This window comes from Atractosteus spatula, chromosome 8 (genome assembly GCF_055471065.1).
Source record: "Atractosteus spatula isolate fAtrSpa1 chromosome 8, fAtrSpa1.hap1, whole genome shotgun sequence".
Classification (NCBI taxonomy): domain Eukaryota; kingdom Metazoa; phylum Chordata; class Actinopteri; order Semionotiformes; family Lepisosteidae; genus Atractosteus; species Atractosteus spatula.
The window spans coordinates 57,181,177-57,284,920 of record NC_142713.1 but is presented as its reverse complement, the minus strand read 5'-3'; the positions used below and the strand labels follow the sequence as shown (position 1 = coordinate 57,284,920).

Sequence of the window (103,744 nt, the reverse complement as noted above, 5' to 3'; positions counted from 1 at the left end):
CACAATAATTCAGGCTTGCCCAGAAGCTCGCACATTCCTTGTGTGCAGACTGAGCTCACAGTCTGCTTGCACTGCCAAGTGTCACTTATATGTTCATTTGTCTTCTGTTATATACAGGATGTGTTCATGTATAAAAGTCCGAGAAGAGTCTGAGCTGCAAGTGTACATGATTAAAGACCGAAAAAGAAAAAGACAAGGCCAAAACAACTGAATAATCAGATTGTTCATTGATTTAGTCATTGAAAATGCGTGAATAACAAACAACATTTTCTTTTGCAGTTCTTTATGTGGAAACATATGCATGTGGCTGATACAGTATATACTGTATATACACTTGTATATACGCTGTATATAGGCTTAGATGTATTTAGTGTATACTAGGAACAGTGTGTTGGGTCTCTGCAGTCCACAAGAACAGATTCTACAAAGTTCTGAACTGTCTGAAGCCACGTTTCTACTTATCCTTCTTGCAACATTGCCTACAGGTGATGGGGTGCTGGTATCTGGAATTGAACTGCATGCTTCACCAGCTTTCTATAGGACCAAGCTCTGGGGATTGTTGTGGCCAGAGACCATGACGAAATCTGTCTCGTGCTCCTCACATTCACCACCTATTACCTGCAACTGAGACTCTCACTCGCTGTACAAACTGAACTTGCCATTACTGCCGTAGACATTGCAATTCATGATACTAGCAATTTGCTCTGCACTGTGTGTGTGTGTTTGTGTCTGTGTATGTCCTGGGATGCACATAGATGCCATCCAGGGCGTATCCTTCCTTACACCTAATGTTTCCCGGGATAAGTTTTGGGCCTAAGCGGATAGAATGTGATGTGATATACTGTATATATATGCTCTGCAAGCAGAGATGTATACATACACAGGGTTATCCAAATGTAATGTGACACCAAAGTCAAAAGCTTTCATTTTATTGTATGCAAACAAAGCAATTTGTATTTGTGATGATAGGATTAGTATGAGTGATAAGTGTTTCATTTTGGGGTAATCTGATACATTTAATCACATTAAATGTCATGTCACGATCGTAAACCCTTCCTCTTAAGGACGCTCCAGCCCTTCCTTGTTTACCTGATCTCCTGCACCTGCCTCCTGTTCCGGTCTCCCCTTTAAAAGCCAGGCGCTCCCATTATTCCAGGCTCAGCCCGACTACCAGCGAGTCCAGGAGGGGCTCGACGGCATAGGCTTCGCAACGGCATCCTGACCGTCTGGGTCCGGGGCTGGGAGCGCCAGGCCCCGTTACCCCTTTTATTCCCCCGACCCTACGCCGGATCCCGCTCCGGCTTTTAACTCTGTCTAGTCTTTGTCAAGGATGGACCACCTAGATGGACTGTCTAGTCTTTGTCAAGGATGGACCACCCGGCTCAGGACATTTGCCTCCTTACAAACAAATAAGTCCGAAGGCAGTTTCTTTATAAACACCCTTCGGACTTATTTGCCTTGGACCACGCTCCCCCCCCCGAGCACCATTGCACCTTGGACATGCCCCCCAGTTCTTCCAGCCCCGGTCCTAATCCTTTATTCCCTGTGCTTGTCTCACTTCCCTCCGGATTTTGCCATAAAAAGTTAACTTTAGTTCAAGAGTTACTTTTTGGTTGCGGATCCTTTTAAGGTAATAGCTGCTTGAAGTCTAAAACCCACTGAGCCAATTCCCTGTTTTGGGGTTGTTCTGAATTCTGTTGTTTCTTCAGCATGTAAAATTGCTGTTCTTAGAAGTTGCACTTACAAATCATGTTTTATATTCAGGAGAAATGAGTACTCGTAGAGTTTATAGTGAAAATCTACATAGTGATGTTTAGACTTCATTGCTTCAACTGCCCCAACACTTTTGGAAACCAGCTCAGATTGGCTGGAATACTGTTGTTAATTTGATGTACAGAACAACATCATTCATCATAGTTTTTACACAGAACCAGAGGTCTCAGCAAATGTTCAACTAAAAATACATGTGAAAAGGTTTATTGTAAGATGCTGCATTTTAAATTCTGGGGAAAAATGCTGGAAATACAGTAATGGTGTGAATGAAACATTTGCAATATTTATTATACAGGCCGAATGGCCTCTTGTTTGCAAATTTTCTTATGCATATATGTTGTGATTTAAGGAGGTATCTTAGCATGAAACAGTACGACTGTGAGGCATGCAGTCTGTTACACTTCCAGCAGTAGGCTGGTAAAAGCTCGTTAGAACCGTGTTGTCTGCCAGGACGATACTGATGAAGAATACAATTCCTCTTTGCTCTTACAGCCGTCTCTAGGTGGAGTAATGTATGTGGGTCAGCCCAGCCCCTTTGCGTCAGCCCTGCAAAGGTATTACGCCAACGCAGCGTACAAGATCTCGCCACCCAGAGCAGTGCACAGCAGCCACAACAAAATCAGAGGACAGTGATGAGAGGCTGGACTACAAGATCCATCCAGAGAAGGAGAGAGAGGAGCTGCTTCAACTGCATAGCTTAGTGTTTACAAGAGAACGTCTTGTTGAGGGTTGTTTTTAAGGAACTGGCATGTGTACTGATTTTGAGCACATGGTCTTGAATAGGCGGACGTATGTTAGCATTCTTGCATGCTTATATTAAACACTGCGATTGGAGTAATCACCCATGGAGGTAAGTCAGCTTTTACCATTGCTCCTTCCAGACCCAGATTAAGTGCCTCAACTCTGGAAGGCTGAAAAATAAGTCTACTTATACTGAGATCACCACTGTCACCTTCCAGGTAAAATGCACTCAACGGACTGTTCTCATTAATCGCTTAAAGAACAGAAAATCTGTAAATGGTTGCCAATTTTAGGAAATGGTTTTTGATCCCACGTGTTTAACATGGCAGAGGAAAATGGATGAAGTGCAAATTCACTGTAATGCCTCCGAGATATATCTGCTCTCTTTAAGAATGTAATATTTCGCCTTCTGCAACAGATAACAGCTTGGCAACACTATGCTGGTTCAGAAGTGTCATTGCTCCCACTTTGTAAGTTTTCAGCAATATCCATGCAGTGTAGTGAAAACCGTTTATCATCAATATTCAGCACTGTATAAGCCAGTTTAATTGTTGGGTCTGTATTTTACTGTTTTCTCTAATAGCCTTAATATGTTTGTCACTGGCAGAATGTGTAAACAAAATTAACTGCATTGACTTCCTCGGTAATACACTTGAGCACATGTGCTTTCGGCTGTGTATACTTTTAGGAGCAGAGCTGTTGATGAGGCCAGTTTGTTTTTTTTATATTTCTGTAATAGAAGTTCTTACCACAGTGCGTCAGTTTCTTTGGACCATTGTTATTCAATAAAATATGTCTGGCTAACCCCAAATGTAGAAGAACCTATCCATCCATTCATCCACTCATCCATTCATCCATTATCAGAAAGCTGCCTATTCCTAGTAAGGGTTGGAGCAGCTTCTCTAGTCTATTCAACCTGCACATCCTAGAAACAGAGCGCAGGGCAGGACTGCACCCTGGACAGGACCTGCCAGTCTGTCAAGGGCATGGGCATGGGCACAGGGAGATAGTCTTGAGAGTCCCAATGCAATTACCTATGAGTTGTATACTAGTAAGGGTTAGAAACACCTGCAAGTAATTGAGAAATCAGACAATTAATCTTTTCAACAGAGAGAACTCTGGGACTCTTCAGGAGCACATAGATTATAGTTCTCAATGACCTCTAATGAAATCTAAAAAAATTACTTATTACTTGTTTGATCACAAATGAATTTTTCCATAACTTACAAATTAGTGACTTAATGGTAACATACAGCAGAGGTTCTCAATGGTCCTTCTGGTTTTGATCCCATTCTGAGCTTAATTACCTAATTGAAGCCTAAATTGAACTTACATTGCTAGACTGTAATAGCTTTTTCTCCTCAGATGTTTGGGATTTTACATTACTTTCGAAATGCATGTTTAAGTGCTGAAAGCTGTCAAACGGCTCAGATTAATCATATTGTGTTCTATGGTGTAAATGAGACCTTAGGTGGAACAAACACCAGCAGCTGTGTGGTCCACCAGGAGCTTCTTTCCTACAACACCTGCTGGATCGGGGATCTCAAGGAGCAGGGTTGGGGATCCACGATGTAGGGTCACCACTCCACAGACAGCATGACTTTGGAAAGTGGGAGGAGACTTGAGAACCCAGAGAAAGTCCATATTAAGACACAGAGAACATGCAAACTTCACATAGTGGACACCCCAGCCATGGCTCAAGAGCTGTGAGGCAGCAGGTTAAGCACACTGCCATCCTGGTAGAAGCAAATCTTAGAAATTCAATTTGGTCCAAGTCAAATTGTGCACACAGGGGGACAATACACCATCTTGGTCAAATAAATGTTTGCAGCAGACCCCACACCTCAGAATGCACGATTGCAGACAGACATAAAACATGGTACAGGAGACACCTTTGCAGACTTTCAGGTCTTGAATTCAAAAGAAAAAACATACAGAACCCATATTTCTTCATTTGTAACTGACTAAAACATTTTGTGACACTACACTGATGTGGTTTAGCAATTACTTTGAAAAATGGTGAATACCCATGACATTAAACTGTTCATATTAGTTAAACCATGGAAACTCTGTCCAGTTGTACTACAACTGAAACTACAATTCATCTTCATTGTAACCTACAGGGGAATTTGCAAGAACAGGTTTACAGGTGCAGACTAATCTGTCCTTTCTGAAGCTGCATTATGGCTTTCTCTTCTCAAATGAGTTTTTTCCCAATCATTATTTTTCTGCTACCAAATTTAAATTGCTAGCACCTGTTGGTGTTGTGAAGGGGTCATACTGTGGATTTGTAGTCAGTTCAGACTCCAACAGTGAAAGAAGCTCCGCATTAATGCAGAATCAGACAGCAGGGTGGTGCAGGGGTGAGTGTTGCTGCCTAGCAGCTCTGGGATCCCGGGATTAATTCCTGGGGTGCTGTCTGTGTGGAGCTTGTATGTTCGCCCTGTGTTCACGTGGGTTTCCTTCCACAGTCTCAAAACATAGTGGCAGGTTAATTGGTTTCTGGGAAAATCGGCCCTGGGGAGAGACTGTGTGTGCGAGTGTGAGTGTCTGTGAGTGTGAGCGAGTGTGTGCGAGTGTCTGTGAGTGTGAGCGAGTGTGAGCGAGAGTGAGTGTGAGTGAGTGTGAGTGTGAGTGTGAGCGAGTGTGAGTGTGAGTGTGTGTGAGCGAGTGTGAGTGTGAGTGTGTGTGAGCGAGTGTGTGTGTGTGTGAGTGTGAGCGAGTGTGTGTGTGTGTGTGAGTGTGAGTGTGAGTGTGAGTGTGAGTGAGTGTGAGTGTGAGTGTGAGTGTCTGTGAGTGTGAGTGAGTGTCTGTCAGTGTGGGTGAGTGTCCGTGAGTGTGAGTGTGAGTGAGTGTCTCTGAGTGTGAGTGAGTGTGTGTGAGTGTGAGTGAGTATCCGTGAGTATCCGTGAGTGTGAGTGAGTGTGAGTGTGTGAGAGTGAGTATGAGTGTCTGTGAGTGTGATTGAGTGTGAGTGTCTGTGAGTGTGAATGTGTGTGTAGATGGTGTCTGCCCTGTGATGGAATGGCGTCCCGCCCAAGGCGTACCCTGATTTGTACCTGTAAATGTGCTGGGTTAGGCTTCAGCTTCCCTGCGACCCTGTACTGGAAAAAGCAGTTAGAAAATAGATAGATGTACTGGTATTTGGCTGTAGTGTAATTGTGTAAAGTGCCTTATTTGCCTAGGAAAATAATAATGGTCAAAGTGGCACTTTTTCTTATACTATCTGTCAGATTTAAAAACAAAATAGTTTAAAATTTTGTCATATAGAAATTTGAACCCTTAAACCCTTTTGCAATACTTATTTTTAAGTACGTTTATGATTTTTGTGGTTTTAATCGCTTTAATCACTTGAAAGTTTGTTAAATGACTAGTGATAATCCACAAATACTAAAAAGGAAAAGGAAAATGCTTTTAACAAGTAAAAATATCATAATATATTGGTACCTGTAAATCAGGCCACAGCCTTAGTAACTGAATTAGCCTGGTCTTTGGGTGAAAAAAGAAGATTTGCTTCCCTCAAGTGGTGATATGAAGCATAACAATCAATGGTTATTTAAAAAGTTAAAAGAATAATTTAAACATCTTCTAAAATGCATTTAATTAACATACTGCATAACAAATTAAGGTTGGTCATCCAAAACAAAGTTATGATCAGGCAAAAGTAGAGTACATTAATGAAACCTGATATATTTAGCAGGTAAACATTAAACAAATTAGGTTGTTTGCATGCTGTTCTAGAAGAGTATTTGTCATTTGATGAAATGTCATGCCAAATGTTGAAAACACAAGACTTTCTCTTAGCTACATGTAACACAACTCTTAAACATGTTGCTTTGCAATAAAACACAATAAAACAAATAATTTGTTTTCTATTTCCTTACAGTTTTTAAACAATGCCCTTTGAAAGTATTGACACAGTGCAGACAAAACTGTGATTCTAATAATATTCACTTCTCATAAAAACACTTGATAAGTATTGATCCAAAGTATTTTGTTTATTAGAAAAATATATAATCTATTATCAAAGTCAATTAAGGCAGGGTGAGCATCCCCTACTGCCCCCACTAACATCTCTTCCAGCAGCAACCTCAGCTTTCCCAGGAGGTCTCCCCTCCAGGTACTGGCCAGGCTTACTTCTGCTGAGCTTCAGTGGGCTGCCAGTGGTGAGTTGCAGGCTGACATAGCTGTTAATTAGGACCTTGTTGAACCCCTTTAATTTGAAGGAGAAAAAAGTATTGGAACAACTGGCTGGCAGGTGTCTCTTGTTGGTCAGCTGTAAGCTGTTGGGCAATTAGGCTCATAACAGAACTGTGAACATCCCATTATACTACTGTATTTTGCTTTGCTGTCAATGTTTGGAATCAGCATTTTAAAGTTGATATTTGAAACAATAATTGGGCACACCAAAATTCACAATGTACTGTAGAATCTACTGAAGAAACAGACCATGGGTTTAATTACCAATTAGCAAAGATGAAGTCGGCCAAGAAAAATATGTGTAATTTGTTAAAGGAAAAATCATCAGAGCTCTCAAGAAAAACCCTTTTACAACCTTTAGTGAAATTGCTGGCAGTCTGCAGAGTCCAGGGGTGAAGGTATCACAGTTTGTAGGAAAGCAGAATTACAAAGTCTAAACCACATGTAAATCACTCATCAGTATCAAGACTAAAAAAAGCCAGATTATATTTTACTCTGAAATAAAAAGATGAGGCAGGAGTCTTGCAACAAAGTTGTGTGAACAGTTGAAAACAAGATGAACTTTTTAACATAATGATAGAAAGGCATAAAAAGTGGAAAAAAGTAACTGCAGATTCTCTGAAGATTATGGTCTCATCTGTGAAGCATGGTGGTGGTAGTGGCGATACCACCTGTGGAACTGGCTCACTCATTTTTATTGATTATGTAGCTAATGACAGCAACAGAGCGAATTTTACAGAAACATTTTGTCTGCTTAGGTAGAAGAAAATGATTCCATACATATTGTGCAGCACTTCACGATGCAGAAAGACATCGAACCAGAACATAAGGCCAATACAACCTAAAAGGTTAGACCAATTATTGCCTCAAAGGAGCATTTTAATATCTCAGTACTAACTGTATGGTCACTTGAAATCACTGGGTTGAGCACAAAGTATGTTTCTGTTTTATTACGATCAAACACATTTATATTGTACTTATCATTCATATTAATCTCATTATCTCATACAAAAAATGCTTAAAATCATTTCTGGCATTGCTATTCCAGTACGCTTGTAAGTACAATAAATGCTGTTTTCAATGTTCAAGCGGTATTCATTTATTTTAATGAACTGGACTTCTCCTCTCATGCACCTAATTTCACTTTAAAGTGAAATGACTTAATATCACTTTAAATCCTTGATAATAAGCAAAGGGAGTCAAGAATTCAAAACACCTCATAAAACATCTAGGTTTTTAAAGTTGCACAATGTTATATTGATATTGTACACAAGGTTTAAATTAATAAAAAGGCATTTGGTTCTGTAATATCTTGTAGACAAATATAGACAAGCAATAGAAACAGAATATTAGGATATGCCATGAAAAACCTAGAAATGAAATCTGGGGATGTTACTGTATGTGACGTTTGTCCACTAGTAAATATTCTTAAAAATGTTGTCATAGAATTCTTAAACATTGTACAAAAAGATTTTGCTGCTCTGAAATTAGTCCATAACCCTTCCCAGGCAAAAATGAATGCCTTGCACTGATGGGCTGATGGGCTGAAGGAAAAACATGATCTGCATGGCTTCCAGTCATTTCCAACTTTTCTGATGTTCTTACACCTTCTGGTATTTAAAATGTATTTATTATTATTTAAGTGTATTGTTATTATTGAAACTTTGTGAACCACAACAACAGCAGCGGAAAGGTGTTTACAAAGGAATCCTAATGGCATTATTTGACCTCAACAATGAAGCAAGGGCACAAATTGAAATTTGTAGGAAGAAGTGCATTTAGAGTTGAACATTTTCTCTTTATTGAATACTTTTTGAGGAACTTAGAATCAGACAAAATAACCTGAACAAACTACACAGTCACATTATTGAAAGTGACACCCTTTCACCCTGACACCTTGCAAGAATGGGTGAGTGTGGCTTATGTGTTTGAAGACGAGTGTAGATATTGCACGCTCTGTACAATCCACACGTGGATTCTGTGCTGTCAATCAAAGTTTATTTATCAAATGCTCAACAATACAGCGTGCAGCAGTAGTTGCTGGCAATGAAATGTCTTTTCTGCGAGCTCACTGGAGGGGAGGGGGGTAAAAATCAAAAAAATTAAAGTTACAAAATAAGGCTACATAATAATACATAATAGTGCAATAGAAATGGAATAAAATAATCTCAGACAGAGCTCAATATAAATAGAGCTGTGATGTGTCCAGGCTGTATGCAATACATTATGTCCAATTAGTGCAGTATGTCGAATGCAGGCTGACTTATGTATAGGAACCACGCCATATGCTTCCCAGCAGAATAAAGACACTGCAGAACAGCATTTTGATTCCAATATGAAGTGATGTGTTTTCTCTTAAACGTATAGCACGGCTATGATGGCATTTTGTCCCTTTGCGTGTTTGTGCAATCCTTGAGGAAAAGCATGGGCAAGGGTGAATGTCATCCACTGGAAAGCAGCAAAAAAGTCAAACAATTTTGCCACAAGGGGGAATAATTAGACAGTGCAGCTTAGCACATAACTGCATTCCAATGAAGAATAGAGATGAAAAGACAGAAAGCAGACCATATCAGAAAGAGTGCCTGTGAGCTCAGTAGACTTATCTCTTGCAGAAGAAGGAACTGAATAGCACCCTGCAAGTTGCAAAGTGACTCCACAATCACCAATCCGTGATGTTGAGAGCCCAGATAGCAAATGTAAAAGAAAAGGCAAGGTTTTGATTCAGTTTTCTCTAAATTCACTTCCAACCAGATATTTCACAGGTTCAGCAACATGATTATTTTGGAAAGTTCAGTCACAGCTTTAAAACATGCAGGGTCAAATTGCATGCAATGGGTATTAGGGATTTGTATCTAACACAGGTGACATGGGGATGTGGTGGTCAGCAGTATTGTGTCACTAGTCCTGGGTTCAATTAGGATCTGAGGGACCTTCTGTGTGGTGTTTGCATGTTCTCCCTACAGTTTTTCCACATGGGTTTTCTTCAGTGGCCTGCCCAGGGTCTAGACTCACTGCATATCTGTAAGGACTTAGTGATAACTGAAAATAGATAGGAGGAAAAGCCACCTCTGTTTGGAAAGCTAGAGGGGTGTGGATTCAGATCCTCAGCGTGGACAATGTTGCCATTGAACAGGGTATTTTCTCTCACTTACTGTACCTTCTAATAGAAATCATATTTTACCCTTTAAAAAATCACAATATTCTGGCGGTGCTAGGGTAGCAAAACATCCCCAGTTCCACCTTAATGTGCAATCGAAAAATAATACAATATACTAAATTAGCGATTAAAAAATACGGGTGTTTGTGTATCGAAATGCTGTTCCGTGCTGTAATAACCCAGGAGTTCATGCAAAAGAAAGATTAATGGTTAAGAGGTTGGAAAAAGAGTATCTCGTTTGATCATTATGTGCTATTTAACGCCTCCTGCCATTCGTCCAGGGCAGGGTTAATATCTCACAGACAGGTTCACCGCAGTTCACACACTGTAAAGATTTGCAATAATACACTGCTACGATGCGTACTGACGTCATCCGGGCATTGCGTAACTGACAGAGAAACACCAAATCAGACACCTTCTCGGCGGTGACGTAGTTAAAGCGCATAAGCAGTGTATTTATAGAGCCTATTTAAGCTGCGCTGTTGCTGGTCTGTTCAGTGTTTACACAGATTTGGCAGAGGTTAGAGGTGGCTGAGAATTGCTTGTGCTCTAGCCTCGTAAAATCGTTACATACAGTTTTGCGTTTTGGTAAGTGGGGTAGAAAATCTCGTCTTTTCACTTTCTGAAACGTACCTTGCCCTGCTTTTGTCATTTAAAGTGTTGTTTCAAGCCACGTTGTTTTCCCATGAGGTATGGTTTAGCCGTACTCCGTACAAATGAGGGGGGAGCTCCCTTGATCAAGTCAGCCGTTTCACAAGAGTAAAAGCATTTATTATTCTTGACATCTATCATTAACACCAGACACGCACAAATTCAGAGACGTGCGTTTAAGCCTCTTGTTTTCTCGATGAGCGATGTTTTAAGTCGGGCTCATTGCAGATACTGGATTTCTATTTTTAGGTCTCGTTTCACAAACTGTAATCGCCTGTAACGCCCTCTGCCAGTCCTTGGGAGTAGTGAAGCGATCTGTGTGAACTGCGACTGGTTTAACTGCACCGCCGGGAGGGCTGGGGCTAATGCGGGACTCCCTGTCTTGTGGTGTCTTAGCTCCTCGTCCAGTCTGAAAGAATAATGGTGAAATAATTCCGAAAACGCCGCGAAGGAAGGAAATTCGAGGAGAGAAACTGAGCAAGCAAGCCGGACTCCTTCCTGGCCTCTCCCCATTTGCTTTCTGGGTAAGTGAGTGGTGTTTGAAATGAGCTTTCGGATGTGAAGTATCCGCCCAGTTTTGTCTGAGGGCAGGCAGGCGTCAGGCCGAACAAGGAACCACAAAAAAAAAAGTTTAATTGATTTTTTTTTGCGTGTGTGTGTGTGTGCTGTCCGCAGTTTGTATCGTTTGAGGGTTTTTTTTTTTACATTCGGCGCGATGAAGACCCGAGTCACATTTTAAAAAAAAAGACTGAAGCCAAAAGATGCCTGTATCGTTACAGAAGGAAGGACTGTAGCAACTAAACGAGATACTTCTTTCTGACACTTCGGACGCGGAACTCCTGAGGCAAAAGGTAAAAGAAAAGATCAAATATGCGGCTAATGAACCCTGAATTGGACCAGCTGGCTGTTTCCGTTAAAAAAAAAAGAGTGCACGTTTCTCTTTTTTTTTTTGGGGGGGGGGGAGAAACATGGGTATCGCACACGTACCCGAGGACAATCGAGCTGGAAGTGGAAAAGGGTGAAAGAAACACCACAACGCCCATCTCGCCGGCCGTGGCCCTGCAATGCAGGGGGAGCCGCGGCGCGGCGGTGCGCAGCCCCTCTCCCGAGCTCCTTCGGCCAAACGCGATTTTTTTGTTGTTGATGTTGTTGTTGTCGTTTTTCCCTCTTTTAAAACCGCGGTGTTAACGTTTTCCAAACCCTTACGGGCCTGTTGTGCGCCCACCCCCGACACGCGTTAGGAACCGCCAGGCGAACAGCGCTGCGCGGTGTTAACGCCAAGGGGAGGGCGGCGAAACTGGCCTTAGATCCGTGTGGACCTTGCCTCGTTTTATTTCATTGACGGCGACCGGAGGCCATTAGTTTCGCAGGAGGACGGGCTGGCGCCGTGCGTGGTCAGAGGTGTGGAGGGGATTCAGCTGCTTTGCGGGAGAATTTGCAGACCCAACACAACTGCTACAGTTTATATCACTCAGGGGTCGAGTCACTTTGCTGTGTCTGTTTTAATAGCTCATTAACAGGCGTGTGAAACGTAATGCGAATACACTGCTTCAAGTGTTGTTGTTTGTTTGTTTGTTTGTTTGTTTGTTTGTTTAGAAATTCCTAAATATTTAAAAATGATTTTTTAAACTAGGCTCACCCAGTAATTTATTTTTTACATTGCTGTGATAGTGGAGCAGACAGGTAGCCGCCTACTCTGGAGTGTAAATTAATGTGTTAATAATAAGATCCATCACGTTTTTGTTTTCAAAATACGCAGTAGATGTATACGGATATGTGAACAGTTACGGAGTTTGGGGGCTGATTCCAGTTTCAGGGCTGGGATCTCAATTTTGTTGAGACTGGTAGTCTGCAGATCTTAACTTGAAGCACTAACACTGGTTAAGGATCTTGTACGTTATATAAAAAAACCGTCAGATCTATTATTGCATGTTTCTTTTAATTAACGTTTATCCGTTGCCTCAAACGCGATGAAATACCCAATTGGTAGAAAATACTTTAAAATTCCCCCGTTAGTGACACAAGGCAGATTTTAGCAGAAGACGGACTTTCTGTTCCTTAACTGGGTGTCGGAAAGACGTTCGGTACTTAACATTTCTCGATCCGTTTTAACAGACTTGTTCAAATTCTCTCTCATGAAAATGTGTTGCCTTTGTAGATCACAAGTGGGTGAAACTATGTCTTCACAATAGAGTAACAGTTGTAACTGCACTGAGTAGGGGGAATGGAATGAACTGGGGAGGTAGATATGATATCTGGTCCTCCACATCTTTTGTTTGTTCTTAATTTGTTGTGATAATATGGTTCTTAAATAGCTTTGCATATTTTAGCTTGTTTTGTCCTAAATAATCCTGTTCAGCTCAAACTTTTGTTTATATCCAAGCTGTTAAGGGTAAGGCATACAACGAAGACTTGTAAGGTTTTACATTGAAACCCTTAAAACTGAGTGCTTTATTTTAACACAGCAATGGATAATCACATGGGTGCCGCCAAGTACTGTACAGCTACACAGTTTGTATTTAGCTGCCTCATCCCATGCACCATTTGATGCAGTATCTTCAAAAAGAATCAATTTTTTAATTAGAATTGTGTCCCAAGTTGCCTGCAGACTCTTACATAATCCCTTTGTGCTTGCTGCTGTGATTGTGTTTAGAGAGCACATCACTTTACCATTGCCCATCTGGGCTTTTGTGATTTTGATTAATCTTCATTCTGCATTGTTGTTCTGAAAGGAAGATGGCCACAGATAAATAGCTGCACTGCAAAACCCTTCCCTTTGGTGTTTGATCTAGGACAAGGAAATGGAATAGGATTTGTTCGCAGTTGGAAAAATATGCAAATTTAAAAAGTCTTGAACGCTAATGTTAATGGTTGCGTAACATACAAATTTTTGTAGATGCTTGTCCCATTTCTGTAACAGTTTAATCAGCTTTAGCCGATGGCTACACATCGATTGATCTCGCGCAGTAATTGCACGTCCTGACGACCAAGTACCTTTCTGCGTTAATGTCAGTTTTGCTTCATTTCAAAGGTTGGCCTGTGTGAGCACCCGTACAAAATGAAGAGTTTAAAGGTATAGATCTGGCTCGGGCAAATTACAAGTTTGTGTAAGATCCTTTAAGAGACTAAATTACCTTTTCATTCTGATCTGAGGGATGTGACATTAAATAAACATTGCTGTGTGACTGAAAGAAAAGTGTTAGGACTTTCCTAAATTGCCTGATGTTCTGTGTTGTAATGGCAAATTAACTGCCATTTGCTATATGATAACATATAGCAAGTCATACAGTGACCTTTACCCACCAAATTCCTAGGATTATAATAACTGTTTACTTCATTTATACATCTTTGATAAATGCAAATATTATAGAGATGCAGGAGGGTATGTTTGTCTTTGATACATGGACATAAGACGGGTTGTTGTTTATACTTTTAAGTCTTCATACTATACTTCTAGTTTTCTATAAATATATTGAATCATATTGCCAAAATATTGAGTGCATTAACTTTTTAATGACAGAAATTGAAATAAAGGTTATATACAGTGTTCTGGATAGCCATTTACATTAAAATTATGGTCAAGAAGTCTGTTGTTGAATAGAAGTAATGTTTGTAAAAGTTGTAGTTTTTCTTAGTAAGTTTTTAAAATACTCAAGTATAAAAAGTTCAAGGCTTTCCTGTTCTTCTAAATATCACTTATCTAAAAAAAAAAGATTTGTTATGGATTTATCTTACAAGAATTGACCTTTTTGTAGTCTGGTGTCTTGTAAGAACCAAACAGATCGGTCCCTTTTCCTTAAAAAATAAACATTGTGAACTAGGGATTAGTTATAGTAGACTTGTTAAATATAAAGCTATTTGACTAAAGAGCAGTAGTATTCCACATCAAATCAAGCATTCATCTTTCTTTAAATGGCTTTTATTGTTGGTTTGCTGCAGAAAAACTTTGTTCTAATTCCTTCCAAATTCAGTTTTGTTTTAAAGTAAGGAGAAAACTAAACCGATTACTGTACAGAAGTGACTGGTATAAGCAATTGCCTTTGTCATTTTCATAATTAAGTGTGAGAACAAAAATCATTAGAATCAATCCTTTTCTGTGGATGTATCTGTTCTCAAGTTTAAGGTTTCATTGCTATTGTTCGAAGTTTCAAGAACATAGCCACAGCTACCAGCCTGGATTTGAATTTTAAATTTGCTTGTAGTTGAACACCGTACAGCACTCCTTATTTATATGCTTCTTTTCAGGACAGGCGTTTTGTTACATCACACAAATTAAATCTTTTTTTTTTTACACACAATCAAAATACGTATTGGTGATTATCCTTGCTCTGTATCGATATTAAAATATCACAGCAAAATTTTAGAACCAATGCCAAACTTTGTTTTAAAAAAAACAACAAAGGAGCTAACTTTGTTTGAAGACAAATATGTAAAGTTTTGTTTCTTTGGAAAGTATGCCAACAATCTAAAGAACTTCATGCAAGTAGGCTCACAATGGAATCCCTAAGAGAATGAGCAGTCCTTCCCTCATCCATGCTATTGCTATTGTGCGGAAGCAAATGCACCCATTAAAAATCAAAGTGAAAGAAAACATTCTTCATGACTAGTTGGGATTTAGGTGCTTTTTCGTGGTCATAGGTGTGATTTTATTCAGAAAGTGTAGACGGCATCCTTGGTGTGGAGTCTGGACACCAGTCTGTGCTAAATGCCTTTGGGTATTCCTCAGGAAAGTGTGAAAAATCCTACTACTGTCAGCAGGGTGAAAATGCCAGTAAAAAAACCTGACTCTCATATTTTAATTCATAGTTGTGAATAGGTGAAAAGAAAAGTTGTTTAAAATGAGTTAGTGGGGAAAAAACACGATACTTCTGGGTGTGTTTGTATTAGTGATGTTTGAATTCAATCCATGCCATTTGCCTTCTGTTATGTAACAGAAGAAAACATAACAGATGGACACAATATGTGTGGGGGACCGTGCTTGTGCATTCTATACATAACCGTTTTACAAGACCCTTTTAAAGGCTTTCCTCTTTGATTGAATGGAGTTCTTTCCAGTTTGAAGACTTTTTGGCTGTTGGGGTACATTTTTTTTGTAACCAGATACCTAAGCATTCATGCTGTAGGCAACGTGTTGCAGTAGCCTGTACCAGCTGCCTCTTTGAGAATGAGAAAATCTGAAGTCAACCCTCTAAATCACCATGAAATAAGACCAGATTTATGTCCTTACACACTTACCTATTGCTGGGGTAAAGAGCTTCAGCAGGTATCTTCTTGCATTTATACAGCTCCTGTGTTTATGGTAAGCAGATGCATTGTGTAGGTGAGGATAGGAGAAGGCAGTATTCACAGCCTGGTGTGACTCTCACAACACTCTCTTATAACAATCTAAGTTGGTAATATCAATGGAGTACAGTTGTGAATGATGGTTTCTTACTCAAGATCTGAGTGTGGTGCTTTAATTCCTCTCATCAGCCTTGACAAAATGATTCTTGACAACAGGGGGAAAAGAATGGGGAAATTTCTATAATTGCTTCCATGCTGTACAGCGCAAGTTAATATGGCATCCAGCCACAAATAAAATATAAGCTAGTTGTCTTACTTTCCTCCTTTTTTGAGATACACTGTTGTGCTTAGAATCTTATTTGTACTTGGAGTTTCATATCTGATGTACATGTGGCCTTCCACAAATCTTTGGAGCATTCTTCGGAAGCAGAGGGTGTTCAGGGTTAAGTATACAGTTATAGGTTTATCATTCAGGCTGGAGGTACATTCCATCAAAAGCTTATTGTTTCTAATTAAATTTAAGACTTCACAGGTCTTAAGCTTCGTCAGTTTAAAGATGACTCTTAACCATGCAGGCTGTTACATGCTGCAGTGGCATATTGTTTCCAATTGATAACAGTACTTTGTTGTAATTTATAGGCCAAAGGATATGAATGAATGTGTTTAAATAGCATGGCTGGCTTTGGGGCCTGTACTTCATGCTCAGGTTGAATTGACTTGAGTGAGATAATGTTGCAAAAATGTTTAGCTGGATTGCTGTTTGTGCTTTAGCTCACCTACATCAGTTCTGAACAGAAAGCACATAATTTTAAAGGTTTACAGTAGGGTATTGTAATAAGTCCATACTGTTACAAAATATGTACTGAACTTCATCCAAATGGGAATTTTTTTTGTCATAAGGCAGTATGAGCACGATGCATGGCCTTCTTGCTGTATCATCAGACAAGCTGTCATTATGAAGGGAGGTGATCGGGGAAACAAAGCTGACAGTTTGAATCGGCAGCATCTGTTGCTTTGCTTAGATTTTACGGGCAGACAGAGCTTCTCTGTGTTGTGACTTGAAATGAACACCTGCTCATTACAGTGCTGCTTCACAGATTCCCCAAGAGCGGGAGCTGTCTGAAACTGAGTTTAAAAAAAAAAATCACCATCCCGAAACTGTTTCTGCACTCTTTCAGGCTAACTGCATCGCGGTGATGATTAAGGTTGTTTTCTAAAAATAGAAAACAAAACTAAAGCCCCCAACTGTTTGAGGGCTGGACCACAGAGGTATTCAGAGAGCTAAGGCAGCAATGTGTGAAAGGGCGTGTTCCTCTTCACTTATATATTCATGTTTTAGTAGGAAAAAATGAACCAATAAAATTCTCTTCAGCTCACTCTTAAAGCTATGTTCTGTTCATTAAAAAGCCTTCTAAGAAATGTATTTTGTTCTGGTAAGATAACTTTTTGTTAAGTATAATGCAGAATGCAGTTGTGTCTGTTGGAAGACTGCAGACTGTGTTTACAAAAAAAAAACATTCCTCAAAAGCCAGGATTGAGGAAATAAAAATAAAACTAGGTGTGTATCGCGAAGAAGCTGGGAATTCCATATACTGATGAAATAATGAGGTAGGCTGTGCAGATAAGGCCAAATAATGATTTTTTTCTTGGCTATAATCCCAGGATCTTGCTGTAGCAATAAAACGCTTAATTTTGAAAGACTGAATGGCATGGCGAAAGCCAAAAGCTTTAACGTGTTTGTGATCAGTGAAGTGCTGCAGAAAGTAACTGGCAGTCGCATGCCCTTTTCCTTCAGAAGGGAGTCCATGTAGATCAGTGTGTGCGGAATCTGCAACGCGCTGCTCCCGTTTTTAAACACGGCACTGACGCGTCCCGTCTCTCTCTCTCTCTCTCTCAGGTGAAAGATGACGGAGTACAAGCTCGTGGTGGTGGGAGCTGGTGGTGTTGGGAAGAGCGCCTTGACTATCCAGCTGATCCAGAACCATTTCGTGGATGAATACGACCCTACAATCGAGGTAATCTTGTAGACGTTGTATGGAGACTTTTCACTGGCAGGCTGGAAGGAACACGCATCCAGTCAAGCTGCTTCAGTGTATTGTAGCAAACTTACAGGTACTGAAGGACGCTTGTGACAAAAGAACAAAATGTCAGTGTTTAAGAGCATGAATTCCACTTTTAATTTCTCTACAATTCTTAAAATTAGAAGCCATACTTATGACAACCCCCTCCCCATTTTTAAATGAAAAGACGTATGTTCTGATAATTTACTTTGCCAAGTAATGGTTTTAAACACCATGACTTAAAACTGGTCCATCTAAGAAAGGCTCTCCCACTGACAGCAATTTTTTCTTGTTTTGGGGAAAAAAACACTTTTTTTATGGATGTCTGCTCAAGGAAAACCGTTAAAGTACTCTCCATGGCCACTCAAAAGCTGGAGGTGAGCATCTTAAAGGGGGAAGATTTAAATGATTGTACTACAGATGTAGGTATATACACATCTTGATCACTTATGAGCGATTTAGAAAATATTCTGGAATTGGAAAACAGAACAGTACTGGATGCCAATTATTTGTAATTCAATTTGTTATGCTATTCCAGTTGAAAAGACACCCCTGCGATTGAAAGAAGACTTTTTTTTTTAAGACTTCATTGCAATGCTTTCATCTCCCTCATAGGATTCATACAGAAAACAAGTAGTAATCGATGGGGAGACGTGTCTGTTGGACATTCTCGACACTGCGGGTCAAGAGGAGTACAGTGCAATGAGGGACCAGTATATGAGAACAGGGGAGGGCTTTCTCTGTGTCTTTGCCATTAATAATACTAAATCCTTTGAAGATATTCACCACTATAGGTAAGTGGAACAGAGAGGCTGTTCAGGAGATGAGCAGATGTTCTTTAACTTCACAGTTCCTTCAACCGCCAACCAAGACTGAATCGCATTTAGGTTACATTGTTGTTAAACCGCTAAAAATGCTAATTCAATTAAGGGAAGCAAAATGCTTTTTAGGACAGGTAAGAGTGGGGAGGTTTTTGGTTGTGGAGCCTTCGTCACGTGTTCAGATTAAAGGTTCCTTTTCAAGTTGTGACATCACAGGATGAAATAAATTCACAGGCCCTTTTATCAGCTACAGAAGGCAACAAGAAGAGTGCTATAATGTAGCCAAAGGTTAACCTATTGAAATAAGAGATACTGTACAATGGTAAGTACAAAATGAATAGTATGACACGTGTATAGCATGATACTGATTTGGCAAAAAGGATTCAGTTGTCATAAATGTGGTTTATGAAATCACAGTATAAACCTGAAAGGTGCTCCTATTGCAGATACCAGGGCAGTACAGCAGGTTACAGGGTAGACTCAATGTGTAACTGCAACTTATCAATTTACGATTTCCAAACCCTCATTGAATACTTCTCAGTATCTAGACTTCAAAGATGAAATAATCTGAGAACAGTATCATAAAATGTCACCATTACAAGGGGAAGATTTTAAGAACATAGAAAATAGGGATGAAAATGTGAAATTCCTTGATAAAGCATGTTATGAAAGTTTAAATGAATGGTAACATCAAAGTATTAAGTACAAAATATGCTGATCTCCTCTTACTTGTAGCCCATATGTTGTTAAAGGATCTTGTCCAGCTGTTTTAGTAGACAGTAATTTTGTAACGTGGTGAGGACTTGATCATCTCAAAGACCTTCATTTTACTTCAGTTATCTACATTAGAATAGTAGACTTTCCAACCAGTTTGACAACTTAATCAGTGTATTAGATCAAAAAATAAGACAAAGCTCAATAATATACAATACAATAAAACCTTTCTAATTTGTTACAAAAACAAAACCCAGGACTGCCTGCAAAGCAGAGAAATTGCTCCTGAACAGAAGAATTGATACATTTTTAACCCTGTATCAATAGTGCATTTTTATTAGTCATAAATAATAAAGCATACACATTTTCTCTGGTCTGTAAAATGTGCAGTAATTAGCTGAACACACATGGCAAGGTTAAATGTTTGCAAGTTGTCCCAAAAAAATTTCGATTTTTTTTTTCAAATAGTAATCGCGTAATAACTTGCTTGAAGAACTTTTCTTCTTGCTAGAACCAGCTTCCAGTCTTTTTGGATCAGTATTTATCAGCTTTGTACAATAGGATGGGGGGGATTTTTCCTGGCAAAATTTACTCCCATTCTGACTGAAAGATCCTTTTATCTGGGGTCTTTGCTGGACTACAGTCTTCAGTTCTCACCATCAACATTTGTTTGGATTCAGGTCAGGACTGTAGACTTTCCTGTAGGAAAATATGCTTTAGATGACAGCAAACCCACAACATAATGCAGCCTCCAAGCTGGAAGGTACTCTTCCCTTATAGTGTCACTGGAATTCTAAACTGTTCTTTTAAATCCCAACAGAGAACAGATAAAGAGAGTGAAAGACTCAGAAGATGTCCCAATGGTCTTGGTAGGAAACAAATGTGATCTTCCTTCCCGGACAGTAGACTCCAAGCAAGCTCAGGATTTAGCCAGAAGTTATGGAATTCCCTTCATAGAGACGTCGGCAAAGACGAGACAGGTAGGGAAATGCACAATGTGTAATTCTACCCTGTTACGCATTGTAACAACACACAGATGTAAAATCTACTTTTCTTTTCTTTTACGGAGAAGTGAAATGATTTCTTTCCAAATCTACGAACTTTCTATTTCAAAAATGATTTTGGGACCCAGACTGTTCCTGGTTTCCTGGTGATGGTTTTTTCGTTTGAAGTCCATAAATATATCTGTTTCTGGTGATCGGAATTTCATATGTTCTTGCATGTGCAATCTTAATTCATTTTGACATTGATTTCTCTCTTTGCAGAGGTGGACTCAGTGATGTTTATCTTTAAAAGATAGTGTTTCCTCTTCTCTATTCCAAATTTCTACTTCTCATCCTTTCAGAACTATTCTGGAGTCTTTATTTTTCATTTCCATGACCAGCAGCTCGTGGTTGGTGATCTGGGAAATACTGTATCTTTAAGGTTAAATGTTGATGCCATGGGCTAGGAAATGAGAGTACGGAATGGGATCTGGTGTTCAGGGAAGCTTGAAAACATGGGCCTAAATAATTGTGTGAATAAGGAAGTCCCCCTCCTCATGAGTAAATTAAATCAGAGAAATGATTAACCTTTGAGAATTGCAACACAATGACCACTAATGAACTGAGGTGTTTACAATGCAGTTTTGCATATTGGAAAAAATCCAATCTGGGTGATGAAACATCTTAAGAATGATTGGAAAATGATTCTTCTCTAGCAAGGAAAACAAGGGGAGTCCATCAAGTCATGGCAGTTGAATGCAACCGAGTGCCTCATGCTGCATAAATCGCCCATTTTTAATCCTGGTAGAATTCTTTTAAATCCGCTGGATGTGTGTTAGCATTAATTAGTTTAAACGGTTGTTCAAACAGCAAGTGGCTCAGGTCATTATTAATGTGGTGTAATTTACACCGAAATAGGGGCAGAGTCCATAAGCCCTATTTTTTACAATTGGACACGAATTTAAAAAGGATCATTCATCACTTCTTGCATGTGGGGAATTTTTCTCTTAGATTTCAATGTTTTATCAAGCACAAAAAGGTTCTTTACCAATTTGTGATTAAAAAAAAAAATCTAATTAAAGCCATCTTTAACTGGAAGGGGGGCCAGGCTTTTTAATCCTCTTTCTATAAAAAGCGATTTTTTTTTCCCTGTTCCTTGCTAATGATTTCAGCGGCTTTAAAGAAACCAGTTTCGTGTGGCACGTAGTCCACACTGAATTGCTGCTCTTGATATGGGGTAGTGGAATATCCACAAACTCTTTGGTACAGCAAGGTGGGTTGCTGCTAGCTGTTTCCAGCCCTGCTTGGTTTTTTATTGCAAGTGATTTATGATAGTGGCACTTTCTACTCTCTGCATTGCTAAAATCACAACTCCTGAGAATGGTGTTGGGGATGCTGACACTCGTGATTCGTACTTCAGCTGTTTGAGAACCTGCACTCTGATTTCAGAAATGATTTAAACCCCTGCAGTCTTCCCCCCAATTCCCAGAAAATGTTGTCCAATCAATAGCAATTTCACTTTCTGTACATATTTGGATTCATCACCAGAGTTTAAGACCATGCTGTCATAAACGTTTTTTTATAAAAAGTGGAATGGAATTGTTACAATATACAGAATCTTTCTGTTTTTTTATGATTTAAAACCCAAGCAATCTCTGTTGCTCTTAAGTCTGATTATGGGCGACCTGAATTGTCTTCAGTCTCTTACATTGATTCAAACAGTAATTGTATTTTGTTTGTTAATGATTGTTTTAGGTCACATTGACCATCTTATCATTTGGAATTAAGAGTCCGAACCCATGGTTACATGTCCTTGACTGCTTTATTTATCAAACACTGCAAAGACGTGTTCCCATCACCAGCAAGTGCATGCAGTACTAATCACCGTAAAATGCATTTGAACATCAGAAAGCGAATTCATTTATATTTGACTACACGCAGCACAGTAATTGAGGCAAACAATGAAATAGGTTACTGGGCACAATCATTCAGTCTTTGAGGTGCCTGCAGTGATCTTTTAGACCTTCTGTGTGACTGTTCTAGTTGTGTGCCCCTGTAAGGGCGTCTCGAATTTGCAGAATTCTGGGAGTTGTGTTTTGCACTGCAGAGAGTGGAGGATGCCTTTTATACCCTGGTACGGGAGATCAGGCAGTTCCGGCTGAAAAAACTCAGCAAAGAAGAAAAGACCCCTCGCTGTGTGAGGCTTAAAAAATGTGTTGTGATGTGAAGTGGTAAGTTTCGGAAACTGGGAAATGGGTATGGCTCACTGGATCTGGGGCCATCCTGGAACTGAGTGGGGTTTCATTTTGATTCCCCCCCCCGAGAACAAAATTCTACCAATTTATCATCTTTCTGATCTGTGACTCTGCAGGCGTATAGGGAATGGAACTGCACTAATGTTTAAAGATGTCCGAGCGCGCAGGTGATTGGTAACTTTTTAACTAGGTAGTTTTCTTTCCCCTCCTGCTCTTTTCCAAAAATTAAGTGTACTAGCTAAACAAAATGGTACATTATATTCCAAATAACCATGGAATTTCTTTAGAATACATGTGGACAAATGTGGCCCCCAGTTTGGTCATTATTAGTCATCTATAGTATCTTAGTGGACTACAACACGTTGTGTGAATATTGTGTTATATTCTTTCTATCTTGGACATGTATGAGTGAATGTTTCTCCTTGTTTTAACTTTGTGATTGACACACTTTTTATTTTCCAAACACCTTCCTAACATTTCTATGCATATTTTGGGGGATAAAGTACCATTTCCAATCGCTTCATCCAGTAAGCATCTGTCCCTTGTGAATTTGTTTTTTAAAAGGTTTAAGTAGAATTTAGTCATTTGTCATGGAATAACGTGTGAAATACGCTTAGTTCTATTTTGCTGCTGTATGCTATGCTGAAATGGGTTCAGAACTTCAGAAGATGTTCTTTTAGGTCAGGAGTCTCCAATTCCATTCCGGAGACCCTCACACCTGCACAGTCAAGACCTTTAACAGACCCGATATTAGGCTTCATTTAAAGGGGAACTGCAATGCCATTCTTTCATTTCAGGGTTATCATGAATAAAAAAGGATGAGTGCATGCGTTGTGCCATTTTCGCCATTGTCTGCGTTTCAGAATGAGGCATCAAGACCTCTGGTGATGTGAAAGTGGCCCTCTAACATTGTAAACATGCTTTAAACCAACCAAGCAAGCACATTTTTCTGCTGTATTTTAAATAGTTTCATGGAACTGACATGTACAAGGTGACATGTTTTTATGATAAGTATTCCAGAAAAAGAGCAACTTGCCAACCAACTAAAACACACTCATTCATTTTCAAGATTTGCAACAGGGCTCTGTCATTTACATTGGAGGATATTTTATGGTAAGTCACACCTAAAGAAAAATTCTAGCAGGACTCTGGAGGACTAGCTGTGCTACAGTCTGTACCGTCACCCGAACAGCTGCAATTTAATTGAATTCAACATTTCGACTCTAAGACGGTCTAGCCGTCAAATACTATTTGTTAGGACGTGATCGGCATGCTGAGATAACATTTCAGGGGTGAAATGTCTGCTGCACAACCTCTTATTTGTCATGCATCTCATCAAGAAACTTGTCAATCGGACCAACGTCAGTGCCCATGTTTATTACCCATTGCTTGGCAGGTTGAATATCCCTTGGAAAATAACATTTGACTTTCTGCTGATCCCATCGTCTGTTTTGTGCACAACCACTATGTTCTGAAGAGCTAAGTGATCGACAGTGAGGCACCATTTTAAATATATTCTTGAGTTCAAAAAGACAAAGAAGGATTAACGTTGTTAGGAAACCACGTTTCCTATTTACTCACAGTGAGGGACTAGTGAGCAGGAAGGGCAGCTTTCATGTCGCAATCATGTGAACCCTCGCCTGGTGGTGAGACCAGCACTTTCTCATCTGCCAGTGACAATGTGACGGCCATATAGTAATTTCACGAAGTTCACGATTTCGCACACAGTTCTAAATGTGTAAAATTTTGCAAAGATGTCAATTCATTTATTTTGTTACAGGGATTTAATAACTGGTCTGAGAAATTGGCACTATAGTTCCCTTTTAAACTCTTTGAATGTTTTCAGTACCTAAACGTGGGAGATTGTCTCTTAATCTTAAAATCTCCAACCTTTGAGTAGAAAATGTGCAAAGTGACCGCTTGGTTCAGTTAAGGATTCATTTGACATGGACCTAAACTGCAAAGAACCCAAAACCAGCAGGTCTGGGGGTTCTCAGGATCAGGACTGGGAACCCCTGTTTTAGGCAGTGTACTTTATAATTTAGCTACAAAGAGAACTACACGTTGTTGCATGCTTCTGAACACTGATGTTTATGTTTATACAGCAATTAAAGAAGGATTTTTCTTCTCTTTGCAGGGTGTGGATGACGCTTTTTACACATTAGTCCGAGAAATCCGAAAGCACAAAGAGAAGATGAGTAAAGATGGGAAAAAGAAGAAAAAGAAATCAAAGACAAAGTGTATAATTATGTGAATAGGTGTTTCCCCTTTTACAGAAGACACAATTCTTAATGTCCTTAACTGAAAGTAATACATTTTGTACATTACACTAAATTATTAGCCTCAGTTTTATTTAGCATCAACTAAAGTTGTGGAAATGAACCCCAGTACAGTAGCTATCAATGGTTTGCTTGTATGGAAATAAAGTCAGCATAAGCTTTACTTTCTATTAAGTGCCAGTATTCCTGAAGTGTGTTGGTCCTTTGGTTTGCTGTGGCTGCCAGTCTGAACAAGCCCTTAGTGTCTGCAGGTGCACGTACTTTTCCTGAACTGCTGTATTCATCCACATCATTTATTTTAAATGATTGGAATTTTGTAAACACTTCTTGTGATAGTGTGTGGTACAGCTCTCTGTGTCCGTCTTTGCCTTGCATTTACCCCATGGTTTAAGAACCCCTCAAATTTCTCCAGCTTGAAAAACCCGTGTTCTCTTAAGGTACTTGAACACATACAGCAGCTTACAAAAACTTTGCCTATTTCTCATTTACAAGTGTAGATGTTTCATTTTGTTTTCAAAATGTAATAGTTTATAAACTTTTTAAAGAAATGTTTGGATTTTCTGCAAAATCAGACTAAAATTAAACATTTTTCACAACACTGGTTATTAATGTTATAAATACCAATGGTGGGGAATTTAAACTCCTAAATGAACCAAGTTAGCATTTTTTAAAAATTGTTACAATAGTAAGTACTGTTAATGTACAATCGACTATGCAATTATTTGAGCAAGTGACTTGTAGCAGGATCTTTTATTTTATGGACATTTTACAAACCAATTCTCTGATAGATGCCAAAGACGATAATGACAATGCCAGTAATAAACACTTTGAAACTGATAGGGCGTTGTTAAAGACGAGAGAAGGAAAGGTAGCATGTACAGTTCTGTGCAGCTCTCAAATCTAAAGGGTCAGCATCCTTAGGTAAATAATCCCAGTTCAGATGAACTGCTAGATGTTCTACATCCCTAGTTGGGGAATAACAATCTGATGCATTTCACAGGCATGCGTGTTGCAAAATGAATTGCTTAAGACCAGATACGAAGAGTACCTGACGTCTTCTGTTTTTACATAAGTTTGTACTTAAGTTGACTTAGTTCGTACTTAAGTACAGTACTAGTGATCCCATATAGCCTTTTCTTTTACGAAATGTAAAATAGAATTCCCATTTATTCTGGGTTATATTAAGGATTTAACTCGTACAATTGTATATTCTGGCAATACTCATAAAAAGAAATGACCCCTTTCCCATTGCGATCACGATCTCTCTTGAGAATACATGTGGAAGAATGTAGGCACACGGGGAGCCCCTTTTAATCCCTTACTACAAGCACAGCCTACTTTCAGAGGGACTTCGGACTGTTCTTTGATTTCATTTCTAGGCACAAGCAGACAAAAATGAACCTTGAGTTGTCTTCTAAACACAGGGCTCTTGAATGGGGCACCATTGAGCCTTGTTTTTTCAGGCTTTACTGAACTACCACACAGCATTTTAGGCTAATTTTCTCAGTCTTAAAATATTTTTTTTTCTGTACAATATTATAAATTAGCCTTAGGAAATCACAGGCTGGATGGAAAACACGGAAGCTATTTTTATATCCATCATGCTTTCTCCTTTTTTGTTGTTGTAGAAAAATCAGTGTTGCTGGTGTGCTTGCAGTCTGTTGCGCAGAATGGATTTTGTCAGATCGTCTTGGTTCCATTTTGTTTTAGGCACACATTTGACAAGTCAGGACTGTTTTTCTACAATCCTTAGCATAGCTGCTTATGGTCTTCAGGTTGTTGCTGAGAGTGGCCTTAGATGGCAGAGAAGCAAAGGCATCCATAAAAAGTTTTACTTTAAAGTGGGACACTATTTTAAGCTGTGACGGTTGCGCTGCGCATCCTTGAGATGCTGACGGTGGGGTACACAGAAGATGACGGAGAATGAGTCTTGAACTGTCCAGGGTAAAGGAAAGTAAGCCGTTTCATGATGAGGGTGGTGGATCTTGACAGTATTTCTTTCAGACACTCAAAGATTTTTAATTAAAGTATACCACAAAAAAAAAGAATCCTGTACTTGTACTGTTCACACTAGGGGCTTCACACCATACTCGGATTTCAACATGTAGCTCGGTTTCTCATATCAATAAGCTTCAAGTAAGCAGAAGAGCAGAAATGAGACTTGGGTTGTTGCGTTTCTCCTGTTCTTCAGTAGAGTCATAAGGAACATCTACACAGCTCTCTGAGCTGAGCAGTTGCGTCCTCCGAGTTGAGCACAGCTTGAAAAAATTACAGATTGTTCCAGAGTACCTCAGGCTGATGTTTACTGAACCCTGGAGCCCATCTCAAAAGCATACCAAATTTTACAATGCCGTTCCAAGTTTTTTTTTCTAAAGTAGGATTAGTAATATTTAGCCACGTACTATAATGAATTAGTCTCTCCTCTTTTTAGGTGGTATGAAGATATTGTACTTTGTTTTAGAAAAAACATTTTAAAAACAACTAAGTATAAAATGAAACTATAAACTGGAACCCATGTTCTTGTTAAATGATACAAACAATCTATAAAATAGGATGAAGTTTTAACAATTTAAAAAAAACTTTTCCTTTAATCCTTTTTTTTCTTGGAGTGCCAACCTCTCAACTAGATTTCTTAAATGTATCATGTTTACCTGGAATGTATTTTAACAACCTTTGTATAGTTGTAATACTGAAAGGTGCATATTTTGTAAATTGTGCTTTTTGTTTATATGAATGATGTTTAATCCAGTTTCAATCATTATCTTTGTTCAGGTCTGGAATGTTGGTCATACCAGATCAAATGAACCGAATGACCACTGTTTAATAAGTACTTTGTAATGTTTTATAGGAGTATGTGCTGTGTGGTGATCTCAAATTAGTCACTATTTTTGTCATGAATTTCACCACTCCTATTTAATGTACAATAAAAAGTGGAATGGAGACAATGTTGTAATTTCATTTTCAGCCCTGTACTTGAAATACTACAGTTCTCTGGTACTACAATACTCTGGTATGATCAATAATATATTGGTAATGATTTCTCCATAAAGATGTTTTCTGTATTCTCCATGTACTGTATTTTTGTAATGTATTGTTAATTACAGAGGTTCAGTACATGTATGAAGCTAAAATCTTAAACTTGATTCCTGGAGGGCCTAACGTTTTCAGTTTTTTGATTGCACCTGAGCATTCAAGCAATATTATTTTCTCTAGTATTACTGAAAACTTTCACTTAAATGTAGTTGGCTATAAGTCTCCATGGCACCTAGATGGATATATTAGAATTCTACAGGTAATTAGACCAATTAAGAAATAATAATTATAATTGCTTACACTTATATAGCGCTTTTCTGGACACTCCACTCAAAGCGTTTTACAGGTAATGGGGACTCCCCTCCGCCACCACCAATGCGCAGCCCCACCTGGATGATGCGACGGCAGCCATAGTGCGCCAGAACGCTCACCACACATCAGCTATCGGTGGGGAGGAGAGCAGAGTAATGAAGCTAATTCATAGAGGGGGATTATTAGGAGGCCATGATTGGTAAGGGCCAATGGGAAATTTGGCCAGGACGCCGGGGTTACACCCCTACTCTTTTCGAGAAACGCCCTGGGATTTTTAATGACCACAGAGAGTCAGGACCTCGGTATTACATCTCATCCAAATGACGGCGCCTGTTTACAGTATAGTGTCCCTGTCACTATACTGGGGCATTAGGACCCACATGGACCGCAGGGTGAGCGCCCCCTGCTGGCCCCACTAACACCTCTTCCAGCAGCAACCTTAGTTTTTCCCAGGAGGTCTCCCATCCAGGTACTGACCAGGCTCACACCTGCTGAGCTTCAGTGGTCGAAGGTAACAAAACCCAGCATATACCTGACCTCCTGCGAGACTAATTGTGAACCCATTGTCTTCAGCCACTTGCAGGGTTGTCTTTTGGACATGACTAACCTGTGACCCCTCCACTCTTTTCCACAATCTTAGCTCTCCACTGCAGTGCTCTGATACAACCAGCATCTTAATTGCTAAAACCATCCCGCTAATGAGCAGTTAATGAATGGTGGGCTTTGTATATTCTCCCTGTGTTCACTTGGGTTTCCTCCCACAGTCCAAAAATATACCGGTAGAATAACTGGCTTGCGGGGAAAATGGCCCTGGTTTGTGTCTGTGTCTGCCCTGCAATGGACCGGTGTCCCGTCTGGGATGTATGCAGCCTCTATCGCAGGTTACTGTGATAGCCGCTGGTTTCCGCAGGACCCTGGATCGGAAGATGAGGTTAGAAAATGGAGGGATGGATAATGGAATTGGTCGCAATCAAATTCCGTAGTGGGGGACAGCATGTTGGAGTACCCATTCCTGCTGTAGAATCTCCCCCCCCCGAAATAAATCTGCAGAGCACAACAATACAGCTGCAGGAAGTGTGGAGCCTGTAGACTCGTCAGGAAAACGCCGCACAGGACGAAGTCCATTCGAACTGCTGCGATCATTGTGAATTGACTGCGGGTGCTGGGACCACATTCTTAATAATTCTCTTTTAATAAACCTTTAAAGCGTTTTAACCTCAGGTGAAATAAATACAGAACGTTGGTAATAGACGCTGGCTTTCAACACACTGTCGTTGCAGCCTTCAAAAACCAGGTCATTTGGCTCAGTGAAGAAAAACATCCACTCGGAGCTTTACTAATCATTGCGAACAAAGTGGCCGCTTTTCACGTAATCGCTTAGATCGCTTTAGAGGTTTGCACTCGACGTTTCACTGAGCTCGGAAAGGGCGATTTGCTTCTTGGAGAGTAGTTTGACGCCACCTTCCTCTTAACACCTTTATTTTTATTTCTGATTTATCCATTAAAATGACGAAACTCCTACCTAAAACGGATGTGAACTTACTGAACCATGTATCAAAAAGACGGAGAATAGCCATGCCAATTATTGTCGGTTCGGTGTTATTATTTTGTGTTCAGTGATAAAGACGGTGTGTAGCCACCAGAACTCAGATTTAAGCTGAGGCAAACGGAGATCACTGTGTTATTGTTCAGAAAGTCATCAAAGCTACTGCCTCAAGTTCGTTTAACACAAATATACATCACAGACCTACAACATTCCTACCAGTCGTCATTCTTGATCACTTAAACTGATGTTTTTTCAGCCACTTATTAGTACGTATGCTTCCGGTGTCCTGCCAACGTGAGCTAACTTGCAGCGGGGCACCGGGCTACACCACAGTACCTGAACCTAGTGCTTTCTCTCGCAAGGGCAACTTAACGAGGATGACAAGAATGACTCCCAGCGGTAACACTTACGGAAAAAGTGGCGATAACTTCTGGGATAAGTGAAAGTGTCAGGATCGGATCGTTCACGCCATTTCCAGGGAATGCTCCTGGGAAATCCCTGAAACTACGAATCACCCAATGAGCGTGGTTGTTATTTTGACATGTCTTTCAAAACCACTGCATCACTGGTTGGACAGACAAACTTAATTGTGAATAAAAATATTACGTCTGTTAAAGCAAGGCGGTTGTGTATTTTGGGGGTGGTTATTTTTTTGATCCGGACCTACTTTTAGAGAGGTCGGAGCACAGAACTGTTTTACTTTACCGGATATGACGCAATTTAGACCCGGAAAGCGGTAGTCGGCGGGATGGCGAGTGATTTGTAATTATTGTAGTCAGTGCGGTAACGTTGGTAAGTGTTCTTTATGAAATAAGATCATTGTTTAAGTTGATAAATTTTACTACTGTTGTTTATTTCTAGTACTACGCCTGTTTTAATTGTGTGGATACGTGAACTCTTAAAGATCTTTTGGATTTTGTTATTTTGTGCTGCAAGTCATGTCGTGTATTCTCTTCATCTGCATTGCTAACGCTCAGTCATCTGCATTTCTATGGAGCCGTAAAGGTAACGCAACGCAAAGCGTTGTAAGCGTTAATCATCGAGGGAGCATGAGCGTTTGAAACGCGTCAGAATCTTTAGGGGGGGTGAACATTTTAAGATCATTTGTGGGTCGTACGAAAATATTTTAATCTGCTGTTGCCATCGCTAGCCGATAGACCAGATACGTTGGAATACCCCTTTTGTAACTTTTACGAATGCATATATGTATAAAGGATAAGACTCACTCCGATCTATATAGAGTGTGAAACAGGAGTCCATTCAAATGATGTAACGATGCAGTGTTATCTGAATTACTCAAGGAAGAATTACACTAATGGTCTGTCTGTCTGATCTTATTTTTTTAACAACAGTCTGTTTAGTTTTGTATGGGAGCCAGTCAATTGTTGATACGGCATCAACCTGTCTATCATACACGACATTTAAAGTTTGGTTCTTAATTATTTGAAAAAAAAAATGCGACCTTTATTTTAACCAGCTCAATTGAAAAGATATTCTTTGCTAAAAGGACGACCTGGAAATTATGCTCTTGTACAGCATTTTTGCACGTGGAAGAGTATAGTCTCTTGGCAACTACACTAAAACAAAATGTCAGAACTGGCACACGTTTTAGAAGAAGAGTCTGAATAAAGAAGACAAACGTTTTCAAAACAAGGGAGTAAGGCTGTTTGTTCCCCCGACAGGTCTCCACAGGACAGCATGTGCCGATTTTAACAGTTACTTGAGAAGGGACTCTGAACTCGGAGCAGGAAGATGAGTGCAGCCCTGGAAGACTCGGACTGTAACTCCTCTTTTGGGGGGCTGGCGCCCAGCAGTCCAGACCCCATGAATAAAGCCTGCTTATTCGACGACAGCATGGAGCTGTTTGACTCGTTAGATGTCAGCAGGGGTTCAGAGCCCCCAAGTTTTCTTTCTAAAACCCCCAGGTAGGCACAAAGGGGTGTAAGTACTGTACCCTTTGCGTGCAGTGGGCACTAAGATTGATTCATCTCCTGCGGTGGCCTGTTGAGTTGATCTGGTCTTCACAAACTCACTTAAAAGCTACACATGAATAAGAATCTCCTTGGAATGGGTGGGACTTTCCTTTGTTCCACTTTCCTTAGGCCAAAAGCTATTATAAAAAAAGCATGTTCAGAATAGTTAAAACATGTTTGATGCCAGTTTAGTTATTAAGTTGTAAATGACGGGCAACATGATAAAACTTTCATTGTCATTAATGTGCTTCCTTATTTTTATTCAAATTTGTAGCCCCGTTTTCTCGAAGGCGAACACGAGGTGTTTCAGAGCAGCAAGCAGAGAAGAGGAGATTGAGAGTGTAAGTAGGTTTTACAAAGTTGGAAGATAAGATAAGATCACTTTATTGGCCATATACAATTTCTTGCATTAGGAGTTTGTCTTTTCACATACCCCAGCTTGCTCTCCATGAGACACACAGACAGGGAGAGAAGCTTGGGGTCAGAGCGCAGGGTCAGCCGTTTATACAGCACCCCTGGAGCAGCTGGGGTTAAGGGCCTTGCTCAGGGGCCCGAGGGAGTAGGATTCCTCTGCTGGCCGCGGAATTTGAACCGGCCACCTTCCAGCCACAGTGCCACCACTGCCATACGCAGATGGACCATAACATGTCAATGTGGAGAATTAAGCTTTGATTTTCAAATTATACTGCCCAAAAGTCAAACTGCATCACAGTTATGGTGTGTTTTTAAACATTATTGGAATATGTTTTGTCACATATTGTTCAAAATGTGTGGCTACAACCAAACTCCTTTCAAATAAGAACTACCAACTAAATGATTACGACATGTTCTCCTTGAAATGCATGTGCAGTCTTTTTTTAATCCCCGAGCACACTTACCATAACCTCATAACATCAAGAAACTAAAATATACAGCAAAGTGCAATTACAATTATTTAAAAAATATTACATGTTTATTACAGATACGGCCATGGGGAAGTGTCCTCGTACATGTCATTAACGTTTCAGCTGGATTACTCTTGGTGCATTTCAGTTATAATATCACATCGATTCATATTGTAATCTTTTGGCAACAATCTTGTGTGAATTGTGCTAGAGTTTTATGAATAAGACGGAGTTTGCCTGAACTTGGTAAGGGCGATGATTTTGAGAGTGAGACTTTAAACCTGGTGTCGTTTACAACCATCGAATGTCTGCTTCGTTAGAAAGCTCCAAATCAGTTAATTTAGCTTTTGTCTGCTTCTCCTATCCCCCCCACCTCCCCCACAAAACCAAAAAGAATTTCCAGGCCCTGCATGAGAACTGTTCTGCTGTGAAGGACAGAGGCGAAGGACTGAGCACAACCCCATCTCACCAGAAGCAGAAACGCAGAAAGCAAACTGTCTTCAATGGATCATTGGGGTCACACCAATGGGACACTAAAGATCCCAGCTGTAAACGAGGTTCTCGAAGTAAAGGAGCTAGACACAATGGCTTCGTTTCGGCTTTGTCTTTGATGGCTGCTGACCGTTCTGCTCCAGTTCCCCTCAGGAAGGGGGTTGTCTGCTCGTCCTCGGACTGTGCGCCCTCAACATCAGGAGGGGCTGATGCGGGGAGCTGCTCTCCATCACAGCTGCTTGGGAAGGAATCTCAGGTCCAGCCCGTCTTCCCTGGGCACACGAGCCAAGCAGGATCTTTAGTTCGGAGCCATCAAAGAAAGAGACAGAGGTCTGGTTCAGTCGGCTCCAAATTAAGAACGGGCAGCCGCTCTCCTGCTGAGCTTCCGCCCAGAGTCTCCAGCGATGACCAGGAGCCTGAATTGCTCGAGCCTGTCTGGGGAGACCTGAGTTTAGGTAAGGATTGCCGAGTCGGTGTGGATCTTTGATAACATTGGATTTCAGAGACCCTGCTACCTCCCAAGAAAGTAAGGTTTAAGCAACTGTGTTTATGTACAAGGCTCTCCCAGTTCATAGTCTTGTCATTTGAGCTGTGCGTATCCCAGATTTATTTGGCAGCTTGCATTTCAGGTTGCCATGACAGATTTGAGCTAATAAACTTCATTAGAGGGGAGCTGCCACTCATTGTGTGAACCTGTGCTTTAATGTAAATATTTTAATATATATAAAGCAGCCACTTTTTCTGTGTTTAGCGTCTGCTGCCCTCCATGTAATCCTATTTCATATGAAGCCGAGTAAGTTACAAGCGACAGGAGGCCATTTGGCCATCTAGCCCTTTAGTAGTTAGTATCTTAATGATCCAGGAATCTCTTTCAGCTGTTTCTTGAAGGGAGCCAGGATTTTGGTTTCATTAACATTGCATTTTCAATGGATTGTCATTCTTTTGTATTGTTTGCACATACCATATATTTCAGTTAATGAAATGTGTAATATCCCTATTAAGAAGTTTCCACTGAAACTCTGAAAGAGCTTCGTAAATAAGATGGTTATAAATAAGAAATGACACACCCAGTTATAAGATCACTTTATTGGAAATATACAATTTCTTGCATTAGGATATTCTTTTCACATACCCCAGCTTGCTCTCCATGAGACACACAGACAGGGAGAGAAGCTTGGGTCAGAGCGCAGGGTCAGCCATTTATACAGCACCCCTGGAGCAGCTGGGGTTAAGGGCCTTGCTCAGGGGCCCAACGGAGTAGTATTCCTCTGCTGGCTGCGGGATTTGAACTGGCAACCTTCCAGCCACAGGCGCAGATCCTTAGCCACAGAGCCACCGCTCCTCTATAATGAAGAAGGTTCCACAACCGAAATGTTGTTTCTTTTCTTCTCTTTTCAGCATGGAATAAACCTTTACTTGTTCCATAAGTCAGAAACTGCTTGATGTTAATTCAGTTATCAACAGCTGTCCAGACACCAGAAACAGTAAAAATGTCTCATATTACATCAGATAAATTAGTCGTCGTCTTTTCTGGTTGTGTTTGAACTTTTCCGTGCACGAGAGCGAAGGGGCCACCAGTTTGGCTGGACATGGCGCAGGAAAGACCACGTTCTCCTACTCTTTTTTCCCCGTTTCCTTTCGGGAACAGACAGGCGCACCCGTCAGCAGAGTGGGGAGCCCCTCCTCGTTGGAAACGAGGAGCCGGTAGAGATAGTGATCAGCGACGATGAAGACGACGCCTTCTTTGAAGCCGTCGTTCGATCTGCTCAGATGGAGGAGGATGAAATGTTGGCAAGACATCTCCAGGTAAGGGGCATTTCTGGCAGGTGTTGTTCCTACAGCTGCTCTAGTAGGTACTCCGGGCCTTGTTTCCTAGAGATTACCAGACAATCGAACGTGGGTTTTTACATGTACAAAGTGCTAACCTAGCTAATTACCTTGGTTTCTCAGCCTCTTTCATCCTACTGCACACTTTAAAAACTTTGCCCCACTCCCCTCACACACTTTGCATTTGTATACTGTAGGGGTAGTATACAAATCACCAAAGACTTTAATTTTCCAAACAGCTCTTTTGACTCATTAGGTAAATAAGTTCATTTAATTTTAATCACAGTAGAAACTAAACCCACTGCTGACTCTACCTGCTGTAGACTTCCAGCAGCTCTGTAGTGATGTGGATTTTGTGTGCCTGTGTTGTTTTTATCTTATATTCAGAAGAACTAAATATGGGGACAATCTTTGGTAGCGCTTTAAAATGAGGGAGTTTAACGGCTGGGTTATTAAATCTTGTGTGTAGGTGTATTATTTCTGCAACTTCCCTTTGTTTAAAGTGTGTGCTGAATGGGTTCTACTCAAGGTCTAGATAAAAGCAGTTCTCAAATGTGCTTCATATATCTGTGGTTCTCAGAGTCCTAACACCTTCGCAAAATACTTCAGAGACTGTTTAAAAACTGCACATTCATCATTCAGAAACAGATTAATCTGTCACGGAATGATGATAAGCATGTTGTTTTTTTAAACTAGAGTAAATGACTGGTTTCTCCTGATCTCTTCAATTAGATATAGCCCTAAAGCATTTTGTGTGGCAGGTTTACAGCTGTGTGATGAAATTGAACAATACTTAACAGACCAGTAGATCTGTGCTATAGCAGCAGTTTGGTTGTTGTGTCAATGTATTGAGGAGATGATCTTACGACGAGCTTTTTATAAACCTCTTGGATGCTCCCGATTTAATATGAATAGAAATTTAACAGTTGTTTGTTTGAAAAGATCCCTTAGTTAAACAAAACCAAAGTAGACGACCAAGTAAGTGCCCTCATTGAGTTGAGCTTGGTGTGTCTCTAAGCCTGAAGCAATATACTGTATATAATGTGTATATATAAAAATCTAATATTAGCGTGTAAGTAACAAAGACTCTGGAATTCAACCTGAAGTAGTATATAGTGAAGACATTCTGCCATGAAACTAAAATATATGCCTTGTGTAAAAAATATACCTCAACAAAATGTTTGAATACCTGAACTGTATATTTATGTTTTATACAAATGAAGTACACAGTGTAGTCACAATGCTTAATGTGGAAAAGGTTTAAGTTTCATTAGCCTTTGATTTTAGGTTACTGAATGGATCCATGAAAATGACACAAATGATGTGAGCAGATGTGACACTACTCTTGTACTCTCGAGCAAGGTTCTTCACCTGAATTGTAGCAGTTAATTAAACAGCTGTATAAATTGGGGAAATGGAAGCTACTTTGGATAAAAGATTCAGTCATCGAACATGGCAGCATCATGAAAATCAGCTGAAATTATATTTAAAAATTCTTGGAATGCATTAGAAAGCCTCAATTGTTCTTCCAGTAGTTATAACCTAATCAATTACATATCAAATCTGAAGAATAAAATAATGCATCAAACTCTCAGAACTAATGAACCTCACAGGGAAGTATGTTTAGTGCTGTGAAGCGGACATTTTTGTCTCTGTTTTTATTGCAGTCCTGGAACTGTGATGTTAGTTTATTTTTTTAAAGTTTAAAGTGCACATACAGTAGATAGCAATAACTATTATTATATTTTGAAAGGTTTATTTCCAAGTTAACTGTTTTCTGACTGGTATCGTCTGGATACTGTTTTTGACACAGTTATCATATGCGCTGTCATCATCGTATCTAGTGCCTAGATCTGTCAGTGCAACACAAATGGGATGTATAGTCCTGGTCAGCAATAACAAATCAAAATTCACTCTTCTGTTTGGATCTGGCATGTCACAGATTTTTTCCTTTAGGCTTTTTTGTGATTCTGGTTATAGGTCCAGACCCCCACCAACTACTGTTCCACTAATTGTGTTGTAATGTTTCTTGATTTGTCTTTCCAAGGCTCAGTTTGATAGAGAGGAACAGCTGGATCAGGACACATTATCCAGGAGATCAACACAGAGGTCCCATCCAGTAAGTGCATTAGCGGTTATCTCAGCTTCACTTTGCATTTGAACATAAGTCGTTGTATTTTTCCTCTTTGGTTTCTTGCACTAGTAAATTGTTGTGTTTAAGAAAAACAAAGGCCTTAGTTTTGTGTGTAGAGACATTCCAAAGAAAACTAATTTGCACTCCTTCAGATTCTACAGCAAAAGTCTGGTAGTGTTGTATTCTAAAAGGGAAATGCCAGCAAAGTTCCCATATGGATTCAGCTGTCTATTGTTTTTGACAATCTAGCTGGTTTTCGACTATATTAAAAAAAATATTCATCATCCATTGCCTGTATTAGAATTTTCAAGCCCATTTCATTTGGAGAGTATAATTTGGATTACGGTTTAGCAATCGCACAGATCAGGTTCATTTTGATGGGTGAGAAACGGCACAAATTAAAATCTTACACGTCTGTGTGGAAAAATGTCAGTGATACTCTGGCACCAACACAACCAACATGTATTCAAAACTTGGTACGACCTCTTAGAGGTTAATTCCCATACTGAAAAGTAGAAAGTGGTAAAAAAAACAACAACAAGGGTTGAGCAGTGGAGCCTTCTTCAGGTGTGGAAGAGGAAGAGGTAGGGAGTGGTAAAGAGATGGATAAGGAGAACAAAAGAGAGAAGGTGAGAATGGACACAGCAGGCGAGGACACGTCCAAACACATGGGAATGGGGGAGACAGTCTCAGGGAGAGGTGTGAGAAGCAGAAGTCTGTAAATGAACGGGGAGGTTTGAAAAGAATATCAGTCAGTCCTTGAAAGCTGGCGGCAGGCGCGATCCCGGTTTAAGGGTAGTTTTGGCTTCTGTCGTCCTCCTGGAGTGGGAGTCCTGGGATCCGTGTGAACGGATGCAGGCCGGAGGGACAGTGTAGTCATGGCCCGGAGAAGCAGAGTGAGGAACCGTGGGCGTGGAGAGACTTTAGAGCAGGGGTGCCCAGCCTTTTTTAACGTAAGGTCTTCTTTTTCATTTGCCAGTCCAGCACGACCTACCAGTGAGAATTTGAAGCTCTAATATAGGAAAAACAAGACTGTGGGCACATCAGTACAATAACCACACCCATCACTAAAATGATAGCAAATAAAAGCAAGTGACTCGTGCTACAGTGAACAAGCAATGTTCCCCATTTTAGAAAAAAGAATATCCTACCTTAATGTGAGCACTGGCACTGAGAAGCTTACTTGAGAACACACGTTTTTTGGAACGTGTTGACACTGTTGATCATGTCGATGACATTTTTATTTTGTCCCTGCAGCTCGACATTCAGCTCATTCAGCAGTTCAGTCAAGTCTGTGAGGAAGGCTAAATCCAGAAGCCACTGGTCATCCTCTAACAGGGACTTGAGAAACTCTGATTTCAGGCAACAGCTGTCTGGACCTTGCAAGAAATGTTTGTTTTTAAAACTCCAAACAGGAAGTCAGCAGCTTTAGCAAACACTTTTTTTAAAATTACTTCTTGATCCCTGAATGACTTTTTGTGTTGAGCCAGGACGTGTCTCACACAGAACAATGCGATGATTGCCGCTTTCCCTCTTGTGTTAGGCCTCGTGAAAATCGACTGCGGCTAGTTGAGTATTTTCTGACAAACATTCTTGCAATCGAGTCGATCGCAATCGGCTGGTTGGGCACTCCTGCCTTAGACAGTCTCTGCTCTGATGTGTCGGCCAGTCTTCTTCCTCTGTTTCCCCAGTGTAAATGACAGAGCTCTTTCTGCAAGAGACGTAAAAACTGTGTTTGCTGGACAACCATGAGTTTCTAAGATCTGAGTGATCTAAGATGGCAAGAGAGGCCATACATACAGTATACAATATGTGCTGCTAGGTATATATTTGCAAGTGAAACCAGACTCATTCAGGTGGGCTTACAGCTGTGAAGGATCCACTGAAGAGAATCTAGACTCACTTGAAGGCATCTTGCAACATTTGGTGCTTCAAGGAATGCTTTTTTCCTTTTGTCTGGCTAATTCTTTTACTTGCTTTTTATATTTTCATGGATAATTATAGTTGTTTGAGGGTCTGTTACAACACACTTTTGAGTCTTAATTGTAAATTCTGAAGCCTCTGTTTTTCTTAAAGTTTGAGGTTTTGTTTTTCAATTGTGTGGTCTGCTTTAGCTGCATTCTGCTCCATCTGGTGACAATGGGCCTTAAGCAGATGAAATCATTTCTTGTTTCAGTGTTTCAGAGCTTTTTTTTTGCCATCATGAACATGATGTTCTTTGTATTGCTATGGCTAACCATGTTTATCAGCAATTTGATGTTTAACGTATGCTTTTAAACCTGTGTTCTTGTTTTACTTTATCCTAAAACAGACTATGTGGCATAATTATGAAGTTTTAAGGTGTGTGTTTTTTGTCTTTTGGCAGTCTGCACAGAATGGAAGACTTGACTACAATCTTCATTTTCATCCAATGCTAACTGCCAACCATTTTGTTGCCACCTTTCCTCAGTTATCAGGATTGGGTGAGAGTATGTGCTTAATTCAGATTTTTTTGCTTCTAACTAGCGTTCATCTATAGTATTATAAGGTGATGAGAGGAGTTGATGTGAAACAGCCAAAACATTGAAGGAAACTGGAACCTTGGTGTTATTGCAAAGCTGGCTTAAAAAAAATCAGTAAATATCATACACATTTATAGTAAACCCTAGTTTTAATGGACTAAATAGGAGTGAAGGTGTGTTATGACCAAATGTTCATTAAAGCACAAATGATGATATTTCAGTACAAAAGCACACTGGGGTGTGTGTGTGTGTGTACTTTCTGGGTCTACTAAGTTATTTTTTTAGCAATCGCAACCAACACAGTAGATGATTATTATTCCTGTAACTTTTATATAATAAATATACAAGCTCTTTTTATGTGTCACAAATATACTGTATAAAATTCAATAAAGTTTGAGAAACACTAACATCACCCATCATAAGCAATTGACCTACACCTAGAGGGCATCATTGGTTTTCCTGAATTTTAGACCTATGTAGTATTTATTTTTATGTTGTTTTGATTATTTGTGCATTGTACACAGCTATTTTTATATGGTGTTTGCGTTTTTTGTCTAGTTTTTAAAATGATTATGTTTTTAAATTTCAGTAAAGCATACAAAACAAAATAAGCCTACCTCTATATCTGTTGCCCTATACTTAGTCTGTTATTGCGGGAAATGCTTGGTATTTCTTCTTTTACAGACAGAATTCCCCTGTAGAGGATTAAGTCTGTTTTTCTGTCTGTACTTGTTTTGGAATTTTCATTTTTATCATTTTCCTTAAACATTTCTAGACCCATAGCCAGCAGCCATATCACCCTGCAGCTCACAGCTGGCAGCCCACTGAAGCTCAGCAGGGTTGAGCCTGGCCAGTACCTGGATGGGAGACCTCCTGGGAAGCTATGGTTGCTGCTGGAAGTGGTGTTAGTGGGACCAGTGGGGGGCGCTCACCCTGTGGTCTGTGTGGGTCCTAATGCCCCAGGATAGTGACGGGGACACTAGACTGTAGTGGGCGCCGTCTTTCAGATGAGACGTTAAACCGAGGTCCTGACTCTCAGTGGTCATTAAAGATCCCTGGGCATTTCTCGATAAGAGTAGGGAGTTATCCTGGTGTCCGGGATAAATTTCCTCCCTCGGCCTTTACTGTGGCCTCCAAATTGCCCCCAAGTATGACTGGCTTGCACTTGCCCTGCGATGGACTGGCGTCTCGTCCAGGGTGTACCCTGCCTTGCGCTCGTTGCTTGCTGGGTAGGCTCCTGCTTCCCGTGACACCATATGGTATAAAGCAGTTTGGCTTGACATTTCTAGACCTAAATGTATCCCTTCAACTCAGTAAGAGGTTGCTAAATGCAAACTAATTTCCTTAACTAGTATACGAGGTATTTGTAATATGTGAAAATCAAAGATTCTCAGATTCATAGTTGCACAATAATAACAACAACCCGTCTAATTCTGATTTAAGTCTAAGTCTTGTTTTGTTTATGAGCTTTAATATATAATCATATGTACCCTAATTATATATTTTATATCTTGGAAAACCTTATTTAAGCTTCAAATGTATTTAATTTGTAGAAAATGGCACTTACCTAAATTTGAAACGTTACCGTGCCAGAACTGTATAAATGAATTTTGCGCGTGAATACATTTTGCATGTTGCTTTTCCTTTGGCAGTAGTTGCCCGTTGCAGATCAAAGCAAAGACTGTTTTTTTATTCAGACAGGGCAAGCAGACAGCGGCATGGACGACCCAGACAAACACAGAACGCAGTCCAGAACCTGTTTGACGACAGTCAGGGAAACAATTATGAGGTAAGAGCGCAGAGATTTATTTCCCATTCTACCAATGGAACAGTTTTCTGTGTATGTAAATCCTTGTCTGATTCATCTTGTAATTTGTCAGCAGTGGCTGTTGTTTGTTACTTTTTTAAGAGCCCAGTGAGTAAGAGCTGGCCTATTTTAAAACAGCCAACTGATGTTTTACCTTCCTTTCCCCTTTATTTCTTTATTGACAGGCAATTCTAGCTTTTGAGGATCATCAGGGCGCAGTGGTTAGCAAGCCCAAGTTGAGTAAGAGAGAGATTGAACGCCTGCCAACCAAACCTTTCAACCCTGCCTATAGTGCTGGAAAGACTGAGTAAGTAGATCCACATTTATTTGAAACCGCTCCGTAACTTCTGGTTTCCTGTGCTGTTCCACGTATTTACAGGCAGTGATAAAATTATGCTGTGGTTTTGCAAGTCCCTTTGGCTGTAGGAGTCGAATGTTGAGTGACAAAATGGCCCCACATTTCCAGGAAGGCTTTGAGACGGGATAGGATTCTTGCATTAGACTGAACAAATTAACAGATAATTTTTAGTGTTGTGTTCTGTGCTGCAAGTCATTGCTGACTGAGCCCCCCTGTGGCTCCATTCAGAGGCAGTGTCTTAATGAAGAGGCTCTGTCACCCCCCCACAACCGCATTCCCTTAGAAATGAAATATAGCTGTCAGGCAGTTCACACACCCTTGTGCAGTGTCCTGAGAAGTACAACTGGCTGGTGGTGGTGCTAGGCACCCTCCCCCAGAACCAGCGAACAGTCAGCTTCTACAGCTTGCTTTTACAGTCAGCAGCTTTAACAAGTCTGTGAATCTCTAATGATAAGCATTAAACTGCATTTGCAAAAAACACCCATAACTTCCAGGATATAATTCGTGTGTCATCACGTATGCAGAAGCCCTTGTATCGGAGAGCTACACTAATGCACCATCGCAGAGCCTATGGGTACAACTTGAATAATCTATCGGCCCTTTGACAGGTGAAAATAATGAGAAAGGGAGTGAAGAGAGCGACATTTGTGGAGAGACTAAAGAGTGAAACATACACGTATTTACTGATTTATCGTGTCTTCTGGAAATGGCAGATAAACCTAGGCTTACTTATCTGGGTACTTATATCTACACTGACATTCATCATTTTTGCAAGAGAATACGTTTGAGAATAACATTACAACAGATGTGACATAGATTTGATAAATGGCCTTCTTTACTGATTATACTGTAAAGTATGAGTTCTGTTATGAAAAGGAATGATCCCTACATTAACTTCTTTCCTTACACGACATTAACAATAATTATAATAACATCCTGGGATTTTTAATGACCACAGAGAGTCAGGACCTCAGTTGTGCGTCTCATCCAAAGGACGGCACCTTTTTAAAGGAAAGTGTCCCCGTCACTATAGTCCAATGCCACTGTCGTATTAGGACCCACACAGATCACAGGGTGAGCGCCCCCTACTGGCTCCACTAACACCAATTCTGGCACCAACCTTAGCTTTTCCCAGGAGGTCCCCCATCCAGGTACTGAGCAGGCTCACACTGCTGAGCTTTAGTGGACTGCCAGTTGTGAGTTGCAGGGTGATATAGCTGCCAGCTTTTCACTCTCACCACAGTACTTGCAACAAATTAATTGAATAACAACTGGTCTAAATTTGGATGGGATGAGGCCAATAATGCTCTGAAGAATTGAGTGGCCTGGGTGTAAGTAATTTGCAGTTTGGCTAGGGAGCTTTTCCTTTCAGTTGCCAGGTAACATGATTGGATTCTAGAGCGTCAGCCTCATTAAGGATCTTTACTTGAGTCAATTAGTCTGCAGAATCGTGTATTTTCTGCTCTGAGTGGGAAGCATGTTTCCCTTTGATTGGACCCCAGTCATTGCAGACCTTCTTTCTTGGCAGCATCCTGGAATTTCATAAGCCTTCACTGGTGTGGAGTAAATTCGTCTTGCTGGTGATTTGTCAGTGCTTTATCTACCCTCCCCGATCAGCACTGCAGCTAACCGGTTCTGATCTTGCACCACAGCGTACTGGCAGTTCCGGGTGAAGACTGCTCCCCAGCCCCCTCCGTCACAGATAACACTGCGAGCGTCAAGGGGAACTTGGACTAGTTTACTTTACAGAGCAGTAGGAAGGAGCTCACTGTATCAACCAGGGATGTAGAGCAAGCATTCTACTCCAGCAGCCCCACAGCCTCACAGGTGTGGTGGAGAAGTGAGACGTTACTTCACTGAATAAGACGGAAATTTAAGATTGTTAGACTAAACGAGCATGAGGTTAGCATTTTAGTCAAGCCACCAAGGTTAGCAGCCCTTCTCTTAAGGGTTGTGGTGTGGTATATTTCAATGGTGTGAAGTGGGCTACATGTGTAAAAAAAGAGCCTCCTACAGTAACATGTGCCTTGTCACCATAATGGGGATTTGATTTGGATTTTGTGGTTCAGAAGGAAAACTCCACCTACACCACAGCAAATCAGAATTGTTGGGAAATCGGAATGTTACGCAGAACTGCGTAGTGTTGTGTTCAAAGCTAAGTCTTATTTTTCACAGGGTGCTTCATTCAAGAAAATAACATCAAAGTCCTGTTCTGTTCATGTCTCCCCTGAAGCTCGAGAGCCCCACGTTTGTACAGATGTGAATGAGAGTGTTGAAGTAATCGCACTTCGATATCAGTTTGCTGTGCATTCATTCCTGGGTAGTTTTTCCTCTGCTCTTCTGTGCTATTTTGTGAACACCTGGATATTTGCTACACTTTGATGCATTTTTAGTTGCCCTTGCATCCTGTGTTAATGTTAACCGCGGTATATACTGTACGTGTGTAAACCACCTTTTCGTTTTCTAGGTGTCAGATCTGCTTCTCTGACTACAGGGAGGGGGAACAGCTCAGGGTGCTTCCGTGTCTTCATGATTACCACGCAAAATGTATTGATCGCTGGCTGAAGGTATGCTCTTTCCTTCTTTAAAGGGCTTCTTTAGACCTGAGAAGTTACAGAACTCTTTTGAATGTGGCTTTGAATCTTCTCTGTTCATTTTTGACTTGGTGGTCTGCGTTTTGTAACTATTTTGTGAAAAAATCTTGTAACCTCAATTGAAACTTCCTCAGGTCTTTTGGAGTATTGTTTTAATGATTGGGGAGAATGCTGGAATTCTAGAGAAGCCACATTCTATGGCTTTGTCAAAGGGTGCATGCAAGACTGCCATCAGGTCACTGCACCGCAGCATATGGAAATATTAATAAAGACTATCCTGAGTCATCACACCTTCAGAGGGAATCATGACTCACATGTGAGTGATGTCACACAGACGTCTTTCCGCTGAGAATGGGGAATTCCCCCAGGCCTTTGGAATTTTTTTTTCTGTTTAAAAAAAACCATGGTGCGTACACATGGAATATGCTATTCTACTAAAGTGGTTGGACTTAACAAGTGGTTGTTTGGTAGCCGTATACATCACCTGTTTTTTCCAGATTACAACTTGACTGTTTCAGCACAACAGTATCGTTCTGCTAAATTATTCAGCTAATTAATAAATGTGAACAGACCTATTGTCTTTTCAACAAACACACTGATTACTTAAGGATCTATGTACTTTAATTAAGCTAAATTAAAAAGAATAGTAGGCTATCAGTCATTTAAACCTGGAGAGCTGAAGTCGAAGTGGATTTTATGACATAGCAACCCATCAATTTCTAAAGGCTTGAAACTTGTATTTCATTGAGCATTGAGTTGAAAATACCCACATTCTCTAGTTCTCGGGGACTTTGGTTGATTTTCCTACATTATTGTTTGGTAATGAATTACTATAAATTACTGATCACTTCAGTATTTGTTTAGCTTTTTATTGGTATTTAATAGCAGGTCAATAAACATTATCATTAAAAAAACAATTTCTCTTCTCCAGGAAAATGCGAGTTGTCCTGTTTGCAGAGTGGATGTTACAATTATGTGACTTGTGACACAGAAGAATTTCTGGGTTTTAACCTCATCAGTGTAAGACACCAGCCTTAACTCAATTTATACGAGTGGATGGTGGACAGTTCTGAAAAAGATAACTGATACCTCGCTATTATAACACTTTTATATTCTAGTTTTTGACATTTTTACTCAAGTGTACATTCATGTGCAATGTTCCAAATACTTTATAATGTGGTCTGTTTTAAAGTGTGATGCAAGAATAAACATTTAAAAACTGCATGCTTGTAATGTGTAATTAAAACCCTAAACATTTGTGAGAAAATCTATTGTAAAATTACCATGGTTGATTTTTTGGTAAAACAAATATGAATTAAAGTACTGTTCTTGAGAAAGTTTGGGTGTTCTTCATAGTGTGTAGGAATAGTGTCACTTAGGAATTACTTTTCTATTATGGTATATGGTTACTGTCAGTATAGTAAACCAATAAAGGAGTGTTTGTTGAGGTGTAGAGTTAAAAAAAGTGAAATCACAAGAGTTTGATAACATTAGCTTTTTGGGAACCCTCACTGATGGAGTCAGGGACATTTGATCATTGCACAAAAAGCTGTTACTTTGCTTATGTATGAGTTATCCAAACATTAATGGGATCACTCCAGTATTTTACATTTTCTTTTATTTAATTTTATGAATCCATAAAATCTTTTCTGTCTCAAATATGTATTTGTTTTAGCACAAAATTATAAGCCGGTTTAGGATTTTAAAATGCATGGTACAATATCACTGCCATTGAATTTTTAGTTTTAAGTGTATGTGGTGTAGAGTATATGTGTTCCTACAATACTGTGTGATTATTTTGGGATTACTTGTGTGTCAGTACCAGAATGCTTGGAGAGATCTCCAGTATTGAATTTAGTGTTTCATTAATAGACAGTGCTAAACAGGGGTGTGTAAACTGGAATAAATCTTTAATTTATTGATATAAAAACATTTTATTGTTCCATATTAAAACCCATCTGCCTTTGTCATGTCAAATATTTCCAAAAATTAATTTCTATAAATCAATGTGGTTGCAGTCGGTAAAGGTCTGTTTTTAATACTACATTACTCTGTTCATGTACAGTACAAAAAGCGTAGAGAATGACTAAAGATTTGTGATTAAATTAAAACTTCACTGTATTTGTTACAGATGGCCCATTACCAGCATCTGAACACACTGATTTCCTTGTTGAAAAGGTATATAGGATCTCTAAATGTTTTGTAGATTTTATACTCTAGTGTAGCATTTCAACAGCACTTCTATATCAGTGTCTTTCCTGGCATTTAGATTCCATACATATAATCAAATCGCCCTTTTTGAACCTGCAAACATGATCTTACAGTCATCATACATATTTTGTGCATGCCACACACCTTAACTAACGCCACATTCATATAAAGTACCAAAAACTAAAGCACTCTGTATGGTTAAGGAAAGTGATTTCAGTCCCATTTTTCCAAGACAATTCAAAATAATGCCATACGAAATGAGGTCCAGTGATCCTTTTGTGGCAAGAGCAATATCATTTTTTAAGTCCACTGTGATGGCTTAATTCTTAGTCTCCTCATAGTAGCGTTGCTTCATGGCTCTGTACTTTCTCAGGTAGTACAAAGCCTCCAACTCCTTGATAACATGCTCACCACGAGCTACCAACTGTTTTATCTTTTCGGGGTCCGTGACATCTTTATTTTTTAAGAAGGCTGTCTTGAGGCGATCTCGGAAGTAATCTGCACCTTTGGGGTATTCCCTTCCAAGATAAAGCAGCTTGAAATAAAGAGAGAAAGAAATGTCCTTTTAATTTCTCAATTATTTTAAGTGATTTCAGTATTATCATTTTAACATTGATATAACTATTCCATTAAAACAAATTAAAATTGTTGATTTTCTAAGTGAAAAGCAGTTAACACAACCTCTGCAGGGAACAAACTTAAACATTTTATTTTTTTCAATCTGTTAAATTCAGCAAATCAATAGTAACTGTGCATTAAAATTTGCAGAAATATGTCATGTTTAAGTTTGTTTTTTTCCGCTACAGAGGTTGTGTTAACTTCTTTTCACTTAGAAAATCAACAAAACATGCAATTTGGCCAGGGGTGCCCAAACGTTTGCATACAACTGTATTTCGATTTATAAAGGAATTATGCCATACATGATTCTCTCTACTCCCCGAACATGGGGATAAAAACTGTGTGCTGGCAATAATACCAGAAACAAAGTTTGTACATTAGAATAAGTGCAGTCTTAAGAATATTTTAACATTTTTAATCCAGGCTAAACAGTGGGTTAGGAACAAATTGTTACGAAATATATTTAGTATCCTTTTACTAGCAATGTTAGGGAAAAAGTACTGAAATTAGGTCACTATGGCAATTAGTTGAACTGTGCTACAACACATTTTACACAGAAAAATGCAGAGAACAAAAAATGGTAACAGACCATAACTTCCTCAAAGCCAGATCATGGAAAAATAATAATAAAATCTGGTTTGCATGTGACCACTGCCACATTTGCCATTAAGAGACAATGATACTGACAATGTCTCTACATCAAACTTGTCTGACGAAGTAATGGCTGTAGGAGCTTTTCATATTCTTCAGTAAGAGAAGTCTGGAGCAGTTGGACATACACAATCCAGGTACTTGCTCCGACCACATTTTTGGTTACATCTGACTTTGATGAATCAGTACAACACTCCCTCATTTCACACTTACTTTTTATAATTTATCTGAATCGCATAAAAACAGACTTGTAATGTCACAAAATGTGAAGACAACGTTTATTTCCAGGATGGGACCAAAGCTCAGAAACACTCACACATTTGAAACAGTCATAACAGTCCTGGGCTGCACCCTCTGTATGTAGTTTATCCTGTAGTCTAGAGTGGGGAGCTGTATCAGTGAGTGGTTTTTAAAAGAAACAAGGCTCGACGTCTGAAACTTGCTATTTTGTCCTTTTTACATTTAAAAAATGAATTAATCTGTAATCGCTCTTTTACAAACCACTCACTGTAACAGCTCCCCATTCTAGTCTACCATGTGCTACGTTCAATCTAATATCTATGTGTAATTATCACAGGACAAGACACTGGAAGTAACAATGTAATTGCTGTAAACATGCAGACAGATAATGGGTAACTCACATTCTTGTACAGTCTGACTACTTCACCTCGGAGAGGACTGGCCATTGTCACACGAGACAGACCTTTTCGGTCTTCACAGAAGCTGAAGCTGAAACGATGAAAAATTGAAACCAATAATCCGTGCAGCTGCTTAACCTGAGAAAAAGCAGTGACAAATTTCCTCTCTCTGTATTACCCACCTGGATTTCTGTAATTATTTAAATGGTAGAAATAATCTATTAGGCAAATTAAGACCTAATGCAGCCTGTTGCGTCTTCATAACGCGTTGTTATACAGTGCCTATAGAAAGTCTACACCCCCCTTGGACTTTTTCACATTTTACTGTGTTACAGCATGGAACCATGATGTATTTAACTAAGATTTTTGCCACTCAACAACACAAAGTACTCTATCATGTCAAAGTGAAAACAAAATCCAGACATTTTACTAAAATTAAAAATAAAAAACAAATAACTGAATACATAAGTATTCACCCCCTTGCTTTGACACATCTAAATTACCTCTGAAGTAACCCACTCTCTTGTGCTGTTCACAAATGGTCCCCATCCAGCTTGACGGAGCTTGAGCAATTTTGCCAAGAAGATTGGGCAAACATTCCAGTGTCAAGATGTGCAACGCTGATAGAGACTCACAGCTGTAATTGCTGCCAAAGGTGATCTTACCAAGTATTAACTTTTAGTTTTAGATATAATTATTTCTAAAACAATTATTTTCTGTTTATTTTTAATTTAGTGAAATGTCTGTAATTTTTTTTAGTTAAATCCATCAGGGTTCCATGCCGTAACACAATAAAATGTGGAAAAAGTCCAAGGAGGGTGCAGACTTTCTATAGGCACTGTAACTTTTACTTCGCTCAGTTAACGCTACCCCGGGTTCAACAAAGTGGAATAATGACACCCATCGAATATTTCTAAGTCACCAAACAAAACGTAATGGATGTGATATACCTCGAAATTTTGGTAAGAAAAAATAAAAAAAGTCGTTCGACAGACGAAGGCACAGTTTTTAAGAATTGGGAAAACCTGCAGAATAAGCAAAAGTCCAAGCAAAAAGTAAACATTAGGTTACAGGAGACATGGTCTTTACTTTGACTAATTCTGCCTTATCGACGACTGAGGCCTGTTCATATTTAAGACGTTTAGACTAATTTATCTGTTTATTTTTCACCCAGATCCTTGACCATTACTAGGGTATGGGTTTTCGCAACTTTAGTGCATAATGCTGGAAATATGCCTTACAAAACTGGATGGGTTTGCACGGAAAAGAAATCCGTTAACGAATGCAGGTTTTACAGTCAATGAAATGAAATGCATTAGGTGGTGTATAAACAACTGCCTTTTTTAAAAGAAAGTAAATCCACATTATTTGGCATTCATACTGCACCTTCTAATCAACTTGCCCTTCTTCTCCTCCACCCAATAGACAACGCAAATCGGTTTGCAATATCGCAAACCCGTGCTGCAAACCGCCTTACGGCAGTGTCGTAACTGCAGTGCGCGTGCTCCTGTGTTACCGTAGCAACTTGGACGCCAAACAGTGCAAGATGGTGAGTGCGGGAGCTGAGAAAGTTGTTATACCAGACATAAAAATATGTTTTTATCATACTATTTAAATATTATTCTGACACTTTCAACATCTTACGGTTTCTAACGCTTTTGATTGTGGCATTCACTGAACTACTATGCAGATGTAGGTAAATAGGTAATTATGGTAGTGTACAATACTGTCTTAAGCTGTGTGTGGACTGTTTCAGTTTATTACGCATTTTTTTAAATGAATGTTTTTTTTATCGTAAGATGAATAAAGAGAGTAAAGAAAACCATCTCTACGTTTTCACACAAAGTTAGGCTAATTTGTATAATTATAAGTAAAATAAAGAGCTTGCCAAAGTTAGCTAGTGTGTATTTCTCCTTAAATTGTTTAACATTCTGTCAATGGCGTCTAAATAGTCTTTAGAATAATGTGAATAGGGACTTGTGTTTGAAACGTTTAAAACAAAATAATCGTTTTTTATCAAAACCCGGTATACAACATACAAACATCTTTGTAGTTTGAGTTGTAAATAAATACAGTAAATACTGTAAATCTGCTTGCAGAACCTGGTGAATAAATGCACTCTTGCGAACATAAACAGGTTCCACAGACTAGAGGATTTAGTGAAGGATCTCTCCCAGCCCTTTCAGGCTTTCATTGTCAACAACGTGACTGCGGGGCCTACTTCATACTCCCACAACTCTGTGTACAGATGTACCTCTGTCATAATTACATGCGCTGCTGTGCAGCTTTCTCCTTCAGACCTCCAGTTTCCACTTGTGACACCCAGTTGATCCTGAAGAAGCCTGCTGGATAGACTTTGTGAATACCTTTGAAAATGTTACATATGTGGGTCGTGTCACTTCTTCATCTTCTGCGATCAAAACCAGAACGGTTCAGTTCTTTTAGCCAGTCAGCTCAGAACATCCTTTAAGTCCTGGATGTATCTGCAATCAATACCTGCACTCTTGATTCGACTGTGTTCCTTTGGCTGCCTAGTTGGATAACTGCACTCTTGATTCCAGTAGCTGCCTAGTTTAATAACTACACTCTTGATTCCTCTCTGTCCAGTAACTGCCTAGTTTAATAGCTGTATTCTTGATTCCACACTGTGCCTTTGGCTGTCCAGTTTAGTAGCCACACTCTTGTTTTAACTCTGTGCAAGTAGCTGCCAGGTTTGCTTTTTCTCTGACCTGCTTTTCTTTTCCATTTCATTTCCTGCCCTTTAGCCGCCAAAGGATGAAAAGGTATGACTGAATGTAGCTACATTGCTCCTGCTAATGTGTGTTTTACCTTCATATTTTAATTGGGTTGAGTCTGTAATGTCTGTAAATGCTAAGATGATGTTTTGCAATGGATAATATTCCATCAAAGGTAGCTCAGAAGCATTTTCAGCATGCTAACAACCAACATTCTGCAGCTGTTTGAGGAAATATTTCCACCAGCCAGCTTTTTAACATCAGTATTGTATGTAATATAATGGCCACAGGATGTTTATGATCATAATCTTGCACCTCATCCTAACGATTTACAATTAAACATAGAGGGAGCTCAAATGCTGATTTGATGATAGCATGTTCATTTACTTAAAGTCTGCAAAGAAGAAAGGCAAGCTCAGCAAAGCTGAACGAGAGAGGTTGCAGAAGGAAGAGGAAGAGAGGAAACAAAAAGAAGAAGGTATTCTCTATAATTCTGTACTGTCATTTTCAACTCAGTGTAGACTTAATGAGGCTTCTGTTTTCTTTCTCTAAATTCCTTTAGATCAGAAGTAAGTTTATAAGAAACTGAACAACCTAAGTTTTTTTCTAGCGTGTTATGACCATATTCTATTGAAGTTAGAAGGCCATGCTATCCTGTTTAATTGTGTTCTTTCCTAATTTCAGAAGAGGCACGACTCATTGCAGAGCAAGAGGAAGCAGAGAGATTAGAAAGGGAAAGGAAGGTGCAGGAGGAGCAAGAGAGACTTGAGTCAAAGGTCAGCGGAGTCACAGCAGGCCTTGCTTCTCAGACCAGTCCCTTCACTAAAAAAAGAGATCACAAATAATCACTCACTCTAGCTAATTTTATTCGTATGAACAAATGAAAAGAAATTTAAAAATAATAAAATAATAATAAATATCTGCATTTTATGTTACAAATGGTGCTGACAATGTAATGCAAATTATTGAAAAGGTTTTCTCAGATGGAATTTAAGAATTTAGAAAAGTAAAAAACAAGAGGAGGTTGTTAGGCCTGCTTTGCTAGTTTGATTATTAGCTTCTATGTAGCCTGAGGATCTCATCCAACTGTTGCTTGAATGAGCTCAGTATATTAAATTGAAAAGTGTTGTTTTGTTTTGAAGCTTTTTGAGTAAAGAAGTGCCTCTTGTACTTAACCTTAAGCACACTTCTGAATTTCCACTGTTGTTGACGTTGTCTGGTCTAGTACTCACTGTTCATCCTGACAGAGTCTGGTGGGCTTCTTGTGTTAGCAGCTTTTCTGAATTATTATGTAAAGTCCCTCTATAAATGTTTCTGCTCAAACCATTTACAATTTTTGAAGTCATAACGTTTATTTTCTATATAGCTTTGCTTTTGATTTTCCTGTACGCTTATTGCTAAAATTACTTTCACCTATAAAAAGTTGTAATTCAAATGAGGCATTATTTGAAGAGGATGAATAATGTTTCGAGACACAATATACAGTAAATGGTTAAAAATGAGAAGAGGCAGTTCTGCATTTTGAATTTGTTTGGTTGCTAGTAGATCATTTATCACATAATCTCATCTAGCCAGTTTATGCACTACTGCTCACTTAGTTTTCACATTCGTGCACAAAAGCAAATGACCTATTGCTGTCCTTTAATAACAGGACAGGGAACGCAGAGAGGATGAGCTTGCTGAACTCCGGCGCACGCTGGAGGAAAATCACTGTGCTGTGAATAAATGGCATGTAGACCTCCGAGCAAAGGAAAAGGTAAATTAGATGCTGTAAATCATTAAGAGTTAGTGAAACCTAAAGTGTTATCACTACCACAACATCTCTTAAGATGGACACAGTTAAAGAATGTTGCTGTAGTTTGTACATCCGTCCATCTGTTTTGTAACACTTCATCTGATTCAGGGTCATGGGGAGCTGGAGTCTGTCCTGGGAAGCAACGGGCGCAAGACAGGATACATCCTGGATGGGACACCAGTCTTTCACAGGGGCACACACAGACACGTACACACTCATACCAGGGCCAATTTTCCCAAAAGACAGCTGACCTACCAGTATGTTTTTGGACTGTGAGAGGAGTCCAGAGCACCTGGAGGAAACCCAAGCTAACACAGGGAGACCATGCAGACTCCACACAGACAGCACCCTGGGTTTGGATTTGACACAGGGCCTCAGCACCGTGAGGCAGTAATGCTAACCATTGTGTCACTTGTAATTTGTATAATGTACAGAAATTAATATTAATTATAGGTATATATAAAAATTTTTATTACAAAATCAATCATTTAAAAACAAAATTAATTTATGAATTATGGAAAAACTAAACACATGAGTAACATGATATTTGTTTTTGTAGTGGGATCGTTACATGAAGTGTGATGGCAGTCCGGATCCATCAGTGCCACAGGAGATTAACACATATATAAATCTATGGAGAGAAAATACAGATGTGGAGATCAATTGTGTTCTGAATCAGTGTGCTTTAGCAATTAATGTAAGTGGACAAAATAAGTAGAAGATGACTATATAATATGTATGGGAAGAAAGATAGGGGCACCTTAATGATTTTTTTTGGAGTTAATGATGTTTATGTCATTTGTTTTAATGGATTTATCTTGTTTTATCTAGAGATTTAGTAGACCATGAAAATTCCTGATTATTAAAGAAAACATAATGTAAGAAATTAAGTGTAGTCAATGTGTTAAGCTTACAAGATATTTAATTCAATTTTTAAAAAATAATTAGACCTACACTATAGGTATCATTACTATAATGAATAAAATTAATTAAAATGCATCTGGCAAAACAGTCACAATTTGTATCTCAGTCTTTGTTATATTGAATTTGTATTTCTTCTGAGTTCCATGTTTTAATAAACAATGTAAGATTTAAAGTTTACTTATAAAGTCCAACACTTATAATTCTTGCTATACTCTCAGCTTATCGAGGAGCTGGATTACCTTTTAAATGAAACCCCCAGCTCTGAGTTGACTGAAAAGGAAGTGCTTCAATATAAAGAGAGTATTCTCAACCTACAAAACCTAATTTATTCTAAATATAACAAAGCTACTGAAGAAATACTTAAGGTAAAGTACCATTTTTATCAGTGCTTTTTACCATTACCAAACATTTGGGCTCGTCAAATGGCAATTAAAATATTAACATATTGTGGTTCATAGAAATATAATTTTTGTTATTTGTCGTATCCCAGCAAAAAATATATACAAGAAACAGGAACCTACTTGTACATTGGGTTGTACATCCAGTCCTACAGTATATACAGTATGCACACAGGAACTTGCATAGACTGAAAATGTATCGTAAAGTTATTTTTTTTTAAAACCCTGAACACTGGCATTTAGAGAACCAGCTTTAATGCAGTAAACTATTTCCATGGGGGAACTAAGCTCAGATGAACTGAGACCTGGGTTTCAGGTTGATCTTGAGAGTCTAGAGGAATTCTGGTGAGGATGTTTTATGCTCAAAGCTTAAGACCCCCCAGGGGTGCTTTGCCCTGAGGCTCCTGGGGAAGTGGGCTGTTCCACCCCTGTAGCTCTCATCTCCTCTTCCAGCACTGGGGTCAACCACTCCAGCCTCAGGATATCTCCCTGTTTCCCTGCCACAAATGTCCGGTGGGGAAGCAGTGACTCCTATAAGATGTGTATATAATATAAGCATAAGGTAGATTACGTGAGTAGGGAATTTGTTTCGCTGTGGATCTTGAGTAGTTTTTATGAATTATTGAACACTCAGGTGTTCTGGTTCACTGCCTTGACTTGGGATCTTCATCTTTAAAACAATACACAGAGATGTTTTTTTTTTATTCATACAACAGCCACAAATTCATTTTTTGTTTTTTGTTCATTGTGATGATTAAGCGGTAGTGTACTTCATTTTTCTTTAGCACTCAAGAGATCTTGCAGACATAGAGACGGGGAATATGCGCATTGTGATGACAACTGTGAATGTGACGCTGTGCTTGTGGGCAAACCTCAGCAAAAATCCAAGGTATGTTTTTTTTCTTACAAAAACTGTGTGAGTTTACATTTCAACATTTTAAAGTTTTAAAATGAAGAAGTACTGGTAATCAACCACCAGAGCGTTTGAAACAAGTTGACACATCTGCAGCATGAGGTCAGAGTTGTCTTCCTAAATGTTAATTGAAACTGAAATTCTGTACCACTGAATGTAGATCATTTTAAAAACCGGTTTCAGCAGGATTTAGGCAAAGTAACTTGAAACAAGGATGTGTAAAGCTTATGTCACAGTATCTTGTAGAAACTATACTGTAGGACAAACTTTACTTTTCAAAAGCATCCTTCCGCAATCAACAGGTTCAGAGGACTGGAGTTTCAAGATGCCGGAGTAGCGTTTGAGCTGCCCAAGCAGCTGGCCGTGAGTGACATCGCCATCAGGATCCTGCACACGCACTACGACCACCTGTCCCATCTGAGCCGCTCCCTCCAGCCCGGGGCCAGAAGGTCTCTCGCGGGGAGCAGGGCAGCGTCTTCAGCCGGGGGCCGCGTGGAGGAGCAGGACCATGGCCAAACGGAGGCCGCTCACATCCCTGAAGATGAGACCCGCTCCGTTAAGTCTGACGATAGGAAGGTGAGGTGACTTTCTCTTCACTGGATTTCACGAGGAATGACAAATGCCCAAGATGAAAGCATCATGGAGCGAAATTGTGGCTGAACCCGCTGGGCTGAGGGCTGGCCTCCCGGCCAGAGGACAAGGAGACCAGGACCCCCATGCAGGGTGACCAAGGGGCAGCTGCAGTGGTGGAGGTGGGATGCAAGAGACATGCAAGAGAGAGAGATAGGGATCTTGTAGGTATTTATAGCGTTTGGGAGAGGAATGGATTGTCAGGAGCGATTGCTAATTACTGACAGCTGAGTCTGATGGAGCTTGGTTGTTGTCATCCCTCCCAAAATTTTGTTATAAACGCCATTTATTTGGCTGATGCTTTTATCCAAAGCTGCTTATGTCTACCCTCTTTTCACTCGAGCGATTTGGAAGAAGTAGCTTCTTCAAGGGTACGACAGTGTTTCACCTGGGATTTGAGCACATGGGTCCTGAATCCCTAACCATTGCTCCACGCTGATGCCTATGCATTCCACCCTTTCTTCTCACCAGTGTTTCCAGCCAATGGAAATAACTTGCCTTTATTGGAAATACAAGTCAGCCCATATATTTTTTTTTATAATGTAACCTTTGGAGCAAATCGATGATATGCTAAGTGGTTCAAATGTATTTTTGCTTATCCGTAACATCAAACTCTCATTCCTCAAAGAAGCCTTTGGATGGAATTTTGATTTTTCTCATTTTTGAGGGATTAACCTGTCAGGGGAGATAGGAGGCAGCTGTGTTTCTGTACAGTTTGCAACAAAAATACATGAAGATGCAATCTAGACATGATTGGAACAAAAGTTTAATTTGGTGATGTAAAGGGGGCAGTCTTGCAACATAAATTTGTCATCCATATAGATTTCCATTAGTGCATTAGTTTTTCAAGAGCATAAAAAATGAACAATGGTCACTTTTGCTCACAGCCATATTGTTTCACAGTGTGGTAAATGTAGAGACCTATAAGCATTCACATTGTGTATTATTTAAATGCTGCCTGGCAATAATAATTACAGTAATCAGTTAACTTTACTTATTAGATTAGTGTGAAAACCCAGCTTTGCTGGATGTAATGGTCTTTGAATACAAATGAGTATTAGTCTTTAAATGGCAAAACCCATAAGTTGAAATTTAAAACTTTCATGTTTCTAAAGATTATGCTAAAAAACTATGACAATCAGCATAACACAACTAAGCCGGTAACTAATTTGATAAAGTGGTTTGTTGTTTCATCAAAGAGTGCCCTGAGCACAACATCAGCTAAAGAGGAATCAAGCTCTGTGGAGAAAAAGACAGATGAGGATGGAGAAAATAAGCCCGAAAGCCATTCAGAGGAAACAGTTATTGATGGTAAGCAATTTAACCACTGGGCCAGAAGATGGGGAGGTCATGCCATTGGGTTGCCATTTTGTCATTACATATTTTTCTTTATTGTGTATTGGAATGATCTTTCTTTGACTGTACAGCACAGGAAGAAACAACTGTTGCTCCACAGGAGCATGAGGAAGATATTTTGGAAGAAGACGCTGTTGACCTGCACCAGTTCACACCATTAGGGGGAGTCTACTACTATGATGTCTTCAGGTTGCCCCCACAATCCAAAGACATTAAAGGATGGACAATCACAGAAGTAATTATTATTATTATAAGAAAATAAAATAATATTGTGTTTTAAGTACAATCCACTGATTAAAAGGATTGCAAATGATAGAGGATTTTTTTATCCTTTCAAAAAGCATTTGAACTGTCCGAGAAGACACTGAAGATCTTACTTCTGTGTGTTTTAATGAATTTGATGAGCATGAACATTTTAATTGAAAATCCATACTTCTATTAAAAATTTAACCAGTTGAAGTATTGTGTAAAAAAAAATAAACCATCTTTAAAGTGTGCTTTTAATGGATTTCTTTTCAAGTCAGACATATAACACAAAGGAAGTCTTTCCTTGAGTTTAATTCTTTCAAGACTCTTTTAACAATTACGTTTGTGACCCTGTTAAAAGTCCAGGATGTTAGAAAAGATATGACATTGAACAGTTAATAGTTATCCCGATCTTGTGTTTCTCTACCTTAGTAGTTTTTATTCTGTCCTCTCACCAGCTCTCAGAAACGGGACTCCAGCCATTTCCATACCCCTTGGAACAAAACCTACCACAGACCTCAGGGTCTGCAAAGTCGGAGGAGAGTGACAATTTAACTTCTCCGCCAGTAGGGGTCACCATTAGTCTTCCTGATTCTGTCACGTTTTTGGAGGACCCTCAGGTTGCTAGATGGGATGTCACTGGTAAACTTTTAACTTTAATGTTTGAGGTATCCTTGGCTGGACTGTTTTGCTATTTAAGTTTTCTGCTCGCTAGTTTGGCATTATTAAAAAAAACATACAGTGTGAATCTAAGATGATCTTTAATGGTGAAACCATTAATTGAGTTAAAATTCTTCTTTGTATTCTCTTAATTCAAGTTTGAATGTGCAGTGTGAGCATACATACAAAATTTAAAACCTATTCTTGTTTAAGTTCTTGTGTGTAATTTATTTTTCTGTTAATGGGGAAAAAAATATAGAAATTGTGCTTGTATTTAGCGTATTTTAACATTTTATTCCAACAGGTGTAGACATAGAACCCCATATCACGAACCAAATTGTGGTCGTAAACACAGGCTGTAATAAAAATATTTCTCTATATTGTATGATTTAATGTTTTCCTACTTAAATTTGTTAAATCTGTCCATTGCAGGTCATCAGTGGAAAACAGACCGTATAAGCGATGTGAAGTTTGATAAAGAGGCAAAGAAAATTTATTTCAAGATGGATACATTCTATATCTTCACACTTATGCAGGACTCTTATGTCAATATGCCATTTCAGTCTTGGGAGCTCAGACCCCTTGGACTGAATACAGCTCTTTTCACTGTCACGGCAGCCATCTCTGAAGTTGAAATAACAATAAAGGCAAGCACTATCTATACCAAATCAATAATCCTACTATGTACAGTCAGACAAATGATACCTCTCTCACCTTAATGTGAGTAAAGTGCCCTTTAGATTCGTAGTTTAGCTGCTTGTGTAAAAAAACATTCATTTTTTAACTTGATACATGAATGTGAATATATTTTTTAGCTTATAGGTATTGGTGCCAATGAACTGAAAATAAAAGTATTCATGTTTGTTAATGACAAATGTAAGTACTAAAAAAAAACCTTCATTATCATGTAATTGTAGTATTCAACCTCTTTAAGTACAAATGTTTCTGTTAGGTTTTCAGTTCCAGCCATGAAAAACATTCAGAAAGTAAAAGACAAAGCCTCATTTGGCTATCTTTATCTCTCATTGAAGTACATTTAAAACCGTGGGTTGTGGCAGTATGGCCGGGTAGCTTCTTCCATGTTTTTATAGAGGATATCCTTGCCCGTTTCAACAAACAGCTGGATGAAATCCTCAGCCCAATTATCTGCTAACTACAGAATATAGCTAGATGGCTTCCTTTCATTTGTAATGTTTCTAACATTATTTTAAATTAGTTCGTGTCGAATGAAAATGAGAGTGGTGCCATTCATTTTCAGGATAAGGTAACATTCATGCCTGTCTGTGCTGGCTGTGGAAAATCCAATGTTCAATAGTGTAGAAAACAACAAATTAAAAAAAGAAATACAGTATTAAAACTAAATGGATAATTTCAGGTTACTAAAATATGAATAAAATGTATTTCCATATTTTGTTTACTAGCTGGTTTAGAACCCATTGAATTGTCTATGGTTACTTTGATGTTGTATTTCAGCTGTACAAGGTGGAACAGGTTTTGTAGACCTGTGCTCTCTCTCATATACAAGACTGTTGAATAAGCTTTGTAGTGTAGGGCTCTCAAATCACTTAGTTGAAATATAGATACCAGCGTCTCCAGTAAACATCACAATTCCTCTGATTCATAAGCCATCTCTTAAGTGTGCAGTTTACACTATTTCTAGTACTAGGCATTTGTGTTAAGTAACCTGATCCTCTCCTTGCACAACTAGGATGACAAATGCATGCTGAATATCGCAGCCAGCGGCAGCAGCCTTTCCCAGATCAGAGGAAAATGGATGACCCCATCGGCTCTCATACGAGCAATGAGAAGTGCTGGTGTTAATATATTTGTGGATGAATATTCAGACAGATACGTCAGCATTAATGAAAAGGTATGGGCAACATTCAAAACTGAAAGCATTTCCTGACTCAAAAGAGGAAGTTTGCTTGAATGTTCTGTTAGAGATTTACACACCCATAGTTAGCATCAGCTGCTGTGGGGCCATGATCTCAAGATCCTTCTTCTACCAAACTGGTCTATGACATTAGCAGAAAGGATAGGCAGAAACGAATACCTTGAATCCCAACATTATTCTGTGAGGTGGTAACAGCAGTCTTCCCCCCCCTCACCATTCAATACAGTATGTAAAACAGTCAACCATCAGGTCCTCATTATAAATGTTACATGCTTACACATACAGAAAGAACTATTTGCACTTTAGAAAGTAATGGATATTTGCCACTTATTTTTCTATCAGGACCCCCAGCTGGAGCAAGCTGCATATGACCAGATGGCCTTGGTTTCATCGGCATATGCCTTTTGCTGGAGCCAGTGGAATGCAGAGCAAGGGAAACAGCACCTAGTTATGCAGGTATATTCAAGAAGTTGAAAACTACTTTAAGAACGACGCTTATGTGGCTTTACTTTAAAACTAGAGGACAATGGATTAATCTGCTTGGTTAGTTTAAAGGCGTTCCAGCCCAATCTATTTTAGCAGGTAGCTGCTTCAGCCTATGTGCTTTTTGTTCTTCCTTCTTTCTACATCTTAGCATGGAATTAACTATTCCCGATTGCTTTTTCAAACCTGTTTTTATCTTCACATTGACATTTAAAAGTACACAGATTAGTGTGACAGGAAGCACCTTTTCCTTAAGCTGAAGAGCAGCTTTATTCTTTTAATCTGAATGGAAGGCGGCAGCCAGTTAAATGCATGCATCACATTTTGTTAAAAGTTTTAAAGTGGAGTGAAATCTTGTTTTCTAATTCCTAGACGCATCAGTAAAAGATCTGTAATACCATTGGAACATTTCCACACAATATATATATATAATCATTTCCTTATTTACACAAACATGTTTCTAAAATAAGTCAATATTGATTGATGAAATGCTGAGAATTAACTGAACACTTGGCATAACCACTGCAAAATTACGTTGTATTCATTGTACTGCTGTCCGAACGACTTTAGAAACAAATAAGAGGGTCATGTCTTAAGGGTGAAGTAACAACTTAAAAAACTTGATGCAAAAACCAGGAACAAGGAAGTTGATTATAAAAGACTGCAAATGGGTTTTTCCACAGCTTGAAGTACTGCTGCAGCATCCAGTTCTTAACCTCTCAAATAGGATTTTGGCTATAGATATTAAGTTCCCTCCCTACATATCCCCAGGTCTGTACCTCTCCAGGACTTCAAGTGAATAACATTTGTGAGGATCGCGTTGAACAGTAATAGGAACATTTTGTTTTCAGGTGAGTGAGCACCTCAAGACTGATCCGGTGTCCGAGGAAGAGTGGAGCCTGTATTTGCTCAGCACTCAAAAGGCTATGCGTCTGAAGAACCGAGAGTACTGCGAATCTTTCTCAACAGAACTGGCTGAAGGCAGCGAGTTTCATTCTACATTCCTACACATGCTAAAAGAAAGAATGTGTGATGCAGCACTTGACAGGATTAATCATTCTCATTATCTATTTATCGACTGTGTACAAAAACTCCTGTATGCAACCAGGGTATTAACATACTCATGAATTATATGCTTAAACAATTACTTTATTGTGCACATTTCCACTTCTGAAAGATATTAAAGTGTTTTCATTTACCTTTAGGAATTACACCGCAACTTCTTTTATAATATAGACATTGATTAACCAAACAGAAAAACAACAGCCCTTCAAAGTAAAAATGTTCACATTTTCCCACACTGTTCTCTCTCATTATGTCATTTTAATTTTTTAAAATTATAAAATAAGTTAAAGTTTACTTCAAAAATTAAAAAAAATCAGTTATTACCTGATTATCAGTGCTTATTACCCTAAATGTGCATGGTAATTTCTCATTGTGTATCATGTTAAAGTGAAAAGTGGACTTCAAAAAGGCAGTCTTATTCAGTAAACCAAGGGACTATCAGCATGAAGTGCAATTTCTGTAATAAAAATGCCCTAAGAACAACAGCCATTAAAAGTCTAAACAACCATCAGTAGTTATCTGTAGCTGTTTAGCTGTTAAAAATGTTTTGGGTTTGCAGTGCCATGTTCATAAAAGAGCCCAAAAGGACAGATGAAAAAATATACTCAGTTCACTGAAAGTGTTATATCCACGTAACTACCTACTGCATATAATAGAAGTGACTTAGTCTTCAGTCAATTCCAGCAGAATGCCTACAATTCTGAACCCCTCCACAGATAATCCTTAGATGTCTTATACAGGGGGCTGGCCATTGTGTCTCAGTCCAGTATAAGGCCACAGGAACTGCTGAATTGCCACCCAAGAGTCTCCAGTCCCTACAGGTGCTGCATCCACAGAAGGCTGAAAAGCAAAGCTGGCAATGAGGCCAATGAAAGCTGCAAAGAGCACAGTGAGGACAACGGAAATCCACATTCCTCTGTTGCTTTTGGAAACCGAATGTCTGAAATCTGCAAGCCGTGAGCTGATCTGGTCACAGCTGCAAAAAAAAATAAGAATGAAGAGAAGTTTTTAGTGCCAGCCCAGTCATTGTGTAATAGCACCACATTGCAGCAAGCCCAAGGCACTGTTTGTCAAGCATGGAATTATTAGGTTTTCCACAGACGTAGCAATCGGTACGTTAGACAAAAGTGTTAAATACATATGACCAAAAAATTGAACAACAAAAAAGAAAAACAGTAAAGGAATGGAAGGAGGATATTTAAATGTTCTGGTACTGGTTTAGAGTATGCAGAACACACGCACAGATATTGACTTTAATTCACCACACCAAGCTTACATTTCAGCCACACATGTAGGGCAGCAATAGCATCCCAATTTGGTTTAGGTTCCCCAAGCAGAAAGCGTCCAATAACCCAGAATAGCAAAGCTAGCAGGAACAAGTTTGAGTACATGTTAACCCTACACCACAAAGCTGACCACATTTAGCAGAGCTGCAGCATGTGAAAAAACATTTAACTAACGTTGTGGAAGTCATTAAGACTGATGAAATTTTATTGCCCATTTCTGTTAAGCTTGACTTCCTTTCCACAATTTCCTCTCTCTTTTCCTCTGCAGGAGGGGATTCTGATTCTTGTTCATATCTGCAAACACATCAGTATTCAACAAACAGCAGTGGTTATGCAAGAACACATCTCTGCTATAAATTGTCCTGTTATGGCACAGACCCACATAGGCACAACTGCACAAACATCTTCAAAATGAAAACTGAACAAAGTCCTTTGAACAGCAATTGATTTCTAAACTGTCTGAATATATTGTTAAAAGTACTTCTCTGTTGAGAAACGAAAGATGGCATGATCTTGCACCATACATGGACTGTAAAATATACATCATAGTTACCTGAACTGAGTAAATAATTTCTCAACTTTGCACTGATGTTTTAGTCCATCTGCTGTTGCAAGTACAATACCAATAGAGTCTACATAATGACATCTACCACTTGAACTTCTCCGTGCGTGTTGGGGACTACTGACTAGTCCAAAGTAGCCACAGAAAAGGGCAGGATAAGGAACAGTAGGAGAGTAATGCTTACCCTTTCATTAGAGAGGGCTCATCAGATTCCGCCCAAGGACATGAGCTCACGAACCGCTGTAATGTAGGACGGGCACTGTTTTGCTTCATTCCCATTACCCTCCTGTAACAGTTTGATAATCAATCACACCGGTAACTGCACGGCTTAATCAAATCATAAATGGTACTAGAAAGATTATATATTTTTTTAAATTTGCATCTGTATTAACATGGGAGTATCAATTTAGATGGATGCTACAATAAATTCCCCAGTAGTTTGGGAATGCAATACTGCAGACTGAGGGATGAATGGTAATTCTAGAAACAGAAGCATTCTGCACCTAAACACGTCATGTGCACCTAAATAATGTGGGCAACATCTTGAAAGAATATTGTAGGAAAGAGAAATCCAAGACAGAAACATTACTAGTGCAACAACAGGAAACTACTGATAAAAAGTGGCCATGCCAATACTCGCCAATTCCCACTTCTTCTACACAGCTTGTCGGCTTCGGTCTCCGAGATCTCATGAAGCTTCGGCTGCAAAGACATTAAATTTCATTAAATACATACTGATACTCGGGAAAAAGGAGGGTAAGACCATCGAATTTTACACAGATATAAAAAAATCACAGGAGCCAAACAAAAATCTGGATCAAAGAATCATGTTTTAAATTTTGAAAAGAGATTCACTGTCAAAATGAAAACCTTACAAAATTAAAGGAGAATTTCAATGCTATTTTCATATTTTGGGAACAGACAATCAGCATTTCAAACCACAATAAAAGTAAAATGTAAATTGGAGGTTTTACAAGCTGCTGTGTACGTCACAAAATAAATGAAATTTCCATGTTATGCATAGCACCATGTTCTGTGATTCAGAACAAGGCAAAAAAAAACTTCCAGTGATGTGTTGTGGTCTTATTACATTGCAAACAAGAAGGCTTGCGAATACATCTCTTTTAATCCAAAAGAAATATTGCTTTGGATTTCGAGACAGTTTTGCAGACAAATACTACTTGTTAACTGTGCATGCAGATCATGTTAGTACATTTCTGCAGTTGAATGTCTGCTGCACAACCTGTACAACACATTACATTAGTCATTACGGAAACTATTGGGAACTCAAATGAGAGTTTGTGACAACAGTACTTTCACAAAGTTCACTATTTTGTGCTCAATTCGCAATTTTTATTTTTTTTCTACAACATCAATGAATTTATCTTGTTATCCAGATTTAATATCCAATCTCGTAAATTGGGACTGCAGTTCCCCTTTAATATCAGGTGTGACCTCCTGTCAAATTAGTGTTACTCATCTTTACAGCTCATGTAACTAATGACGACAACAGCAGAATGTATTAGGCTGAACATGAAGTATATGTTGTTCGAATATGATGAAATGTAGGCTTTGGAATGACCTTAAATGCAACTTATATGCTAATTATCAATATGTTCTAATTTTATGGTTACAAATGCAAATAGCTTTATTGAAAAGCATAGCAGTTTTGGACTTTGCTGTCCCAATTCATTTGGCGGGTACTACATCTGCCCACTATTTAAAATATAAATAACCGTGTCCAGTGAGCTACTGATGTCAAACTGCTGCGCTTCATCAGTATAGCTTGGCAATAATAATTTGTGTATATGAACATAATTAAACTTACAAATTTACAGAGCAAAACCAACAAGTATCTTAAGCGACTGTTGCATGAGTATTGACAACTCCATTCTCTACCTCACCGTTTCACAAATTATGCTGATTCTCTCTCTCATTTGTTGCCTTCGGAAACGTATCTTACCATTTCAAAATGGGAAGCATTTCCAATATTTCTGGATATGGCAGGAACACTCACTCGTCTCGAGGAAGGCTAAGTAAAAGCAACATGAAATGGAGAAAAAGCAGATTTAAATGCTTGAACACATTAACAGTTTTTGCAAGAGTTTTGCAACAAATAATTGTCAACACTACTGTATGTGAAATGAACCTGACCTTGCTGTACTGAGATCCTGAAGTCTTTTTCCGGAGGTCATCTGAGAAAACCATTTTGGGACAGAAGAAAGAAGAAAATACTTTTTTAAAAATTTTGAACCATATAAAGTCTGGTCTTCTTTTACTTAAAATATACAGATTTACTCCACAGAAACCCACAGTTACTGTAGTTCGCTGCAGCCATTCTGCACCAGCAGCCACACTTACACAGCAGATCAGGCAGAGAAGCGAGAAATCATTTCAGCTGAATTAAGGCGATATTTAGGTAGGCCAGACTGTTCAAAGCACAGGGTGGAATGAGCCACGACTTCAGGGCTAACGGTTCATCTCCTCCAAATAGTGTAATAGGATCTTTAAAAGGCAAGTAGTCAAGCATCTTGGTTTCACATCACCTCCAAAGCATGGCAACTCTTATAGCACTGCAGTGCAGTGTTCCCCATTCACAGTACTGGGGCATTAGTTTGAAGATCCTGGACTAGAGGTATGAGTGCCACCTACTGGTCCACCAACACCACATAGCCAGAGTGACGCAGTCAGCTTGGAGGTCTCACATGTCATTCACAGCCAGGTCCAGCCCTGCTTAGCCACTAGGATTAGGTTTCAAGGTGGTAATGCTGCTGTTTGCTCAATTCTGAATCCGGTCGTGCAGGTATGACAATCATCTCTATCCCAGTTTTTTACCTCTCTCCGAGTAGGACCCAAAAGATCTCTCGCTCTGCACAAGCGTCTCTTTCAGCTCCAGCAGTTCAGCGTGCTCCTTTGTGTACATGCGCTTTAGATTCTCTACATGCTGAATCATCACTTCGACAGCCTTACTGACTCGGCTCTCCTAGGAACAGTGTCAACACCATTACATACTCTCCCCAAAGTGTCAGGCAGAAAAAAAAACAAACAAACAAGTTAAATGGGACAAACTGATAATGATATATAAATAATAATAAAATTGATAATTAAAATTAATACATTCTATGAAAATTAAACTAGATCTCTTTTTTAGACTTATAAGTATGTCCTAAAGCAGAAAGAGCAGTGTTTAACAATCCACCTGATGAATTGCACCAAGCATTTCAGATCTGCTCGACACTCTGGACATGGACTGGATGAGAACGTCAAAGTTCTTCTGTAGTCTCTGGATAATTTCTATTGACTGATTATCATCCTCACACAAGGGAACGAGTTTCTGGAGAAAGAAGCAGAGGCATCACTGGTCACTACAGCAAACAAATCAGACATTTCTTGTGGTTATTCTAGCAAAAAGTGATCTATTTTTTTTGTAAAAGAAAAAAATACACGCATTTCTTAATTCAGATAAAACAACTGGTTAATGAGGACCGGAAACATTTAGCTATACGGTGCACTTGGCATTCAAGCCAGAAAAGACTTGAAAAGCAATGCAATATGGTGGCCAGTGGACAAACAAGACAGTACTGCAAAGGAGGTAGCGATAAGATTCTTTTTTTTAATCTGACGTGCTCATAAAGTAAGCTTGGTAACTATTTAAAAAAGCCCATATTACTATGCATTTAAATCAGAGGGAGTTGTAACAGTGGTTAAGCACTGGTGACCCAGGGGGAAGGCAGTCTGTTCCTCTAAACCCCCTCCCTGGAAACTAGCTAGATGTCCCCTCCTCGAAGAGCGAGACGGACACGAGGGGGATCCCCACTGTTCTCGAGTGCCTCTAATGAAGCAGCATGCCACCCCAGAAGGGAAACAGTGTATAAAGAACAGTTTCCCCTGTCCAGGCTTCTGTGTGGTGTTAAAACATGGCTTCAGTGGCGTTTCACTACAGCCTTGCATTGAGGAAAAGTCATTCTAAAAGCTCAATGTTACTGATGAAAGATTTGACAATGGAATCACAGTACAGAGAAACTAGCATCCTACTAAGACACTGCTGATCGGGATTATTTGCTGTAAAAAAGGACTGTGTGCTGTCATTGAAAGAGGGTATTAATCTCCACCTCTGCTCCTCATGATTAGAAGAGATAACAGTTTTTAGCAGTATGATCTGTGTAGTGAAATCAGCTTGCAGACAAAGAGTTCTGCCTTTTTTTTTTTTTACACTTTCCTATTCGAAGACACTTAAGCTTGGTTTTCCTTAAAGTGCTCTAATGAAGCGCGTCACCTCTAACAGGCCTTTACAGTTCTTGACTTCCTTTTTCAGGTTTTCTTCCGCCAGATCCCTGGATCGCTCTTCCAGCCTCAGACGCTTCTCCAGAGTAAACACGTCGCACTTGAAGCCCAGAGACAAACGGTGAAATTCAGTCTGCCAAGAGAGAAAGTACACTAAAGAAACGGATTGGAAAGCAGGGACCCGTGACGTCTACACAGCACGCTCTTGATTTCAGGAAGATGGTTAAAAGAGAAATGAGCTGCTTCCTTAGAACCCCTGATTAAAATTAGGTTTAATTAAACAATCCACAAAACTTAAAAGAAGCCAAAATTATGTGCTTTAAAACAGAACTAAAACATGATGCATCAATGTTCATTTGAACTTGGGATAGTTTACTCTATTTTTAGACTAGCTGAATAGTTGTGCTTACAAAGATATGAAATGTATTAAAAGCACTTACCTCCACCTCTTTTTCACTAGGGGAGAAGCTAGACAGGAAAAAGAATAGATGCATTCATCTTGATGTTAAAGCAAATTGTATTTCAGCACTGCTCAGTTACCGGTTCGTTCATACTCTGGACCCCAAGATCTGATGGTACACTCTCAAACAGCCCCCTTATCTTAACTGTATGGAAAAGTCTAAACCTTTTCATCCCATCAGCTCTCACTAACGAGGCGATTTAATGCAACTCACTGAATGTATCAAGGTCAATGAGCGTTCAATTCATCACTGCGCAAGTATGTTTTTAAAAGCAGTATACAAATCCCTGACTTTACATTGTGCTGTTGTATGCAGAGAGTCGTTAAGCGATAAATCAGTCCTAAACATGAGGTTAATTTTCCAATTGGCAAAGCATGCCCGGGCTCAGCATAAAGTACAAAACTGGACAAGGATCTGTACATTTAAAAAAAAAAAAAACACATTACACCCTCTCCCCAAGTTTCAATCTCATACGAAGACCTGCCAAAGGTCCCTTAATAATGTTGTCGAGGTGAGGAGAGTTTATGCTACATGTGCAGGGAGCAAGGAGGGCGGCAACCTTCCCTCGTGGATAAGAGGCACAGAGGAAATAGAATGTCATCACCACCGGGGCTCTGTTTGACACTTCCACGCATGAGGCGTATCGTCTCCTGCATATCCATCGGCAATTGAGAGTAATCCATATTACGATCAGGTCAGAGAAGCACCCGAGTGATTTACTGAGTACTTTGAGTTCAATTACCAAAGAATCCAGGATAGGGTTTGGAAATGTGCAGTATTTATAGATTTGTTAAAGGTAATTCCCTAATTTACTGTATATCTAGGTGTATGTTCTATTGGGTGCTTACTAAAGTCTAAAAATGGCTTTCAAACTTTTTTCATTCATCGCTATTACTCTCCCTCTTTATAAAGAGGGGGTTATGTAAGGACCGTTTCTCTCTGCCTCAAGGACCGCTAGTTGCTGCTTCTCTTTTGCGTTCTACTTTCCTGTCATTAGTAGAGTAGAGTCGTTTATTGCCATATGTACACTTATGCTGGAATTCTTAATCACGCTGATCTCAGGACCCTCACAGTACAACAGACGACACCGGAACAATAAATATGTCGTAGCGAGACAAAAAAAAAAACATGGTAGACCATGCAAAAAGTGCAGAATGCAGATGTGTATTTAGCCCCTGCAGTGAGCTGTTGAAGATGCGCACTGCAGTGCGATAGAAGCTGTTCTTGAGTCTAGTGGTCTGTGCTTTAACGGTGCGGTACCTCTTGCCAAAGGGTAGGGGGGAGCTTGTGGCCAGATGGTTGGGATCCTGACTGATGGATTGGGCTTTATTGCGACAGCGGATGGTGTGGATCTCACCGATTGATGGTAAATCTCCTCCTATGATCCTCTGTGCAGTTGCCACAACCCCTTGGAGTTTATCTCTGTCGTGCTTGGCAGTATCGCTGTACCACACAGTGATGCCACTGGTGAGGACACTTTCTATAGTGCCATGGTAAAAGTCCATGAGGAACTGCTTCCCCATACCTAGCACACACGCCTGTTTACCACTAGAGCACGACACACTCTGGTGAGGCTGGAATTCTGCCCTCCTGTCCCTCCTTTCTCACTTGCAGCTGGGGGCGAATCGGGGAGGAACGATGCAACATCGCAGATGGGAGTTCTCTATAAGTATTCACGCAATGGCGGCAAAAGCGTCGCTTCCAAGTTCCGTAAAAATTCAGATTACGCACGGACTTGAGGAACCAAAGCCTTCAATAACCAGGGGAACTGGTGTAAATAACGCGGGACTCATCCAGTAGTCACAAGTGTGGGATAACGTGGGAAAGGACTTTGAAAGACTTTGAATTTTACATAGCTTCGATTTGCTCATGGGGAATTGAGACTTCCTTATAGCACTAACCATAGAACAGGGTCACAAAAGGAGTAATAGGAGTATAATGGTGTAGAAACTGGACAAATTAAAACTAAAAATCAGGCCAATTCAAAGCTAATACAACTATACAGTACAATGCAAAACTGATATCAAATATATCAAGTTAAAGCTGTTCTTGCACAGAGGCTGTTACATTCAGGGTGTTTTACCATCTATTTCCAATTAAAAGGAGACTTTCTACTCTTGATGTTCCAAACAAGGGCTAGAAGTTACTACTGAACAAAAACAGTATATCATTTTTATTGTGTAGACATCTAGACCTTAGTTTTTATGAGAATTTTGGATTAACTTACATGTTTTTATCCTGATTTGGAGACTTATTTCTGTTTGCAGCACTCTCAGTGGGAACTGTAGTAAGAAAAGGAAAGAGTTTTAAAAACAGTCCCTTTCCTTTCCAAAGCAAAGCTATAATCACTTATGTTTTTTGGCAATTTGGATATTAAGTGGGAACCAACAGGTCACGCTGCCCTCTTATGATCGCTTGAATGGATTACAGAACTGGTAAGTGCTTGTCAGGCCAGATGCGAGACGTCAGAAGTGCTGGTACAGTACCTTCCTTTTGAGTCGAGTCACTTTGCTCTTCTTGGGGCTTGTGCTCCGCTATAGCTGCCATACTCTGAGTATGCTCCTAAAAGAAAATGAATGAGCTCATGCAAAGAAAAAGACCACAGCCACCAATCGGAACACAAAACAAAGTGATTTTTATTATCAGCGCTGAACGCTCCCCAACACAAACATCTAAAGCCCATTACAAGGAACGCTCAAGTACAACTAAAAAGAGACGGAAATCCCAGCTCACAACGAAGTTTGAAGGAGAAAGAGAAATCAGACTGAAGGATATACCCCACACATAGAAAACTGGCACACCTGAGTGTTTCTCAGCTCTCTTAATACTCAATATTTACTCAGTATGCAGCATTTAGAAAAAAACATAGAAGCCAGTAAAGCAGGCAGATTGGAGAACAGCACCTGCACACCGGTCTCTAGACGACGTTCATGATATCAATGCCTGTTGACAATATGCAAATGCCCTTTGAGAAAAAGCAAGTAAACAAAATGTGTAATGTTCCTACCAGGTTCTTTCTAAATTTACTTCTTTGCATCGCTGTGTCTTTTTTTGGCACAATTCCACAAGGGCCCAGGCTTTCAGTCACTGTAGACGGACTTCCACCTGCAACATCAAAACAAAACCGCAAGCAGTTCCACGCTGAGCAATACAGGTCTAGGCACTTTTAACAATGCCAGCAATTCAAGCATCGAGATGAAAAAGCCTCACTGAACAACAACTCGCTTACAAGGAACTAACTGCTTTCTAATTGTTAAAGTGACCTTTAAGAGAAAATGCATATTAGGCAATAATGTGAAGGAAGCTGAGGTGCTACACGCAAGGAGGAAAAGGAGACCTTGTACAGTACTTCACTGTTGTATTTGATAAAGACTGACTAGATATTTCCAATAGTTCCACATGGTAACAAGAACAAACAAACACCGGTAAATAAAATGATTATGCAGATCACTGTATTTCAAACAATTCCAAACTCTCAAGTTGGAATTTATGGATTAGAATTGGTCAATTTATTGAAGGCATGATTATCATGCACATTCTAATTAAAGGTCAAACATTCAGATACGTACAGCACATGGCCTGTGGATGACCTTGCGGTCAGATTTGACAGATTGAGGTCGTCCAGCATTTACCAAGTCCTTTCCATTTTTACATCACAGTGAGTTTGAAACAAAAAAAGGATGCAAAGGCTGATGAATAACTCCCTACCTCTGTTCAAAACTCACAGCAACTTTGAAAAAATCTAAATATATGGGCTCCTTAACACCCAAATATTTCTTGTGAGATATCCGTCATTCTCATTCTCTGTAACATCTCATTTTGATCTTGCAGAATCTCGGCATTTGCTTCTGAAATGGTAGTAAATTGGACCTACTGGGTGCACAGTTATGGCAGAAATACTATTATACATTTTCTATAGGCACGGGATAGCTAACTGGGTCAAAATCATGCAAGATCTCAATCGTGCAAGAAAGACTGAAATAAAGCTAGTCTAGAGTCTAGCTAGAAGTGGAATTAATTGTATCGCTCAGGCAAGGGTTTCGGAAATATTTAATAGTGAACTTTTCCTATGGTAATTACATGGGTACAAATGCTTAATATTGAAAACATGAAAGTAAAATTCTCATTCCTTTCTGCTTATAAAATGCTTGAATTGTGCCAGCTTAAACTGCAGATAAGATGCTACTTTGCAATAAAAAGTGACCTTCAAGCTCTTTCCTCTGGAACAATATCAATGGCTGAAGTGTAACAATGGATCCAGGGATCAATGAGGCCATGGCCTCTCTGGTATGCAATGCTCATATCCTATTTTTCTGCCATTTTGGATCATCCTCCAGTTTCTTTGTAACCTTTTTTTACTTGCATTCCATCTATACTGATCTACCTTTTACATCCATACTTGTTACTATGTTACTATGGAACAAGCAAAGGTTCATTCCATGCTGAAAAGAGAAGAAAAACAACATTTCAGTGGTGGAGCCTTCTTTGGGTGTTGCTGTGTTTCTTTTCAGCATGGAATAAACCTTTATTTGTTCCTTTGCAGCCAGCGCATGCTGACGCAGCTACCTACTTGAACTACTCATGTTACTACTACAGATACCAACTACTTATCTCGGCCATAGAGCATCTTTGGGAGATCAAACTTTGACACTAAAGATCTAGACTACAAATAAGAATGTTATCAAATTCACAACTCGATTATCTTTGCATCAAGGGAATGTCTTATAATAGCAGCTAAGATGAGTTACTAACATTGGCATTTGTGTAATTTTGCAGTATAAAGACATTATAGTCAAGCAAGACCCAATTACAACTTCACCTGCATCTTTTAGAAGCTGAAAAATCATTAAATCACAGAAATAGTCAAAAATATTGCATGGAGATCACAACTGGGCTACACAGAGACTAGATAACTATTTCTATTGCACTGAATCATTCTCCTGTCTTTGGTGGACAACTATGATCCTGGATAACCAAAATCCAGGCCTTACGGGTTCCCCTCAAATCATTGATTCATTCATTTGTAAAGTCTTAAAACAGGTGAGCTTTGATAAATTCAGTAAGGTAACTGATTCAATTAAGTCAGCAATGGCCACCCATGGTCTTTGAGAGATACAGGGTGTAGGCATTCCCATTCTAAATGATTTCCAAAATGCTAATTAAAGACCAAAAACAAAATTATTCCAGGACTTGACGAACTGATACAAGAGTGAGAAGACCTCCTGGATTGAAGCTTGTCACAGCCTGGTTTGCCTTCCCCAGCTCTATATAATTAAAGTCAGTGTGAACACAAGCTGCCAGGAAACGCGTGACAGTATTACAACAAAATGAAGTGAACAACCTGGGAGTCCTGTGTTCAGGGCAGCGTTCCCATTTCCATCCTCAGGTTTCTCACTTTTTGTTGGGGAGCTCGTTTCGCAGTCCTGAATCTGTGGAGGGATCCCGCCAGCGAGCTTAGCATCCTCTCCCCCTGACACACCGTCTGCCTCAGCCAAAAGCAAAATACCTTTTATAAGGGTCTTTCCCTGGGCAGGGAGCCAGTCGTCACAGTCAATTAATTTTCAAAGTCTTCCCCCTCACCTGACATACCGGCCTGCGATGGAGAAACCTGAGCCGTCTTCTCTAAAGGCAGGCTGGCATGATTGGCACTGAAAGTGAACGGCATGAGGTCACTTAGTAGAAAGAAAAAGGAAAATAAGATGGTTCCACAGTTATCCAGTCTGAAATTAAATATACCGACCTGTCTGCGGCTTCTGTGGCGGCGACAGGCAACTGGTCTACGGAGAGTTCCTGATATAGATTAGAGAAACAAAGAGAATCTTTTCTGTTATTTGTAAACTACATTTTTAGGAGAGTATTCATACTGTCAGAATTCAAATTCCATGAGCAATAGTCATTCTGGTCCAGCCAGCCATGTTACAAATAGTTTGAATGAGGAAAATACCAATCTCATTTCAACCCTTACAGCACTCACTAAAAAAAACTTAACCTATTACTTATATTCTGGATATTATACTGTAATTTGGGTTTTAATGGAAGTGTAGGATTGGGGCCTTGAAAACTGTTTTACGCGGCTATTACAGCAACCCAACTAATAATTACACTAAGAATTAAGTGATAAAGATTTTCAATAACCTTTCTGTTGCCCGGAAGAGACCAACTCAGGCACAGACTAGCTCCAGTGGTTCAGGCCTTCAGGCACGCCTCGGATAAAGTCCTCTAATTAGAAGCATGCCCTGACACGTAAAAGCGTAACAGTATATGGTAAAATGGGCCCATCTTGACTCCTCTGGTGATGTAAGTGTTGGGCACTCCAGCTATTTTGTCTACAACCCCAAGGTGAGGACCCATTTGGAGGTCACCTGACAATCGCCCAATGATGACCAACCAATTAGGAACCTGCAGAGTGTGGAAGGACATGCCCCCTAGTGACGTCTCAACCAACCCACAGCCACGATTACGGCTCTTAAATGGCATTGTGTGACCACGAAACCTCACGGAGACCTGGCAACCTGACAAACTAACGAACCACAGCTGGGACACAATGAACCAGGCAGGGAGAGAGAGTCTGTACACAAATGGAATTCTGCCCAAAACCTCCTTTGCAATGAGAGAAATCTGAATATTGTTGCATCACCAGTGGTAGCAACAACACCTGTCCCCACTCGGTTTGTCTCCACTTTTGTCTCACTCTTGGCCAGAATCGAGACAGTCCTTGTCACAGACTGTTTAAAAGGGATACTCAAAACACGCTGAGTGAACTCCTCTCCTCCCTTTCTTTCCCAAAATGGAGTACAGCCTTTGCCACCAAGCCAGCAGAAGACTGGACACCGGCATGAATCCAGGCTCAAGTCGTTCTCCCAGCAGTACTTTCCAAGTGTTCATTGAAAATATTGCTGGAGGAGTATTAATTCACGTTCATATCGGACATCTCAATAATTAAACTATTTGAATGAAAAAAAGTTTAGTTCATGATCTATTATTGTGAGACGTCTTGACAATAGTCCAACTGTATTAATATAGGTTAGGCAAAATCACAATTGGTTTGCATGACAGTAACATTCTCGAATGTGTGCAAATAGTATGAATGTGATTAATCAGATGAGACTGATTTATCTTATGAGTTATGAAGCAGACTGTTTCAAATATATTTGTACTCTTCTGTTGTTTCTGCACAATGTTGAATTGATAAAAGTATATGTAGTACATTAAGAATCCCGATACTGAATTTGATTTTTTTCTTATGTATTCCTAGTAGCCATTAAAGCAGTCTTGCAATTTTCTGTTCCAATTTCCAATTGTTAAAGTAAATTGAAACCATCACATCACGACATTTACACTTCATAAAATCCTCGGAAAATGAAAATGTCCAAATGTTCTTTCATTAATGACGCCTAGCAGAAAAAAAGGGCTATGATTTAATTTGTATACGGTATTCCTCTGGATTTAACTAACTTTGCAAATTGCAAAGTGAAATGTCTTCAGTTTATTTATTTTTTTTAATCAGAGCCTCTCATCTCCAGCTTCCAAAAAAGTCAAGCTTGGTCATTTGTTGAGAAAATACTGGCATTTTAGATCCATTTTAAAATGAGATCTACAATAACGTTTCTTATTCTTCTATACAGAACAGAGACAAATTCACATATCTGAAAATCACATTTACTTTCCATTAACTATTCCATTTTGATCTTGTACTAAATGTCCAAGCTGCAGGCCTGTTTATGCTCTTCGGCAACACTGGAAGTGAGATACAAGCATCTTTCATTTTCACTGCTTGCTGTTCTTGCGTTCACCACAAAACACACCAACCACAGAAGAATGGATACTGAACAGTCACTCCCTCCACAAGGGCAAACTGATGCATAAATGCCAATTCCCCACTAATTCAATTTAAAATTTAAGCACTGAAACATCCTTACTAAAACTAATCAAAAGCATAATATCTGCACCTTAATGTAGGTGGGTGCAGGACAGTAGCAACATAATTCCAGTCCACAGTGAAAGCAGGCTCAAGCCCTGTACCATCCCCCATTACACTGACGGTCACTACAATGTCCGATGACACTGCAAGAGGAAAATGTTTCGACGGCTGCCCTACCTCACAAATCCTTTCACTCAGCCCTTCTTCGCGTTGCTGTGAGAAAATCTCCACAATGAGGGGGAATATAAACTAACTTTTTTTAAGTTCCTGACTGAGCTGTGCAGGGGACATGTTTATGAAACAGAAGTTGAAAGAAGAAAAAAAGATAGAGGAAGTAAAGAAACACACATCACAGCAGCTCATTGACGAGTGAAATAAAGGAAGTTTTCCCTATGATGTACTTCCTGAAAACTAACCTTGGCATCAGTCATGATGGACACAGTTAGTCCGTCTTCCACTTGTACACCTACAGACAGCTTGTACCTGCAGTAAAAGAGAAGGGTTGTGTTGAAAATGAAGCTGATTGTTTTGTTTCTTTCTTAAGCAGCCACACTTCCTGAAAACATTCCTCAGAGTGAACTGACAAACTTGTAAACCCTGACAAAGGTAAAACACGAAGAGATCTGCTGTCTTCAGGTGCTCTCTGGACACACCGCAATTCAAACACGTGGATGAGCTTATGCAAAGTTACTTTGGCTGAAATGGAAAAACCACACAGCAATCCCTCACAAAGAGCTTTCACAAGCCTGTCCTGGGAGTGAAAACACTGTTTTGCATTGCAAAGGCAAAGATTCTCCTGCTGCAAGGGAAAACTAAGTAGGACATGTGAGTCATGAAACAAGATAGAATGCGAGTTTAAAAAATAACTTTAGATAAATATTAAAATAAAAACTATAAGCAGAAGGATGTTATAGCTTATTTTACCCTAATCAGACCCTATGAACTTAAAACAAAACTAAAAAACTTTGTAGATGTAGATGAGAGGTTTTACACATCCAGTGCTAAATGATAAAACTGAGGGCAATTATAAAATACAGATGCTGGACCAATTGATCCTCTCTTTTGTCCTGGAGGTAATTCACAGTTAGGTATTGATAGCATTTTCTAACCTTCTGGTATCCGATAGCGCCAGCTGTCCAGATGGATGTTGTCCAGGTAATGACTCAATGTACTGTGGTGCAGATCTTGGGATCCTAGAACTCTTGTTGTGGATTTTTGGATAAAGGTACAGTAGGTCCAAGGTCAGTGCATCTGGAGGAAAATCATACAGATGTCTTTTGAACTCAGGAAGTTTACATTCTGACCCCTAATATATTTACTTAAGCAGAATGAGAAGATGTAGGCAGTGGTAGAATCAATATCAAGGGAAATGTAACAGAAAAAATTCAATACAGTTGGGCAAAAATTAAACTAATCAAACTAATACTGCTGACAGTATAAGGTTCAGATTAACCTTTTGGCTAAAGTGGAAGTTGATAGATGACTATAGAGTGCGAGGACAGTGTAACGATAGGAAAATCATCCAGATTTGCATACTTTTCAGGGAAGAAGATTCAGTAAATGGTATATGGAAAGGATCTTAAACAAAAGCGATGTTTTAAGGCACTTACCAAACAGCGGTGTGTATGAGTGATGGAGGACCTCAGACATGCATTCTGGAGCTTGGCTGACATCATGGACTGCTTCTCCGGGCCCTGAAAGTCTGCAGCTTTCGTCTTTCTGTTGCCCAACCAGAGAACACTATTATTGTTGCATGCTTCAGACAAAAACCATAATATGCAAACTGGAAGCTTCATTGATAGATAGGACGTTCATCAGTCAAAATAGTGCAACAATTCAGGCTTGGTTGCATTATCTTGAGTAATGCTAATCATTTTTTTTATGCCAGTGTACAAGTGCATCACCTGTGTTCATCGTATTAACGGAAGTGGTATCAATCTGGGACGGCACGGGGGTGCAGTGGTTAGCATTGCTGCCTCGCAACACTGGCGGCCCTGAGGTTGCAATCTGCATGGAGTTTGTATGTTCTCCCCATGTTTGCCTGGGTTTTTTGCTGGGTGCTCCGGTTTCCTCTCCCAGTCCAAAAATATACTGGTAGGGTAATTGGCTACTGGGAAAATTGGCCCAGGCGCGAGGTGTTCACACCTCGTGATGGACTGGCGCCCCCCGTTCAGGGTGTACCCCTGCCCTGCACCCTTTGCTTGCCAGGATAGGCTCCGGTCCCCCCCCCCCATCACCCTGTACTGGATAAAGCTGTCAGGAAATGGAAGGATTATCCTCTCAGTTACAGAATCGGAGAGAGGCAGTCCAGCCTGCTCTGATGCTGGAGAGAAAGGCAATCATGATTAGGTGGGTGTTGAGCCTCCCTCTCTAGCGCTCTGGGAATTGTTCTGGGAACAAGCGACGATCTCTTTAGGAAAGAGAAGATTCATCCTAAAAGGTAAGATGGAATGTTTTAAAGAGCAGTGGAATAAAGCTTTGAAAGAATTAGTTTTAAAAGAGGAGCTCAATATATACTCTTAAACCATCATACTATGAATTTTATGGTAAACTCTAATATAGCTGTAACTTTTTTTCTTCAATTTTCATTTTTTCCTCTCAATTTCATTGTTATGCTCTCAAAAATGCAAAATGCCATGTTCCAACAAGATTGAGAAAAAAAGAAGATGGATGGAGAGATGGATGTTTATTAGTACAGTATGTTTTAGAGAACGTATTTGAACAGGTCACGGTTCATCACTGGATTTTTCTGGCCTGGAATGACACATCCGAGTCACCTGTAAGGATTTGAAGGCTCACAAACTTGTCCTTATTGTAAGGTTAGCTTAACCCCAATTAAGACATAGTAAAGACGTAATTTAACTTAAATTGATATATTGGCTTAGTCCGCCTGGCAGAGAGAACAATAACCTGACTATAAGGACAAGGCTATCAAATCCCCTATTTTTTTTTACAATGGATGAGCCAAGGAACCACTGCAGGCCTAGAAAGTGGCTGAAAGAGGGATAATAAGACACCAGCAGATGGTTAATGAAAAAGGATATTTATATGAAGTATACAGCAAATCCTGCACAAAAGATGAGAATAAGGTGTATGCATTTTACTAAATTTGGTAAGTAAATTCATCTGCTGATGCAATTTCAGCTCCCAATGACATTTGAAGGATTGTATTAATATGCTCCCTTTCTCTGCTGAGAGAGAGCTAGAGAACCCGATTATTCCCCCAATTTGTGAAGCATACCATAGTGCAAGACTCTCAATACAGCTCTACAGAGAATCAGTGTCAAACACTGAAATCCCGTAGCTTATATGAATGCAGTAGAATATCTCAAATTCTACTTGCCAGGATAAATGAGTTTGATAAACCTGTTCAAAGACAAATTAATAGTTTATTTAATAGCATGTATTATGCCTTATAAATAACTTAAGTGTCTGACACAGGAACCCATTGATTAATCGCAAAAACCTAAAAATGCAGAGAAATGTATAAAAAAAAGTATTGCAGGACAATTATCCAGATCCCTGTAATTGCAGAACACTCGACGAAGCTCACGTGGGAAGTCTCTTGGAGAAACTCCAGAACAAAAAAGAAAAACAAGTTCCGATTTTGGCAGTTGTAACGTGTGGCTCAATCACTTCAGTTATTATCTCCTAGACACACATGGGTGGGGATGTTATTCTCCATTTTTTAGGAAGAAAAAAAGCTTTTTTTTCCCTGCTGACTGCCATTTCAGGCTGCCACTGTTCAGGAAAAATAAGCCCTCATTAAATCTGTCAGCACTGGGGCAATGCTTAAAGGAAATGAAACTCCATTTTGGTATAACTTCAGAGTCTAAAACTCAACAGCAAAAAAGTTCAACCAGGCCATGACAACTTTAAAACAATAAAAATCAAATCATCTTCAGATCAATACCTGATACATGTTTACGTACCCAATCTGCTTAAACCTTCCACTTACACAACTTTTATTCCTGAGAACCCGGGACTTACCTTGCAGGATAACTTCCAGAGATCTGGAACTGGTTCCACCGCCGTGTGCTCATTAACTGGAAGAAAAAGTATTTTCTCATAAAGAATAAAGTTCAAAATCAATGCAAGAAAAAACACCTTTAACTGAACACAATTTTGGATATTAGTCTAATGAATGTTTTCTTTTAAAATGGAAAACTGGCAAAGAATTCTGAAACTTTCCCTTTCCTTAGCTGTAATAACCACCTCACTTGCGTTCAGTCCAGAATGGAAAGTCTTCTTGAGGTTAATACTTTAGTGCAGTGAGCTTTTTCACTCATACTTTTGTGCTTTGCTGAGTTTAACACTTCGCCATAGAAGGTAATAACTATATTGCCAGAGGAGACTTTACCTCTGCTTTTGTCTGGTCACATCATTAAGTTTCAAGGGTCATGTATTTCCACTACCTCCCTGTATTTCCAAACTTGTGGAAAAGGGCAAACACACTCAGCTGCCAAAGTTACTAGCCCAAAACAAGTACAAATATCAAAGGGCTTAAAAAGGAAATACCTAAAAAAATACTCAGAAGTGGTTTTTAGTTTTAATTCTATAGTTCATTTAATGTCCTGTTACACTTTGAATCTAGGAAGGAACAAGCTGAGACTTATTTCAGCCTGAAAGGTAAAAGGGTAAAATTCACATTTCAGCTCACGTTTGTTACAAATCTTCAAATCAGAGAATCCCTACAATTAACTTAATGAACTACAAGAGAGAAAAAATGAAAATATTACCCAGACAGTCTATAGTGTTACACTTGTAACACTTGTCCACCTACAGGACAAACCTCAGACAACTTTAACCAGGACAGATATAAGAGCATGCATAAATGTTTTTTTATCGATTTTTTTTACAAAATTACTTACTTCTCTGTAGAATATAAGGCACTGCTGTACAGGTCCATAAGCTGTGTGCACACATCTTTTATATTAACACAATGAAGAGAAACTTATCCTACACCATTTTTATTGGAATAGTTCATTAATACACTTCATTTTTAAATAGATTGCTTTGCTTTTTACAGCAGTGCAAATTTAGATTGTTTTCATGCTTTAACCACACTAAAGATGAAAATCAGGCAAAAATACAAGACAGAATTTAAAAAGCCAATAGAAAATTCTGAACTTGCCATTTCAACCTTATTAAAACCAAATTCTATCAAACTCCAAGTATTCGGATTCATTCAGCTATAACTTTCTTCTGCTTTTGCATGAGCAATTACAGGACATTGCACATTTGTCATGTAAAGTTTGGTTTATTAATTAAAACTTTTACATTTGGCCAGTAAACGGTGGAGTTTTAGTTTAAAGCCAATTCATCTTGGACAAGACTGATCACAAGAGACTGACTCAAACTCCCTGCCACTGAATGCAAGATGAAATACCAGCCCACTACAAACCAAATCTTATGCTATAAGATTTAATTCCACCATTTAAAATGGAAGGTGGAAGATTTCTGCGCTGAATGCCTGCTTTGGCCTATTCATATATTTCTGAATATGCGCAAGCAAAGAATAAGGATTGAAGAAAATTTCAGACTATTTCCCCCCCCCCCCCCCCATAGTTGCATGTGTCTGAGGCCTAGTGCTCAAGGAATTACAGATTCAGCAGAAAGATATACCGTAGCTAATCTTTTAAAATTATTTATGAAAGTTTATGAAAATGTTTCTGAATACAATCATAGTTCAATACTACTTGTATTTTTGCTTAAATGTAACGTCTAAATGCCATCACAATCAGGCCATGTTAACTGAAATGACATCCTTCCACAGTAGATATTTGCCACTTATCTATGCTGAGGTACTTACCTTGTTTCTCTTCCAGTCTCTGCTGAAACTGTCCACAGCTCAAAGCCAGAGCTTGGCTGTTGTCCTGCAGGCTCACTCTCTCATGTAATGTTTCCTGCAGATCGTTTCTCAGCAGGGACTCATCTTCCCAGAGCAAAGAAGCTGCTGTTGACTTGTCTGCAACCTAAAAGTGATCTTAATTATTCCTCAACGCAAACCACATCAGAATGGACATCGGCTGTTGTGATGTATGGACCAAACTGAACCTCCCTGGAAAAGGAAAAAGCCGTCGAAGCTATTTTTAAAACTGTGCTTTAACAGCTGCTCTCATACTGGTCTAACTACATGCATGATAGAAGAATATCTTGTTAAATTTGTGGTTAGAAGTGGTTTTTTTTTTCTCAAAAAAACAAGCTGCCAAATTCAGCAACAGAACCGCCCACATTTGCCACCTACTCAAAAAGCTCTCCACATCCTCTGAAATCACTCTGCCTGCCGAGTTCTTCTCTGCGTCTGAGACACTGTACTTGAGCCTCCCAGCGTGAGCACAGGTACACCTCGGCGCGCACACCGTGGCCGTACCTGGGGCGCTGAGCTCTCGGTCTGGGAGGCAGCCTCAGCGAGGCCGCGCTCGGGCCGCGCGCACGGTTTGTCATCCCTTTGCAGCTGCTTCTGGGCCTCCAGCTCCGGGAGTCTGTGAAGTGAGACGCAAACCACCAGCCCGAGTGACACTGACGGCAAGGCCCGGCTGACACCTGGACACAGCCCCCCCCCAGCGCAGTCACCGCAGTTCCGCAAACACCACATCACTTCTCAGCACAAGCAAGTTCATTTTTCATGCCCACGTTTCTTCTAAAAAACAAAAACTTTACTTGCCTCGTGAACCGACGTCTTTCCTTAAAAATCCCTTCCTCGAAACCTTAAGCACGTTTGTATTGCGATTGTCTTTTCCTTATAATTGCGCAGTGCATTAAAGGATTTTACTATTTGGCGTTAGTCAAAAATACCAAGTCGTACAAAACTTCTTTAACTGCTACCAGCTGTTTTGAAACGTCCAGGCGGGAATGTCTATCTCATCGAGAACTAAAATTAGAATTGCACAAACTTAAACATTGCACAGTTACACAGCCCCATCAGATGGTGAAAATGACAAATTCCCCTGGTTCTTCAGTGGCCAGCTGTTCCCTTAGCAAGATATACATTTCTAAATAGAGATCAATGACATTATTTGAATCGATAAGAACATGAACTTCTCTCGCTTGAACTGTAAGTCTGGAATATTGTTTATGACTGAAATCGGACCATCTCCAGTAGCTATTGCCGACCACAGCACTGAACTTGGCCAACATATGCGAAGCACCAGATCCAGCTACGTAGAGAGAACAATGTAAGGACGGGTATCCCATCAGCTGTAGGTCACTTCGTGTTCGCATTTAATAACTCCCAGTTCATGAAAGGCAGCCGAGAGTTGAAAGTCACGCACTTTGACAGCTGGGCACTCGGTAATCAGGGCTGCAAATCGTAGGCCAGAAGAGCAATAAAACTGTGAAAATATTCTGGGGCTTAAAAAGGGATCTCTAGTCAAATTAGAGCACAACTGTTCTGACTATGCAAGAGAGATATGGGGAGTTTGGGGTTGTGAACCTGGGCTCTCCCTCCGCACAAGGCTCATTTGCCTGTGACCAAGCCCCCCTCTCACCTGGCAGACAGCTCTTTCTTCAGATGAGCAGCCTCGGTCCTACACCTCCGCAGCCTGCTCGCCACTTTAATTAACTCCTCTTCCAGGGAGCACTTACACTGATCGAGCAGCTGGACCCTCTGAAGCCAAACATTCCTTTTTTCTTCCAGCTCGCTGTTTATAGTCTGTTCAGGGAAAAAAAAAAAGCTCTTCCTCTCCATTAAAAAAAAAAAAAGATCTTAACTGCTGTACAGTGTGAACAGGAAGCCTAAAAAGGGGGACAATAAATTTAAGGAAAAGGAGGTGGAGTGACCTCGATAATTCAGAAAGGAAGTAGAGGGACAAACCTATTTTAAGAATAAATCAAAATGGTTATGTAATGCCTGTTTCAAAACATCACTTTTACACAACGGCTTTTTTAGCACTTATTTTCTGCAGTTCTTGTTCGTGGTTTTTTTAATTCTTTGATTTTATTTTGTGTCATTTTTATTTCATGCCATGCACTATAAATCACTTTGAGATGTTATCAAGGGGGGTATGAAACTGTGCAATTCTGAATTATTTTGAAACTGCAAAGTTCACACAATATTCAACCTTCTTTTATAGTTACACACTTATTAATAGCAAGGGTTATAAACAGAACTGAGTTTACCTATCAGCAAGCAAACATTTGTGTAGTATTGATTGACAGTGAAGGCCTTCTTAAAGGACTTCAATGCATATATTCTTCAGGTTAAAAAAAAAACAATTAGAAACTGTATGAAAAACACAAAGCAGGCCACGTGCTTTAAATCCAGCAGATTGGATAACCGAAAACCCCATAATACCTCTTCTGGTGAACCACAGGGGTATGCTACAATGCAACTAAAAGCCACTTCAAAACAGTTTGTGTTCTCCCTCTCTCGAAATGTGAAATTCGAAGAAGATAATCTTGCTCAAACTTACCTTAAGCCAGATTTCACGTAGATCTTCACTTTCTATATGGTTTTCTGTGAACCTCTTTAGTGTACACATAACTGCACAAATATCCTCTCTAAAGTCTTGATGCTAAAATACATATAAAGGGATTCACAAGTGAGAAAATATAATGAAGAAAACCTGTTACATGCAATTGTTTTAGTGAGAACTATTCTAAAACTATAAAGGTGCACACAGCTTAATCCAACCAAAGAAATTTGGAACTGAAATCCAGCAAAGAAACATCCTGATTTCAGAGCAGACCGCAGACTATCGCCATTAATCTCTCTATAATAAAAGCATTCTCTCCCTTTCAGAAAACGTACTGTTGGCCAAGTACCAACAGCTTGGAGAACCAGTTTTGCATTTCTCTCCAGAGTCTCTCAAGAAAAAGTAAAATAAAAAACAAACAAGTATAAACAGTACAGTGAGTCACAAAATGGACAGCTATAAACTCTCCAGTGGAATTTAGATCCGAGGACTTTTCCAGAGAAAATGTATTCACTTGATGCACAGCAGAGCATATTACCAAAACGGCTCGAATTACTTATATCTTCAACATTTTTTCCTTTAGTATTAGGATCATGCACTGATTATAGTCAGTGTGAGGCTTTATGGCTTTTGCAGGTCATGATTTATCCCTTGTTTACTGGAAAATTAATACATCTCAATTCTGTTTTGACAATCCTATATTTTAAAATAGGTAAAATAGGTTATACGGTACTATATGTTCTCATTTGGGTTTTTTTGTTGAGGCCTGACAATGAAATAGTTAATTAGGGGAACACACTGATACACCTGAAATTTCACATCCAAATACTGAAACATCCTTTAGCAACTTGGCTTAATAGATTGAAACCTTAATATACATGTAGTTTCAAAACGTACGCCATGTAATTTCATCGACATGCATCAGATATTATATCAATACAGATGTGTATCAATACGCGTTGGCTATTTTCATTGTCAATGGACTCGGCTTCATCACCAGCATGAGCCAGAGTAAGAAGAACAGTACACCGCTAAAAACTAAAACACACAGGACACCTCTCTCGCATTACTAAGCATAGAGTTCTGGAAGCGCGCGCCGCACTGCTGGCTTCCCTGCTCGTACCAGTTTCTGGACAACGGCCTTGAACTCGCCAGAGGTCTGCTCGGACGCGGGGCCCTGCAGCAGCAGGAACACGTCCCTGTCCAGGGTTTCGTCCAGGGGAGCGTGGTACGGCGCGGCCGACATGCTCACCGCCGCCGGAGCCTGGGGACACAAAACGCCGTCACGCACGCGGCAGGACGCAGAAGGTTCCCTCCTGCCACGTGGACCCCAGGACGGTACATCTATTCACTGTACTGTACCTCACTCTCTTATTCAGCTATTTGCTATAAATCAGCAAAAGCTAACAGTGCTGTCATCTTAAAGCATATCACTCCGAGCTTGAACAGTCTGACTGAAAGCCAAAGAGAAATGATGATACGGGCCAACTCAAACGACTGCGCCACACTGCCCACTTATTTCCAGGCAGACTTGCTGCTACCCCCTCACTCTCGAGTTAGGTCTGCCCACACCCTCCTGCTATCTTTGCTTCCTTGCTTTCTAGCCATATTTTTTAAACAGCAGTAGAAATTATTGGTTACTGATAAAGCTAACAGATGCCACCTCCGTCTTTCATGCCCGCGCTCCGGACGGATGTACCACACGTGAAGATGGCCAACCTCTGGTGCCTGCTGAGCGAGGGCCAGCTCCGTCTGCAGCGAGCCCGTGGTGCTCTGGTTCAGTCGGTAGGCTCCCGAGAGACTCATGCCGTCCCTGTGGCGGCCAACGAGAAGACGGTCAAGGGACAGCGCCTCAGTCTCTCCGAGCTGTTGAAGCATCTTTCCTTTCTCTCCCCCCCCAACTCATCGATACTCACAAGCCCAGGGCAGGCTGCAGCATCTCCACGTGGCTTTCCAGCTTATTCTTTTCAGCCCTCAGCAACTGTTGCAAGGAAACACCGGCTCATGTAGGCCAAAAATCCTTCACAAATTAAATTCCTCCTGTTCTTTCATGGATGATCATCACCCTATTCTAGAGGCTTGCACCGGTTGTTTAACCATCTAAACAGCCATGAATGACAGCCAAAAAAGACAATAAGCTAATAAAGATGGGTAACTTTCAAATGTATTACAGTTACAAGTAACCTGTAAGCTTTTAAAATGGTAAGCAAGCTGGGGAAGCCTTTTAAAGCCTTTTTAGTGACCTATAGTATATGGTGTGTATAGGTACTTACATAGTTACTATGCAATGTAACATTACGTCTAAAGCCGTTTCCCCCAATTTCTGACTTTTTAGAAAATAATCCACAATAAAAGTCACAGAAAGCAAGCTCATTGCTTAAAGTTCCAAATTATGTGAGGTTTTAAAAGGCTCACGTCAGTTACTGAAGAATATTCCTCTATGGTAGACTTCAACTCCTGAATCTGGGCATTTTTCTGTGGAGATTAAAAACAATGTTTATAATGGAATTATCAATTCAAGTGATACTAGTTCCAAGGCTAGACACACCAGAGATATAGCAAAACTAAAACAGGTGATGAGGTTGATCTTCTTTTTCATTGAACGGTATTTAAGTTGAAATTTAAACTTATCAGTTTTCATCAAGGCAGATGATGGCCATTTACATCACATCTCAAAGAAATGGAAGCTTTTTAAACTTAGTGTTAAGTGATTTACCCAAGTTCCATTTGCTCTCCTCATTAAATATCAATCAAAACAGAGGTTTCTGACCTCACTTTGAAATTACTACACATTTTAACACTATGAAACAAAATTCTACAGGTTCAAGATTTCATTAGCATAACTGTTACGAGCTTCCTTTGGCTTAAAGATTTGATTATAGTCCAGTGTTACTGAATGTACAGGGTTTGAACAATAATGGTACTGCACAGATCACAAAGAAAATCTCACCTCACAAAGGAGAGCTTCCTTTTCACCAACAATGTTATCAAGAGAATGCACCTGCATCTAAAGAAGATGGAAGGGAAAAATATTCTGTGAAAATGGAATAAATATACTTACAGTAAAACTTTCCAAAAAAGGCCAAAAAATCGTAAAAACATTAGTGATTGAAGATCCTGGCCAAGGTATCTAAAGCAAACTTAATATGCTGCTTAGATTTTTACACACAAAAAACTGTTTTTATTAGGTTTAATATTTTTTGCTTTTTCATTTAAAGGATTTCCTTGTTATTCTGTAAAAATCACTTTAGGAAAAATCCTAATATAATTTAAAATCAAGAGATTAGTCAGTAGCAAACATGAATGCCCCTGAAAAGATTTCTGACAATGCTAAGACAAATGACAAGGAGTTTGATTTACCTGGAGATCAGCATTAACAGCGCACAGCTCAGCCATCTTCTTCTGAAGGTGGTCAATGTCCACCATATTCTTAATGTTCTAACAAAAGACAAAATGGGGAATCTGTTCTAAAGAGCAAATGTCAATATAAAGCAGAAGATGTATTAATCCCCTTATTTTCATAACACACATTTCATTAAAGGTAAATACGGACAAGAACATATTTACGTACAGGCAACTGCTCAAGTGTTAGCAGGTGGCAATCCCAATATGCTCATGTAGCTTTTTCAAAAGCTAGACACTTCAGTTTTTCAAATTGACAAATATTAATTCCCAATTTGAAAAAAAAATGATGAAAACGAGACAAAAACAGAAATTTCTTACTCAAACAGGACCTCAAACAGTCCCGTGTTGCCTTTTTAAATGGAAAACATACCTCCTCCTGCAGTGAAGCGATCTTTGAAATAAGAGATTGATTCTCTCTTTCCTGCAAGTTAAAATGTTTGAATATGGTCAGTAATGCCTCAAAAAGAAATAAAATCAGGAAGAGCGGCTCATTCCAAAGATGGAAAAAACATGTAAACTGCATTGTGCATTTGAAGGCAAACATGAATTTCCAATTTTTTTAAAAAAAGCAGGCTTTTAAAATAAAAGCATCACATGTTGTTGCTGTTGGCTACATTGATGAAACCGACTTCCTTCAAGAAACTGGGCTAGATCCTCAGATCAATCTTAATAGCAACCAAACAGCCTAGTTTGCAAATTCTGATATTTTTATAAAGTATTACATCACTACAGACAAGTAACATATCGGAGATTCTTTTTTTCTGGCACACATTCCAATGAGTTCTTGAGCCCAGAAAAATGTTCACTGCATCCACTTTCACAAATCCAAGTTGGCTACTTCTACTCATGCATGAGAGTCCATCCAGCCCGTTGTACATTCTCCATCACTCTCAGATACACCAGAAATGCTGCTATTTACACCTGTTGCATGAAAGTTAGGAGACTATTTGGAGAGCTGTGGAGAATATTGGAAAGACTGACTCCAGCTGAGAGGCGTTTTAGTCACACAGGTGGTACTGGTCTTGCTGGGAACCAACCCCTTTGGAGAAGGGATAACTTGAATTAGAGTAGTCCCGATCTCGGAAATCTAATCTGCATATATTGATGAGGTTGAGAAAAAATTTAGAACGCACCAAAAATCCCCACAAAAGAACTGCTGTTATACCCTTGATCCAGGTGCTTCATTCAAACCGTTCCAGTAAGGTGCCTATTGTATAAATTAGTACTCTGCAGACCGGCATTGCAAAAGGAATGTAAAAGGTTTTTCCATTCTAATTGGCTTTGTCTGGTTAAAATAAATGAAGGAAATCCAGACACACAGAAGGATAAAACTAGATTTTCGAATCCCAGTTGAGGCGACATCGATAAGTGTCATGTTTCTGAGCCCGTGAGAGGCTGCAAAAAGACAGCAGCCTTGAGGCTGTATCTCTGTAAAAGGTCAAACCAATGGCTTGAAAGTGGATCTGATGAACCTACTTGTTTAATATTACAGATTTAAAGGTTTAATACTGGAGATTCAAAAGATTAAGCAACACATGATGTACTATATAAATCCCCCTATATGTCTGAATCCTATGATACTTGCTGTTTAAATGTTAAGAGCAACTACTTTTTCTAGAAGGAATGGGTACTGATGGATTTAAAGTTGCATGAGTTTTCTGGTACTGGGACAGAAGGGTATTTTTCTTATAAGGGATGGGTGGATGGATGGATGGATTTAGGGAGTCGGAGATGAAGTCTCAATGAGGAACCTCTGTCATCTGCTAAAGGGCTCGCCCCCAGAGCATGAGGCGGCCTCCTGCTGGAGACTACTGCTCGCTCTGCTTGACAAATGCTGCTGGAAATCCCGTTGGTGGCACTTGACTGGAGAGCAGTAGGATGTTCTGGTCTCTAGTTCGGCACTGGAAATGAACAGCTAGCTTGGCGAAACCTTGCTGTTGGGTGGTAACCCTCAGCATGGTTGTGTTTGGTGACCAGTGTCCTCAAAGCATCAGAGAAATTACAACGCTTCTTTTTTGCTTAAACCTTTCAAAGATCAAATTTGTAAAATGTTTCTAATGAAATATTTAAGCCCAAGGTATTGCGTAAGTAATTGCAACGCTAAGCACCTTTCAAAACTCGCATTTCTTCGGAGTTTCATTGCATATTAAGAAGGCAGGTAACTTATAAAGCAACCGAGTCTCTAAATTTCTCAGATTTTCGGTTTGTACACGTTTTAGCATATCTGACCGCCTGACTCTCACCATCTGTTTGTTCTGAGCCGCAGACCTGGCTCTGTTCTCCTCCATGTTATTTAGAGTTACTTTCATTTCCTCCAGTTCCTCCTTCAGCAGCTTCTCCTTCATGGCAGACTGCTGGCCACTGAAACAAAGCAAACCTCAAAGTAACTGACCCAGCCACAGCTGAAGGAATCACAGGCTGGTGCTGTGTATTGAGATTTGACAGTTGGATACAACTATTGAGCGGCAAGCTTTTTTTCTTTATGATGCAACTTCATCAGTTGAAGTTACTATGAAGTTACTATAAAGTTTACCCATTTATTAAACTCAGCATTTCCCAAATGGACATCATAACCCCAATGTTTCACACTCAGTTGTTTAACAACTGAATATGATCAAGGTCATGTCCTCTCGCAATATGCAATAATACATTTCAATTACCTCCTTTCAGAACATTAAGAGATTTGCAATCAAAATTAAAAATAAAATGCAATGCAGAGAGCACTTTCACATAGTTTCCACTTGTGCATTTAAAACCAAGAACAGGTGGCAGCTCTTTGTGCAAATGATTGTGGGAGTATGAAACTATCAAGCCATGCTATTGAGGTTGACACCCTAGCTTCTGTCAAGATCACTGAGATCATGAGATCCCAGATCTCATCCAGTCGTTTCTTAAAAGCAGCTAACGTGTAAACTTCAATAACACGGCTCGGTTACAGTCAACTGGATGATCAATTAGCCACTAACTAGCAAACAAGCTAGATTTCCTGAATGGCCTCTGCTTATTTGTAACTGCATACGTTCTTATCCATCTTATACATTCATTCATCATTAACAGGCAGGCGAATGTGACGCTATAACATGCGCTCCTAATGCAAGTTTTATTTTCCCTTCTGCAGTGATCACATTAGATACATTTCAAGCAGTACACCCAATTAAGGGTTCTTCTCAAACTGGGCTCAAAAACAGGACAGATAACATTCAGCTTTGTAGGAGTGAAAACAAATTTCAAAATACAAGACAGAAAAAGCAGACCAATCAGGCTGTGATTCACAACATATCAGGAACCAAGACCAACAGAGGCAGCAATCCACTAGGACAATGCAAGGGAACTACCAGTACATAAGACAAGACCTGCAGCCACCCATCACCTTTTAGCCTGTGTCTTGAGGTCCTCATTTTCTTCCATTAATTTATTGTTTGTTTCCTCCATGGTGTCCACAGCCAGTTTCAGCTTACGCACCTCATCCTGCAGTTTTTGGTTGTTGAACTGGAGGTCTGCCACACAGTAGACGAGATCTGATGTCTCTCTATGAAATGGAACATAAAAGGAAAATTTCCTCATTCCCTCCGGCGCTCGTCAACATTCAGAAGTCATGTCGGATGGCTTCACAATCTCCTTTATCATATTCTCCAACATTAAAGCAAGTGACATCTAATGCTGTTAGGAATTGGGGATACATGGAAAGCTAACAAAATGGATGTCTGTGAAACTTCTTGCTCTTCACAGTTAATCCTATGCTTTTATTTGGGAATTGTTCAGATGTTCCAATTTTGGTCCTTAGGTATAATATATACAAAATATTGCTTAGATACCTATACAACAAATAAACATTTTTTAGAACAGTACAACAGCATAAACTATCCCAGTCAACTTTTTAATATTATAAAGAGATATCTCAGATTAATAAGTGAAGAAAATGCAACTGTTCCACTTACAGATCACCTCTTGACACTTCTCCCCCAAATGCCTCTAAACTGCCCACTGTCATGTTCATTGCAAAAGATTTTCTGGCTATAAAACACAAAAGATAAAGCTCTGAATCCAAATACTTGCCAGTCAGACACGCACATCTTTCTAACCGGGCAATGGAAGCTTTCTGTATATATTCCATCTCCAAAGAGACCCCCCAATGTCAAAAACGAATAAAGATGCTGGACGCAATGCAAAAAAAAGCCGTTAAGCTCAGGAGCACAGGACAATATTTTAACCCCGTAGATGACACCTTAGTATAAACGGGTAATAATTATTCCCAAACATTTGTGTCAGGTGCTCACTGGACATTCCTGCAAGGCTTTCACCTGAAAGACTGTCTGACAACTTCTGTGAGTCTTCCGTTTCACCTTCAGCTGTAGTCTCGTCCCTGCAGAAGAAAACAGTGTTTGAAATTGAACTTTTAATCCTTTATTCTGCCAGACCCTTATAGAAGCACTACCTTTTCACTGAGCATTTAGAAGATCCTTGGGCTAATTTTGAATACAGTAAAACACAAACGTAGCAGTTACAAAATGTCTTATCAGCTGCACTATTTTTAATGGATTACATAACACTATAAGTCATAAGAATAGTCAGCCCATTTGGTATTTATAAATTAATGGGCCCAAGGATTTCATGTAGCCATTTCTTGAAAGAAACCAGGGTACTGACTTCAACAAAATGGCTGGGTTGCTTATTCCATATACTCCCACAACCCTTTTGGGTAAAGACATGACTCCCGTTCTCAGTTTTCATGTACTGTGCACATGGATTGTACTTAGATTTAAATTCAGCATTTATCTGAAATATTTAGATATTTTGAAGCCATAGTAGTGAACAGTAAGTCTATCAGTTCTAAATATTTTTGAGATTTATTAACATTTCAGAATTACAAATTTAAATGACATTTGATCGCAGGATATTTGTGACTTCAGAGTTCTAACACTTCAATTAAATGCCTTAAGGTCTATATTCAGTACTGAAGAGATTTAATTCCTTCAACCTGCATGCATATTACTTCCCATAGTGATGGCAAAGAATACATATGAAAGCTCTCGCAAAGGCAGTTTCTTATATTTCTTGTTTATGTCTTAAAACTTCAAATTTAGAAAGCATAGTTGCACTAGTGAAAAGGGTAATGCACTAATGGCTAAGTGATTTCACAGGGTATTAACATATTCAAGGCCATCAGTTCAACATCAATGCCATTCTGTCCAGGGTATTCTGTAATGGGTTTTAGTGATAATTTCCTTATGTAATTCAACTGATCTACACATTCCTCAAGTGTAAGCTTGATGCATCTGCACATCATATAAAGCACACTTCTTTTAAGAAGACAGGAAGGAGGAGACAAGATGCAATGGAGAAAAGGTCCTTTTCCGAAAAGGTTAAATGTCCTCTTCAGGTGTTGATCCATTCAATTTCTGACTGCTTTATTCAATACTGGGTTGCAGGAGACCCAGCAAGCAACAGGTACAAGCAGGGCCCACCCTGAATGGGATGCCAAACCATCGCAGGGCACACACAGACACAAACATGCACACACTCGCACCAGAGCAAACAATCCCCGAAGCCAATTGACCTACCAGTAGGTTTGGACCGTGGGAGGTAGCCGGACCACCAGGAGGAAACCCACACAAACATACAGATAGTATTCAGGGTCTGGAATTAAACCCAGGTCCCCAGAGCTGCAAAGCAGCAATGCTAACCACAGCACCACCCTCTCTAGATTGATTTACAAATCTGTTACACCTACAGTTTGTTATAAAAAAAAATCTCCAGTTTCTCTCCCACAGATCATATGCTTTACCAGTCATGCATTGAGGAAAAAACATTACAACAGAACACATTTTTCTGTGTATTGCATAGAGAACAATCAGCTGCTTATCTTAAGCACTAATACCCCCAGGTGGATTAATATAATGTGGCATGCGGTTCTATTAGAAATACAGTCATTTCCAGCAATCAGAAATCAACCAATAATCCACCTACAGGAATAAGCATGCATGCCCAGGTCAAGGACTACCCTGAGAGTTATAAATTAATAAACTCAAAGTTACTCAAAAACAAATACAATTACCAAGATTAAGGTTTAGTTCAAAGCACAATTCCTGTATATGATATGTAAGAGGTCGTGAATAAATGGAGGTAGTAAACTTTAAATTGTCATGCAAGGCATTGATTCACTAGCACTTCAATTACACAATGAACCCTTTCTTTTAAGTAACTTATTTAAAATATAACAGATGCTGTGGAAACAACTAACTTAATTTTTACTTATGGAAAATGATCTTGAACTTGCAGCTCAAGAGGCCAAAAGCCTGTTTCTGTTAGATGAGAATCAGTTGATGAACGTCTCGATTTTCTTTCTTTGCAACCCACTGTCCCGCTCGGACCACATGCTCTCACCCGTGATTGCGGCAGTCATCGATCCACTCTCTCATGATGGCGTGGTAGGTCTCCAGGTCGATGGAGATGTCCCTGTGTTCCGGGTCCAGCATGTTGCACAGCTCCTCCAGGCCGCTGTCCTCGGATTCTCGGCTGGTGGTGTGCCGGAGGTAGTCGACGATCCTGGAGACGGACACCTTGCCTGGAACAGACGGACGACAGTCTGTCTTTGGATCACCGGATGCCATCCGCGAATTTTCTACGAGCCCTGTACACGGATCTTCAACAACAGTTGAGCCTGACAGATTGACCACTTCAGATTTCAACCAAAATTAAATCCGCCTACTTGTGCGGTGGAAAAAGGACAACCATATGCATTTCTCAGTGAATCACACCGGCCACCAAGGAATTCAAAACAGCAAACATTATGTAAACCTTATGTACACAGAAGCCTTAATTCCCCCCCAAAGAAACACTAGCACACGAAAGAAAAGATGCAAAATGCACATTGATGCCTTTTAATTTCTTGAAACCATCAGATTGGATCTTGTATTAAACTGAAATATACAATATAAAATATACTTAAGCTGCCCGAGTTCTTATATCTAAATATCTAAAAAAGTCAATTTTTTTTAATGTCATTGGACGCCGTTATGGACCTTCCTGGGAAGCAGGTAAGCAGGTGTTGCTATGGAAATTATATTTGCAGTCTTCTTTTCTCTCCTAAAAAAGTGTTTCAAATTGCTTTCTGTTGATCTTAACCAGTTTACCATGTAAAAGCCAGCATAGAGCTTAGAGAGTCTGGAAGCAGGCTACTTCCGTTCGAGAAATAACCGAGAGGCAAGCCAGCCTGTGGCCTATGGTGTCTTACTGCTCAGTGATGCACCATTAAGCACAAAGTACAGCCCAGGGCCCCAATACATGAATAAGAACAAGTTGTGACACAGTCAGTCAGCAGAGCTTTTAAAGAAAAACTCATTGCATAATAATTATTTCTACACTGCCCTGTGTTGGGGAAATGATGTTTGGAAAAACTTTGTTCCCTTTCCGTGTATTCTGAGTAATGAACATCATAGTGCAAAGCACGGTATGACCATTTTCTTATCACACATCATAACAAAGCACTGCCATCGAAAGAAAAGACACAGCAAGTTTAAAGAAAGTTTAAAGAAATTGCATAGCATTATACCTCATTCACGGTGGAAAATAAGAGCAAAACAGCAGGAAACTGCTCTTAGTTTCAGGCATACTTCTATAGACACTACAAAGATGAGTTGACATTTTATGTGAGGTTACAAGGCCAGCAGCTGTATTACCCCGCAACTCGCAACTGACAACCCACTGAAGCTCGGCGGGTATGAGTCTGGTCAGTACCTGGATGGGAGACTCCTGGGAAAAACTAAGGTTGCTGCTGGAATAGATGTTAGTGGGGCCAGTAGGGGGCGCTCACACAAGTCTGTGTGGGTCCTAATACACCAGTATAGTTACAGGGACATCATTTTGTAAAAAAGCACCGTTCTTCAGACAAGACGTAAATCCAAGCTCCTGACTATCTGTGCTCATTAAAAATCCCAGGGTGTTTCTCGAAAAGAGTAGAGGTGTAACCCTGGCGTCCTGGCCAAATTTCCCCCTGGTCTTTACCAATAATGGCCTCCAATTAATCCCCATCTATGAACTGGCTTCATCACTCTGTTCTCCTCCCCACTGATAGTTGATGTGTGGTGAGCGTGCTGGAGCACTATGGCTGCTGTCACATCATCCAGGTGGATGCTGTAGACTGGTGATGGTGGAGGGGAGTCTGTAAAGCTCTTTGAGTGGAGTGTCCAGAAAAGCGCTATATAAATGCAAGGAATTATTATAAGGGAATTTCAAGTGACCTTAAGTTTGAAATCCATCCATAATTTTCTCTGTCTCTTCATCAAGTACCGTACATGGTTGTGGGGGAGCCAGGATCTAGCCCAGCAAGCAATGGGAGTAAGGTGGGATGCACCCTAGACGGGGTGTCAGTCCATCCCAGAGCACACACAGACACACACACGCACACACTCACACCAGGGCCAATTTAACAGGAGCCAATGTACCTACCAGTATGACAACCGCAGCTCAGCCGCACTTGGATTCAAACTCAGTTGCTCACAAGCTCCGAAGCAGCAGAGCTTCTTCCCACACAGCGAAGAACTCCACAAGATCCAAAGACAGGGTCACCCAAGACTAATAATTCCTCTCCATTCTGGTTAAAAGGTGGTGGTGATAATTTCTGTAATTATCTGTAATCTCTAATTTCTGTAATGTCTCTAATCTCTGCCATTCTGCATCAATATTAGTGGGAGCCTGGCCAATTCTCCATCTGATAGAAAGATCCTTTTCCTGTAGGTTAAAAGCTGGTGGCTTTAGGATTCACACTATAGAGAACATGTGCGGCCTTGTGACCAGCCTTTAATCATTGTTGCTGGCTATTCCAAAGCTGCAGAGATATTGGGGAAAAGTAATTGGACACAAGTATGCTGATAGTACAGTAAGTATTGTAGTGCGACCAACCATCTGTGTATCTAACTGGGATTTGTGTATATGACTGTGAGCTGGCAAGCCATGTTTGACCAGTTAGAAACCAGTGGGAGGATGCCGCCATTTGAACTATAGTGTTTTAATTATTAATAATTCAATACCAGCAGATTTATGTTCCATAAACCAGACCAGTAGTTCTCAGCTCTAATCCTGGGGTTGTCCAGTTCTTCAGTGCAGGATGATTGACTTTGATTTTCTATTTGATTTTCTTTCCACTCTAAAAATGTTGAATGGGGTTTGAAATTAGTCTCGCCACTATACCAATTACAAATGGCACTGTAACTTCTGAGTTGCAGAGCTCCTTCACTGAAGTGGCTTTGCCGAAATATAAACTATTTGACCTCTGCAGTACGGAAAAAAAAGATGCATTATGGGAGTGTCTGATACATTGTCAGTCATAACGGAACATATATCATAATGTCATCACCTGTTAAGAACTGTTTCGACAGAAATATGTAAGTGAGCAACAAAACAGACAGATTTTAATGCCATAGTCCCAAATTGTTGAAACAATTTGCCCAAAGTAGGGTGTTTAGCAAACCAAGAACTGAGTGCATGAACATTACAAATTGCTAAGCATGTAAGCCAATCAGTTAAAGGTATGAATTAGCACCAGGGATTAACAGCACAGTTGTAACAAAAACACACAGACAGGAGCTCTGCAGGATCAAGGCTGGTCCCAGACAATTACTCTTCTCATTGAAGATAAATGCACTCTTTTAGACCAGACTTATGCTCTGTTTCCTTGTTTTATAGGCATTTAAGTCACCCTTCTATTAACCTGAACCTTTAAGAAGCCATAATAAGACAACCAGCTAAAGTTGTTCCTATTAGTTTATAAATCAGCCTGGACTAAGAAAATACACTTACCTCTGCGCTGTGTGTCACAAGCATGAAAGATGGTGTCCAAGAGATCTTCTTCACAAATCAGGCTTATTTCTGAAGCATTGTCTTTTCTGCACCGAGATGAAAGTAGATTACCTAAATACAAAAAAAAAGGCGCAATTTGTAAATTAGCTTTGGAATCATATCATCTCAGTGCAACCCTGCAAGACCCTGCAGTGCAAATATACAGCAATATTATGACAATTAAAATCGTGTTTGATCCAATTAAGAAAGGAAAGCTGTGCTGGAGTCTCGCAGGACTAAGATGTGTAAAGCACTTAGACCTTTGATAATGGTGCTGCCTTTTGCCGATCTGATTTTCTACCAGGAGGATCTCACACAACAATATCTTTATTCATTAGAAGTTTCTGCACGAGCAAAGGCTGAGATATTTTTTACCACGCATTCACAGGAGGATTTAGACAGGCATTCCATCGATATTCTTTTGATAACATCAGTGATTCAGGATAACAAGTCCACAACCAAGAAGCAGTCAGGATGTCTTTTTCCAAGTGGGCAGACAGACTGACCCTGAACCATCTACAATCATAATTGAATTCACTTCCGAACAGTGAAGGATGCATACCTGTGCCTCATGATCTTATTTTGCTATTAATCTCCCCCCCCCTTCTTAAGTTGTACAGAGTAAGTAAAAGCATTACACTGTTACATTTCCCTCTTAACACTCAAATGCAAACCGAGCTGTAAAATAAAAACGCAGAAGGGAAGGGCAGGTTTAATTACCGGTGCCTTCCCCCATGGAGAGTCTTTTCACTACCAGAGCTTGGTAGGCCCTGTCACACTCCTGCTTCTCGGGGGAGCTGTAGAGGTGGACACTGCGCGACACGGGATTGCCCTCGTTTCTGTCCAGACTGGAGCTCCTGTCCTCTGCTCTGCTATAGGTGGAGCACTTGGAAAAGCTGAAATAATTCTCCCCTGTCTGGGAGGTGGGTGTTGAGCAGCTCCGGGACCACGGCCTAATCTGCCAGGGTCTCCTCTCCCCCGTGAGGCTTAAGATGGTGTAGGTGGCGTTTGCTGGAGACACTCCATTGGCAGAGTGGAGTGGAAACGCTGAGCCGTTTGGGGTCATGACCTCCATTCCGGGACTCCTGAAGCACAGAGAGTCACCCTCCTTGTTCCTGACCGTCCGTTTTTTCAGGATAGCCTCCAGGTTCCTCTTCAGGCTGGTCTGAGGGCTGTCGTAGTTCCGGGATTGGAATTTGGGGATCTGAAAAGGCGAGTTAGCCTCTTGATCCCGTCTCTGAATGGTCTGGATCTTGCGGCAGATGCTGTCCACTGGATTGTGGCGCCTCTGGCCAGCCGTGAAATCCGAAGTCATTGTCAGATGCTCTTTTGCGGTTTTCCTCTTTCTGGAAAAACAGTTGATGCAAAAATAAAAACAATTGTAGAAATGTCACAATTTAGAGCGCTAAACCTAAAGAGTGGACAAAAACAGACTCGTGCCAATTTTTCAGCAGAAATCCTGTTTAGAAATTAATGACATTTAATGACACACGTTGTTTCCATAAAAGTACATTGAACTGAGATGAGTGTGTACCTTTGAGTTTTGGACAGCCCAGTCTTTGTTACTACACATGCTATCGAGATACTACAAACTAGCAGTGAATCAAATAGCACAGAAATTCTCCATTGTGACTTTATGAATAGGGAACAAGTTCTTCACCATCATTCACAACATTTTCATATTACCTTGAGTATTATTTGTGAAACATCATACAATTTAGCTGCGAAAAAGGAAAAACTACGGTTTACAACTAAGCGACTGCAATTCCTTTGAAGAGAGACGAATGGAACACAAGAGTATTTGTCTACGAGCAAAGCAAAATGTTAAACAGCTTATTTAAAAAAAAAAGACATTGAAACGCGAGCAATAACTATTCGCCACAGTAATATTTAGAACCAGCAGTATTATTAACAGCATCAATAATCCATTGATTGTGCCTGTGAATTAAAACAATTTAAGCATGGCGTGGCAGTCAGTGTAAGGAGTCAAACCAAACATTTGAAGTTTTTTTTTTATCAGTAAACGAGTTCAATTTGCTAAAAGATGCGTTTCCAAAAAAAAAAGTCTGGGGTGTCCATCCGTTTTGACGGAAAATAATTTTAGTTCAATTCAGTCCTATGCAGTCAAAGCATTTGCTTTACTTTTGCGGTTTGAGCAGTACACAGACATTAACCTTTTTCACTGCATCATTACAGAATTCGTACTTAAAGCTGCTGCAAACAATCTTACTTTTCTTATTCTTCGCTTTTCTTTATATCACTCGGGCTTGGAATATTCTCCGGTCTACCAAGAAATCCAGAGTATTTCCCAAATAGCCATATGATTTCAAAAGAACGCGCCAACCTGACGTACGTATTTAAAAGCCCAGCAGTCTTAAGTACTGCAGCAGTACTTCCTCATCCTCATTATCATACAAGCCATTAACGCCCCCTCGTGGCTAATGAAAATGTTGCGTAAGAAATAAAAAAATGGACTTTCTCTTCTACAGACATTAGATACTGCGGTGGGCAGGCATAACATTTCTAAATGCGTTTCCAGTGACGTCACATATACAATTAAAATGACTATTCATACAATACAGTGGTACTCGCCTTTAAAATAATTGTTACACGACAGCAGCAGACTGCTGTTTTTTTGTTTGAACGCATGATAAACTCATTGTTAAGTCATATACTGTATAATACTGACGCAGCTACCCACCTGAACTGCTTCATACATAATACTGTACAGCTTATAAATTTAAACTTAGAATGCACGGAATATACCTCCTACTGCCAAATCAATGAACTAAATTGTTAACTCTAAATTAATATAAAAATGTGAGAAATATTGTTTGTTTAATCAACATTGAATACATTTATATTTTTCCTGTTTTGATTATTGCATGACAAAGAACTAAGTGTCATTATTATGTTATTATTACTGATATATGGTGTCCTGAACAATTATTTCCTCTTTCCTCTTTCACAATGTAACTATCTTCTTAGTAATCAGAAAATCCCGTACAATGTGTGTTCTGGTCTGGTCTGTTTCAGGGCCTGCGCAAGGTCCAGGTACAGTACATGTGTTTGTGTGATCTCCATTGGCTGCTTGGTGTTTTGTCAAAGTTTAGTGTAACATGTGGTCGAGTTTCGCTCATTTTAATCTGGAGGTGCTCTGTACGTCCCTGATGTTTAGTTAATGAGCCTGTCATACCTTATTTAAGTAAATAGCTTTATGAGACAGCAGTGTTAGCACCTTTGAGCCTGAATTAGTCATATTTCAGAAGCTAGGCAAGCTAGACCTGGTCAGTACTGGGATTTGAGACCTCCAAGGAAAGCTACATTTCTACTGTAAGTGTTGCTATACAAGTTAAATTTCTAGACCAATTCCTCAGTATGATCATTAGTGGAAGCTATGCTGTAGGAAACACTGTTCTGCAGATGAGATGTTAAAGCAAAGTCCAACTTGGAGATTTAAGATAAGAGTAAATGTGTTAACTCTAGTGTTCTAGCTTAATTCCACTGTGGGCTTGCACAATATGTCCTCCCCAAAGTTCCCATTGAATTAATTTGATATAGCAGATTCTCTCTTCTCCACCTGATCTGCTGTATACCAGGGCTGCTGGAGCTTACTGGCTGCCGAGGTTTCAACTAGGGAGGTAGAGCACTTCTGTGACCCTCTCCTATAGTGCAGACAAATATGGAATATGGGGGGGGGGGAATTTCATGATAGCGTACTTGAATCAAAACGAGTTTTTATGTAAATATTAAAATCCTAAGGGGTTCACAAATTTTTTTCAGCACTCTATTGTTATCCTCTGCCTAGCTGGAGAGTCACGGAGCGAGCTAGCATTGCCATGGCCCATGGCGCCGTCTCTTTTCCCTGTCTGTTTTGCTCCTTGCCATGGAATTACAATCAGACAGGAGCCCTGTATAACCTGGTGTTATGAACACACTGGCATCAGGTGGTTCAGGTTGCTCAAAGTCTGCTTGGACTAAGATCAGTTCTCTGGTGTATTGTTTGCATGGATCACTGGGTTCCCCAGAATCTGTTTTCCCTCACTTTTGTTATTTACTATGCCTTTGGATTTCTCTAGCGCTCTATTTCTGGCTATGGACTTGGCTTGTGTTTTGACCCTGGCTTTGGATTTCCTTGGTGCTTTGCTTCCAGTTCCTTATTGGTTTTGGACTCTGATTTCTATTCCCTTGGACTGTGTTTGCCTGCCTGTGTACTTTGCTCAGCAATTCCTTTGCTTACTGGCCACACTACACTGCCTGCTCATGCCTGCGTGCTTAGTTCCGACTGCCCTGCTTCATTACTCCTCTTCCCCTGGGTTTACCTCTCGCACAACGGACTGCTGCTTAATTCCATCTTAAGCAGAAGACATTACGTCTAGACAGTATGCGAAAGCACTATGGGACTCTTTAGGATGAAAAGGGCTTTACCAGAGCAAAGAATTATTATTATAATTTGGCAATAGCTCTTCCATCCCGGTTCTACTTTCCCTGGCTTTTAAATCAGCAATGCTGAGCAATAGTCACCACTCATTGGTTGGAGGTATTCATTTTTTGGAGGTAGATTCATATCTTTCCATCCAGCTCATTTCAGTTTATATTTTGGGTATGTTTTTTCAAATCAGGTCCATATCCAATCAATCCATATCAAGCAAGAGGAAAATGGGCTGCCAGCTCTTAATGTAGAAGTACTGTGTTGACCTAAGATGAAGGACCAAAGCATCCACACAGATCTTTCCTTAAGTTATTGGGAGCCCCCTACAGATTTAGAACATTTTAAAATTGAAAATAAGTAACAGGTAGACATTCACTGCTCACTGCTTGTGTTTATTGTATTTAATATTGGACATTTATATCACTCTTTATTCCTTGTTTGCCTTTTAACATAAATGGAAATAAAATAAACACTGACTTAATTACTTGTGCGCCTTTATAACATAAGAAGCGCATTCAGAGAATGATTTCATCTACGAAATGTGTAAAATGTTTTAGGTCTATCTTTTCATTCCAGATTGAAATAAGCAGCCTGCAGAAAATAACAATAGCAACCATTCTTAGGGGCCTGATGAAAATGACAATAGTAGGCATTCTTAGTAGCCTGATGAACATGACAATACCCTTTGTGATTGCTTCTTTATGAATGCTGCACTTCTTTTCAATCACTGGCAGTGATATTGTAAGATATGCATTGAAAACAGTATATGTAATGAAGTTTTACTATTATATTTCTACACTTCTAAACTTTAGTATAAAACAATGGAATTATCATTTTACATCATTAATAAATTATTTGCATTGATACGTTTTAATTTGTAAAATGTAACATTACCGTACAATGCACTCATAAGACCTCTTTAAGAATGTCACGCCCTCTGCAGCCAGAGGGCGCTCCTTCTCTGTCCTGTCCCTAGTTTCCGGTCTGCGGTCCTTCCTGTCCCTCTCTTTCCCTTGGGCTATATATTTCCGGGTCTTGCACTCTGTCCTGGCTCAGCATTGACGTTCGGATGTCCTGAGACCCGCCTAGCACCAGGGCGCCCCACGTCCGCTCCCTGAGGGCACAGGTTTCTATACGGCATTCCTGAACTCTTTGCACTATGAGCCCGGGCCTTTTTCCCGTCTCGCCGCTACGCATATGGGTCTTTTTCCGCTCTCCTGCTCCCCACGGTTAGTCCCTTTGGACGTCCGTGACAAAGAATGTATTACAAAAAACATATTGTTGCTCTGACATCAGCAAAGAGAAAAGTAATTGAGCAATCAAATACACTCCTGGGAGACCAAAAGAACTTTGCAGTCTTGAGCAGAGAAGACTACGGACCTGATTGAAGTATTCAAGGTCCTCAAAGCTGTTCAAGCTTTCACCCAGCAGTGAAACACAAACCAGAGGAAATACGTAGAAACTAGGGGCATGTGCATTTAACAGGGGGCACTTTTTCAAAAAGTCTGGAACAAGCTACCCAGTCATGCTGTCAAAGATGGGAT

The 103,744-nt window shown here is 39.7% G+C and overlaps 5 protein-coding genes across 11 annotated transcripts; 3 read left to right on the top strand and 2 right to left on the bottom strand.

Annotated features, from left to right (window-relative positions):
- Positions 1 to 10,813: 10,813 nt before the first annotated feature.
- kras (KRas proto-oncogene, GTPase) lies at positions 10,814 to 27,857 on the top strand. Of its 5 annotated transcripts, XM_088924197.1 has the most exons (7): positions 11,102 to 11,373; positions 17,703 to 17,820; positions 18,481 to 18,659; positions 20,221 to 20,380; positions 22,491 to 22,606; position 23,436; positions 24,776 to 26,962. In XM_088924197.1, the coding sequence occupies exons 2-7, from the start codon at positions 17,710 to 17,712 to the stop codon at positions 24,890 to 24,892; spliced, it is 684 nt and encodes a 227-aa protein (XP_088780323.1). In that variant the 5' UTR covers positions 11,102 to 11,373; positions 17,703 to 17,709; the 3' UTR covers positions 24,893 to 26,962. The 5 variants fall into 5 exon arrangements, with proteins under 5 accessions (XP_088780320.1, XP_088780321.1, XP_088780322.1 ...); XM_088924194.1 differs by lacking the exons at positions 11,102 to 11,373; position 23,436 and adding an exon at positions 10,814 to 11,046 and having other exon boundaries at positions 22,491 to 22,614; positions 24,776 to 24,865; XM_088924193.1 differs by lacking the exon at position 23,436 and having other exon boundaries at positions 22,491 to 22,614; positions 24,776 to 27,857.
- Positions 27,858 to 30,437: 2,580 nt separating this feature from the next.
- Positions 30,438 to 45,598, top strand: LOC148829894 (uncharacterized). Of its 3 annotated transcripts, none has more exons than XM_088924189.1 (11): positions 30,438 to 30,600; positions 31,491 to 31,733; positions 32,056 to 32,122; positions 33,060 to 33,612; positions 34,806 to 34,963; positions 37,032 to 37,103; positions 39,484 to 39,586; positions 41,317 to 41,408; positions 41,612 to 41,733; positions 44,252 to 44,351; positions 44,513 to 45,598. In XM_088924189.1, exons 2-11 carry the CDS (start codon positions 31,561 to 31,563, stop codon positions 44,642 to 44,644), a joined length of 1,572 nt encoding a protein of 523 aa, XP_088780315.1. In that variant the 5' UTR covers positions 30,438 to 30,600; positions 31,491 to 31,560; the 3' UTR covers positions 44,645 to 45,598. The 3 variants fall into 3 exon arrangements, with proteins under 3 accessions (XP_088780315.1, XP_088780314.1, XP_088780313.1); XM_088924188.1 differs by having other exon boundaries at positions 30,440 to 30,600; positions 39,484 to 39,580; positions 45,310 to 45,598; XM_088924187.1 differs by having other exon boundaries at positions 30,442 to 30,600; positions 45,310 to 45,598.
- On the bottom strand, positions 45,234 to 49,953 carry LOC148829893 (electron transfer flavoprotein regulatory factor 1-like). Its single transcript, XM_088924191.1, has 3 exons — positions 49,883 to 49,953; positions 48,500 to 48,587; positions 45,234 to 47,124 (listed from the first exon to the last, which is right to left on the bottom strand). The coding sequence occupies exons 2-3, from the start codon at positions 48,542 to 48,544 to the stop codon at positions 46,909 to 46,911; spliced, it is 261 nt and encodes an 86-aa protein (XP_088780317.1). The 5' UTR covers positions 48,545 to 48,587; positions 49,883 to 49,953; the 3' UTR covers positions 45,234 to 46,908.
- On the top strand, positions 49,923 to 61,731 carry dnai7 (dynein axonemal intermediate chain 7). The gene is made up of 16 exons (XM_088924192.1): positions 49,923 to 50,045; positions 51,262 to 51,279; positions 51,625 to 51,709; positions 51,916 to 52,007; positions 52,883 to 52,987; positions 53,586 to 53,723; positions 54,169 to 54,315; positions 55,134 to 55,237; positions 55,564 to 55,837; positions 57,091 to 57,202; positions 57,319 to 57,482; positions 57,952 to 58,135; positions 58,586 to 58,800; positions 59,862 to 60,023; positions 60,390 to 60,503; positions 61,382 to 61,731. The coding sequence occupies exons 1-16, from the start codon at positions 50,043 to 50,045 to the stop codon at positions 61,655 to 61,657; spliced, it is 2,193 nt and encodes a 730-aa protein (XP_088780318.1). The 5' UTR covers positions 49,923 to 50,042; the 3' UTR covers positions 61,658 to 61,731.
- Positions 61,664 to 99,083, bottom strand: irag2 (inositol 1,4,5-triphosphate receptor associated 2). The gene is made up of 38 exons (XM_088924186.1): positions 98,489 to 99,083; positions 97,730 to 97,840; positions 94,316 to 94,496; positions 92,233 to 92,294; positions 91,870 to 91,945; positions 91,302 to 91,460; positions 90,175 to 90,292; positions 88,302 to 88,352; positions 87,887 to 87,964; positions 87,477 to 87,533; positions 86,942 to 87,001; positions 86,443 to 86,507; positions 86,246 to 86,339; positions 85,650 to 85,790; positions 84,524 to 84,625; positions 83,600 to 83,763; positions 82,483 to 82,594; positions 81,922 to 82,084; positions 80,100 to 80,155; positions 77,720 to 77,828; positions 77,219 to 77,360; positions 76,526 to 76,592; positions 73,929 to 73,978; positions 73,769 to 73,836; positions 73,530 to 73,670; positions 71,196 to 71,293; positions 70,675 to 70,750; positions 70,416 to 70,470; positions 68,168 to 68,195; positions 67,720 to 67,860; positions 66,643 to 66,777; positions 66,279 to 66,426; positions 65,598 to 65,638; positions 65,407 to 65,475; positions 64,084 to 64,145; positions 63,628 to 63,729; positions 63,056 to 63,175; positions 61,664 to 62,571 (listed from the first exon to the last, which is right to left on the bottom strand). The coding sequence occupies exons 1-38, from the start codon at positions 99,081 to 99,083 to the stop codon at positions 62,328 to 62,330; spliced, it is 4,341 nt and encodes a 1,446-aa protein (XP_088780312.1). The 3' UTR covers positions 61,664 to 62,327.
- Positions 99,084 to 103,744: the final 4,661 nt, after the last annotated feature.

Bases quoted from the DNA above. Each gene is read 5' to 3' on its own strand.
- dnai7 (XM_088924192.1), top strand. The intron at 52,008-52,882 runs GTCAGCGGAGTC...CTTTAATAACAG, and splicing joins AAGAGAGACTTGAGTCAAAG to GACAGGGAACGCAGAGAGGA. The intron at 52,988-53,585 runs GTAAATTAGATG...TTGTTTTTGTAG, and splicing joins ACCTCCGAGCAAAGGAAAAG to TGGGATCGTTACATGAAGTG.
- LOC148829894 (XM_088924189.1), top strand. From the start codon at position 31,561: ATGAGTGCAGCCCTGGAAGACTCGGACTGTAACTCCTCTTTTGGGGGG. The intron at 32,123-33,059 runs GTAAGTAGGTTT...AAAACCAAAAAG, and splicing joins GAGAAGAGGAGATTGAGAGT to AATTTCCAGGCCCTGCATGA. The intron at 41,734-44,251 runs GTAAGTAGATCC...TTCGTTTTCTAG, and splicing joins TATAGTGCTGGAAAGACTGA to GTGTCAGATCTGCTTCTCTG.
- irag2 (XM_088924186.1), bottom strand. From the start codon at position 99,083: ATGACTTCGGATTTCACGGCTGGCCAGAGGCGCCACAATCCAGTGGAC. The intron at 94,497-97,729 runs GTAAGTGTATTT...CGTCTGTTCCAG, and splicing joins TTGTGACACACAGCGCAGAG to GCAAGGTGTCCGTCTCCAGG. The intron at 63,730-64,083 runs GCGAGTATTGGC...AAACTGTTACAG, and splicing joins TGTAGAAGAAGTGGGAATTG to GAGGGTAATGGGAATGAAGC.
- LOC148829893 (XM_088924191.1), bottom strand. From the start codon at position 48,544: ATGGCCAGTCCTCTCCGAGGTGAAGTAGTCAGACTGTACAAGAAT. The intron at 47,125-48,499 runs GTGAGTTACCCA...CTTTATTTCAAG, and splicing joins TAGTCAGACTGTACAAGAAT to CTGCTTTATCTTGGAAGGGA.
- kras (XM_088924197.1), top strand. From the start codon at position 17,710: ATGACGGAGTACAAGCTCGTGGTGGTGGGAGCTGGTGGTGTTGGGAAG. The intron at 17,821-18,480 runs GTAATCTTGTAG...TCTCCCTCATAG, and splicing joins AATACGACCCTACAATCGAG to GATTCATACAGAAAACAAGT. The intron at 20,381-22,490 runs GTAGGGAAATGC...TTTGCACTGCAG, and splicing joins CGTCGGCAAAGACGAGACAG to AGAGTGGAGGATGCCTTTTA.